This window comes from Varanus komodoensis, unplaced genomic scaffold (genome assembly GCF_004798865.1).
Source record: "Varanus komodoensis strain SLA01 unplaced genomic scaffold, ASM479886v1 scaffold30, whole genome shotgun sequence".
Lineage (NCBI taxonomy): Eukaryota > Metazoa > Chordata > Lepidosauria > Squamata > Varanidae > Varanus > Varanus komodoensis.
In genome coordinates, this window is record NW_025335762.1 from 7,992,688 (window position 1) to 8,136,866 (window position 144,179).

General features: G+C 42.2%; 1 protein-coding gene across 1 annotated transcript; it reads right to left on the reverse strand.

The window, feature by feature from the left end:
* Window positions 1-26,543: 26,543 nt before the first annotated feature.
* Window positions 26,544-106,450, reverse strand: KCNU1 (potassium calcium-activated channel subfamily U member 1). Its single transcript, XM_044437387.1, has 27 exons — window positions 106,231-106,450; window positions 104,329-104,430; window positions 103,163-103,224; window positions 102,254-102,344; window positions 99,979-100,090; window positions 98,555-98,630; window positions 96,396-96,471; window positions 94,714-94,884; window positions 92,201-92,292; window positions 91,477-91,587; window positions 89,968-90,073; window positions 88,667-88,749; window positions 87,730-87,799; window positions 86,163-86,315; window positions 81,882-81,994; window positions 80,672-80,740; window positions 79,910-79,996; window positions 78,744-78,847; window positions 74,778-74,886; window positions 56,790-56,889; window positions 50,840-51,064; window positions 48,960-49,134; window positions 36,023-36,121; window positions 34,103-34,239; window positions 29,934-30,134; window positions 28,484-28,578; window positions 26,544-26,721 (listed from the first exon to the last, which is right to left on the reverse strand). Exons 1-27 carry the CDS (start codon window positions 106,426-106,428, stop codon window positions 26,544-26,546), a joined length of 3,195 nt encoding a protein of 1,064 aa, XP_044293322.1. The 5' UTR covers window positions 106,429-106,450.
* Between the last annotated feature and the right edge of the window lie 37,729 nt (window positions 106,451-144,179).

The window sequence follows — 144,179 nt, forward strand, 5'->3', positions numbered from 1 at the left end:
AAGATAATCAGAAGCAGAGCATAGAGTGCAATGTGGCTTCATCTGGTTCTTGGGTTCCTTTCAGTGACCAAGCACTGAAAAATGTGTGGGTGCTGCAGACAAAAATGTGTGGATGCTACTGGGGAAGCTTAGTAAGATTCCACCCCCCCCACCCCCAAATTGGGCCAGGGTATACTGTAAGGTCTCTAGAGCAGAGGTAGTTTCTGCTTCCTCGAACCCCAAAGAGCATAACCAAAGAGGTCAAACACCACAAATGCACTACACAAAGGAGGAGTGTCTTGGTTGCCTCTTGCTGCTGACAACTTTCTGTGGCAGTTCTGGGCCAGGTCACATATTTCTGCTCTTGCCCTTGATTGTGTAACTGTCTGGACTGTAATGGGATTGCAACATCTGAATGTGTTTTCTGGGAGGCAGGAAGAAAGGAGACAGTAATACAGCTGGTCAGATTACATCATGAAAGATTAGTGTTTGGTTTTGTGAGTGGTTCTGACACCTAAAACCAAGAGCCATATGGTCTCCTTCTTCATCCTATGTGAGTAAAAAACGTGATACGTGTGTTAATTTGTATGGAAATCACTGCAGCCTGGAGAGATTTGAACTCAGAATGGCATTGGCAAACATGGGATGATTTAATTTCTCATTGACTGGGAGAGACTTTCTGCCCTCTCTGCTCTGCTCTGCTATTGCACGAGGGAATGTCCGTGGGCACACAGGACATTGTGGGGGCAAATGGGCATTGTTCAGAGTTCTGGATCACAAGGACAGTCTGCCTGGGTGCAGGAGACTGCCCTGTTTAGGTGGTTACCCTCCTTGAATACAGCACAGTTGAAATGAGCAAACATTTTCCTCCTCACACGGCTATTGAAATCAAGACCAAGGACACACAAGCAGGACGATAGAATATCAGCTCTCTGGACTCAGTAGCTTTTAGACCACTAGAATGAAGAATTCAGAGGAACATGAGTAAATTTTATATCTACTTATTCTCATTTTAAATTAAAAATACTTATTTATTTTATCTATATTTGACCTTTACTCCTGCAAGGAACCCATGATGACTCACATAACTCTATTCTCATCATTCTATTGTCAGGGCTATGCCGAGGGTCAGTGACTGGTCCACAGTCACCCAGTAAGCTTTATCGTCAAGCATGGATTAGAGCCCTAGTCTGCCCATCCCAGCATTTTAACTACTATGTCACACTGGCTTTACACACAGAAAGAGAGAGAGAGATGCGTATGGGTATGGGTATGGGTATGGTGAATAGCATACAAATCCATTAAAGAAATAAATGCACTTGCCGACTATTAAACCAGTATTTCTGAAGTGAGAAGCATACTCAACAACAGATGCTATTCTTAACATGCCTCCCACACTTTCCAGGGATCAGGGGATCACCTGCTCCACCCCCCGCAGGCAACATAGATGACCAGTGGCAGGCACAAGCCAACAGCCACCCCACCAGCAAGGGGCATATTGCCAGTGTCCGGAGCGTGTCCAAGTGGACCATCAAACAAGCAGTGAGAGGAGAGAGGAGTCCATGCATTGACCTCCATTTGCCATGTCTGCTCTTTGTGGCCAACACCTTCAGTTTCACAGGAGCTCTTGAGAGAGGTGGAAGTCAAGTGATAGGAAGCCAGAGCACCAACAACAATGTTTCACTTCAGCTGCTACTGACAGCAGTAAGCCTTTGGGGAATGAGAAGAATGGAGCAGTAGAATGAGGTGGGTAATTGTGCAAAATCCAGAAAACAACATTATTGGTGGATGGGGAAGAATGGATTGTGGCCTTCTGGGGAAACCCTGGAAGGCTAGATATCCAAAGTTAGCCTGAGGGCTTGAGTTTCCACATCCCACTTCTGTGCAAAGTGCACTGATTGTGCCCAGAAGGAGAACCAACTGATGGCAGTGGACAAGTTGAGAAGGGACAGAAGGAGACAGACAGTCCCACTCAAGGATCCTGCATGCAGAGTTGCTCAGGGTTTAACGCAGGATTCACTGCTTGGACATCAGTGTATCCGGACCCTATATTATTGTCTGCTACTTGCTGCAGGTTACACCACGGTGGAGGTTTGAATCCTGAGCTTTACCTATTGCTTGGCTCTGCAGGAGCTGGTTTTACAGTAGCTTCTAAAGCAAGAAACATTAGTAAACACTGTCCACAGCAGTTTTCTTTTAAGTCTGTTTTGCTAACTCAGTGGAAAGAAAGTTAGCCTTGATATTTTTAAATAGGTATCCTGGGAAGAAAGAAAAGGGTGGGGGGAGAAAGAAAGAGGCAAATGGGGACAGAGATTTATTAGGGGAAAGAAAATAAACAAGAGCCGTCCCTGGTAAATAGGAACAGTTAGGGAGTCAGAGTATGGGCAACTGTAGCCTTTACACTGCCGTTCCCGGCTTCTCTGTGCTTGTCCCACTTTGCCATCTCCCCTCTAGCTCATTTAGGACTTGATGAAATAGGCCAGTTCAGGTAACTCACATTATCTGTCAACAGGTGAGCTGATGCCAAAGGAACTTGAATGGCACTTTTGCTGGGAAGGGCCACCCTCCCAATCTTGATGCTTCCCCATAAATGTACAAGTGTTTGTGCATGAACTGGCAGAACCTTCTTGTGCTGAAGTCTTCCTTTCATCACCCCGTATTAAGCCGAGAGTGCTGCCTCTTTGGTTATGTACACAGCACATTCCAGGTCCTGTCAGAGGGATGACGGATGTGTCAGGCTTCTCAGAGGCCCGGCAGCACCTGAGGGGCAGAGCAAAGCTGGCTTTTCAGCTAAGAACACAAACAGCCTTTTTTTTTTTTTTTAACCATGGAGTGAGGTGAATCTCAGCCTCCTTTGGCCCCATTCTTCTCTGCATCAGAACCTGAATGAACATTTCTTTCAGTAATGGGTTTTTTCCACCTGGTTGACTTGATGAAAGGTTTATGAGTCGACATGATGCGTCAGCAGAACAAAGCAAATGGGGAGAGGACTGTGTGTGCACATACACAAGGTGGAAGAGGATTAAAGATGCAGAACTTTATTATAAACTAGAACTCTGGGAGCAGTAAATCCATTGGGTGCTTTCTGCTGACTGGAGGGAGATGTGGCCACATTGCCCTTAGAACTGAAGAACTGAAAAATCTTACACTTCTGTATCAATGACCTGCACAGAACGGTCTCCCTCATTCTTAGGGGATCCATGCATTGCATGCCACAGAGGAGAGTCCTCTAATTGAAGGGTTCTCTGGAGGCAGCCCTCTAATTGAAGGTGTGCTGCATTTGAAAGGCTGTCCTCTTTAAGTCCAATGTAATGGTAAAGGACCATAAGGGAGGAGCTCAATGTTGCCCATCCACTGGCAGTAGCTGCACTGTAGACTAAGAAGATGCACAGGTTACTTGTCCATAGTCTTCCCAACTATGGTGACATGCATTGTATTTCTATTTAAATTGTAGTAGTTATGTGCACTGGTACTGGAAAGCATGAACTCCACCCCTCCAGTTTGTTAGTTTCAGGTTTTATCCAATTTGCTCCTTCCAAAATTAAATCAAGCACAGTGTGCAGTGAAAGTCCATTCATCTTCATGTTTAAAAGGTGGTTTGTTGATCATCTGCAGCAACAGATGTTCAAGAGCAAGTATACTTCTGAAAAATGTGCACAAGCATGCTTGAATCAATGAGAAAAAAATCTGTGCAAGTCCTAAAGGTACACAATAAGTACATTCAGGAAACTAAGCACAAAACATGCATGGATTTTCATGCACCCCCACCCCTCCAAGAAAAGCTTGCAATCTAATTCGGATATGAGATGAAATGAAGTTTGAAATGGAATTTGGAGAACTTCAATGAGCTTAAGCTTTGCTTGCACTCCTGTCCCTAATCTATACATATACATTGCCATACGCACATTATAAGCATACTGGTGTCCTCTTTGGGCTATGTGAAAGTTGTAACTCTACTAACCCAGGTGAGGTGATATGGAAAGGGGAAGGGGAAAGCAGAGTAAATATTCTTAAGTTGGCATGAACTTTTACTCATGGCATACACTGCCTTTGTTTTTCAGCACTCAGTGCACTGTGAAACAATGTAAAGACCAATATAGAAAGACATGCACCACTCAAAAGCAAGCCACAACTTGTATATAATTAAGTCCACAGAGCAAAAAAAATCACACTTTCAATTGACAGGATGATTCCAGCTCAGGACTGGATTGGTGTCAAAACAGCTGAGTCTTCCATTGCTCATGAAAATAATTAGTGGAGGTGGGCAGATAGTTCTGTCTAGGCAAGGAGTATCTTGCCATGAGTGCAACCATCAAAAAGGCCCTGGCACAGGTCCACTCTGACCTCAACTCCTAGAAGGCTAGGGATCCAAAGCACAATTTCTGAAGGGATCCATTCTAGTATGCAGGGCTGATACCAGTAAGAGGAGGAAGATGTTGCAAATTGTCCTAGGTTCAGTCTGGAGCATCTCCAGTTTTTAAAGCAGCCGGGATGCAAGAGCCACTGTCAGTCAGATTAGACAGCTCAGGACCTGAGACTTTACAGAGGCTGTCATCTCAATTTGCAGAGAGCAGCTTTTTTTTTAAAGAAGGCCATACTGTGAAACCCTAAAAACAGTTTCTCCAAATTTGTAACTTTTGTGTGAGAAATATGGCCTGCAGGCCCCAGAATTATGTCTTTCTTTGAATAAATGCAATTTTTAAGTGGTTTTAGAACAGGTAGTGTTATCCATGCCTGGATCCATACTGACCTTTATTTAAGATGCTGATATGTGTTTGGCACAGATCGACCACATCAATCATGTCTTCCAAAAAGGAAGAGGTATGATATGTCCTTCTCAACTGTTATTTCTCCAAAACAATCACAATCGCAAGGATAAAATGCTTCTATTTTAAACTCCAATGCATGACTTTTGCATAACTCTTTGAGAGCAGATGTCCTTGAAATGTCAGAGTGCTGACATGCTCAAGGGATTAAGGGAGTTCCACTTTGTAAATGACACCACTCACTTACAATGGATGCCCTGAATAGCTGAACGGAAAGAGAAACAGTAGTAATGCCTCAGAGTGAGGTGGCTGGACAGCCAATTCAGTTTTTTTCTTTTTTAAATCCTCAGAAGTTTGTGGTGTCCTCAGCCACCTCCACTGATATGCTCTGGGAACAGGGTCTACAAAATATGCCCCCTGCCCTCGAATTAAACTTGGGTTATTTTTCTAACACATCCCAAACACATTTTTAATATTTAGGAAGCTGTGCTCAAATAAAATTGGGCTATGATTGTAAGAGCCAGTCTACTACTAATGCACTAGAATAACTCTCTCTTCCTTCCTTCCTTCCTTCCTTCCTTCCTTCCTTCCTTCCTTCCTTCACTAGATGTACTAGAATAACTCTTTCTTTCTTTCTTTCCTTCCTTCCTTCCTTCCTTCCTTCCTTCCTTCCTTCCTTCCTTCCTTCCTGTGGGAGTCAAATTTCTGAATGCCTCTCTTTGAATAAAGATTTCCATACACATAGAAAATGAATATGTCAAGGACAGGGGTTCTAAACCAATGTTCTAAGCTCTGTGAACTAAAGGATGAACTATTGCTACTGTACTAGCCTGCTTCCAGGCTTAAGGTTCACATAAAACATAACTAAAAGCAAACAAGCCAAACCAAGCCACACAATTACTAACTGGAGCAGTGTTGCAACATCATCATAAAAAACAAGTAACACAGTGACAAAAGACTTGAGCAATTAAAGAAAAACAGAACTATTTCTTAACCAATAGATAAAAAAACTCAAACCTGGGGACCCAATCTAGCCCTTCAAAGTCATGATCTGCCCCCCTGCAGGGTCCCCCCCCCCCAATCTGGCCCTTCCCACTGTCCCCAAACCTCACTCCTTTCCCCCAACTTCTGATTGCTTGGTGGTTCCCTGGCTTTTGTGAAGTTTCAGCTAAAATATTGAAATGCTTCTTTCAAGACTGATTTACTGGGCATGAGAGCTTTAAACCAAATGTTGGTGGTGGTGGTTTTATTTGGTTTTGCATTTTGGCCTCATCGCCTTGGTCTCCAAAATGGGTCCAGCCTGAAAGAGGTTCTCTTTCTCTCATCTAGCCTCTGAAAAGATATCAGATTTGATGCTAGGCAAGACTCCCTAGAGAGGGTATTCCAAAAGGATGGCAACAAAACTGAGAAGCTGCTAGCTTCATTTACTACCCATTTCACTTTATATGGCAAAGGACAAGAGAGAAGAGAATTTGAGGATGATCTCATTACTCAGAATTGTTCACGATGGCTCTTATGTTAGAAAAAAATCAAACATTTCTGGTCTGTGCCATTTTGGCATTTTTTAAAATCCATATTTCCATGAATGTTCAAATATTTTAATGCTCTCAACTGAACTATTTAAATGTTCATTCTCTTTTGAAATATGTATTGGCATGCTTATTTCAGATTATCCAGATCAGCGTCAGCCTGAGAGATGCAAAAAATCTGCTTGATAGCCATGTTCCAATCAGATCAGATAATTTTGAACAGTGATTTATAGAGACTGAATTTCTCAAGCATTCCTACCTTAAGATACTCAGTTTCTGAGATGATTTAGGGATATAAAGGACAAAGATAAGGACTAGCACTTTGAATTTGCATGGAAATTAGGGGCGTACACAGGAAAAAGCACCAGCTTGACTGTGTCAGGCGGGGAGCCAAGTACCTTGGACTGCTTTATACAAAAAAACACTTTCTTGAAGATTTAGCTTCAGTTTACTGGCGCTCTGGACATCTCTCCATTCGCTATAGTGGAGAAATCAATAAATAGTCATTACTTTATTAATGGTCATAATTTTATAAAATGTACAGGCACTGAAACCCTTTTAGGGGAGCTGAAGGACAGCAGTTTCTATGCTACTTGCTATTAAATTTGGGTTGGAGAATCAGAGAAAATTGCCACCTCTCCCCTAATAACAAACACTCAAGATGGACACAGACAACAGCATAAACAAATGAGAATCAAGGGCAATGGACTAGATTTGAGGAAACAATTGGCCTGCGCTAGAATGAGGCCACACAAACCAAATGCCGTGATCCACAACAACTCTATCAAAGTGCTGCTCTCAAGAGAGTCAAATTGCCAAATGGCAGAGCAAGCACTCAAAAGCACTGGGACTGAATGATTGGAAGCTACAGTTGCTACTCACAAAATGACACCTCACTCCTCTCAGTCCTGCCATTTTCATCATCTTGAGAACTTGTAGGACTTTCCATTAACCAGGAATGCCCCCAGCACCAGTCCAATTGCCCCTCTTTTGATCTTCTGAAACAGGTAGGAAGCTTTGAGGGCAGGCCTCATTGCTTAGGGCAAGACACACTTCACTTTGAAGGAAGTCCAAATACTTTCCAAACAGCTCACTTTGGTTTGGTATTCAGGCCTTGCTCAAAGGGGTTACATATCCCTAATGGAACCAAATCAATAATTTCCCTCCTTCCCAGGGAAAATAGCAATTTTCAGAGTGCAGTGTTTGCAGAAGAGATTGACACTGAGAAAGCTTTTACATGCCTCAGCTCAATCATCAACTCAAATGGAGACTGTAGCAAAGACATTCAAAGAAGACAGAGACTTGGAAGGCGGCAATGTAGGAACTAACAAAAGATGATCAAGAGTAAGGATGTTTCACTGGAGACCACGGCCAAGTTCACCCATACTATTATATTCCCAATCACCATGGATAGGTGTGGAAGCTGGACAGTGAAGAATACTGGCAGGAAGAAAATGGATGCATTCAAAATATTGTGGACTGACAAAAAGTCAGACAGGTGGGTCCTAGATCAAATGAAGCCAGAACTTCCCTAGAAGCAAAAATGACAAACCCTTAAGTTAAAGATGGCTTGATAACAACAGAGAACCAGAGCACATGGGACAGAGCTCACACTTCCCATCCTCATGTGGCATGGTCCCAACCCTGAGCCTATGGCTGCTATTTTTAAATACAGTGCACCACTGCAATCACCACTGGCAAAATCCACTTTAAATGCAATCAGACATGTAGTATAACAGGTAGTCTGGTCCCTCCTTGCCCGCCCCCCCCCCCCACACACATTTCAGCTTAGGTTGCCTGATGCTGGTTCTTACTGCAGGAAGATAAACTCACTGGTAGTTTATCACCAGAAGAAGAGCATTCCTCCAAGTACATGGATAGGATCTTGGTTTTTCATCTCTGATGTTCCAAACACAAACGTGTCTTGCTTTGGATAACCAATCTGAAAAACACAGTAACTGATTGACAGTAACAAATGAGACCAATTGTTGGTTTCTGACATCACCTTTCACTGGTGAGTTGACAGTGTGAGCGATGCATTTGTTTGCTGTCTGCAAAGAGCCTGGGGAGCATCTGTCATCACTGGAACTACACATCAAAATGGCTTGTGGGTTTTTTTTTCCTTTTCCTTTTTGAGAGATTCTCAAAGGAAGGGGATGAGTTCACACTGCAGCTCTGTCACTGTGGTCATAATGTGAATTCCACCTTTTTCCTCTTTTCCCACCCTCTGCTTTCATTGATATGGCTGTTTGCTCCATTAGATGAGGCTTTTGTTGAACACTAGTTGTACTTTGTATACAGAATTATTTGAAGAGTAATTTGGCTCCATTTTTACACTGCATTGTGGGTGGTTGAATGGCTAGATAAATCTGTCAAGTTCCCTTCAAGTCAGTTTTTCATTTTGTCCTATATTAAGTCTTTTCTATCCCATTTTTGCATCACCTTGCATTTTTAATGACCACATAAACATTTGTACATTTTTAAACATCATTTATCTAAATACTCCTTTCCCCCCAATTTGATATAAGTTTGTGACATTTTTCTAATATATGCATTTTGCAAGTTATTCACCCTTCGGCACACCTATCTTTTTTCCTGACTTCACCTGTGATATCCTTACTTGCCTACATGAGCTTGACAGGTGTAGGGGTCTTGCTCACCTGCTCCTGGGGAAATAACAATCCACCTAGTCCAGTATCATATTTCTAACAGTGCCTAAGCAGTTGCCCCTGCAAATTCAACAAGTAGGAACAAACACTGTTGTTGCCTCCTAGCTTCTGCCAAGATCACAGGATGATTTTAGCTTTCTGTAGCCTGTTTCCTGCTGCCACATTTTTTCCTGATCATGGTAAAGTCTGGCTTGATTTGACGGCTTTTACAATCTCAATTTTGACCACTAGTGGCAAACCTTCAAAGTGAGGCATATGGACTTTTGTGCACACTTTCTCTCAATGCACACATTCTTTTTGAGGAAAGAATTGTTACCTTCCTTCTTAGTTAATTTAAGGCTGCAGTATGTATATTTCTCATTGGTTGTATTTCAGGGCATTTTCTTCACATTGACTTTGACAAGAAACCTTCTAGCATATTGGAGCACCACACATGCTAGTTGTTCTTCTCATTGGGTGCACGAACCACAATGGTTTAAATTAGGCAGTCTGCAGCTGTGCAAATGAAAGTGGTGGTTGAGACAGAGAAAGCCGGACAACAGCAGACAAATGCCCTGTGCAGAAAGGAAATTAAAGCCCTTGCATTTTCTAAATCCTTCCCCTAGGTGATAGAACTCCACCAAGAGCTAATTGACCCTGCGCAAGGATCGTGTAGCTTGCTGTGTTCCATCGGCAGGGGGTACTGCTTCATTAGCAGGCGAGAGAGTGCCATCGGTTCCTCTTTATCTTCAGCTACACTTAAGGCCCCAGAAGTGACCAACTCAAATTATAATTGCTGTTATTAAAACTATAAACTACCAGGCTATGGAAAATCAGGAGAAGGAGACACTGCAGAAGAAGACTGGATAACCCTTGAACTTCTAATAGCTCCATCATTATTTCAGATCTCCTGCTAGTCCAAAAGCAAGCCATTGAGAAAAACCATTCTCCTCACTGGCAGAAAACCTGACAAACTGGGCAACCATTTCTTACCTGTTGGCATTCCAGTGCAGTTGTGTCCTGTCTTAGAGTTGCAATACTGGCATATAATAACATATATGGGATACTTCTTTTATGATAGAAACATAGAAATAGAGTCTGTCAGAAGGGGCCTCCTTAGCCATCTAGTCCATCTAGTCTTCCTGGGCCATGGATCCAGCTGGCTCCTCTCATGACATGCCTACGATGTATATGTCCAGCCTATCCTTGAACATCCTCACCAATAGGACTACAACCACCTCCCGTGGAAGTCAAGTCTGTACCCTTAGGGTCCTAACTGTCAGTAAGTACTTCGTGGCATCCAAATTGGACCTTGGTTCCCTGAGCTTGGTCCACTGGAATGCATCCTGCCCTCCTCTGCAGGGGAAAACAGGTCTCTACCACCTCCATGTGACACCCCCCCTTTCATACCTATATGTCACCAACAGATCCCCTCAGAGCCTCCTCTTCTCCAGGCTGAAAAGACCCAGTCCCCTCAGTCTCATCTCATATGGCTTTCCCTGCAATCCAATCACCATCCTTGTGGCCCTATGCTGCACTGACTCTAACCTGGCTATACCCTTCCTTTAATTTGGAGCCCAGATCTGAACATAATACTCCACCTGTGGGCACACTAGAGTCGTAAAGAGTGTTAATAATTCCTCTCTTGATCTAGAACCCATGCTTCTGGCTATGCAACCAAAGGTGGTGTTCATCTTCTTGACCACTGTGTCACACTGCTGACTCATGTTTAGCCTGCAGTCAACCGGTACCCCGAGATCCCTCTCACAAGTGCTGTTCTCCAGCCACTTGTCCCCTGTACTTATGACACCCATTCCTATGCCCCAAGTGCAAGACCTTGCACTTATTCACATTGAATGTCATCCTGTTGTCCTCTGCCCACTTCCATAGTGTGTCCATATCCTTCTGGATCTGGAATAACTGCTGGCAATACAGTACAACTAGCCTTTGAATCATAACAAAAGAATGGTATAGTGCTTAAAACAAAGGTGGGCAACCGGCACCTTCCGGTTGTTTGGGCTATATCTGCCATTATTCCCAGCCAGCATGACTAGTATTCAGGAAAAATGGAGGTTGTAGTCCAAAACATCTGGTGGGCTCCAGAATCCCTTTAATCTGGGCCAGAATGTTGAAATTTACTATAAATTTAATATGAATTTACTATGAACTCCCAATTAGCTATGAAATTTACTGAATGTCCTTAAAAACCAAAACTGAAACCAACAACCAAAATCAGCAACCAACAACCAAATGGTTATTGATGCATTTGTGTTTCCTGCAAAAATATTGACCTTCACTACTTCTGTGGCAGTCACCTTGAAAACATGTGGCTAATGGAGGGATGGATGGATCTGCTAATTTCTGACTCATAAAAGCTGTTGAGTTTTAAGGCGAAGCTCATTCTGTGCTATTTCTGCATGAACTTGTAATTCTTTCATGTGTGTTGTGATGTGAAACATACATTCCCTCTATATTTTACATTGCCGAAGTGCAGTTTTGTGTCCAAGTTTCTTAAATGCATGCATTTTCTGAACACCTTTTCCTAAAGTGCAAATTTTTCATGTGAACTTTTCCTGGGTTACATCAGAAAAAGACATAAAATGTTGATTATTTGGTATGCTAGTTTTGTCTCATCCCAGTGAAAATGTGGGTGAATTTATATACAAAATAACTCATTGTAATTTAGACAAGCACACAAACACATTTTTCACCCATCCCATCCCTACACTGAACACACTATCAATGCAATCCAAACTTCCTTATGGGCATCCTATGCAGGGTGGGAAGATGACAGAGGACAGACTTTCCATCACACATCGCTTGCCCTGCAAATTACTTAGATGGCCAAATTCAACCATCCACCTGAGACACTTCAGAGAAAGGGGAAGAAAGCTGGAGTGCCACCTGGATACTTCATAGCATGCCAGACCCATTTCCCCAGTTCTGACATCAAAGCATTTGCTGACCTCAGAGCTGGGAATCTAAGCCATTTTAAGTACAACAATGGAACCAATGACATTGTCTAGGGGCCATAGAGATACTAACTCAACTAGTCATCTTCCCTTTGTCATTTTGATTTAAGAGCCTAGCTACCAGGGCCCACTGGCACTGCAGTTACCCATCTTTGGGCAAGGCAGGCTGCTGGCCAAACATCTGGTGAAGGTCAGCATCTGATCTGCACAGGCACATTTGACTGGCTGTTCAACTGTTAGTAATGCAAGCAAACCAGCAAACAGTTTCACTGCATTTAGAATTTTATATGTAGCCTCAGCAAATAGTACTTTTTTTAAAGACTGGAGGGACTGGTGTTCTTAATGACAGTAAACTCCAGCAAAAATGCTATGTGGCAAAAAGTTTGAAGTTAAGTTTTTCAAACATAAGACTTTCCAACTAATGAATGCCATTATGTTTTTAATAAAGGCCAGAAGCAGCTTCTCAGGAGAGCCAGCATGGTGTAGTGGATGGAGAGGGCCTGCTCAGTCATGAAGCTCCCTGGGTAATATGAGCAGAGGAGCATGGATAAAATCCTGAGCTCCTTGGAGAGAAACAAAAATAAAAACTAACTAACTAAATAAATAAAAATATAGAGGCATTATAGTAGACTGTTGGCAACTGTGTGATTATTGAGTAGATGCTGAGTATCAAATAAGCATGAATGAACTGGGCATGTTTGGCTTTGAGAATAGAAGATTGAGGATAGATATGTTAGCACTCTACAAGTACTTGGAAGGCTGTCACAATGAGAAAGGATAAGCTCTCTTCTCAATCATCCAAGAGTTTTAGGACATAGAATAATAGGTTCAAGTTACAGGAAGCCAGATTCTGGCTAGATATCAAGAAGAACTGCCTGACTGTTAGAGCGGTACGACTGTTGAACATTAGCTAGGGAGGTTGTGGGTTCTCCCACATTTAGAGGCATTCAAGGGTCAACTGGACAGCCATCTGAGAGGGTTGGTATAACTTGGAGTCCTGCACTGAGCAGGGGGTTCAACCAAATGGCTCCTTCCAACTCTATGCTTCTGTGATGCTATGATTCTATGTTGCTGGTATAAGTGAGAGCCTGTATAGTGCAGAGGTTAAGAGCACAGGTCTGGGAGTCAGGCAATCTGGCTTTTAGTCCCACTTAGCCATGGAGCCAAATGGATGAATTTGGGCCAGTCAGAGGCTCTCAGTCCAACTCACTTCACAGAGTTGTTGTTGTGGGGATATGACTGAAAGCAAGTACAGAAGAATGACATAAGCTGTTCTGAGTTCTTTAAAATAAAAAAAAGACATGATATAAATCTAGTAAATAGACTATTGAGCAGAGGCAGGCAGAAGGTCAGCTGGAATTTACTAGTTCATCCGAATTTAACAAGACACAACAATTTAACAACACAAAGCCTCCCATTCTCTCCTAAATTAGATCGATGCAATGAAAGCATGGACACAATCAGATTGCAGGTTCTAGTTATGGAATCAAAAACAAGTAATGGGGCTGAGCTGCCCACAGAGGGACCCTGCTCCTCAACTCTACATTTGCCTTCATGAGCCCTTGTTTTTTATGTGGCTCTTGGTGATAAAGTTCAACATACTACTGTGAAAAGCCCAAACATAGACCCCAAAAGCCTAAAGCAAGAGTAGGCAACTTGTGGTCTTGTGATATTTTGGCCCTTGTCATGATAGCCTATGGAAAGGAGTCGTGGGAATTGTGCTCCCCCAGGCAGTCCCCACTCCTCATCTAAAGACCACTCTCCTGTTATGCAGCAGTGATTGGCAAGCTTTCCTTGGGTCCATTTAAATCAGATCATTATTCCAATTCAAATCTGGATAAAGCCTGTGATTTCTAGATCTCCCCCACCCCATGATACTGACTAGTGATATATGGGGTTCATGAATTCATGCCTGAAAAACATGTCAGCTGAATGCAAGTACAGGCATGGATGTGACCTACCAAAATGCTTGCAGTTTGTTTATTTGTTCATATATTTATGTATTTATTTCACTACCACTCCACAGCTGAAACTCCCTGGACAGTTTAAAACACTTGCTAGCATTGGTCACATTCTTGATTTCCAGTTCAATTTGCACAAGTTTCCTTAGTAGGCTGAATTAGACCTCCCTTAGTCGATAGAGGGGATGAGCCTAAGAGGAGCCTAGATTTGTGGAGATCTTCACAATTCAAGAAGATGCGCACACATTGTCCTTCTATTGCTGCATCATTTGCCCAAGACTCTCAATAAACTGGAGCCAGTATTGCCCGAGGGTGACTTCAGCACAGATAATTTCTTGTTTCCTTGCTGTTGTTTTTCTTTCAACAACTTGACCATTTATAGTTAGAGGTATTTCTGCATGCTCTGTGATTTTTCCATGAGGATGCAGGAGTGCTGTGCTGCATTGACACAATTGCTTTTCATCTGTCTAGAATTGTAACACTTACCTGAGATGTCGGTTTTGTTTTGGACCCCCACAAAATCACAAGCAAGTGTTATAAAACTAGACAGATGAAAAGCAATTAGATAATTGCTTATGTAATTAGTAGCATGCAGCTAAATTCAATATTTAGGTACAAATGCAAAGTTATTCCTTTCAGCAGGAAATGCTGACTGTTTTGTTTGTTTGCTTAATTAGTTTTAAATCCATGTCAAGATGATGGTTCTCACAGTGCAACCTCACGCAGTTTATTCAGATGATGTTCTGAATCTGTTCTATTAGGATTCCTTACAAGTAGTGAGTCTGCACCCCAGATTAAAAATTTCTAGGTTTAAAATTTGTTATGACTATAATCTACTTGCTTAAAAAGGGGGAATGCAAAGGGTGTGCCTTTCTCCTGAGGTCAATTCCTTTCTGTGGACCTGAGGAGACAGTTACACCATAAGAATCCTTTCTCCATTCTCCCCTCCTTTCTCACTGAACCTCCTAATTGGAGGAAGGAGCTACAAGCAGTTCAGTCTAGCTAGCAGAAAACACAACCATCTTCTCTGGATTGATGATAGGGAATAGATGCTCCACCTCATCCTATATAACCTCCTGAGCTTGCAGAGATTTCTCAGTTTGGGTAATCTGGTAAGTGTCACTCCTCTTATCACCACACAATTCCACTCCTATTTCTACCCCGCTCCCCCGTTCCCAGAACTGGGAGCCCCTGTATCATTTCAGGGTAGTATTTATGCTGTGCCATGTTGCAAGGTCAAGGTTTGGATCTGAAGTATAGGCTCACTGCAGGAAACAAGCTTGAAAGCACCCAGCAAATCAGCACCGCAGAAAGTTTTACGCAGTCCTGGTGCTGGAAGCCAGACCGGACAGTCTAGAGGTTGCTCCAGTGAAAGCCAGAGCAAGATATAAGTTGAAATATCTGCCAACAAAACCTAATTGGTACTGTTATACTATTCTATTTAGGATCAGGATTTGGGATAGATGGAACACTATCAGTCTCCTATTCATTAATTCACAAGCCTGCCATATCCCATTTCCACATCAACCTATTTTAAGAAAAAGTTAAGCAACATGGAAAGTAGGGGCGTGGTTAGCATTTTTTCACAACTTTACATGTCTACACTGTTCATCCTTGTCATAAACTGGCAATACCTAATCCTATCTGTGGAAGGGAAAGAAAGGAAAATTGAGTGAGATCCTGCCTTTCAGTCTGTGCCCTTTTCTATTATCACCAGATAGAAATCTCTTCTCTCTGGCTACCTACACCAGAGCAATCTTAAAATTGTCAGGATCTTGGGTATTTGCATTAGGTTGGGAGGGTTGGCTGTTAGATAAGGGCTCAGAGACAAGAATGGGACTGAGCCAAACCAAGCTGAGAAGGCAAGCTCTAAAAATGTCAGTGAGCTTGATCATCCCTAAATAAAAGTGCCAATAATCTGAATGGATGAACAAACAAAACAGCATATAAGGAATAGCGCAATAAAACAACCAAGGAGAACTATTTCCAGCTAACTTCAGTACACCATGTCCCTATTTTATTCACATCCATTATCTGAGGAATTTCTTCCTTCCATTTGGCCAGCTGCCGCAACAGTTCAGTGCTGACTCTTCCTCTAGGACTCTTGCCTTCTTTCTGTCTCCCCACCACCACTTCCTCTCTTTGTTTATCTGCATGATTGCCTTTCTGCTAAGGCCTCTATCTCTTAAAATTATATTTTCTTCCCAACTTTAACGAATTAGGAGGGTAGCTTCCAATAATATCTCTATGTGCAGTATGTAAAACATTTTGACCTTCTACTGCATTTATAATCTTCAGCATCTTAATCTGTTGAGCTTTATAATGTCTTGCTCCTGACCACAGCTTCTGCAACACTGCCTTCTAACGAAGCTTTTGAGCTATAATCTAGTGTGTACACGCCTTTGGGATACACATTCTGGTAGCTGTTTTGGACCAAGAACTGTTTCTCCAAATTAAGAGAAGTGCAAAAATGAAAGAACAGCTACATTTTGATCTCTGTTAGTCCAGTAATCAGGTTCACTTAGGTACACAGGCAAAATTAATTCCTTGAGTGTCTGTGGCCAAGACTGATGGAGCTGCTGAAGCAATATGAAAATGCTTTGAAAGTCTAAGTCCTTTGCCCACTAAACGCATGCAGATCTATTTCTCCTTTCATCATCTGTGGCTGAGGCTGTGGATGTATCAAACCAGGGACTGGCTATGATAATGGACTGGATGAGGACTAACAAGCTGAAACACAATCCAGACAAGACTGAGATGCTCTTGGTGGGTGATTCCTCTAACTGGACGGGGGGTGTCAAACGTGTTCTTGATGGGGTCACACTCTCACCGAAGAGGTATGTTTGTAGATTGGGTTGCTGCTTCAGCCATCGTTGTCGCTTGAGGTTCAGATGGCTTCAATGGCTTGGAGTACCTTCTACCAGTTTTGGTGGCCCAGCTGCACTCCTATCTGGTCAGAGGTAGTCTGGCTTCAGTGATCTATGTGCTGGTATTTTCTGATTAGATCACTGCCATGCAATCTTTGTGGACCTGTCCCTGAAGATGGTTCAAAAGCTGCAACTGGTGCAGAATGCAGAAGCCTGTTTAATAACTGGGGCCTGGAGGTCCAAACATATCAGACCAGTTCTGGCCCACCTGCACTGGCTGCCTGTTTGCTTCTGCTCCAAACTGGTCTTAATCTATAAAGTCCAACTTAGCCTGGAACCACAATGCTGGTTGAAGCACCGATATTATGGTTGAAGCACTTCTCCCAAGCCCAGTCTACTCAGACACTATGCTCAAGGTCTGGGCCTTCCTCGGTGTGCCAACGCCTCAAGAGCTTCAAAGAGTGGCAACTAGGGGGAGGGCCTTTTGGGTGGTGGCCCCCATCCTTGAAAGAACCTCCTTGCTGCAGCCTGCCTGATGCCCAATATACCATCTTTTCAGTGCCAAGTTATGACAGCCCTCTTTGTGGAGGTCTTTAAAGGCCTCTCTGGTCATTCGGGAACCTGACACAAGTAGCCAGGAGGTTTTCTTTTACTCTTGGCTGGGTCTTTTTTATTGCTCTTTAATGCTTTTTTATGTTATTTTAAATCAATTTTTAATTCTTAATTTTTATCTATTGGATTTTATTGCTTTTATATCTTGTTGTCAACTGCTCAGAGAGCTTCCACTATGGGTGGTACAGAAATGGAAGAAACAACAACAGCTCTAATGCATAGTTCCCCCCCCCCCACACACACACACACATTTTTCTCAATTTGTGGATTTGGGGCATGAGATGAGCATGGATGGAGCCAGGAGGACATTGATTTTCAGTGCAATGTTGTGTTCACACCATTTTGAAGGGGCAAAAGACACAATCAAGGATAACCAGGTGTCAGAACATTTGAACTTTTCTTGGAAACAAGGTCAGTTGGCATGTGTCCATATGCAGAATTTGGTATGTTTCTATGCGTATGTTGGTATGCATATAGGAGGAATATGTTTCAACCTGGAAGGAAAAGCCAGGTTGGGGATTTTTCTCTTAGCCCTTCCACTCATCCTTCCTCCTTTTGCTAAGTATCTCTTTATTCCTCTCTTTAATTACTTAATCATGAATTTTTGTAGGGGGGAATTTTTGGGGAGGGGGATGCCATCAAAGCTTGGCAGATATTCCAGGCCTTTTGGAGTGAGGCCAAGCTTTTTTCACCTGTGATTAATTCCATGGGGTTTTCTCCCCCTGTAAGTGCCAGAGGGCTGCTGGCTCCTTTTAGCAGTTACATGAATCCCAGCAGTTCAGGGATTTCGCCTGATGGATTTGCCTGGTGTTCTGCGCTGCAGATTCATTTCTATGGTGAGGGTACACCCAGAAGGATACACAAACCAGAGGAGGGCTGAGCAGAACCTCACCAAAGCCTTTCTCTACTAGAAATGTGCTATCACTCAATAGTTTCCTTTGACTACTGCAGTCATTGCTCACCATCTGCAGGTGATTCAAGACTCTTTCCTCAAGGCAGAGTCCCTTTGGCAAGGTTTTCTTTCCATTCCAATTATTCCTGCCATGATTTGCTCCATCAAGCACATTATGTCTTGATTGGCTGTCTGAATGCTTTGTCCCCATGGAGAACTTAAACCCCTCCAACATCAAAAAGCAAGGTAAGACAATTCACTTTGATGCGCCGCAGCATGCACATAACACGATTATTTCCAAGTCCTCTGGGTGATAATAGTATTATGCAAAAAAGGCCTTGACCCAATAATAATTTTACCTTTCTTAAGAAACATTTCCCCAGATTCCATATCCTGTAAAGCAGAAACACAACTGTGAACAGGAAAGCAATCCTGAAGAGAATCTGGAAGGCCTTAAAATGTTTGGATTTCTAGATCCAAGCCTGGGAAGAGAGCTCTGGCCTCAGAACTGGGGATCCATGCTGTGATGTCTCTCTGCCCCGCTCCTACCCCACAGCCAGTATAGAAGGAATCAAGTGCACTGCTTCTTTGAGGTTGGACACAGAACTGCAGAGATGGATTACAGAGACTGTATTTGGGGATGTGGAAAGGAGCAACTTTGGGGCTGCCAGGATACAAATGGTGTCCTTATGCTATTCCAGCCTCATTCCCTCCTCTCTGAAGTAACATAGAAACAATCAGAAGGAGCTTCCTGGGTCATCTAGTTTGACCCCTAGCTCCTGCCATGCGCATGTCCAGCTTATCCTAAGACACCCTCACTGGTTGGGCTTCAACCACCTCCCATTCGGTTGAATTGCAAGGTGAGAGATGTGGGGAGGCAGAGATTACCTCTTCTGCTTTCTCCACCCTGAGGGCTTATGAGCATCATGAGCACACTCAGTAGGACTGAACTCTAAAAGACACTCTGGCCAAAGTATGAAATAAATAGGATTTTAAAATGTCTCATCATCTACAAATGGCCAAAAAAGAGCTAAAGATAGCTGTGTAAGCTGGACGTAGACCATATAGATGAGCAAAGCAAGAATTATATCCTCTTGGACTAAGTAAATGTACACATTGTATATTTATTTGATTTTTATCCCCCTTTTTCTTATAAATTCAAAGCAGCTTACAGCATTCTCCTCCTGCTTTTCTCACAACAGCAACCCTGCGAGATAGGCTGCACTGAGAGTCTGTGACTGGCCCAAGGTCACCCAGCTGGCTCCATGGCTGATCAGGGACTAGGATACAGACCACCTGAATCACAGTCCCATGCTCTGAACCACGACACCACATTGGCTTTCATAACATACCATGAAAATGATCTTCTATGTAGGGAAATAATACACTTTATTGTGTGAAGTAGCTGTGAATGGCAATTTTCTCAGTGGAACAATACACATACCTGCCAGAGAGAGAGAGATAGGTACCACTGTCATATATTCCAGGATGAGTAAGAAGAACGCATCATGCCATTTTCGTTCAAGATAATGGGCATTCCTCCCCTGCATTTCACGAGCTCTTGCAGGAATCACTGTCCCATCACAAGCTACCTGTCTGCTTTGATCCTTCCCAGGATGACCAATCCAGCTAGGGATCCTTCTGAAGCATTCCTCAGAATTTCTGCCCCACATTTGGAGTCCTGAATATCCCAGTCTTATTCCCAGAATGAAACTGATGCATCAGACATATTCTAGAGAATATTAGAATATTCTAGAGAAGATTAAAAAAATAAAGTAATAAAGCTGGTTTGTTTGTTTATTTATTTGGGCTATTTCTAACCCGTTCAGTCACTGGGTGTCTCTGGACAGCTTACAAAACAGGTTCAATAAATACAATAATATAAAAGATCATAAATACCCCAACAAAGATAAAACTAATAACCCATGACTGAAAATGAAACATAATTAAAATATTTTAAACCTTAAAAGATTGGGTGAATAAAAAGATCTTGACCTGATGCCAAAAAGCATATAATGACGGCGTCAGGCGGACCTCTCTAGGGAGCACATTCCTCAAGCACCCGCACAGCTTCAGGTAAATCGATAGGCTTTGATAAGCACCTGCATGCTGATGTGACATATTGAATGGGTCAGTCTCTTAACTTTTGAAGCATTAAGCGTCATGGTCTGCTACTAGGTCTGCAATACACCATAAGTGCAGTAAGGGTACAATCTATGCTTGTTAAAGAGAAAAAGTCCTACAATTCCCAGCATGCTCCAGCCAGAATTGGCAGGCTGGAGGCATGCTGTGAGCTGTTGGACTTTTTTTCTGACTATGCATGCATACAATTCTGCATTGTTATTCTGTTATCATGCTTTCTGCTTTCTAAAGTTATTGTGCCTGGTGTTTTCTATCGCTCTCCCTGTGGATCAGCAACACCCCATTGAAGAGTGATTGCAAATGAAAAGCCTTGAAAATTATGTGTCTTCTGGCCTTACAATCACTAGATAACTCAAGCCAAACACATCAGGGGAGAGAAAAGAAATCTACCTTGATAGACAAACATTCAAGCCACCCACCTTGTCAGAATGAAGGACTGGAAATTCCCACAAAACAGCTTCTAATCCCTGAGTGACAGAGGATCTCAGTCTCCTTTCCCCTGGGTACAGATTAGATCTGTTACAGTCGGGCACTTTTTCAAAAAATACTTTTACATCTCCTTTCTGTCATCGCTCTCTTCTCACCTGTCTCAAGCAAGACTCCACCTGACATGTTTGCATTTTTCGCAGCTATTATGTAATTAGGGAGGGGCTGTATTATGTTGTTCACAGGGAAGTCTCTCTTCTCTGGGAATACCCTAAAGTTTAACACATCAGTGATGAGAATCCTTTAGAGGTGTGAGAAAGTGCTTTCAACACCAGACAATCCACCTGCTTGTAGGGAAAGTGTAATCAACTTTTCTTTTCCTTCTTCTTCCAGTTCTATCAGTCTCAGTCTCCTCTTTGAAATAAAACAAATGCAACAATGGTGTTTTATGCATTAACCATTTCACTGCATGTGCTCATGAGGGCCTATTCTCTATTCTGGGAAAATCCCGAAAAAATATCCTGGAGTGTGGACTGAAGCTGGAAATTGATATTACTTTTCTTAAGGAAATGGATGCCAACCGCAGCAGCTTCTCCCCTGCTGGCAGTTGGCATTGATTCAGTCATGCTGTGTTGCTGTCAGCACAAAGAAGGTTCTCTACTTGTCGTGAGACCTGCTGAAATCTTGTGAGAACCAACAGTGAGTCTTGAGGAGGTTGGGAATGATCTCGATAAGGCATTTCCCCATAAGATCCAATGTCAGACTGTGGGTCTTCACTTTCCAGTTAGGTGCTCCAGCTGCTACCCTAACCAGATGCTGGGAGCCATGGGCTATCCTGATGCTAGCAGTCACTGCTTGCTTTCTCTTCTCTTTGAACTGTGGTGGCAACTGCACATCAAACCAAAGAACCAGTAGCGGCTGAGGGTTGATCGGTCTGGTGGGGCAGAAAATAGATCACTGGAGGGGCAACATTGTTCAGAAAAGCTTTCAAAGACCACCCACCCATTCAAGGTTTTTTTAAAGACATAATGTTGTGCAAAAATGTTACAAAACAGTTTATGATTCCTCTAATCTAATAAAAGAATTAGAAGTGATTTCTCTGACCTGGAAAAACTGTAAGTCCTTGTTACAATTTCCCTCGACCAGCCTTCTGAAATCATTGTGCCTTCCAGACATTTATATTGCAACACTCAGAATTCCCCAAACTAACACAAGCATTAGGATCCCTTTTATGATTTCTCTACATTCTATTAAAACCACTTTATAGATTAGGGCTGTGATAAGTTGGGCTTGCCCCTCAGAACTGGAGCAGAAAGAACAGCAGGCAGGCAGGCAGGCAGGCAGGCAGGCAGGCAGGCAAGCAAACACTGTCTTTCTGGCTGGGTTCGTACAATATGGCAAACAACCCCACACTGTTTCCATGGCACATCAATATTTGCCCAAATACACTGGTCAGATGATCACATGGTTACCAGGCGGTGTGAGTCCCATGCTCTCAACTTCATCTTTCCAGCTTTGCCACATGCCAGCAGCCTCCACAAGTGAAATCCCCAACCTTGCCCTATTATTGCCTAAGAACCACAACAGCGTCCTACTAATTGTTCTGTGTGAGATGGGTTCCCCCTTTCTCCTCCCAGGTGTACCTGCATGCTTGAGGTTCTTTCCAGCTGCTCCAGCCCCACAGAGATTTTATTAAATGAAAATAAACAGTTTTGCCACATTTCTCCATTCTCCTGTATATTTTTGCACTCTTTTCTTATATCCAAAAGAAAACAGGGAGATGGACACAATGCTCATACAATGGGAATAAGACAAACAGTGATGCATCTGTTGTTAGGCAGCTGAGAGCAGTAGAGATTGAAGGCTAGAGGAGGCTACTTTCATGACTGCTCTAGCCAGACGACTCTATGGTATTTCTATAACCAACAATGGTAAATTGATAATTCTGGGTGTGGATGACTGAAGAAACCATTGTGAAGCATGGAGACCTTAGAAGGGAACATAGATTCTCTCTGTGGTTATAGAAAACTAATTCTACCACTCAGGAATACCAGAATGGGACCGTGACAACTCCCCTCACACACACTTATTCTCCAATTTTCAAAGTGTTCCTTTGGTTGGCTTGATTTGGTCAACAAACCAGCTGGTAATGTGCCCTGGCTGAATATCCTACATCTAGTAGTCCTCTTCCTTTGCACAAGGAGGGGTCTACTTTGATTGGCCAGTCCAGTCTGAGTGCCTGAGATAACCTTCTTTAAAAAATGGACTTTGAATCGTACAATAGCAGTATTGGGAAGATTTAGTATGGTCAGTTATCAGAAAAAAGAGCCAAAAGCAAGTCTGAATGTGAACACATGTAAAATATTCTACACAATGAGTAATGATGTTTTGGGGTGGGGTGGGAATCATGATGAATCTATATCTTTGTACTTACTGAGAAAAAAATGTTGAGGGAAATGAGTAGGACGATCTTGGAGATTATAAATAATTGCATGCTGGATTAGAACAGAGAACCAGGTTCAAGTTCCCTCTTAGTTGTAATACAAACTTGGTTATCTGGGTTATCTCCCAGCCTCATTTTGCATCTGTGTTCTCTAGTCCTTGAAATCTGAAAATCTATGCTTGTTATTCTGCAAGATGCTACAAGGCTCTTCAGGATTTTATTTATTTTTATTTTTGGCTCCAATAGGCTAGTGCAGCAAGTGCCTGAACTGCAACCCAAAACCCACTTATTTTTCACAAAGTGCCAACACTGCAATAAAATGTGAATACTGAGGATTCAGTTTAGAAAAAACAACTCACAGCCAGTCCAAGCAAAAATCTCTCCCTCCCTCCCTCCCTCCCTCCTTGGTAGCGCACTGATCAGCCATATGAAAGCTCGGACGAATTGTGTCTAATGAGTCATGGCCCGTGACATCATCGCCTGGCACAGCTACTCCTTTCTGAGCATGCGCATGTCCCCTATGTGCGCAGTTATCTGATGCTCGGCTGCTGGGACAAAGCTGGGGTGAGTTGGTTCACCTGCCGGCAGAGAGGGATCTGTGTGCCCACTTGGCACGCATGCCATAGGTTCACCACCACTGGGCTAGTGCGTCCAGTTCCTTGGAATGAGCCTCCTGACAGGGCTGTCATAGCTGCAGATGCTCTTTATCCAAATGTTCAAGGTCTTTGTGGAAGATGTAAGTCCCATTATGCAGACTGCATGTACATTTTTAGCTGATTATCCAGATAATTTAGGAAGGAAGGAAGGAAGGAAGGAAGGAAGGAAGGAAGGAAGGAAGGAAGGAAGGAAGCTTCCTTCTCTTTCTCCTCCTATATTTTTATTTTATACTGATAATTTTAATTTTGTATTTGTAAATCAATGTATTTTTTGTATTTTTATATTTAATGGTAATTTATTATGTACTATTGTATTTCAATGTATTTTATCATGTTGTAAGCAGCCCCGAGGTTTCGGCAAGGGGCGGCATAGAAATGTTTAATAATAATAATAATAATAATAATAATAATAATAAAAGGGTATTCTATCCATCTGAACCTTTGGAAGAAGAAATAATAAGGGAATTATTCAAAGCAGGAGTCTCAAACTCGCAGCCTGCGGGCCAATTGCCAGGATGAGCGGGGCACAGGAGAGGGGCCCTGCGGCCTTCAAAGCGCCGGCGGCACCTGGGCTGGCCTCCGGGAACGATGTGGGATGAGTGGCCCACCACCGCCGCGGTGGTGGAATACTTGATGCGGCCCAGCCTCACCCAGACTCTACTTCCAGCGGCCCCCAGGTAAGCTGAGTTTGAGACCCCTGATTTAAAGGAAGACAACAAGGCATATTGATTTACATTTGATACTGAAATGATTAGAAGACTCTCTGTAAGAGCCTATGGTTTAAAAAAATGCAACAGTAACAATTTTGACATTGCTCAAGCAATTTTAGACTTTTCTCTTTTGAACAAGGTGGCTTCTTTATCAAGAAGGGCTTTTTGGACTCAAACTAAGTTTGTTGAAAAGTGGCTTATATATCAAATTAAAATTTTTCAGGGCAGTATAAAACTGCATTCATTCTTATCAAGCTCTGTATTTGTTTATGTTTCCTATCTTCATTTTATGATAAAATATTCATTAAAATGATGGGCATCTTAAGAACATTAGTACTTCAAAAATGTAGCTAATAAAACCAGGGAGTGCAGGAGAGATGTTTATAAGAAGGGCATTCCTCTAATCTTCAGAGTCAGTCTATTTCCTGTTAAAGGAGATCCTGTTGCAGATCAGGAGAGACCTCTGCCTGAGACCCCAGAAATATGAGGTTGCGGTCCAGCCCTTCCCTGCACCATTAAATGTTTAATTTATTTGCCTGTTGAAGAATGGGATGGCTTCTCAAACTCCCCTGTGTCCTGGCTTAGCCCCTGCCACATCCAATTTCTGTGTGATGTTTCAAACCTAGATCTGCACTCCTTATTTGAAACAAAACATGGTGCTTTCCCTTTAAATCAGAGAAGGAAGTGAAGACCTTTGTTTCCAGCCTCAGGGATCACTTAATTGGCTCCCCAGTAAAAATGCTGTGAGCTTGGTTGCCTGATAATGATTATAAATGACAGGGACTATCAGATTTACCTTGGGACATCTCCAGGGAGTTTGCAGTTAGTTTAGTCTGAACTCTGCGTCAGCTGCTTGGGCTCCTTTCTTCTCAGTATGCGGTGGCTGGACTCAAGCTGCAGTCTTTCAAACCTAATTAGTGTTAGGGGAAGGAAAAACAAAACAAAACCAACCCTCCTTTCCTTTTACCCCTGATCAGTTTTGTAAAACAAGGCTAGAGCTGTATTCAAGATAGGTTACGTATGTACAGGGGGAATTGATCTTACATAAAGACCTTTGGCTGTGCTTGCAGAGTTGGTCTTTAAATTGTAAGGTGCACACTATGGTGCCAGAAAACACACGGGTCTGTTTCAGACAAGCATTTTTCAGTTCATCAGTCTGAGATATGTGCAGGCCTTTTGCTCACACATACTAGCCTATTGCTTCTCTATTCTCCACAAACTGTGATTGAACCAGGAAACTTCTCATTAACCACAATTACCTGTTCCATCTGGCCTGGGAAACTGTGCTTTCTAGCTTTGGAACCTGCCAGGATATTAAGCCAATTCAGTCCAGATGAAATGAGAAACTGTGGTTAGGTACAGGCTTTATGGTTGGATCACAACTCCTGATGAGGGGAAGAGTGAATGGCTGGAATAGTGCTGCATGTGTGGACACCATGTTCGTGCATGTATCAACATAATAATCTGAAATACGATTGACTGCAGCCATGGTAGCAAGTAAACTTGAAATGTCATTTATCAGGGACTTTCAACAGGTTGCTAATATGAATTTCTAGAGCAATTCTCTCCCCCCCCCCTCTCTCTCTCTCACACACACACACACACAAAGGGTGCAGGGCACTCCCCACTTCCCTGAACACTAGCAGTTAATGCATTGGCCATGTTCCCGATGGTTTCCAGCTATAAGAATAAGTCAAAATATGTCTTGAGATTCTGTGCTTTCCTTCTCCATACCAAATTACAAGACTTGAAAGCATTTGACTTAAAGTAACATTGTAAAAGCTGCCCCCCAATGCTGAAAAACTTAAGAGCCTTTCAGGGCAGGCTATTCATGGACCTGAATCCTAGCCAGGGTGGGGAGTGGGAAAGGGAGTAGGAGAAGAAATGGTTGCAGAAATTTCATAAAGCATAAAGTCTTTATTTTAAGGAGATTTTGGCTTTTATTGTAGAACCACTGTATCTTCTGCTTTCAATGCACCCTTTTGTCTGATTGGTGGAATGCACTTGATAACCTCTGTCAGGTCATTGGATAAGATGTTGAATGGAACAAGGCAAAAGAGATGATCAGAACTGAAGATCTCAAAATTGGTAGGTGGCCGAACAATCACATACCTGTTTCGCGGAAAAGTCAGCAATATCAGAATACAAAAAGCAACTCTCTCTCTCTCACTGTGTGTGTATGTGTTAATTAAGGGGTCTTAATTAAGGGGTCTTGAGTGTGTCAGTGAACACTCATGCAAAAGGTTAACAAGGAAAGGCTTCTCCTGTGCATTGCTAGCATCTCATTCTGGCTACTGTCATCAGCAACATAAGTTACCTAATTTACTGAACCTCTTGGAAAGGACCACTATTCTTATGAGATGTCTGAGATGGAAGCACTTTGGTTGGGTGGTAGTGTCATGCTTTATCAGTGTCAGAGACATCTGGGGTCATGATGTCAGCCAGTGATGCTGGCAGAGAAAAATAAATTCCACACAGATATATGTGCTTAGCTTAGATGGACACATCTTGTCAGAACTGTGACAGTTTCAAAGTCAAGAAAATAGTAAAGAACATTGCTGCTGGTGCAAACCAAAGGTGGCAGCAGGGTAGCTCATGTAATTTTTATGCAGGAGGTAACAGGTTCAAACCAGGCAGAGTTAGGGAACACTGCATCTTAAATATGGGAAGTTTCTGATACTGTAGGAAATGCTGGGCCATACATTGCTAGATTTGCTATAAGAAAGGTTCCTATTGCTAGGTAGTCCAGCAGATGCTTTCCTTTGATGGTCAGCTAGATGCCTCTACGAAAGCATCAGGTTGCCCTCTCCTTCTGTTTCTCCCCAGTAATACACTGTTCCTGAACATGGGGGTTCTTTGTAGATACAATGGTTAAGGATCTTTGAGAGATATTACTTTGTTTTATGCTCTTTCAAGTGGCCAGTGACTATCACCAATCATCATGGCCATGAATTCCACCTATTCATTTTAATAATATGATCTATGGGTTTGTTGGCATAAGGTATGCCATATGGCTGCTGGCTGAGAAGAAGGAAAAACACATTTTGGGGGGTAAAGAACAGGCAAGCGTGACTTATCAAAATCTGAGCTTGCTAAAGTTTTCCAAATTTCACTTCAAAGCATGTCTTGAGCATCTTCATTCTGAACCAGATTGCAAGCTTTTATTTTTGCATGAAAATATGTGTTTTTTTATGCTTGCTACCCCAAAAGGGTATATGCAATTATTGTCGTTTTTTGAAATATATACATTGAACTAGATGCCAGGAAGAATGTCCTCACTGTCAGAGCAATATGACAATGGAACCTGTTACCTGCGGAAGTTCTGGGCACTCCCTTGCTGGAAACAAGAAAGCATCTGGACAATCATCTGTGTGGGCTGGTGTAAATTGGTGTCCGGCAACAGCAGGGGGTTGGACCTCATGGCCTTCTGGTCCTTTCCAACTCTACTGTTCTATGATTCTATGATTTTCCTATTATATTTTTTTTCAAAAGTATGTATTGCTTTATGCAATGTTTCCCAAATGAATGCATTTTAACATTTTTCCCCATTGAATTGAATTGCTAGTTTGGGAAATGTGAGGATTTTGACCACAAATGGCATTGGGGCCTCTGTCTGTCTCCAGGTCCTGCAAATTGGGTAAATTTCCGTCCTTTTTTTCTTTTTCCATGGGTATCTAGTAAGCTTACGCCTCCAAATAGTTTTTGTATAATGGTCCCTTTCAAAAGCTCCATGCATGCATGAACTTCCCTTTGACACAGAATATATAATTGGGATCAGTCTTAACTTGTATAGATAGCAATACTAGTTGTTGTTTTAATTGATCCAATCATAGCCTTTGCATAAATGAGGACATTCCAACTACGTTATACTTTCCTATTTTCATAAGGGTTGGGATCATCTTTCAGGCGATAGAGACCAAAGCAAAGGATGCCGAGTATGTCCAGTGCTGTAGTGTACACATCCCCAAAGGAGACCTGCAAAGAAAGGTAAAAATAAAATATTGACTTTATCTATGGCAAATGTCCTTGATAAGCAGAATGTTCCCAAAATACTGGTTGGAGACTATGATTAAAGCAGATGCTTTTAACTATTTTCTCCCTTGGTAAAGCAGGAAGCCAGAGTTGTTTCTGAAACGCTTCTTATCCAAAATGCCTTTTCAGATTCTAGAAATTTTTTTAAAGTGGAACTAATGCTTTAGGATGGCTCCACTGTACTGCTTTTTGCACGTGTATGGTTAGGCGACCTGCATTTTCTTAATGGTGCTTCTCGATCTTTAAGATGCTTGCATCCATGGAGTCTAGGTGTGTGGAGAAATTTGTAGAAGGCAGAACTTCAGCTACATTTTTGGGGGTGGGAAAAGTTTATATCCCCACCTGCCCCTTCTAGCCCAGAAAAAAGAGCACCCATAAGCAAAGGGGATTAACAGATCTAACAGCAGTTGCTGGTTTTGCTGCATTTTCTCTTTGAGCAAAGCTGTCTATGAGTGGCAAAGGCAGAAAGAATTGGTGATGGAAGGAGAAACCACAGCGAGGCCCACTGAGGGCATCTTGCGTAAAGGCCTTCCAAAACATGGACCGCTTTCTCCTTCCTAATCCTAATCAAGTGCACAGTTTCAATTGTAGCACATTCTCACCTGTGATTGTCTGCTCATAATTAGGAATGGTATATCTGTCAATTTTGGTTTCTTTCAGTTTTTCCAGTGTTATGTTCAATTATTTTCCAACTTTGAGAATTTATCAATTCTTAAACCCATTTAATCCCAAACTTTGAGAATTTCTTTTAAAAGTTTCATGAAAACCTGTAGTCATTTCCATGCGTTTTCCCAAATTAGATTTCTTCCCCTTGCCTTTTTGCCTTATATACACATGTTTGCAGCCAATTGTCCTAATACAATGCAAGTTAATGTTATTTACTATAATGGTCACATTTTTTATGACTTTGTTGTGACTGGAGAACTCCTATGCCACAGTCAGTGAACTGCAAATTTTGAATGACAACTGAAATTCAGTTTACCTGTTGGTTTGAAACGATAATATTAAATCCATAAAAAATGAAAACTAAATGAAGTTTTCTCTCACCTTTGCTTATCCCTCATTGACCTGAGGTAAACATCATGTGTCGGTTCCAGTGGACCTTTCTAAATGAGGGCTGATAGGAATGCTGCTCTTAAAAACAGCCCAACAAGCTCATGTGCAGGATTCAGAGTGATATGAAGTTGCTTCAGTCAGGAGCGCGTTAAAGAGATGCCTTCCTGCAACACTTTAAGCCACCATCAATGGGCCAAAAGGGATCACTTGAACAAAATGAGATGGTGCTTGACACAACTTACCAGTAGTCCTTCTATTGAAACTGAACTGTCCGCCAGTGCTAAAAGGGCCAGCTTACATCTGTTCCTGGGCCCAACATGCACCACATTGCTAGAACTTCCAGACAATAAAGTCTCCTCTGCTAAAAGCTCTTCCAGTTCTGGACTGGTCCCACCAGTCACTAGAGTCTGGAGTAAAGCCAACACATGGTGATTATGATAGGTCTGCAAAGGAAAGGTAAAAACACGGAGAATGATATTAATTGCTATGTGATGAGGAGGATGGAAGCAAAATCGGGTGATCTGCCAGCTGCGCCCCTACTTGGAGAACGACTGCCCGGTGACAGTGACACGCGCGTTGGTGACTTTCCGACTTGACTTCTGTAACGAGCTCTACGTGGGGCTGCCCTTGAAGATGGTCCGAATAATTCAATTGGTTCAAAATAGAGCTGCCAGGCTGCTGATGGGGACTGGGCGTTATGTTCACATGACTCCAGTTCTCCGTCAGCTTCACTGGCTCCCCAATGAAGTCCAGTCCCATTTCAAGGTGTTGGTTAGGACCTATAAAGCCCTTAACGGCTTGGGTCCTGGTTACCTGAAGGAGCGCTTACATCCATATATGCCCGTCCACCCCTTGAGATCAGCGGGAGAAGCCCTTCTCCGGGAACCCTCCATGAAGGACATTAGGAGGGTAAGTACTCAGAGGAGGGCTTTCTCTGTCGTGGCGCCCAATTTATGGAATGCGCTCCCCAGAGAGGTCCACCTGGCACCGTCATTATTTGTTTTTCGGTGCCAGGCGAAGACCTTTATATTCAAACATTATTTTAATTGTTAATATTATTTATTTATTTTACTCTTTGGCCAGGGCGACTTAAATTATACTGTTTTATATTGTGTTTATTTATTTATGATTGTGAGCCACCCCGAGGCTTCGGCAAATGGGGCAGCATAGAAGTTCTCTAAATAAATAAATAAATAAATAAATAAATAAAATTCTATTACATCAGCATTAAATTATTGTGGCCCTCCTGCAAATATTCTAGAATGATGGATTTCAAACTTCAGCTGTCAATCCTTTTCTCATTGATCCGTTTACTAAAATACTTGTACATATGCATAGAACCATAAATGAATGGAACAAAAAATGCCTGCTCATCCATAGAACATACATATTTCAAGCTAATGGGTTGTATCCAGTTTCTGTCACTCCACTGATGGAATACATTTTCATCCAGATCTGTCAGAAAACAGAGAAATCTGACATGCATTCTCAGAAACTAACATAGTTGAGATACAGTTTGGGCTTCTTGTGTCACAGTCTCACCTAGTGAAAGTGAAAATGCACCTTAGAATATCTTAATGTATTTTTACAATATGGCACAACAGGAGAAGATGGGTGATAATGGACAACCTATCTAGTGGACAACCTGACAGTAACTTCTCCAGCAAAGTGGAATGAAAAGCCTCAAATACGTTTGGAGAAAATAACAGAATTAATTCAAAAGCAGTTTGAGCACTGCTCTAGAAAATAACCCAGATGCGATCTCCAGGATTTTGGAGATGAAGCATTTTCTTCCAAAAGTATACAGCATGAAATCAAAGTATGGCTGGTCTGAAACTGAGTTCTCTAATTCCATATTCAGAGATGTATAAGAACTTTTGAAAAAGGTCCACTTCTCCCATTCAAACAGATTTTTAAGAAGCTGTAAATGGGAATGAGAGAACTTGGAAGTAAACTTGGGTGAAGTGAAAGGAAACTGAGCATCCCTGGATCTGACACCACTGGCTGAGAAAGAACAAAGAAAAACAGAAGGGAGGTGGGGAATACTATTGTCTCTAAATTACTGTTGTATCATGGTGGTGATGAAGTTATAACCATTATGCATTATTTCTTTTGTTATGGGAAGTGATCCAGTCTTTTCCGCAGTTGTTTAGGAATCCATGGCTACTGGTCAAGGTTTGCTTTGCTTTGCTTTGCTTTGCTTTGCTTTGCTTTGCTTTGCTTTGCTTTCAGAGAAACTTATCACTTGCTAATGAGAGTAAGCATGGCACACAGACTGCAATCATTTTTGTCTTTATCTGTGAGCATATAAGGTATATCAGTGAATCATACTTCAATATTGCCAGTCCCTTCAGCCTTTCTGAGGAGAGAGTTATCCAAAGTTATCCTGTGCTCCAGGCCTGGCTTATCTTTCTTAGAGGGAATCAGCATTTTACATACTTAGCTCCATGGTGCTGAGCTCTTTAACATATCATCCTTGCATTTTTTTTAACATCAAAAGGATTACATTTACATACCTGGATGAAATAATAGGATTTGTATGTGACCTGCATTTTACACTTTATTTGCTGAGTTATACACTATTGGGAGTTAGCAGTATGAGAAGAAAGACACCCAAAGAGAGATATGTTTGTGTAAAAATGGTACTGCAATATATGCAGGGTTTTCATACATTGAGCATAGAGGCCCCAGGCTTATGGAAAAGGAATCACATTCTTTGAGGAAGGTTAATATTGACTTGGGTTAGAGAAAAGCTATTTATTTTGACCTGACTGGTATATATTTACAATGCACTGTGCATGTTGCTGAAATATGTCGGCAGAGGGGGCGGGCACACAAATAAATCTTGATACAATTCTATGTATGTTTGCCTCAAGATTTCTTTTGTCCAGAATTTTACCAACACTCAGGAAATGCATGCCATGCATGAACAGTACATTAAAACAACAAGCAAACAAGCAAAACCCCTTTCAAATGCTTTCAGGCAGTGGGTAGACAGTGTGAATGTGAGATTTAATAATGCTGATTGTAGAAGGAAAAATGCAAATGCAGTAAAATAGAAAGTTGTGGCAATAAGCAGATACTTTAATTCTGGAATTAATTTTAGAACTTCTTAAAAAGCAAAAGCCAGAAGGAGTAGAATATAGGACAAAGAGAAATTCTCTAACAATAAAGCAATGGAATGAATGACCATACCTAATGTTAAATTTATCTGAACTCATGTCAGTTCTATCATATTATCTTATTTGGAATGATTGGGATGACATTAGTACATTTTATTTTGAATTTTTAGTGTTCAGCATTTAGTGTTCGTCCAACTCTTTTGCATGATGCACTCTGGTATTAACAGATGTTGGAGTTTATGTTTAAGTAGAGTTGAGCTGATATGCTCTTTTTCCCTGGTGCCTGGAGCTGTTCTAGTAAATATGAACATTAATGCATTTTCAGATTTAACACTTGAAACACACACATACCTATACACCACAGTTTTTTACAACCTATAGTGAAAAAGGATAATGATATTTCAGTAAACATGGGGTAAATATTACGATGAAGCAAGCTAGATGCAAGTTAATACATTGCAAGTAAAAAACAATATCTATTATTAGAAGGCCAAAATGGAACCAATAAAAATAAAGGTAATCAAAGTACTAGTTATAGTTTCGGTGTACTCCAAGGGTTCATAGCAGCTTTCCTTGAATGCAGTTTGGAGTCGAATTAAAGTACTGATGACATCTTAAACATGCTCAATTCACGCACATACACAAGTGAAAGATGAGCATCCTACAGAAACCTTAGTCACATCCACTTATTTCCTCCAGTGTGGGAGAAGCTGGGGGCATCACTGAGTCAGTGTGAAAGTCCTCACCTTGCATAAGTCTCTTTCCAGAAGAGACCCAGACCTGAGTCCAGTTCTGAAAGTTAATTCAGCCTCAACAGGAACCCTTTGTATAGATGTGAGCATGCGCTAGATAAGGAGTTGGTGGTTATTATGCACTGCATTTATATCCTGCTTTTTTCCCACTTGTGAGGAACCCAAGGAGACTAACATAGACCCCCCACATGACATTATTCTCATAAAAACAACCCTGTGAGGTACGTTAGGCTGAGAGTTTGTGACTGGCCCATGGTCACCAATGAGCTTCTTAGCCGAATGGGTTCTAGAACCCCGATCTCCCAGGATCCCAGTCCAATACTGAGACACCACTTCACACTGGGTGTATGTTCTTTGTTTATTAGTTTGAGACGATATGAGACACATACTTCATTTAGTTAGATTGTTCAGCTTTCTTGGTTTGATAGGAGATATATGATTTATAAATATGTCATACAAACTGTATATGAAAATTGATGAGCCGTTTGCATTTCAGCATAGTAAAAGACCCAACTGGTACATTTATGAAGTACTTACTGTGCACAACAAAGAATCCAAGAAACTGTCAGAAAATATGGTTCCTCTAGAAAAATTCTGTGAGACATTTTGGTTGAAATATTCACAGTCATCTGCACCGCTCCTTTGTTCAAAGAACTGGGCATTTGAAGCTATCTCTGTTAGAGGCCAAAAGACAAACAAGCAAGGAAACAAGATCAGCTACTTGCAAACATCAGGGGTGCCGAAAATCCAGGGAAATGAACAGGAATGAAACTCTGTGATTCCCATTGCTGTAAACAGCATTTCCAATTTTATTCTTTTCAGACTGGACTACAACTTCCATCATAGCTTGCCTGCATGATGGGAAAAGCTTCAATAACAGAATGAAATCTCTCTCTCTCTCTCTCTCTCTCTCTCTCTCTCTCTCTCTCTCTCTCTCCGTGTGCGCGTGCACAAGGCCAAATTGTTTACTGAGGCTAGGAATGAAGATCAATCAATAAATGATTTCTATGGCAATAGGTGATGGTGAATAAGAAGAAGCTAGGCACCTATATATTAGGTACACATATCTATGTCTATGATGTATCACCTCTCGTCTGTCATCTAACGTGATCTCTCTAGACCTTTGTCTGCGGTGTCATGCTAGTCTTCTTGTCCACTTTGTATTGCCATTATAAATCTCTTTCCCCACACACAGTTGTTGCCAAAGAACTTATGGGTTTCATTCTCCACTTTCTGGAGACAAAGTGGCGGAAGTGAAAATGACAAGCAACAAAATGGCAGCTGAAATTGACAAGTTCTTTGGCAGGTATGGAATATGCCACTACTGGACCGAACAATCTCAGTTGCACAAATTTAAAGACCTGCACTACAATCACCTATGATCCCATTTGCACAAAGCACACAACCCCTGCCTAAATATCCATTTGATTAACATTGCAAACATTTCTGGAATTGGGGAAAATGTGCTGCAGTCCACCACTGCTTATTAGAATGGAAACACTGTAAAATCACGGGACATAAATGTGATGGATTCCCAGGGTTGTGCATTTCTTCTGTATAACAATTGGTTCCCTTGATTGATTTTACACTAAGGGAGAAGACAAGTTGTCAGTAGGGCTTCACAACAGGGCTGAGTACAAAGAACAGCAGTGGTGTTGGAACCAGAGAGACTAAAACTTACTGAAAAAACTATGCTCTGATCTGCTGAGCAGATGCTAAGTCTTCAAATTTTTGCAATGAGATTTTTTATGCACAGAGTCTACTCATATTTGCCCTGTTTACTGGCTTGAGATATCCCCAAGAGTCTTCTGAGATCTCCAAATCCAAACTTCATCCATTCCAAAGTCTTACGAACAGAAACCTGTGAGAAGATAGTAGCCTGGCGGGTCTCTGAGTGCCAGAAATGACGTTTTCTCAAAAGGTGACACTTGACAAGGTGGGCTTGTGATGTTCCATGCTTATTTATAAGTCTAGTCAAATGTAAAGAGATTTTGGTTCATCATTAACATGTTCATTGATTCCAAACATGAGGCTATTTTTTCCAACCTGCCAGATGTGGTGACCACACATTTTCTCTAGCGTTGCTCTGAGGAATCAAAGAAAGGTCTATGGAAGACCCAAGAATATGTTCATGCGTTGCAGCACGAGAACTTTCAGAAAGCCTTTGGAAACATCTGTGTGGATGTGCATGGGGAGCAGGGGACAGCCTTGCCAAGATGCTTAAGTTTTGTTTTAGTTCCATGCTGGGCCTTTGTAATACTTTGTTATATTTATTCTCCTGATAAGCCATCCAGACATCTTCAAAGCCACTGAATTACCATTTAAGTCAAACCTTTTAATGTGCTTTGGACACGGCATGCTGTCACTTTCTGCCTTTGAATTTTAAAGAGGACTGGGAGTCCATAAATAATGCAGCAGACTTATTCCTTTGCTGAAATTTGTCTCCAAAGAACTTACTCAGTTCAGTGATGATGGGGATCCTTTTGGAAAAAATGGGCATTGATTGATTCCCCATTGTATCTTGAGAGGGTTTATCTGTAGACACTTTTGATGACACTGTGGGGAAAAGACAGGGGGAAAAAAAGATAAAGTCAAGAATAAACAGAACAGCTTTTGAGTCTGTCAAAAAGCACTTAACTGGATATTATTGTTATGCAAAATAATAGTAACAATGCATGTATTTTTGTCTCATTTTTTTGTTCCAAGCTGTTTATTGACCCCGCAGTACTGCCAATGTCCCTATACATCAGCTGAAACATGTTCACTGTGCATGTTTAAGAAAACTGAGCCAAATCTTACTTCCCAGATTGATGTGCGGATTGGAATATAGTTACCTTTCAGACGGTGCACTGCTCCAAATCTTGCAGTCTAGTTTTTAGCTCCGAAAGTGCATACACAGATATGTATTTTAGGGGAACGTGCATTTCAGGAAAAATGGTGCACCTGTGTTCATTTGCGGGAAAGTAGTGTTCCTTCCTGGGCCACAGCGTCCTCCCACTGACTGGGGATCTTGGAGAAGAGGTAGCCTATACTTTGGCTCCACCGTCCCCTTAGCCTTGCTCCCTCTGCATGGACACCCTCCATGTGTGACAGCATGGCATTGTTCAGCTCCCTTGATACACTGTCCTTATCAGGAGGCGAGTCTTTGTTTTGCCTCATTGTCAAACCTTCGTATTGCTTACCACTGCTGGGTAGTGTGAGCACCGAAGGAGGTGATCAATGGTGAGGTGCTGAGGGTGGCTGGAAGGTGGTGGCCTTTGAACGAAACAGCCTCTCGTTGCTGCATGCAAGGCCAGGCTTCTTCATTCTCCGCCAGCAATGGGCTGCAGCACTCTTGGGGCCCTTGGTGTGCCTTCGTGTGGAATGGCTGATGGAGCACCAGGAACACCAACCAAGGGGCCAGCACTTGGCGTCACGGTGGGCCAAGTGGTCAATACTTAAGCCAGGGCAGTGTTGCCCACGGAAGAAACAACAGTCTTTGGAAACTAAAGTATCCTGGATTTGACAGGTGGTCCCATGCAGCCTGTGGTCATTTGTCAGTCTGAAGATGCCAGTGTTGCTCATACATTTCAGTTTCTTTTAGCACAAACAGTTGTCATGAGCTGTCACACTGGGGTTGGAATGGGATGGGCGAAATGCCTACTGAAAAAATATGCCATGGGACAATGCATACAGTTAAAGTGCCAATGTTTGCGATTAGTTATTTGTAGAATATAGTATGGAATTAATTTATGATTAAACAGATGCAAGAAGATAAAGAGGGGGAATAAATTGTGCCATTCATCCTTAATCAGCCATCCTAGATGCAAAATGACCCAAACCTCCACATTATATAGTTCCCTTCCCCTGATGGCTTTTGGAAATGGTACAGGCAGATCTCTTTCGTGTAGTCTACACTTCAGCTGGCTAGTTTTCTTTGCTGCTGTAAATTTTTTCCAATGCCAGGTTTATTCTGTTTGATTTGTTTTACATCTGTTTATATTCACATAGAGAAAGGCAGTCAAGATATAGGTTTACCTATCAATTTAACAATCAATCAATCTATCTATTTATGAACCCGTTAATCATTCACTGAGGCTCAAAAGCAGTTGATATCATGAGCAATTGCTTCCTGTTGCCCACCCAGAAAAAGTAAGATGGTTAGGATCAGAATGTTGCCACAGAATATGTATAGGAGCTAACTTCCTTCAGAAATGTTTAGAGATGGGCTAAGAAGCAATGCTTAAGATCACTAGGATTTCTGAACAACATTTCACCACTTGTCTCATAGCTGATTCCTGATTCCAACAGGACAACCTGTGTTGCTGAGGCAGCATGGCAAGGAAGGAGACATGGCAAGTTATAGGGGGCATTGCAAGAGGCCGTGAGAACCAGGAGCAGGAAAGCTCAGGCAGGATGCAGACAGAACGTCAAGCAGGAGGCCCTGTGCTGCAAAGGCAACACAACAAAGCAGACAACAGGGAAGATTCAGGAGATAGGAGTGGTCTGGCAAGGTGCAGGGCCTACGCCTTGGTCATCACTTCCACTCCAATTGGAAAAGGAAATTCTTTGAAAACCTGGATCCTGGCAATAGACTAAATTATATGAAATCCAGGGCAGGAGAGCAGTGCAAATGAAATTGATCTGCACAACCACTTCTGATTGTTGATGATGTCATAAAGTCCCCAACTCGATACAGTAAACAACACAAGAACTGAATTCCTCTCTTTGTATTTCAAATCCAGGAAAGCATTTGCCACATTTCATTCTTCCTCCAATATGTTAATGAAGAAAACAAGGGCATACTACCAAGGTGGTAATAAATTGGATTAAAACCTGAATTGCCTGTATAAGCAGGAATGTGGGTGGTATTAAATAGGTTGGTGGAACATTTATGCCACAAGATAAAGGAATTAAAAGAACAGATTTCTGGAGCACAGAGAGACGAATGCAATCCTACAGGATACAAGAGGAATGTCTATGCAGCAGTTAATCCAATTTATATGTCAATGAAGCCTTTAATAGTCACTCAGCAAACTGTGAAAACAGACCAAGACAACAGAAGTGTTTTAGGCAGGTTGTAACATGCTTCTGACTAGACAATGAAATCCTTGGAGTCTTAGTGAGCAGATCCAGACTACTCAGTGATAGAATATTATCAATTAAGTATCCTAAAACTCAGATTAGGTGTTTCAGTAGCTTTACTTTAGTTAAGTCAGACTGTCCAGATAGCTGACCAAGCACCATAGTCTAATGGAAAGGTGGAATTTGACTCCTTGAGCCAATAGTTTACTTCCATGAATAGAAGAACCTGGCTTTTCAGCAAAGCCTTTGATGTAGAGGGAAGGCTCTGCTAATAAAAGAGCAAATAGGATTCTGGAAGACCCTTTCTGGCCTCTCCAGCCCCTTGTATGACCTCCTTTGTCCTGGTGAGTTCTACAACCTTCTGAAGTTGAAAGTTAAACTTTCTCAGCATGCAGTTTAATAGGGGTAGGTGAGAAACCTCCAGATAATTCTTCAGAAAACATGATGATTCTGGCCAGGCAGAATACTTTGCTTTATGTTCACACTGAGCTTGATTAAAATGATTATGCAGCACTGTGAACATGCCCCTGTGAAATGTTCTATTAGATAACAAATCTCTTAAGATTTCTTAATATGTTTGCTTTTTATTCATCATGTTAAAGAAAGAAAGAAAGAGAGAGAGAGAGAGAGAGAGAGAGAGAGAGAGAGAGAGAGAGAGAGAGAGAGAGAGAGAGAGGAAGGAAGGAAGGAAGGAAGGAAGGAAGGAAGGAAGGAAGGAAGGAAGGAAGGAAGGAAGGAAGGAGAGGAACCGCTTGGCTTCCAGTACATCATTAGGGAATTTTCTGTGATCACTCTACCATCTGAGAAGGAAGAAGGAACCATTCTTTCCTTGAGAAATGGGAGTGTATATCCAGGAGGAGGGCACGCGCAGCAACACACATCAAATGTAGTGATCACATGTACACATATACATGTAGATATATGTAATGTCTCAGCTACATTTTAGGAACAAGAACAGATCATTAGGAGTATGGGGCAACTATTCTAGTGATTGTGCCATATTCACATTCCTACATCTCCAGATAAAAGGATCAAGAGAGCAGTGCTGGGAAATATTCTGCCTGAAGTCACCCTGCCTGGAAGTCCAGTGGCAGTCATAGGAGATGATTGATAATGGATAGGTTAGAACAGCCTTCTCCAGCCTTGTGCCTTCTGGACACATTTGGACTGCAACCCAGTCAATGGCCCTGCTGAATGGGATTCTGGGAGATGCAGTCCAAATGCCTCTGAAGCTCACCAGGTTGGGGAAGGCTGGGTTAGAGTTAGATAGGTAATACTGGAGAAGGCCCATAGCCCAGTAGTGTCTTGCTATGGTTGGATCAGGCCCAGCACAGGGGAAATGGAAGTGCAATCCAAAGGCCGGACAATAAACAAAGGTCATGCACAGAGACAGACATGCCAGGCAAGGCTCCAGGTTATTGCCAATAAACAGGTCACAGTCAAAGGTATTGTTTTTCTACACAAAAAAAAAAGTATGAGAAGGAGACAAGGACTGAACACAAATAAAGCACGGACCAAAGAACAGAGTCAAGCAGAAGTCTAAGAGTTAGCATTCCAAATGTACAGGTTTGGGGAAAGGTCAAAGGAACGAAGCACACCTAGGCTCAGGTGGACTATCAGGCAGAAGGCTGGCAAATTCTGGAACTCCCCCTCCCTTCTCCATCGCGGAAGGTTCACTGTCAAAGCTGGAGAGGTGCCACAAAGAGGGTTAGAGTTACTCTTTCCACACAAGCAGAAGAGTTATCTGGGAAGACTGGCCAGTTCACCAGACTACAAGAAGCTTGGCTGGGTCTCATGGGACCTGAGAGGATGCTTCCTGTAGCTGCACGAAGCAGCAAGAAAGAGGGCACATGTGTGTGTGTGTGTGTGTGTGTGTGGTGGGTGGTAATAGGAAGGACATGTAGTGGTTACACAGCTTTTTTGCTTTAGGAAGCAAGAGAGCCTGTGCTAAGCCTGGTCTCATCGGAAGGGTTTGTAGCCCAAATAATCTGGGGCCCAAGCAGGCTTCAGAAACCTTCTGGCACGTGTCCTACTTATGAAGAGGATCTTGCTTCCAACAGACCTCCAATATAGAGGAGCCCAACTATTACTGTTCTCGAGGAATGTGCTTCAGCTTTACATGGCAACCCTCTGTAGCTGGTCTACCCAAAGGCTGAGTGGGGAACCGAGGTTCCTGCCCTGCAGCCATAGCTGAGTTACGGTCCTCAGAGATTTTGTTTGAAGGTCTCTCAGAGTCTGGGACCACAGAAGGGGCTGAAACAGAGTAATCAGTAATCACCCCTTTATTGATGCCAGGTGTACTTGTGTGTCCTGTCGAGTCAGTTTCTTCAAATGTTGGGTGATCCCAGCTTATCTCAAAGTCTTACTTGTGAGGGGGCTTTGCTTTATGAGCAGATCGTATGTTTAAGTCTCATCATCTCCAATTAAAGGAATCATGTAGCAGTTGATGAGTGACCTCCTTCTCAGTCTCAGAACCTGATAGGGGTGTCTAAATCTGTCAAGCTTATTCAAGCTCTTTTTCATTCCACTGTCCTGATTTAGGTCTGCATCGGATTTAGGTCTGCATCAGATCATGTTTTTCCCTCCTGCATGGACATTTTAATGTCTTTCCATGAATATTTTTAAATGTATGTGTTGCTTTTATATATGCCTTAAATGTACGCTCTTTTGTGCATTTGAGGGCAGCTCTTTCAAATGCACATGTTCTTTATTTCATTTCATTTCATTTATTACAGTCCTATACCACTCAGTAGCAAAAACTCCCTAGGTGGTTTATCAAGATTAAAATCTTTAAAAGACAGGATAAGAACTGATATACATGCAAACATATGTATAAACAGAAAACACCCAGAAAGGTATATGCCCAAAATATTATTAAACAATTGGAAACAAGAAATTGCTTTGTATTCACATTTTAATTTACAAAAGAAAGTCTGCCGACACCCTTCTGCTGCCTGCCCACACCTCATATCTCATTGTAGGCCTTGTAAATGTCTGAGTACCATTAGGAAGATGTGCTGTACTCTCTTTAGTCTGGAATGGCTCAAATTAGATGTCCTTGCATTAGCAGTCAAAGTTTCTCACCAGTTCCTAGAACTTGGAGATCTGCTGTCAGACCAGGTATGGCTGGGTTAGACAGAGAAAAGATTCTGACCTGGAATATGGTAATGAACTATAAGGATGTAATTGACATTCAGGAGGAAATTATGATACATAAGTAGTGTGACTCTTATTTCAGTCATTCTTTTCCATCAGAACGTACCAAAAATGGCTAAGTTCTCTGTATGCGAGATGGAAATAGTTCATTTGTTTTTAATCCATGTGGGAGAAACCAAACTTGATAGATTTAACTGTTCAGTCCCAGTTCATTAGTTTGCAAATGTCTGGGTTCAAATTCCTGTGGATTCAAGCATCTTCATGCTGAATTAGGACTGGCATCTCTTCATTCAGACAGGCTCCTAATCTATCAGGCAGGTACTACAAGGTCTCTCCGTACTAGCATTAGCTTGATCAATTGCATTTGAGTAGTGTGGGTAGGGGAGAATATCTTTTCAGCTCAATTCTGATTCAAAACCAAAACAAACAAAAGAAACCTTACCAAAATGTCCAAGTTTATTCCTGTTTGGGATGGAAATAATTTAAGAATTAAATGAATATCTTGCATGAGAAAATGAAACTGACTCCCCCCCCCCCCCCAACACACACACACTTTTCCTCTAAGGTGCTGTGACAGAGCTCTACCTGTCCTGCCTGCCGTGATCCCTGCAAGTGAGGCAGTGTGGCCTCTGCCTCTTTCACTGGGATGCTGAGAGTTTTGGAGAGCTTTCCAGGATGCTGGGTTTCACCTCCCGAAAGGAGGCGGCTGCAGGCTGTGTGTGCTCTTTTGTTTACCATGTTCCTCCTGTTCTGTCCTTGCACGATCTGCCTGCTTGGGCTTCTTGGGCACTCCCCTTGGGGTCTTCACCAGGACTGTTCCCTTGGGGCAGCCTCTCGTCATCTAGCTACTTCTTTCTCTATGTCAGTATTTAGGTTTCCAAACAGTACACAGCCCTGTACCTGAAATATCTCATCTTGGCAGGGTGCTATTACAAAAGATTACTTAATTGCACATTTCTACTGTATATTTGAATTGCAGTAGCATATTAAGTTGTCAGACTTAATTACTGTTGTATGTTTAGTTTATGCCATAGATTATTTAGTTCAGTACCTAGGTTTGCCAACCTGCTCAAGACGTAACATGACAGGCTACTAATTAGAGCAATACTGAGAAGTCTAACTTTTTATATGGGAGAACTCGTAGTCTCACCAGCCACCTTGACCCTAGAAAATCCTCTTTTCTTCTCTCCCTTCCTCCCTCCCTCCCTCTGTGTGTGTGTGTGTGTGTGTGCGCGCGTGCGTGCATGAGAGAGAGAGAGAGAGAGAGAGAGAGAGAGAGAGAGAGAGAGAGAGAGTGTCACTGTTGTAAAGATCCTGCATACCTTCAAAATCCCTTGCATTTTGAGACAAGTAAAGTGCAAGTGAGGGGTAAAGCATTAGGCTTCCACTGATCAATTGATTAATCTATCTATCATCTATCTATCTCAGGGTAAAGTGGGGGTTGAGGATAATGTATTGAGAAGAGGTCCATCAGTAAGACAAAATCCTCATAATGGCTCTCACCACTTTATGTGCTGAATTGCAGCACCTGCCCAACCACTTCCGGAGACAGAATGTTGGGACAATGAACCTTTCCCACAGCCATAACCATTTCCTGTCACTTTCCTTGGAATATTTAGCCCAGGTGGCATCACCTCGGATATCGATGTTTTGTTCTGAAAGGTGGGGCGAACTTTGGAGGGTGAGAACAAAGAGTCAGCAATGCCATTTGTTATTTTAAACCAGGGAAGCTTTACCTCTTTTAGCCTGAAGACCAAATTCCAATTTTGGAAAAGCACTTCAAGCTCACAAGCTGGTGGTAGATGGAGTCAAAAGCAAAGTGGGTGAGGATAATGTCAACAGATCCAGTGTATTCTCGCTGGGGAGAGCAATTCTGTGGCTGCAGGGCAGTGTCCAGAGGAGTCTGGATTTGTATCCCTAATGTCAAAACAAGACCTCCAACAGATGCCCCCTTCCCCCCTTGCAGCCAGCCTAGAAAGAACCACACCAGCTGATTCTCTGAGACTGCAAAAGAGATCTCACAGAAGGGATTTAGGGGGCATTATGTGGATTGAGGAGGGGAGGAGACTACTGCTGCTAAGGTACCACTTACCCCAGCGGTGCCTCTGCTTTCTTTCCTTCCTCTTCTGGGGCACTGCCTAGCTATTTTTTCTAGCAGGAGAACAAAGGTGACCCTCACCTCCATGCTTTGTTCCTTGCAGTTTAAACTCCAGGATAGGATGCCCATAATCTTATGAGAGTGATGAGCATCTCCATTGGAATGAACCCTAAAACCTTTATGGCCAGTAAGTAAACCTTAGAAGACCCATTCCAAACTTTTAAAGAGGAAGGAATAAGACCTGCATGAAACCTGGGGAACTACCAATGATCAGTGATTAGAAGTAAGGTTAGGACAAAGCTTGGTGTCCTCAGCTCCTCTGGCATGAACAGGTTTCCTCTGATACTTAGCCCAGTCCTAGAAGGCGAGCCAAGCTGAGAGGAAGTCCATGCTTCTGGGGCAAAGGGTGTACAGCCAGCAGACAACTTCTGAGTCACACAAAGGCTGCCACATATGGAGTGGAAGAGGGACCCTGCCTGCACAGCAGTGCCATGGGCTCTGTTTCCGGTGACCCCCACTTGAACGAGCTTCATCCATGCACACGCAGCAGCACAAGCGAAGCCTGCCATGTGTGACTCACAAGAAGGATGCTGCTGCTACAGGGTGTGGGGGACACTGGTGAGCCCCACGTGAAGACTGGACATGCTTGCCAGGAACTCAGACGCAGGGACTCAACAAAGCAGGCCAGAGTCCAGGGAGCCAAGCCCAGGGAATCTGACAGATCCCCAGCTCCAAAAATAAATCCTTCAGGCACCCCAGTTAGGAGTAAGGAGGCGGGGCCAGAGGAAAGGTATGTGGTCATCTGGGAAGTTCTGGAGGGATGGATTCAGACCCCAAGGTTTACTTTTCAGGCCTGCTGTGCTGATCTAAGCCACACTTTCTGTGCTCTGATTAAGCATGATGGGGAGTCACATCTTTATTTGAAGCCACAAATCCAGGACCTCCAGGAATGGATTTGGCCCCAGAAATAGCCACGGCTTATGTGTGGGGAAGGTGCTTGAAAATCTGAGTGACCTCTTCGAAGCCACACACTCTGACCCCATGAAGAGCTTTCTTCCCACTCAACGCAGATCACGTCCAACATGCAGGCATGGCATTCCCTGATCTTGCCCAGCCGCAAATTATTCAAGGGAGTGTACCTTTCATCCTTGACAAACAAAAACAATGAAAAATGCAGTTTGGGCAACAATCTTTTTCTTCATGTGAAACAAAGAGACTTTATCTACTGTTGCAGAGTTTATAATAACAACGGAATAGGAACAGCAGGGTGGCAGTGTGTCAAAACAACTCAAAAACTGGTCTGTCAGCAGCTGAGAGGCATTGCATTTAAAAGGCAGGACTTCTATTGTCTTATTTAAAAAATAGACACCTAGTCTAACTAAAAGGCATATTAACACTGCAATCCCATTAATGTTTACTTTGAAGAAAATGCTACTGTGTTCACTGGGACTTAGTCCCAAGAAAGTGGGTCTAGAATTTCAGCCTGTCTTTTTCAAGTACATGGAGCTAATATGTGAGATCCGTGAGTAAAGAGTTGAGTTTACTGAATTTGTTTGCTTGCATGTAATGATTTGGTTGTCCCTGTAGTGACTTGATGGCTGCTTCCTCTTCCTCTTCCTCTTCTTCTTCTGATAGGAAGTTATCACCTCACACCGATAGCTCCATGCCATCCTGGTGTGGCTAAAGTGGTTGAGGTTGTCACTCTCCCACTCCTTCCAAGCAGACACAGAGAATGGCTCAGACTGGCGCAAAAGTGCAACAAAGCATAATGCAGAAGTCAGCAACAGAAGAAACAAGCTTATTGGCCTATTAGCCATTAAGGAAGTGTGTCCTATTACTGAGAAGCTGATTCCGAATCAAACGCTGCTGCTCCGTTTCAGACTCAAGATACCATGTCTGGCCTCTGAGGCAAAGACAAATCATCTTGCCCAAGGGCAAGTCTAGTGGAGCACCTGCCTCTTTTCACCTGGGCTGCTCTCTTCAGCTGAAGCCACAATCTGGGATCAGTGATGGCAGCTCCTCTCTCCTTCCCATTAAGAGGCTTCATTTGTAGTGTTGGTCCTCATGAGCATGGGCAGAGGGCTTGACTGGGCTCTACTTCAGGCAGCAAGAACTCTTGGCTGGGCCTTGTGTGGAACTTGCAGGAAAATCTTAGGCATATTGGTGGCTGTGAATGGCAGGACTGGGGTTTGCTTTCCTCAAAGACAAGCAACCAGTTGATTATTGAAACTTCCTTCATACTTGTCAACAAGATAGCATCTTTCGCCAGTCCTAAGGGAAACTGTCTAGCCTTGGAGTGGAGGGCAGGTTTTTTGGCACCCATGGCTCTGTCCTCCAAAGTTTCACTCCTGTCCTGTTTCCCTTCTCCCTGGTCCCCAGCCTCTGCAGCCAAAGAGGCTCCTTCCTTCGGCTTACTGGTAGGCAGTGCTTTTTTGGTAATAAAAAGGTGCCGGAATTCATGAAATCATTTACCTTTCGCACGTAGTCAATCACTGTACACACACCCACACACGTCAGTTGTAATGAAACATAACGGTCACCACCCGCAGAAAGCACTCAGCATGTGATCACACGACCAGTCACAAGCCGAGCAGTGCCACAAGCTGAGCAGCACCATCACAACCTGTGCAGATGAAGTACGCATGCATCGGACTTGACACACAAGCACTGTTTTAACGATTTTGCCACCGACCTTCTACACTTGACAGGGTGATTCAAATCCATGTGGACCAAACATCAAATTTTCAACAGTTACTTTTAAAACTTGGAAAATCTGTCAAAAAAGGGTGCCAGAACTCCTTTCCAGTGTGTTCTATGACAAAAAAAGCACTGCTGGTAGGGTTTACCCTGTGAATATGAAAGCTCTTCCAGCACTTTTCCCCACAAAGCAATTGGATCCCATCTGTTAGCAGGAGTTGAAGAAAGAGAGCATCAGAACTCCCTTGATCCACTGTTTCCATCCACTGTTAACTGCTTTAAGAGAGATTTGATTGAGGAGGATTGTCCTATTTTTCTTCACTGGAAGTCCCATGGACTGTAACACAAAAGGGATTAGTTCCCTGTGAACAATTACAGAAGAGTCTCTGACATTCAAGGAATGGATCTTCTCCATGCTGGGAAACAGTCTTTGCCCACAGCAATGCCTGAAGAGGGGATCTGCACTAAGCCCAGATCTTGCTTACTGCTTTTTCAGTCAGGTCCTCTTGTTGTTTGAAATTCTTCTCTGACTTCCAAGAGCTGCTCAGTCCATCCTGCGGGGCTGGGATTAAGTAAGAGAGGTTGGACAGTCCCTCTTTCTCACAAGGAAGCAGTCTTCAGCCAGTGTAGGCCAAAACAGACTGTAACGTAACCCTCCATTCTGGTATTTCCCATGCTTCACCAATAAGTATGGCTTTTTCCAGTCTTTTCCAAGCTCCTTCCTCTTTTGCTCCCCTGTCTGGAGGGCCATCTCTGGCATCCTCCTGCCTCCTTTCTCCTGGGCATCTTCTCTCCTCTCCTCCCCTTTCCCTTCTTTGCTCCTTTTCTTCCTTTATTCACCTCACTTTCCTTCTCTCTCCTTTGCCCCCAGCCTACTGCAGGTGATGCTCCTTTTGGAGCAAGCAACAAGCAAGGCGCCCTTGCGGACGCCATCAGCTCAGGCTGTTGCCGCCTGCCGCTGCTCTGCCATTGTCATCCACGGTGGCCTGGGAGCCCAGCCGTGTGCAGGAAACACCCCGACAGCCAGAGTGATTTTTGGGTGCTCAGAAGGAGGCAGTGAGCCCTGCCAATCCTTCACAACGTCAAAGGAGCGATGGCCTTTTCGCCATTCTCCCAATCCCCTGGAAAAATTATGCAGCTAACTGTGCAGTGATCAGTCAGTTTCTTTCCAGTGTCCCTTTTTCCCTTTTATCTGTGCTTTGGCACAACCAGTGTGCTATAAAATCTCCTGAATGATAACGAAGAAATGGGCAGACCATTGAAGAGAACTATCCATTCCCAATAAATTTCACTTAATTAATATTAATCTTTCCCAAGAGGAGGACAACTTTTAACTCTTGCAAATTAAAGGTGGAGAATGAAAGGCTTGAATTATAAGAACCTGGTAAGACTGGTGGTAATTTGTTCATCATGAACTTCTTAAAAAAAATTATATCAAAATCCATATGAATTTTTGTTCACATTCTCCCTAAAACAAATTAGGGAGGTCTGTGCCAAATATAATTTTTACAAGCAAATTTCCAAATATAATGCATTGATATTATGATGCATTTTTGGTACAAACCATTATTTTATTTTACTCATCGTATCTATTTCTTTTACTTTTAAATAGAAGTTTTCACTGTTCAGTCTTTTACATGATTTTCCCAGTTAGTTAAGAATGGGGTGTCTTTTCCAAATATAATGAATGTTGAAATGTTATGCAGTATATGCAGAGTCCAGGCAGTGCCTCAATATTCTCTCCTCATTCCCTGAAGTGCCACACTTAGAGGGCTGAAACTAAGTATTTGGCATGGTGAGAAGAACGCAGAGGCAACCTTGGCCTCTGGGCTCCTCCTCCCATGCCTAGGACACCCCTAATCCTCTGAGTTCAGACTGCACCCTTAGTTTCTGTTTGCATGATAGTTTGTAAGTGTAAAATTGGGTGTGCATTGATTAACGTGGAATCTGCACAATGTTCTCCCCCATCCTAGTTCCAGCCTCTAGCTTTGCACTTGCATGGAGATGTGGGGTAGGGATTGAAGCATGCAAAAAAGAAAAAGAAAAAAAAGTTAGGGCATAAGTATTGCTTTCTATTCTAGCCCCCATTCCAATGTCAACATCCAGAAGCTAAAAGCAGAGTGAGGACGGGAACAAATAAAAGCATTTCTGTTTTCACTCTGGCATGTTCTGGACAGGAAGAACTCTGATGGGAAATAGCAGCAGAGCAATGGAGAGGACTGACAGTGGAGAGGATGAATGCCAGAGCTTAGAGGTGGGGCAAAGTCTTTTACCCTGTTGCGGTGAGATATTGTGGCTCAGTTCTAGTTCTGCCGTGTGAAAAACTAGGTCTACCTTATTCCTCTCATTGAGATGCTTTTATCTGCATCCTCTGCTTACCTGATGATGGACTGAGTTTAAACTGCAAGGAACGGATGTTCAGAGTAGCCAGGATAGATTTCGTATCTACCAGGGTTTGATCACCAGTACCTCGGGCATGGGCTGAGATGATGACACACATAGCACAGTATTTGATGTTGGCTGCCTTCAGGTCTGCACAGGAAAGAGCACTGCCCTGGCAAGAGAAAGTGTGGGGAAGTAAAGGTACCCAGAGCACTGAAAGAGTCAGGCGTCAGTTAAATCATGCAAGCGGAAAAATGAGACTTGTTCCAAGGATTGTTGAATCCCATAATAGTCCATAAATTGGGATACCGACCAAGATACCTGTCATCCTTTATATTGTGTTTGAAATATGAAAAAAGTGATACTTCAGTATTTGGGGCAGATCTCAGATTAATGAGAGGCTGATGACCCAAAGGTTACCAGAAGCCACCAGAACATCCCCCACCCCACCCAAAATGGAGAGAACTCTTCCACAGGATTGGGAGTCAAATAATGGAAAGAGTTCCGTTCTGTGTGGGGTGTGTTCAAATGAGGGCTGAAGGATCCTTGAGGTTTGTCTTGGAGCTTCATGAAACAGCTTCTGGAGGAAAACTCAAGTTCCAAGGAGGAACCCAGGGGTACATAATGGCTGGGAACAGAACCACCCTGGATTTCTCTTATTTCTTCTGACATGAGAAACAAGCACATAGAATGACAAATTTAATAAGAGCAGTAAAATTAATAATAGCAAGGAACTGGAAAGTAAAAGGTGACTATCAAATAAATGATTGGCATAAAGAAACCTGGAATATAGCTATTAATGATATGCTAACTTGACATGTTAAGTTGAAAAAAGCTTGATAAATGACAATCATTTTGAAGATATTTGGAGACCATTTATTGAATATAAAGGGAAAAAGAGGTGTGAGCCATCACAAGATTCAATGTAGTTCTGGAAGGGGGGTGGGGTTGATCAGCCTGAATGAATAAATGATTTTACACTAAGTAACATGTATCTGTTGGTCCTGGTGGAAGGTAACACTGTTATTATTGTATTGATTAGTCTTGATCATCATTATTAATTTTATTACTTGTTTTATATTTATTTATATTGTAAGCCATTCTGAGATCTTATAATAGGACAGCATACAAAAGCTTTTAATAAATAAATAAACTATGAGTTAGTTTTTAAAATAAATAAATTAAAATTATTTAATTGCCCAGTTTAATCCTGTAATAGTGGCATTTTGGTAGTGACAAGCACTGGGTGATGTTCCTATGTAAGCTCTCCATCAAATCACTCTCACACACATGTGTGTGCAAGCACTCTCAGCCCAATTGGAAAGAGACCCATGGCCTCAGGCTGGAAGGATGTGTTCCCTGGATTCAAAGCCAAGTGGCTACCATAACATAAACAGAATCCAGAGGAGCTATGAGCTGTTCTATGATCCCATAAAATTTATGTCCCTTTGACTGAGCCATGAAGACAATGGAGGCGCTCCCATGATGGATATCTTGGGTGTGCCTTACATTTGGCAAATGTTAGCTTCCAAAAGTACCTGACATCACCTTATTAACTTACGCTCTGAGGTCGTAACTCTTCTTCATGATCAATTCAACTCAATATCCTTCTATTACCTGTGGAAATACCAGATGCCCTCAAAGAAAAGGAAAATAAAGCATGTTTCTGGGAAGAAAACTTCCTTTACCTCAGTGGATCAAGGTAATGTGACACGATATTAGTGATAGGAGCTAACCTCTTTGGAAAGTGTTGAATACTGAACGTCAGGTGTCCTTATAATTACTTCACAAAAGTATTGAATTCATGTTTCTATGCTTCTAAATTAAATAATTATATTGGGAAGAACATTGGGGAGATGTATAAAGAACATGTATACCTTTAGTAAGGCTAGTTTTGGGAAATTCTGAATAAATTCCCATTCTCGCTGGAGATATTCAAGAGATCCCAGGAAGACAATGTACTTCAGTTCACTGAATGTGAAGTTGCTGGCTCTCAGAGGCATTACAAAGTTGCGTAGTCCAATCAATGTCGAGGTAGCATCTCCAAAAACACAGACCACAATGTGATCACGCAGACTGCTGAGGAGCTTCTTGTTGTGCCTCTAAACAAGATAGAAAAGAATTCTGTCTAGAACTAGATATTATTACTTTTTTCAAGGAAAATAAAATCAGGAAATGTGAACTGCTCTTAGGCTAAGAAGCACATACCTGATAGGAGAGCCTATCCTACATAAAATTGAGCAGTCCACCTTCATGGGCCTTGGACCCTGGTAAAATGTTCACAAGAGTGCTTGTGCATTACTGGTGGTGAGCATGTTTTGGTAGCCCCTTCAATGGAAACTGATGAATCTGTCAAGTTTGGTTTTTCTGGAATTCTTCAAGCTTCTTTACATGAGTCATTTATTATGTGCTCATTATCCCTCATTCACGAAAGTATTATCGGCTCTCTCACAACATGGTCACCCCAGGACTATTATGTTTTTATGACATGTTTGCAGTTTCTTCTGGAGTGAGAAAAGTCCGGCATTACATTTCAAACGTGGAACAAGCTGGAGTAGAAATTCCATGCATTGTCACAATTCTTTTATGCTACAGCTACATTATACCTTGTGGCTGGCTAATGGAATTACATAGAAAGACAGGGAAAGATAAATCCCAGAGGAATGTGGAAAGGACAGCTCCTTCGTCTTGAGAAGTGCATAAAGGAACATCAGTAGAACAACAGTTTGTTAAATACCTCTTGTAGATAAGTGCTTATTTCCCAATTGATTTCAGTTTGCCCTCAACTTTCAGAGTTTTCTTCAATAAATGCAGGAAAACTGGTATGAGCTTCTCTCCATGCATTCATTTTTCCTATGCAATTTTGCTTCATATACATTTTACAAGCATTTCCCCCAAATATAATGCATTTTAATATTGTTTGCACTAACATACTCCTTTTTACACATTTCTCCCAAAATACACACCTTTTGAGCATATTCTGAACACTGAACTGAGATTCATCAACCAAAAACAGTGTTCGATAGCATGCACATATTTGAAAAGTGTGCACTGCAAAATTCTCACAACCTTGTACAAATCAATGGAAGAAGAATGGAAATGTTTGAAAAATGCACACAATTGGTATATACATTTGGGGAAAAATATTCATGGAGAGACCAACAAATGTTCCGGTGGAAAGGAAACACATACACAGCCTGCAAACTGGTACACACAGAAGACAGTGCGAACTTAGAGATGGGAGCTGGGGGACTTTAATGCGCTTATGCTTTACTTGTAACACATCTCTAGTGTCCTTTCACATCTGCTGCAGAGGACACAGCTGCATACCCTCCAGAACCGGTTTGGTGCTCACAAACTGCCACTGCAGTGTGGTGGCAGGGAAAGAGAAAAACAAGAAATTAAAAAGAAAAGGTATAGTTTTCTCTTTAAAGCAAGGTATTCCGTGAGCACATGCAGTGTTTGAATGGCCAATTATACTCTTAGGGTCCTTGGGGAGCACAGTTTGCCTTGTTCACCTACATGGGGCACACTCACCATGCAGCACGTTTTAAAGAGGGAATTTGACTTTTGGCCAATGCCATTGTTACTCCACCAACATTCAATGGCAGTTTGGTGGCATGGCAGCAGATTGTCTGTGCATCCTCAAGGGGTGTCCAGGGAACAACAGCTGGTTCCATATTATGCCATCTCTCCTGAAGAGCAAGGATTTTGCTGAGGCTAAGTTTCATGGATTTGCAATGGAATGGAATGGAGCCCGCTGCCAACTCAGCAATAAGAGATCTTTCATAATGTGTGGATCAATTCTTAGAGGTCAACTAGAAATCAGCCCCACTTCATTTGCATCATGTCCTTTGGAATGCACAATGTACATTAAAAGCATCTACACATCTTGTAAAAGGAAGCTCTCTCCCTGCTTTGGGATCTGCAGTCCCCCTTCAGTTCTATATTTCTATATACCTGACAATGCCCTGTAGAGTCAGAGTACCCAGCATTCATTTTAAATGATTACCATTCATATGACAGAAGAAGGTGACAATTAATTAGGCATGACTGAGGAAATCTTTACATGATTGGTACATGGTATATGTCCACGTTCCCAATCAAGGGATGTCGAGCCAGGACATTCATAAAACTCTCTCTCTGGTTTTTCTTTGGAGAGAAATAAAAGATTCATGTCAGGGGAACTTTGCTGCTGAGTGATTAGAATCATAGCCAAATTAAATGATCATCTCTAACTAATTGGATTAGTCTAAATTGAATAATGGAACCTCAAGCTGTATTTAGTGGAACGTGCCTTAAATCCAATTATTAGTCTGTCAAGTGGTGCTAAACAATGGAAATGATCCATTCTATATCCTTTTAATAGGAACTGTTGGGAGATGGAGACTAGGATATGGGGGAAAAACTATTTTGTATATTGAAGGCCAGGAAGAATGCAAATATGAGTGTCATGGAATTGCTTTGAACTCACATGTACTGTCCTGTACTTGAGATAGTCCCAAAATTTCTCCTGAGAATTTTCAGTTCCCAATCAACAAGCTTTGTATTGTATTGCAACTTGTTGTTTTGTATTGCAACTAATGCATTTGAAATTCTCCACTGCCCTGCCCTGCCCTGCCCTGCCCTATTTACAACTATTCACAGTGTGCAACACATGCAGAATGAAGACTCCAGAGTTACTTTCAACGGAGGTTATTTGCCAGCAAAAGAGACACTGCTGCTGAAACAAATTCACCCTCCCCCACTACAACCTTCCTCACACACTGACACCCCCCACCCCCAGACCTCCTCTGAAAGCATGCAGGAGGGTTCAAAGGGAGGAAGGAAAGAAAAGGCCCCGTTGCACAAGTGAAGGTCTGCTCATATGCTATCGTATGGATTCTGAAAGCTCATAAGAAGTTCCTTGCTAGATGCCCAATTTAGCCCCTCATTCTGTCTCCTAAGATTCCCCTGGGAAGCCCACATGTGGATATGAAAGTTATCTCCATTTTTCTGCTGTTGTTGCTCTTTGATTGATATTCAGTGGTATGGTGCCTACAATCTAAGAGGTAGCATGTGACCATCATGACTAGTGGCTGTTGACAGCCTCATCCATCATCATTTTTTCTAATCCCATAAAAGGATCTTAAGAATAGATGAACAGGGCTGTATTCTTACCATGCCTCATGGTGGGGCACGAACACGTCTCAAATTTCCAATTCCTATGCCCTGTAAAGTTAACTAGAATTTGACAAAGCTTATGGCTCCTTCCTGACTTTCTCCTCTTTACATTAGTGATGAGCATTGAGGCCTATAGGTTGGCATTCACATTTGCATCAAAATGCTTCCTGCATGGAGTTTTCACCAATATGCAGGAGCCCTGTATCTGTATTGCTGAACCGCCCCACAGACAGGGTCTTGCTACATTGGTGATTCAGAAGAGGAAAAAGAATGGGAGATGCAAGGTGAGAGAGCTGGAGGGTGAGAGAAACGACTGCCCACACTCCCAAGCACAGACTTAATTGGTAGACCTGTTCCTCATTAAATGAAATTCTGGCATAGTGAACATTGCTAGACTATCATACATCAGAGTGAAACAGAATATAAGCACATTCTCAGAAGTACAGACAGGATGACCAGGGATCTTTCAGCTCACCATCATTATCTGCATTTTGCTACAAAGTTCATTTCAGTTCACTACCGACCTCTTTTGCAAGCTGGTTCTTTCTTTGCTTTTTCTTTTTTGTTCAAATGGGAAAAGTGTGGCTTCTTTGAAAATGCAGAAGTGCACACTTCCCTCTCCCAACATAAAACGACAATTTTTCACATTTAAACACTTTAAACTATTTTTTTATTAATGTGTGCATTTTTAAAGATGCTGATTTTTGAAGTGCATATTTTGCAAATGCAAATCTGGGAAATTCCAAAAATGTTCCCCATTCAAATCCACAGTTGCAAATGGGGCATTTGAAAGGGATTTGAGGCCTGAAATGAAATTCTCCTACATCAAACTCTGTATTTTCTTTAAAGGAAGAGAAAAAAATAGCAGAGATTAGAGGGTGGACCTTAAAAGGCTTGTGTTTATTAAAGTGTAGTGAAGTCTGATAAAATTATGAATAGTGTAAGATATGTAAATTGGGAGTAATTAAGAGCTTTCTAAGTGTTAATGGCTGATCAATGGCTGCTGCTGTCTGAGCGCAATCTATACAGGTCTACTTAGAAGTATCAGCACCAGACCTTAGGTACCACCACCAAACCTTCAAATTAGCCTATTTGGGGATAAAATCTGGAGGTTTATATTTGATGCGTAATGATCCTTTTCATGTTTTTGTAATGCCAACTGAACACATAGAGATGAGCAAATCAGCAGATTTCCTTTATTTCCACATTAGAAATAAATCATTCATTCTTTGTATCTCAGTTATGAAGAGCTTTCTGAGTTTTGGTACCTTTAATCCAGAATGAACAGATATTACATTCCCAGCAGTCAAATTCAACAGGTATTGTTATTCCAGAGATGGAAAAGACCCTGACAGAGACACACCCTGGCCCAAAGTTTCATAATTAGAGGGTCGAAATTTAGTTCAAGTTCCAGATTCCGTTTCAGAGAAGAACTTGGTGGTCACACTCCAGTAGGAGGTAGTTAAAGCAAAAAAGAGTATTCAGAGGATCATGGCATTTCTTGGATTTCCAGATGCCATATCAGAAATAGAGCTCCAACTTTGAATACTTGGAGACACTTTCTCCCTTACTGCCAGGGCAAACTAAACCACACCAGCTGCTTCTGCAAGGTCGGAAAAGTGACCTCAGAGAAGGGTCAAGTAGGCATCCCAGGGAGTGGGTAGGGGAATTGACTGGCACCACTAAGATGCAACATAGCCTGGTGGTGTCTTAACCTCCCCCTCCCCGCTCCAAAGTGCCATAGTTAGATAGCGGAAATCAGCTGTTGTACAGGGTAGGAGGTTTGCAGATACCCTTTATATCTCTCTCTTTCTGCTCTTCACAAACTACTAAAAAGTGCTCTTTTAAGTCCACTTGTGCCTCAAGTAACAGTTCTGGATTCAGGAGCACTCCCAATGCAGTGCCTCCTACTCCCAACTCAGCCAGCCTATCCAGGATACCATGATCGATAGTATCAAAAGCTGCTGAAGATCCAGGAAAGTCAATATGGTTGTACTTTCCCTGTCTTTCATCCCACAGGGCAACTAAGGTAGTTTCCATGCTAAAGCCAGGCCTAAAGCCTGACTGAAATTGATCTAGATAGTCCATTTCTTCTAAGACTTCCTAGAGCTATTCAGCTACCACTTTCTCAAGCACCTGTTCCAAGAAGCGGGTGTTGGCCACTGGACTGTAGTAGTTGACATCCTCTGGGTCCAGGGTTCAGGTTGGGCCTTTTCAGGAGTGGCTTAATGACATCCCCTTTTAAAGAGGCTGGAACCTCTCCTTCTCTCCAGGAGGCATTTACAGCCTGCTGGACCCCAATACAAACCCCTTGCTTAGGTCTGCATGACCGGCAAGGGTCAAGCACAAAGGTGGTGGGCTGGACTTGCCCACACCCCGGTCCTCAAATACTTTTAGAAATGTGCTTCTAAAGAGAAAATGCATCCATATCTGTACTTTGCACACCTATTTCAATGTGAATTTTCATACAAATCTTGTTTTATATGTAGTTGTAAGGTTGTAGAAAGTGGGGGAATGGCATAGACTTAGGAGATGACACATGTAAAAATGAAATGTACTAGAAATAGACTGATCTATACATGCAGCTGCTGAAAGCACAAAAAGCTTGCTAGGAAAAAAGTGGTCTTTTAAAAACCCCCAACATACTATATACTTTGAACCTACCAAGAGCGCCTTTTCAAAGGGAACTGCTTCACACCAGTGGAACATTCCTGTAGAGTCTAGTGGAGTTTCACTGGACTGTTCTTCCAAGACTTCTGGAAGTCTATGTGGACAAAATAATGGAAGAGGAGGAGGACAAAAACAACAATTATTATATTATTAGTAGCACTGGTAGTAGCTGTGTTGGGAAGTATCTATAATAGAAATATGGCTGCATCTGTGTACTTGAGAGACAATAGGAGTGCATTCAATTTTTAAGTGAACTGAACAGGAAATGGTGGCAGAGTTGAACAGGGGAGAATATATACTTATTTTAGTCACTAGTACTTATAGTTACTAATCAGAGGGCATTAAGTATGTGAGACTGTTCTAAAGACTTCTTGGAAAAGTTGATTTTTAAAGACTGATTTGGTGGAAATAACACAGATGGTCAAAAGAAGCATTCCAGCTAGCAGTTCAAAGACTGTAGGGTTGGAAGGGGATTGTATCTGGGAACAAGATATTGCTAGATGGCTGAGTGTTGGAGCTGAATACACAAAGGTCTCAGGTAGGATCTAAGAACAAAAAGGTAAGGCAGGAAGGCCACAAAGGATTTTGAAAGTAAAGTTGAGAATCTTTTTTTTTTTTTTATGATCCAGAAGTGGACAAGAAGCTAGTACAGGGGCTTAAGTAATGGTGCCACATAGTCAGGTCATTGAGTGAAGTGCATACATTTGGTATGGAGTGCTGGGGAGAATGAAGTGGATGAAAGAATGAAAGACCAGGAAGGAGAAAATTATACCAGGTATGCCTGGCCAGAGATGACTGGGTTGCAGACCAAAGCTTTTGCTGAGGGGGATAGGAAGGAAAGACTGTATTTTTGGTAATCCTGAGAAGGAACAACTTGGTGTCAGATGCCATATGGAATGGAAGCAAAGCATAGTTGGGAGTGAAAGGGAAAACTAAAGCTACTTTCCTGATCAATAGGGTAAAGACTGATCTTATGGAAAACAAGTGTGGCCTGACTAACATCAACTTATCTCCACAGTAAGACTTCTACAGAAAGCCAGATTCATTGATAAATTACAAGCGAGCACTCTCCTGGAGAAATGTTGCCTTGCATTTTTGTCCTCATTCCTTAGTCCTGAGAGCAGGTTTGGTGGCGGGACTAAGACTCAGACTTGAAAACAGTGTCTAGACTTACATTGGTAGATGTAGTGTACCAATGTTCATTTACCATAATGGGTGCTACAGCTATACCATTACACTTAAGTAATATGAAGACAGCTTATACTGAGTCAAATCGTTGGTCCATCTAGTTCTGTCCTTCTGTTCAGTCTAGTAGCTGATGTGCAGGGACAAAGAACTGGGCAACTGGGCATTGTCTTGGGTGCTGAGCTAAGTCACTTGGCCCAGTGTTTGTTGAATGCACTCTCTGCAACAAATTAGAATGAGGACAATAATACAAGCATGATGTATTCTCAGGGAGGGATGGGGGTTTGTTTTTGCCCACCGTATGTCCATTCATGTTCTGAATGCAAGCACAACCACAACAAATATTCACACATTGTTATCCTCAGGATTGTCTCATTCCTCATTCCCAGTTCAGTTTGCTCAAATGTCCTATTTAACACAACTTTCCTCTGTAAATTGACTCAACCCTGCTTCAGTTTATGGAAAAGAAAATGCACATATTTAGGGCAATTTCCATAAATCACCTATTTGGTCACTGCTAGATTTGCAGGGTTTTCCTATTCATCTCATTCCTATTCATGAGTGGTTATCACAAACATGAATGTGAATCAAGCATGGAAAAACCTTACCAGCCTGAAAGCGTCACTCATTTGTCCATCTCTATATGTTCCTAACTGTTATTTCATAATTTTACAGGCTGCATGGGTACTTATTACAAAAGGTGATTTCCATTATTCAAGTATTCTTTTCCCAGATTTCCAGTGTGAGTCTGTTTCTTCCCGCTTACTTTGCTAGTCTTTGGGAAAAAACTCAGTTGGGAGGCAACCAAGGAATTATTCAGCCTGGGTACTATTTATATCATGGCCAGACTCATGCAGATCTTTCTTGGCTGGCCCTGTTAACTGACAACATTTTGATGCTGAGGGGTTGAATGGGGAAAAACCCTCTTTGCTTAATCAATGAAGTTGCAAAGAAGGTGTTGCGCAAAACTTGAAAACATTCCCCACACAAACTCTACTTCAGAGGTCATGAACATGTAAGCCAGTGAACTGCGGAAGCAAGTGCCTCAGTGGTACATGCTCTTCGAGGAAAAAAAAACTTGGATGAAACAGGAAGTCATTTCCAATAAAATTTGGGGAGGGAGAAGTACAGCTTAGTGGGACGGCATCTGCTTTAAAAGTCCTCGTTTTAAAAGGATCAATGTAGTAGGAATCTTTAAAGACTTCTGCCTGATAGCCATTGCCAGTCAGAGTGGGAAATGGGGAGCTAGGTGTAGAGAGATGTGGTAGAAAGGAGAATCCGCTGTTCCTAAGGCTGCCCCCTGTCCTTGCTTACAGGAGAAGAGGCCTCATTTAATGTAATGGAGCTCAGTTCAAAATAAATCCGTATAGGGTAGAAACCACACATTCAATTTTTACAAGCTGGATATGCTATCTCCTTCCTATGCATAGGGCTAGGAATGTGCATAAAGGCATATATAGTATCTTACTGCCTTAAATAAGACACGATGTATGCCTTTATGCACAGAAGACTAGTTTGGCTGCACTGGTAAATCAGAAGGATTCTGACTACCAACTGTCTATGATTAGCAAGAACTGAAAACCTGCTTCTGCAAGCTATAGCAATCATGAGGATGCCAGAAAGAACTCTTAAAACCAAGAGGAGTTTTTGTGCAAAAGGACCTGTTATCACCTTTTCCTGGGCTCAAAATGCTCAAAAGCACCCCATTACTTAATTTTTGGTGCATAGTCTCCCACCTACGCCACTGCTTTGCACCTTGATAGACTTCAAATTTCCAGAAGAAACAAAATAGAGTCCCAACCCTGCCCTAAACTATTGTCAGTATTTGTAACTACACTTTCATCATGAAATCAGCATAGTTTATACACAACACAGAGAGCGCTGATTATTTTGAGAAGCCAGAAATTAATTGTGGTAGCTTCCTTGCCAAATACTCTCCTGAACAGCTGGTTTTAGAATGTGTGTTTGGGTTCAGGTTTATGCAGCAGGAAGCAAAACACAATGCAGGACTGTGTTCCTTGCCATGTCGTACATGCCTCTTTAAAACGGATTGCTAATATTAGCGGATAATATGGGAGGATAAATTAGCCAGAGTATCTCAGTACGCCTACGCCAGGAATAGACATTTCTGTCCATTAGTCATATGGCACCTCCCCAGCATCTGAAACCTCCTCCCTCCTGCCCACATGATGGATTGGTCAGCTGCTGATTAAATTGTGTTTTGGCAAGAGGGAAGCTATCTTGTTGCAAGCTCTTTTAACTCAGCCCAGCTCAGCAAATCAATCAGGGCACACTTTTCCATCATCATAAAACCATGATCTATGTACACAAGCTGTCACAGATGATATCTCCCTTCACTCAAACGGTAGAGGAAGCATCTATGCCCCGGAGGGAACACCTGTCAGAGCCCTGGGTAGGGAAATAAAAAGGCAAGACGGCTTGAAATACACTTCATCACAAAGGCATTTTTTCTCCAGATATCATTGTAAAAGCAAAAAGGGGAAAAGTGAACGTGGGGGATGCTCATCTATCTCTCAGTGCCTTAACTAATGTTCCCCATCTGCCACATTCGCCACAAATGATGGGAGCCATTCAGGAACCTACTTTTCTTGGCAGACCAGTGAATCACTCTAGTGAGCACAGCATCCACAGTGGGGATCTCCAGGAACAGGCAGTCGGGAGAACATGGATAAGCATATGTGTCAATATACATAGGTGTGTGGAGTCGGGGATCAACAGGTATATCCAAGGATACTTCACAACTTTGGCCATGCTTCTGCCTGGCAAAATAAAAACCATGAGCACTGGGCACCTTCTGACCCTCCAGATGTTTTGGCACCCAGCTCCCTCTAGCACTCACTATTGGCTATGCTGGCCAGGACAGATGAGACTGGTGTCCAAAACATCTGGAGGACCTCATATTAAAGGACAAGATCCTTCATGAAAACTAGCTTTGAAAGTGGGAATGCAGGTACCAACCTTCTATCAGTCAATGTCAGATTCTTTTGGGGAGGTAAGGAAGTGGGCAATGACATCTCCTCCTCCTCCACTATTCTTAGGGACAGGTGAACAAGAGGCTGCAGAGGCAAAATGAGCCAGTCCAGAGAGATTTTGTTGGTGGGATCCTGCCAAGGCATGACCCCTCAGGAGTTGTCCAGCCAGGCCTATCCTTGATGGCGACCCTCTCTTCTTTGGGTGTGATCCACACAGCTGCCTAATAGGAAAAGTTATTTATCCCAAGAAGTCTTCCTTGTTTGACCAGCCACATCTTTCTATTGATGTATCATTCTGTTTTAATATACCATTTTATTCTTTATGTTTTATCTTCAATAGCCCAGAATCTGTTAGATATAGAATGGTATATAAATTTTGAAAGTGAGGAAGCAAAGGACATGCCAGGTGGTCCACCATCTCATGTTATCACAGCTAATGAACAAGTGTACATATAGGGAGAGGGAGATGCAGCAGTTTGGCCAGGGGGTTCCGAACGTTGACATACGACCCTCCGCTTGGCTGTGGGCATCAGCATTTTCCCAGCAATGGCCCTCTGAGATCCACTTTACTCAGAGACCAAACTGTATCTTCACAGAAAATTGCATCATCTGCTCTCATTAAAGCCACTCTAAAGGGTGTCAGTTAAGAATGGCGGGTGGGGGGGGTGATGCAAGTCACTATTGCTAGCAGGGAGTTGTGGCATCAACCCTTGTTCAAACCGGGTACCAAAAGATAAATCAGATGTATGATATGGTAAAATGCACTCTTTAAAATAAAAACTAGTGGTAATGAAATGACTTTTATCCAACAAATATGACTTACTAATACTCATTTAACAATTTCATTCAAAAGCCTGAAATTCAATTTCATTCGAGGGGTACAAAGGATATTGGTACAAATATTGATATTTAGTAAATGGTAGTTTCTCCTTCCCTTGCTTAGTAAGTTACATTTATTTATTTATTTATTTATTTATTTAAAACATTTCTATGCCGCCCCCATCGCAACAAAGCCTCAGGGCGGCTCACAAAAAAAAACAAAAAGAAACCATACACAAACAATAACAATATAACAATTTAAAAGAAAAAAAAATTAAAACCCCCGGTGCATTCTCGGCTAATTTAAAATCCTAATAAATACAACAATTTAGCAATTAAAATAAGTTTTAAATAAAAAGGTCTTAGCCTGACACCGAAAAACAAATAATGACGGAGCCAGGCGGACCTCTCTGGGGAGCGCATTCCACAGGTGGGACGCCACCTCAGAGAAGGCCCTCCTCTGGGTACTCACCCTCCTAATATCATTCACATGCCCCTACCTAGTATCTCCTCAAAACAACCATGTAGGCAATGTTGCGGTGGAAACAAAACATGGGGACCACAGTTCAAGGACATTTTCAGATGTGATGTTGTCTTCATAACTGTTGTACCCTTTTTGCTCTGAAAAGTGAATGAGGTGATAACGAGGTTTTCAAATTTCACTACTATTTGGAACAGATACTCATTTTGGGCAACATCCACTGTTGTTGCTCCTTCTGTTTCATGCAATACCTACTTCGTATCAACAACTTAAATGGTCAAATTTAATGTTCAGTGCCTTTTATGCTGATATTAATTACAGAGCATCTCTCTCTCTCTCTCTCTCTCTCTCTCTCTCTCTCTCTCTCTCTCTCTTTTCTCTCATTGTGTGCGTATGGATGGCATCATGGTGGGCTCCCCCACTTCAAAACGTACCAGTCTTTGGGGCAGCTTTGACTAAGCAAACTAGATTTCACAAAAGCAGCCAGTGAGTTTCAAAGCAAAACACAAGCATGAGCACTTGTTGACCTCCCCATATTGTCTTATCGTCCGTTACTCTTCCACATTAGTAATGATTTCACACACATTAGGAACACACTATGAATTCCTCTTTAGCAAAGTTTGTTATTTTGATGCGATGCTTTTGGGAAACCGGTGCCTCCTCTTTCACTCCCACACTTCATTAACACGAATTAGCACTGCTTTGTGCATAACAGTTCAGACGAGTTTTTTGCTGTCTGTCAAGTGAAATGCAATATATTAACACACACGTAGAGGTGCTGTTTGTAATTGAAAATGGATGCTAGTTTATACCATTCCAACCACTGGTCTCTGAAGGCCACTGTAGACAGGTAAAGCCAAACTGGTGATAACTCCACCATATCAATCCATTTCTTTTCTCATCAGGTTGAATCCTAATGACGGATTCATTGCATTTGATTCTACCTGTGTTGCTTATTAACGCAACTACAGCAGTAAGAATCTGTACATTGATCTTTGCACAGACTGCCACTTAAGCTGGACCTTCATTTTTCTTAGAGATATGTTCAGACTAGGGATGAGGCACTGGACTCAATTTGCAATGCCAATGAACCAAATTTGCACTTTCCAAACCTGCTCATGTGTAAGATCCAGGGCATGGGCAGCAGTCCACTAAGGCTTGGATGCTGGGACCAGGGCACAGGCGCAAGGTGAAGTCCTGCAGCAAGGTCAGGAGAGGAGGCACATCCAACACTGGAGACATTCAGAAAGAAACTGGACAGCCATCTGAGTGGGGTGGTGTAAACTGGTGTTCTGCAGCAGCAGGGAGTCAGAACCATGGCCCTCAGAACTCTACTATTCTGTGATTTGTTTAACAGTCCAAGGTCAAAACAGTGAGACAATACAGTTCAGAGAAACATATACATAGTCCAAGAGCAAAGTCCAAGAATACAGTCTAAGGTCAAGCAAGCAGTCACATTCTGGAGCAGACACCTGGGAAAGCAGGGTCAGGCTGAGACAAGGATGGAACCAGGAACAAACCAGACCAGACTGGAACAGGGCAGGATTCAGGCAAGGAGATACACAAAGACAGTTGAGATACACAAAGGCAAAGACAGCTTGCTTGCTTGCTTGCTTGCATGGAAAATTCTGCTGCAACATTCAGAGATGCGTGGATTTTTCCAAGCCCCTATGTTCTGGTCTGCATACTGGTGTGGGATGGGCCAATTTATTTTTGAATGAATAGTGGATGGACCAAATTTCTTACCAAACTGTTCCAGGTAAGAGAGCTTAGAAGCAAATGGGAAGCAACCACCACCACCACCACCACCACCACAAGCTCGACAAAGGGGAAAGTGGTTGTGTGCAAGTGGCAGCAAATAATATCCGCTGACAACACTGTCATTCCTGAGGCATTCTTGAGCACCATGAAGTATTTGATCACAATTTATCAGCTAGTTAGTTAATTCAAGTATTGCATGTCTTTGGACGGGTGGGGATCTGGACAGGGTAAAAGAGTTTCCCATGTCAGGATAATCTTTGGATGTTCACATCTAACAGTGCCCAGTTGTGAGGTGACCAATGTGACCCTCCACACACACACACATACACGCTTCACAGCTAAGGAAAGAACTGCATGGTCTTGGCCTCTGAGAATGAACAACCTTGGAGATGGATTTTGGAGTCAGGAAGGGCAGGAGAAAGGGCTGCCATGGTACTGAGCATTCTGGTGGCATCTCAAAAGCCATCTATTTTGCTCTGAAGCGTGTCACTTAGCTGAAAAAGGCTAAACGTTTTGAAAGAGGGGAGGAACATGGGGGCAACCTTCAGCTCTGTGCTCCTTCCATCCTGCACAAGATATTCATAACACCCCTGAGCTCAGAGGGCAGCACCGCAGGATTTTGCTGGCGCCTTCCCTGGTATGTGGTAGGTTACATATAATGCCATGGTTCTTCAGCAGAATAAGGGTCCATCCCACATAAAAGGATGAAAATAGGTGGGGAAAGATGCAATTGTAGTTCAATGCATGGGCCACACAACATTACATTTCATTAACACAAATATATTCAGGATGTGGTTCTTTCAAAGAGGACTAATTTCCCTTTTCACAATCTGAATCCAGTATGTTATAAATCTGTACTCCTTAAAGCTTGAACCATGATATTAATCTGCTTCATACCTGTTTAACTCAAGTCCCCATCCAGCAATTAAAGAAGGGCCATTAGGATGTGATTCATGATATATGCATAATGGTTAGAATTACTGTGGTAATTAAAATATAAATTCAGCAAGCACTGCTAGGGGGTTCAGTTATTCTCTACGTCTTCAACACAAAATCAGGAGCTGACCAGATTATAAATAGACTGGTTAATACAAGTTCACAGGGCAACGCTAATTAGCCAATTCATCCTTCTTCACTTGGATTAGGCAGGTGGGTTCAGATAACTGGCTTTTCCACAGTGCCTGGTTACTTGATGGGAGGATTCCATCCAGACATTTAATATAGTCATAGGTGCACATATCCCCTATCTTTCCACACACCAAATGTGGGGAATTGCAGGCTATATCTGGGTTGTGCAAACTATACTGATGCCAGCACACAAGCACTCTCCATCTCACAGCTCATCACATGTCACATCTCACTGTCTCTCTTTTTTCTTCCTCCAGTGTGCTTCGTCCATAGCTCACAACTCGGAAAAGAAATGCACAGATCTCCCAACTAGATATAGTCTAATAGTCATGGGAACTCTCTCCATTGTCTGCAATGAATCAAAGCACATCGGATTTTGTATCCCCTTTTAGAAACAAATAACAACCAAGCTTGATGAATCCATGACATAATCATTCAGCATATCCTGTAAGACAGTTTTCTTAAGCAAGGACTTCAAATGCCACACCAGGTAGGTGGCATGACCCAAGACTTCATTCCTGAGATGGTCATTCCACCTGTTGCAACTTGAAGTAAAGCAAGATGCATAAATGACTCTCATTTTGTCTTGTGGCAAAAGAGAGAACTGAGAAATGAATAAAATTGTGGATTTGACAGTGAGAACACCATATGCAAGAAGACGTACTTACATCTGGCCCATTCTGGAATGTCTTAACAAGTTTTCTCTCCATGTGTACTCTAGCACATTCTTAAACTCAGTAATGACATAGGGTGACATGGGAATAATCAGCACTGTGCTGCACTAGCTAATTTCGTGTTGGTTGATTTCTCATCCACAAAATAGTTATAGGAAAGGCCTGCGAAGAGACTCAAGATGATAATCGTGGAGGAGGGCATTATGCTGCTGCTAACAGAATAGGCAGAGTTAGACACGATCAGTAAGATGCTGCAGATGGAAAGTGGCTCTGAGCTCACGGGGAGTCCGACTGCAGAAAAATAAAGCGTCCTTGGCAACAAGCTTCACCAAGTCAGTGCTGGACTGCAGCCCCAGATGTGTTGCACTGGATCACCCAGTATGACTCAGCCAGCCACGCTGGCTCCATGCACCTGGGAGGCACCAGCCTGGGAAAGGCTGTTCCACACAGACCATCAGAAGTCTAGGGGAAGAGTTCTGCCCAGGGTTGGGGCAACTCACCCCACATTTAATACTTCCATTTGAAAATGGGGAGCTGTTTTTCAATAAGAGTGATAATAATGCATCTCACTAGAGCTCTTCCGGTTTCTAATTGTCTGAGAATTTTAATTTAATTTTTGTTTTTCATAGAATGCCCTGTTCTGAAGGCAGTATAGAAAACCAACCAACCAACCAACCGGCAGCTGCCAATCAAATGGTGATGTAAGAGTAGTCACCCCCAAATTCCACACCCTAGCCCAGAAAATGTATATGAAGGGAGGCAGTTTAGTGGTTTTGAAAATGTGGCATAGCTTTAGCCCTGAAACACTAGCCGGTGTCTTAGATTTGTTGCTATATGATATACATAGGTATGGGGGAGCATTCAGTAATTGGCATCCTCAGTTGCCATCTGATATAGAACAGGTTTACTATCATAGTGAGAACCAGAACTATTTACCAATGCAAGCCCAATTTCAAATGCTCACATTTCCTTCTAATTCAAATGCAAACCAAACATATCAAAAGCAAAGGCAACTGCAGAAGCAAAGCCACTCTAGCAATCTCCCCACATTTGTTTTCCAACTCAGGGCATAATCATTAGCCTGTGAATGGATCCATGATGGGGAAGGACCAGATGACTGCGCAGAGAAGGAATCTGCTACCCTCCCTTAGAAGTAGAAGAAGTGGGCATCCCCTCTGTTGCAGGCTGGTTTCTTTGATCCTGAGAAAGCAGTCTCCTAGTGAGCACATTCACACTCATGAGTCAATGAAATAAACAAGGAAATTTGTGGAGCTGGAGAGACACTGAAAGGGAGTCCTTGAAGAAGAAAGAATTCAGTGGTTGTTTTTGCTTAAACTGAATGAAGTACAGTTGGACCCCTTCCTGTTAGCTTTTGGGTTGGGAAATTGCAACCTGCAGGCCATGTATAATGCTTAGCCTTATCTCTTATGGGAAGAAAGAGGGAGGGAACTCACTGTCTGCATTCTTTCGGCTTCAGCTCTATCCATCATCTGATATCACCAATCCCTGGTACTTTCCCCCTCCCAATTGATTTTACCAATGGGCCACATGCCATGTCCCAGCCCTAGATAAAGCCAAAGAGATCCCAAGGCTTGTCCTTTCCCCTTCCCTCTATTAATATTTAGCAACAAGGATTTTTGAGATTGACTATCAAATCAAGTCAGCCCATGAGATGTTGGTGCTACATCTGAGTGAACCAGCCCTGTGTGTAGAACAGAAACTATGACAAAATAAAGAACTTGGAATGTCAGCTAATGAATGAAAATAAAATAATATGCTTGGAGCAAAGGCACACACAAGTCATTCTGGTATGTATCAGATAAATGTACCAGTGGCTCATGAAGTCATGTGAACTGTACTGCAAAAGGGATTCTGTGATTTGCTGGGCAGGTTTCCTCATTCATCTAGAAAGAAAAAGTGGGAGGGAATGTTCCTGATGGGCCAGGTGCTGCCTTCTGGCTTGTTTAGCTTGAAAGAAGGATTTTCCTCTAGGAAAATAATAACACAGGCAGCTAGAATTTCCCAGAAGCCCCACTGTGGGGTAAAAGCCAGGTGAGGTCAGAAGTTAAAAACCACCCTGTCCAAGCTGACAAAAAATGGCGGGGAGCTTTTTTTAAAAAATAGAACAACACATTCACCCACCCCTGCCTGTCTCCCTTTTCTGGAGAGCAGAGTTTTACACTTGTCCTTCACACAAATAACCCGAGGGTGGGAATTATTCAGAAAGCTCATGTTTGACACCCCATCTGTTCATTTCTGACAGCGATATATAATGTAAAGCTATAAAAACTTGAAAAATAATGCAACATAAAAAGGGATTGACTCGGCTCCAAGAGGCCATAAACGGTAACAAATACCACTGTGTGATTTATTTTGTGCTGTAATCTTTACAGTAAGTCATCTTTCAGACATTTCCTTGTGACAGGTTTTAATAATATTAATGCCCAGAGCAATCCAAATCATCGCCAATAGACATATTTATCAAGCTGCCAATCCAAGTAAATGAAATTCTATAAGCAATAATGTAACATGTTAAAAGGGAGCTAATAAAACAAGTCAGCGGAGAAATATTACTTCAAAGAATTCTCCTCTCTCTCTCTCTCTTTCTAATCTGTCCCTGAATGTTATACAGCCAACATGCAAATCTTTTTTCCCCTTTCATGATTTATCACTCCAAAAATATCAGTGACCTTTTGGCAGACTCCTGCATAGCCTCTCCTATGCATTCATAAAGAGTGCAATGCATCCTGCCAGATTAAGCGAATGCAGAAGTCCTTGTATTATTGTATTCCCTCCACCCACACACATCCCGACCCAACTTGCCTTTGGACCAGAATGTAATGGATAGCATCAAAGAGTACGATCTTAAGTCTTGAAGATTTATGAAAAAGCTCGATGTGCCATATTGCACCTCAGCTACTCAACAGGTATCTATGAGCAATTATCCAGATGTTAGATAATTTTCAATTAAGCAGGAACACAAATCGGTATGTGCTTTTTTCTTTACACCATGATTTGTCTTTCCTCTAACTCATGCTTGACATGGTTAGAAGATTCAGGTACAAAAATAAAAGGAACCATAGGAGAGAAACCAGCATGTGTTGCTGGACCCGATTTCTTTCTGCTGTTATGTATCAAATGGCACCTCCACAGCTACATTTGAACACGTAACAGCAATGAAATACAAGCCCTGATGGCTTCAGCCAAAAGGGGTCAGCTAAATGCAGAACAGGTGTGCCACACAGCCGAAGAAAGTGTGGACTTCCTTGTTCCTCCAAAAGAGAAGATTTTTTAAAAATCTGAAATTCTAAGAAAGATGTTATGCTATTTAATTCATCCCACATGTTAAGAGTAACCAGCCTTCTTCCTACCTAATATTCAGTTTTGTAATGTATACAAAAGTAGAGCTATAATCTAGTTCTTTTAGGGCATTATCAAAGTCTGTCTAGTAACATAGCATCCCCACATTTCTGCCTTTTACAATTTCCTTTTTTTTTGTAAATGAAACCGTGCCTGGGGTAAGAAAATGTCTCAAAATATGAAAAGGAATAATTCTGCGGGTGCTTTTATATCCCAAACAAAAGGCCTCAATGACACAAAGGATAGTTAAATATAACTTACTCTTTCTTGAAAGCCAAGGTTCTGAGCTAAAACTTCCAGAAAACAGAATTAAAATCCATTGGAAGAAAGCTCATCATCATCATCATCATTTTATGGTGGTTTAAACTCTATAGACCAAACTATTGTTAGGAAGAGTGAAGGTAATAGCATAGTCTCAAGAACTATGCATTTTTAAATTGTCTGTACAAGCTAAAAACAGCAAGCCCATTTCATGCCTATTGAAACCTCCTGGGAGATACATTCAGGCAGAACAAAGATTGTCTTGCCTGAGTCACTCTTCTCTGGGGTTAAAAATGACCCCTTTTGCGATCAGTGCTAGTTCTCATATTGATGCAGAAGGCTAAACTGCTTTCATGATGTAGGAAAGAAGTATCCAGCCTCAGATCACTCACTTTCCTCATGCTTGGGCTTCCTTTATATTAATCTGTCACAAACAATAGTCAGAAGTCAAACTTGAATGCTTTGTCTTTACTTCATTCACATACCACAGCCAGGACAACCCACCAGTTCTCCTGGTACTTTAAAGCAAAACATAATTGCAGACTCCATCAGTTTAAACTGATGATATCTGAGCTAGCTGTGACTCACCAAGTAAGAGCTTTGGATTATGAATGAAAATGCTGACCCAGTATGCAGCTGATATGAAAAAGGCAAATTCCATGTTAGGTATCATTAAGAAAGCAATTGAAAATAAAGCTGCCAAGATCATATTACCCTTCTACAAATCTCTGGTGCAACCCACACTTAGCAAAATGAGTACAGTTCTTGTCATTGTACCTGAAAAAGAGGGTAGTGTTGAGCTGGAGGCAAGAAAAATCATCAAGGGGCTGAATGGAGAAACTCCACTATGAGGAAATATTAAACATTGGAGCATTTATAGCTTGGAGAAATGGCATGTGAGGGGAGCCAGGTACAGGTATACAAAATTATACATGGTGTGGGGGAAAGGAGATTTTTTTTTTTTTTTTTTTGCTCTTTGATAATGGTAGAATCCAGGGTCATTCTATGAATCTGACTGTTAGGAGATCCAGGACAGAATGAAATACTTTCGTGATCCAGGCCACCAAAATACCAGATGAAAAGAATAGCACTATTCCACCTCCACTACATCACCTTCACCATCACCATCACCGTCGCCAAGGTAAACTCCAAGGTAAACCATCCCATCTTGAAGGCCTCTAGTGTGAAAGAGCCCACCATCTCCCTAGGTCATTGCTTCCATTGTCCTACTGCTCTAACAGTCAGGATCACCCCGCCCCCCAGTATCGAGCCAGCTTATGACTTCCTGTAGTTCGAGACTGTTATTCCATGTCCATCTGGGATGATAAAAAATAATAAATAAATAAAAATCCTGTTCTTCCTCCTCATGACAGTCTTTCAAGAACTTGAAGTATCCTCTCATGTCTCCCCTCAGTCTTCTCTTCCGAAGACTAAATATGCCTGCTTCTTTTCATCTCTCCTCATATGGCTGGGTTATGGGAAATCGTGTGGGCTTGGTTCTTCACAAGATGGGAAAAGGGTGGGTGCAATGTACTAAATAAATAAGAAGGCCATGAATGGCAATGAATGGTGATGGGCTTTTGGCATCCCTCCTGATCCCTGGGGGAAGCAAGGAATACTCAAAAATACTTCTATTAAGAACATTGTTGAGAGGCAGAAAAGAGAACTCACATTTTCCTCTGCAGGAAAGTTTAAAAAATGAATTGAATTCATGTTTTTTCCCCTCAGCCCTGCCCCCTCAAAATGTCATGAGTTCTCAGCATGTGTGGCCATTGGTCATCCTGAGATGAGCCGAAGGGAGATGACATCAAAGACCTCTGGGGAAGGCTCTTTTAAAGTGTAGCGAAGAAATGTGTTGCAGTAGTCGGAGTGATGACTTAGGAACAGAACGGCCCAAGTTCAAAGCCTTGCTCATCCATGATGCTCACAGGGCAACAGGAGGTCATATTTTAGTCTAACCAAGGCTGTTATAAGGATGGAGAAGTGGGGTCAGTGAGAGAAATAATGGTTGAGTTCAATAAAAGCAACAAAAAGGAACTCTGGATTTCCCAGGTCACTCAAGTGCTACCAGTCCTCTCTGAAAGCTAAAAGTCCTGTGGGATCCCCACAAGGAAAAGACCATTCTTAGTAGATAGAGCTAGGACAACACTCACTAGAGTAATCTCCTTCACAGCCATTCGATGGTGGGAGTTAACTTCAAGGTCCAAGGAAGAATGACTTCCCTCTGTGTTTCCCCTCCTCTTGTGAGGGCTATAGAACATCTGACAATGAAAATCCTCTCCCCTTTCAAGTTAAACAGCTGCAAAGATTTCAGCAGTATCTGTAATCCCCAAGGTGTAATCCCACAGTATGGAAACTCGCTTCTCTTAAATACCTCCCTCTGGCATAATTGACTTTTCATGCACATTTTAATAATGATATTTCAGCAAGTTGAGAGAAGACCTCCCCCCACCCTTTCTTCTTCAAATTATGTTATGGCCAAAGGGAGGAGGGGAAAGACACTGTCATAAACTTAATGATAATTTCCCTTCTGAATGAGTTAACACAGTGGGGTGTGCGTGTATGTGCAAATGCACACACATGCACACACGTGTGTATGAGGGTTTATTTGCATGCCACTGCAAGATGTATTTGGATGGCCACCCAAGTACTTACCATAGCGAGTACAATCACATATTGGCCACCTTGATATTTAATGATAGTTAATTATGATCTAATTAACTGTAGAAATGTGCCCATATAATAGTTGTATATTTTGCCTCTTGAGACAAACAGTTAACTTTGTGGGGGTGGTGAAAGGTGACTCTCAGCTGGGAAATCATCCCACCTTCTTCCTCCAGCAGCACCATGGTCACCAGTTTGATCTGCCCATGGCTGCATATGCCTTTGTGGGGTGATGGGGGAGACCCACTTGAAATCTGCTCACAGAACTTTCCATGTTGTTGGCCTGTGTTTATGGGCAGTGGAGTCCAGTAGAGGCTTGTGAAGATCTCACACCCTGTGGACTGTGCCCCTCATTTCTCTTGCATGCTTTAGAATCCTGAAAAATAACCTACACCATCCTGGGGTCCTAATTGAAGTTAGAATCTGCCTTGACTTCTAGGGTGCAATAATATTACACAGAGTAGTAAACTTTACTTACCTTAACTCTTCAGTTCCTTTGAGTGTTACAGATTATGCAAGTTTTCCTCAAGAACTGCTCCCCTATGTTAATGTGTGTAGGATTACATCCTCCACCTCCAGTCCTAATCCCCAATTGTATTTAGGATTGCAGCAATTGATGTCATCTCCCCCGCCCCTCCCCGTGAGGCAAGGAACACGATTTTCAATTTGTTGAAATCTGTAAAACTATGAAGGTACTCACAAAGCAGACACAACAACAATAACCATAGTTTACAGAGTGCTAGACTAGCACAAGAGAGACCCAGGTTCAACTCCAACACAACCATACAAGGTCATTGGGTGTAGGAATATACAAGAATCCTGTTGCTTTTTGCAAATCAGGCTAACATGTCCCATTCAGAATCCTAGGCATGCATGTGAGCTGAAGTATAAGCCTCAGGAATGCTCACAATTTCCCAAACTTGTGATAGTGTTCAGAAGTGTGCACTTGCACAAGTGTGCCTTTTCCTCTCCCTTCAGTATGTGTTTTCATGCTTCAGCTTACATATTGTTTATATTTAAACTGGAACTCAATAGCACAGCCTTTAAATTATGGTACACCTGGTCCATGTCAGGCCCTTAACTAGAAGAAAGTTGGTCACCCTGAGCAGATGCCTTAGGGGATGTTTTTATTCCACTTCAGTTCCCCATATTTGTGGGAAACATATGTTGTGGTGAGTAACACACATGCAACAGGGTACAAGATCATGTGCTACAGTGTAATAAAGGTGTGATCAATATGGGGACCTGAGTATTCAGGGCTCTAAAATTGTTCATCATAGTGAGGACTGGGAAAGTTCTGCCCCTTTCAGGACTGAACCATGCTTTGTCGGCGTAGCCCTTACTGGAGGGGAAAAAGAAGAATTATGGTGGTTCTTCCTTGTCTCCTTGAAACCCTAATCCTGAATAGGACTCTGTGAGAATTCCATTTGGAGGGTGAACATGTAATGGATTTTACAGCTTTGGCCCTAATAGATTTGATTCTGTTTCTCCTGACCATGTTGATATGATCTTCAATCAATCAATCAATCAATCAATCAATCAAATATGCATATTTTGTTCCGGTTTTGTTGTTGTTGCTAATTTGCACAAATCAAATTTGCATGCACATCTTGAAATTTGTGCAAATGGACCATTCTTCTAAAAATCCCAGTTTCTTTGCAAGTGAGAAGATTCAGCTGTTTGATATTTGTAGTCTTGCCTCATCCGTTTTCTTGTATGCTTTTGGCTATAAGTTAAAGAACCCAAGTGGAGTAGGTAATATAAAAGAAACTTATAAAGTGAAATTGCATATAGGCTAATTTGCAAAAGTTGCAAGGCACAGGGAGAAAATGGTAGGAGGAGGAATCAATTTGTGCAATTCAGAAGCAAGTCAGGAAAAAAAAAGGAGACACCATTAATGCATAAAGAGCACCAGACTATGTACTGCACAGATTTAGGAAAGCAAATGGAAGGGAACTTTGCACAAATTTAAAGGTTTCTCATTTACTCCCTTTCTGTCCATTTGATTTATGCAAAATGATTCCTACTTGTCTCATTATTACTTTTTGCCATGGTCGTTCTTGCCATGCATAAACTATCCCATAAGCAGCCTTGCTTTGTCAATGTCCTTATGGTTTACCTTGTCCACTGTAGTGTGTCCCTTCACAGCTAAAAGGAAAAGTTTTCCAAGGCTAAGTCAGGATAAAATCAAAATGAATTTTATTGGGAGCCATAGGAAAATAAAATCTCCAGGCTCCCTTCAGGAAATGATCTTCCTAAACATGCTCACGAGTGTCTGAACTAGTTAAAAATGATGTCCGAAAGACCTGTCATGTCTCTGGCTGGACTGCTTTACTTATTAGTTGTCCACATCCTTTGCCTGAAGCGGAGGAGGGACTGGTTGATGGAGATATGTGGTGGCAGCTAGGTCTTGAACCCTGGGCCTGAATGTATTAATCTGGCCATTGATCATGATATACCATAGAATTTCCACATTTTCCCCTTCACTCATGATAAGCTCTTCCAGTCACATCCAGTCACTTCTGCTATAAGATATTAAAGTACCCAAGGGCTTTCAAAGAAAGAAGCAGAGCTGCACTTCTTCTATTTGCTTCCTACCCAAATGATCCAAACCAGGATATGCTTTGTATTATTTGTAGCACTCTGTCTATCTTACCTTTCACTTTCTGCAGACAGATTTGAGAGAGGGGGAATCCCAAGGGTTCGTGAACTTGCCGGATATTGATCTGGGAGGCTCAGAAAGTCTTGCAAAGCTTTAAACTTCCCTGGAATTAAAAATAAAATATCAAATGAAGCAAAGGGAAATCTTCTTTTCCTTGCTCATTTGCCCACACGCAATAGCCTGGAGTGAGCTGGAGGTACGTTGATGTCCTCTGCATTCGAGCAAGCAATTCCACGAGGCTGCTCATGGTGGCAGCCAAGTTAAGTGAAGTGTCACTGTTCAGCCACACAGATTGCCTCAGATTGGTATCGGAGCTGGCACTGACACATTGCAGCTTCCCACCTGTCCTCCTCCTCACCACCACCAAAATTGTTCTTACTGGTTTTCTCACTGACTCTGCTTTGGACCAAAGGAGATGCATGAGTAAATGATGGTGCTGGTGAGTAAGAGAAGCAGGAGCTAGCCCTTGCTCACTGCTCCTTGTCTTTCTGTCTGGAAAGCAAGCAGGCGGCCACTGTGGTGAGGATGAGCAGGAGCACCCTCAGGTCATGGTGAACATGATGGGGCCATCAATGGGTGGAGCCACTGAGAAGGGGCATCCATACTTCAGTGATGCAGGACATGCTTGCATGCAAAAGGCGCTAGGTTAAGCCTCTGGCATCTCCAACCTGAGCTGCATGAGACACATCTAACATCCTGGAAATTCAACGGTGGTCACTGTGGACCCGAGAAGAGTTGGATGGTGCTTGGTTCTGTGGGTGCCAGTTGATAGGCTGCATCAGGTATAACCAGCATAGCCAACAGCAAGGGATGGTCGCAGTCTACCATCTTCATTCCCTAACCCTGATGTAGACCATTTCAGGCTAGGTGGACCAATGGTCTGATTCTACATGAGGCAATTCACTGTGTTTCTTTGCCTGAGCTCACCATTGCAAAACTCCATCCACGTATTAGAAAATTATGCAACAATATTAAAGCGGTTAACTAACATCTATAGGGATGGGCAAATGAGTGATGTTTGAGATCAGCGGGATTCTCCAACATATTGCTATTTATTCCCAATTCCTGTTCCTGTTTGCGATCATTTATTTGTTTTGTGCGAATTGGAAACTTGTGCAAATCAGACGGCAACTATATGGGAGGTTTGCAGAAATCTTCCCAGGGTTTATTCCACTCTCCAGCCGAACATGCTTCATGCAACTGTTTTTTAAAAGTGCCCTGGAAACTAAGTGTGTGTGCATGTGCCTTCTTTTATTGTTATTCACACAATGGGGATGGAAGGGCTGCACTGAATTCTCATGAATTCGAAAATAATTCTTGGACTAAAGCCTGCAACTCCCCAAATTTTTGCAAATTGAGGAATTTGTGCAAACTTCTTCTATGGACTGAAGTAGGGCTGATTCAATGTAGTGAGGGGATTTGCACTAATTAGCCTGGGATTTGGAATGACACAAATGTAAGCATGCATTTGACAATTTGCCAGTTTTTTCAGTGAAGGCAGCCTGCTCTCACATCCAGGCCTTTGAATGGGACATGCTCACATGTTTTATGAGCAAAAGTGAAATTCCCATCTCCATTAATCCCTTCAAAATGCCTCCCAAGTGATCTGTCTTATTATTCAAATAAGATAAGATAAGAATGGACTGATAAGGAAATATTTAAACTGCCACAACACATACAAAAGTAGCCAATGACTACCCAGGCAACAATTATTGGCACCCACCCAATAAACTATATTTCTCCAATATTTCTTGGGTCGCTTTAGACAGTATGGTAAAACAACCACCCCCATCCAGCCAACATTCCCCCCCTCCCAAAAAAAGGATAACCATTTGAAAGCACTCCACAACCCTTGATCAGCAGCCTCGTGGAAATATGCCTCCATGCATCCCATGTAGCCCAGTATTTTGCAGATATTCTGTGCTTAGTATTTATCATGTCATATTTGGAATATCCATATGTAGCCATGGAACTTGCTGCCCCAAGATGCTTACAGCGAATATGGATCGTTTTGTAAATGAATTATACAAATGATTGGAGGAAAAGGCAATCAAGAATCATAGAATAGTAGAGCTGGAAGGGGCCTGGAGGCCATTGGGTCCAGCCCCCTGCTGGTGCAGGACACCAAGGCTCATCGTCCTCCATCTTATGGTGGGGTGCGATGCACTCATGCCCTCGGTGCAGTCTGACCTGTAGCAGACTGGCTGCTGAACTAGAGCGGCACATCATGTTTGTCGGTTGTTATGACTTTGAGCCACATTCTGCATAAAGCATGGGGTTTTTGTGTTATGCTGTTTAACCACAGATTGGTATAAACAAGCTTGTAGTGTGAACACTAGGAAGAAATAATCACAATGATGTTCTTCAGAAGACTGTTCTGATATCTCTCAGGAATATGATATGCCAACAAGCCCATGCGTGTGCGGTTCTGTGACATCATGATGGGATGTGAGCTTCTGTTATTTACAAAGGAGTCTAGCAGCTAAGTTAGCAGTGGGGCTTGCCTGCCATCTGCTGTTCAAAGGAGAGATGAAGATACATTTCAAAATGAACTCTTGAAAAGAGTAAGGGTAGAAATTACAGCCCAAACTGCAAGGTGAGATTTTTATGCGATGAAGTCGTCCTCTCCTACAACTTCAGGTGGCATGGGAGACAGATGTCCCTATTAACAGGGGTCATACGGGCAGCACACTCATTCTTATCCTCACTTAGGTAGCTGGTGAAGTAGGTTAGCAGGAGAGAAAGAGAGGAAATCCATTCCCTTTCCTAATAACCCTCAAGAGGGAAAAATATCATTGCCTATCAAATCAAATGAGAATGGCTGAAAATACCATGCGGGACTTTTCCAGCACATCACTGGCTCTAATCAGTGTCATTCAGGCATATTGGTGTTTACTGGCTAATCACCCTCACAGACATCAGTAGCTTGCTTAGGTGTGGATTACCTGTCAGAAACTTCATGCTCACCTGATACTGACTGATGCACCCCTTGGCTCTACTGCTACCACCTGATATAACAGGAATTTCACCACTCCCCAACACCTATCATTGGTGTTGAGATTGTGCGGGGGGGGGGGATTACCTGAGTTTCAAGATGCTTCACCAACCTGTGATATTTATGTAAGTGCTACATGTGTTGTAGTCCCAATTCTGGCACAGAACATGTCAAATCAGTGAAGCTCTTATTATAACAAATCCAAAATTGGGAGAAAAATGGGAAGCAAAAAGGCTTCATTAAGAATAGCAACATTTGTCAATGCTAGTGGGAAGCACTGTTCAGATTCCCACAGGTGCATATTCGAGTTGGTCAGACGAATCTAGCCTGCTAGATTCAAGATGAAGGGCTTAGGTTGCAACTATGGAGGCTTATGTTATAGCTCAGGCCTTATTGACCAATGCGTGCAGCTCCAACTCATGCACCAGGAACAAGGCCTGCTGAATGATCCCAGTGCAGATGCATGAAGCCACATTCTTGACTCCTTAAGTAAGCATTTGGAGACTCCTGAATAATGCATTTTGGTTGTGGCATAGCTGCTTAGTCAAAGAAAGCTCACGTCAAAGAAATGAGAAAGAAATGTCAAAGAAAGCTCATGCCGCAAAAGCTGTAAATGGAATCCGTAATGTTTCGCAAGACATTTGTTTTTGCTGCAAGGGGCTCTCACGGTTTCCTCACGGGAACTACAGTCTATGCATACATCACTCATAAAGGGTATTTTCAGTAGTATCACTATAAAATTCCTTTTGCCACGCATGTTAACATTGCTAATGCTCCGGCCTGTGATATCACACACATCTAAGACTATGGAACTGCTGAGATCTTTTCTCTGTACTTCAGCCACACTCATAAATCATCCCTCATCAATGCTCACTAGGTTAACAAATGCTGTGCAAAATACTAGCTGTGTAATCCATGTCTGACCATATGCAGTTATGCCACTCTAAAATAAAGTGCAAGATTACCAGAAACCGAAAATGTTCTTCGCGCATTCGCTTTGCAACGGCACTTCCCAATTTGGTCTGGATTTTTGATGTCACTGTGGCACTGCTTACAATAATAACGAGCCCTGGGCAACAAAAGCAAGGGGAAATGATGTAATTAAATTTAACTTTTTAAAAAACGGATTAAAATAGGGGGCACAGCAATTCTGTGGGGTCTGGTGACTTGTGTTAAGCAGCGGAAGGCCCAGTACTTTCAAATCATTAAATTTCTCTTGCCAGAGCAGCAGATGTGTGTTTGAACCATCAGGTTGTTGCCTCCACTATTCCTCCTGCGGACATGTATACACATACATTAATTTGCACTTTCATACACCCCTGTGTCCTTTTTGTCTTCTTTCAGTCAAGTCCAAAGTCCACCCTACCACTCTCTGGAGAGGGAGTACGAGTGCATGCGTTATGATGGGGTGTGCGTCTATGGAAGGCATCTATGGGGCACAGCTGGGACAATGGTGCCAAATTATGAATGTGTCTGTGCAAACACATGTGCATTATATGAGGGTAAGTGACATTAAAGCAGGGGTAGGCAATTGCTTTGCTTGGTGGACTTATTTGGCAATTTGAAAAACTATCCTGGCTGCCATGGGGGAATTGTAAAGGACAGATAATCCACTCCAAAAGAATGAATATGAAGCAGAGGTGCTCAGGCCCCAGCACGGTAAACAGCACAAGAATCAAAGCATGAGCAGGATTTTATTGCATCACCATTACAGAGGCCAGCAGGAAAAGGTGGTGGTGCAGTTTAGGTGTGTGGAATGTCAGGGGGTGGAAGGGGTGGCAGCATTGGCACCCATAGGGATTATGTTTCCAGCCCTGCATTAGGACAACTAGAGTAGAGAAAATGATGATCTTCCTTCTCATCACCCCCTACTCCAGCACACACACACTCTGACCATAATAATTACTTTGGAGTCAAAAGAGTAATCATTTGTATAACTCTTCCTCTGACATTTCTAATATCTCTTCTTTCTCTTCTCTTTTTTGGGGGTGGTTGGTTGGTGAAACCTGCATCCACAGACCTATGTTGTCACAGACATAGGTGACAACCCTATGCCTGAAATCCACTCTAAAGGTGAAGCATTTGGAATGGAATTCAAATATTTGATCTGGAATGTAAATAATTAAGCTACCTTCTGAGTTCCTTCGTGGATTTGGCAATGAAAAAGCCCATTGTGTTGGAATGGAGTTGGATCATGGAAGTTGGGTTGATGAGGATACTGTGGTCAAAGAGAAAAGCAAAACAAAAAGTTATTTCAAACTCCCTTAATGCCCTGCCCAAACTCACCCACCCAGATATCAATTCCTTGTAGAAAACAGGTGGTGATGGAGTGGGCTGATGGTCTGAGTAAGAAAGAGGAGAAGATGAGGTTATTCCACCCCCCCCCACCCCTAGAGCACTGCTTCCCCAAGTTAAATAACCCAAATTCCCAATCTTGGTAAGTTAATTGTCTTCGAAAAGCAAGTACTGGGGTGGAGATGGGGGCATATGTGGTGTGTTAACTTAAAAATAAGGTTGGATCCAGCCTCAGTTATGCTTATAGTGGACTGATTGTGCAGATTTTTAAAGTTATTGGTAATTCCCCTGCCATATCAAGACACAAGGTACATGACACAGCACCCCCTCCAACCCTTTCTTCTGATATTCTCCTTTAGGAGTTTCTTTGCTTGGAAATACAATCCAACTGTGACCAAGAGAACAAACATAACTGGATTCCACATTCCAATGGTAACTGGGAAGTCCTGGATGAAAGCTCTGATGAATTGCTCCACACAGAGGTGAGCCATTTTCTGAAGCAGATGATTTAATTCCAACCAAAAGATTTAAGGGCAAGTGTGCTATTATCGTCATTAACCCCTGCTACACAGAAGTGCTCAACAACATTGTCGATCACCTATTTCCATGAACGCTAGATCGAAATTCAATAGCAAGCAGTATGAGATTCAGCTTCACAAAGCACAACCTAAGAAAAGAGAGGAATATCTGTTAAAAAAAGGAAACACACAAATAAACAGAAAGGGAATGTTTCTGTTGTTGAAAATTAAAGAGTCCTTAGTTCTACTGGAACCTCTGTGTCCAAATGGCTTAACATATTGTAATATAATTGTTATGCTATTGTGGGGGGAAATGGGATAAGCCAGGCCTGTACAGATTGGATGGGCTCCACCTGAACCAGAATGGAACCAGACTGCCAGCAGCTAACATTAAAAAGGTGGCAGAGCAGTTTTAAAACTGAACTCTGCTTGGGGAAAGCCAACAGGAGCTTGGAAGCAGCCAGTCTGGGTCAAATCATCCCTAGTGGATGAAGGGGAAGACGTTTCAGATTGCTCAAGTGAATAAGTAGGTAAGGGTTAGGGTTAGGGTTAGGGTTTGCCTCCAACAAAGGCAGTTTTTAAGAATGAGGGACTTCAAGTATCCACACATTGACTGAAAAACGCATGTTCCAGGTCTGATAGAGAGGTTAAATTTCTGGATGTCACAAATGATTGTGCCCTAGAGTGGTTATTCATGAAACCAAGCAGTGGGAAGACAAACTTGGATTTAGTCTAAGTGGACTAGTGCTTGCTCAGGACATATTAAAGTTGTAAATGTTAAGTCATTGGGTAACAGTTTAATATATTTGTATATTCAGCCCCCAGGAGGCGGTCCTGAGCCCATCCTGCTTGAGGGAGCCTGTGGGCAGCTGGTTTGCCACTGCGTATGGAGCACTGGCTTTTCATATGTTCTTATGGTTGTGCTGCCCCAATTCTGCATTTTCTCCACCCACTTTTGTACTTTTGCGTGATTAATTTTGAGTTCAGTTCCAGAAAATCAAAACAAAGCAGAGCAAAACAAATACAGTCTGTCAGTCTGTGGAATCCAGATGACTCAGAAATGGCAGCGTTCTATGGAATCTGCAGGTCAAATTGACAGAAATATGTGATCATTTGAATCTATTATTGATTATCTGATATCCCTAGGGGTACTCGGCCTTGGAGTACTATACCTGGACCAACATCTGTCCCGGGCAAGGTCATCTGGCTAAATGGGGGTACATGTACAATTGACAGAGGCTGGATTGACTAGGCGCTATAGAATAGGCTGGTGGGACAGAGATTACCTACCAGCAAACATCTTTGAAAGACATGTCAACAAAAGTGTTGGAAAGAAGCTGAGTCATCACTTTATATTCCTGGCCTTTTACTTCTTCTTGGTGCTTATGTAAAGTTTTCACTTTCTGTAAAAAAATATTACGATTTCAGCCCCCTACAGAATCAGGCAGTAGATTCTGCTAGAACTGGGAGCCCCAGTGGTTCATGTGTTTGCAACCATCTTGGAACGACCGCTTCCAAACTCGATGTGATGGGAGCCTAGATATGTCCCAACTACACAGACATTAAGCAGCAGGATCCAATATTAATAAGGATGTGGGATGCAGAACCCAGCTCCATGTGCCTCCTTGCAACATGCGCACCAAGTGCGTGCTTCTCTGCCAGGTGGCTCTACTACTGAGGTGAAGGAAGAAAGTACTTGGGGGAGTTAAACTGCAGGCCAGGGAAAGGCTTTTGATATTTCCCTCGATTCATTGTTTTTGGTGTTTAGTGCATGCCTCTATGTGCTTTCTGCATGTTCATAGACATCATGTTTGACATTCAGAATCAATCTGTCTGTCACATCAGGTCTGAACCTCAGAGACATTCATTACTGGTAAGAGACCAGGCTGTCTTTTATTACTTCCTGTTCAAGCCAAATTGAGGAAAAGCTCTCTGTGTTGTACTCATTCTGGATTGCTTCAGCCATAAGCTTTGAGTCACTGGTGATCTGAACTGCTACTATTTCTGTAACCACTTGAAACATGCTTCCTGGATTCAGTTATTTAGCTGGTCAAAGAAAGTATTTGAATCTTGCACACTGATTTTCATTCTTTTTCATGCCTAGTTGAGCCTCTCAAAATTTGTTGCCCTATTTGGGAACAGAGGAATATGGTGGTGGCCTGGTTCTATTTCACCAAAGGTCTCCAGAAGGAGGGGGGATACTCCAAGAACTTCTCAGGGTGGGGCTCACCAGTAGCGGTGGCAGTGGTACAATTTCTGTCTTCCTCCTCAATGTTTATTGCTTTGTTAGTGTTTATTGATGTTGGTCAGCATTTAGCCTTTTCCGAATGACTCATAGGCATGATAGCTCCAGAATGTTGTTGGGAGGTGAGACATGGTAGCTGTCTCAGATAGTGGAGAATATTGGCCGAAATTTGAGCAAAATGGCCTGCATTTTGTGTTGGATGAGATCAATTAAATTTTAAAAAATCTCTGAACTTTTCTCAGAAAATAAGTCTTAGAAATTTTGGCTCAAACAAATTATAGCCATTGGTTTGTCACTTGCTGCTCTTTTCCTAGGTGGCTACATACCATTTTACAACTGTCAACAACAGCAATATCATAATAATTTTACATTTATATCCTGTCTTTATCCTTTTTAAGGAACCCAAAGCAGCTTACCTGTTGCATTTTATCCACATAGCCACAACCTACCTGTGAGGTAGGTTGGGCTGAGAGCCAGTGATTGGCCAAAAGTCACCCAGTGAGCTTCATGACCAATGAGAATAGACCTCCCAGATTCCCTGTCCTGCATTCTAACCACAATACCACACTGGTGAGATGTAATCCTATCATACATCCAGAAAAGCTAGATTTCTAGTTGTTTTATCAAATCAGTTCAAAGACCAGATGGGAATGAACAAACATTGAACAGCAAGAGATAGTCTTGATGCCTTTCATGTTCCACAGTATAAGGAAAACTTTGATGAAAGCAAAGATTGGTCAAAAGTTCTGGCCAGCAAGTCCCATCTACTTTAGCCAACATAGCCAATAGGGAGGGATTATGAGAGTTGTAGGACAAGCTGCAATAAAGAATACAATTCATTGCAGAAGGCCCAAAATGCAAATAATTCTGAGGATGAAAATAGAATTTAAAAACACTTTAAATGCTTAACATCTTTGTTGCAATGCTATAGTTCATTTTATTTATTTAGGTTACTAATCTAGTCTAATAACCATTTATCTTGCAATAAATCCCACTGGACTCAATGGGACTTACTTTTGAGTAAATATGTCTAGTACTGCAGTTTAACCTCCCTATCTATAAAATCACCCCATGCAGAAAGAAAGAACATTATCAATCAGGCAATGATCATAAAATCGGTGAAGATGTCAAATAGCAAAGACAAATCAAACAATTTTAAAAAGAAATGGCAAGGAATCAATGCAATTCTGACATATGTATCCAGTAGACAAAAGCTAGTAAGATTCTTTAAAATGGCTTTCAAAGTCCACTTAAAGGAACTGAGCTCCCAGTTCTGAAAAGTGGTTTCACTCAGGGATGCCAGGACTAGGAAAATAATTTAGGGAACTCATAAGGTTCTCCTCAGAGGAAATATTTGCTTTATAAATCCTCCCAATTCTCCTCTGGCTTGGAGTTTGAGAAGAATTGCCAGCTTCCCATCACTTTCTCACCAAGCATCTTGTGTGTGAATGTGTGAATAAGTGTGTGTGTGTGTGTTTATGTGTTTTGGGTGAATGATGTTGGGTTCCAATTGATGAGGAGAAGGTGTCCTTTCCAAGGTCTCAATTAACAACAATGTTGCCTTGATGATTTGTCAGCCGGTGAAAAGAGAGGGCAGAAAGAGCAAAGCCCAGGGAAAAGAGTATTGATGCAGCAACCAAGGAATATGCCTCTTCTTGTTGCAAATACAGTTCAGAAACCACACCTTGTGCCAAGTGTGACAGTCAGATGAAAACCCAAAGAGGAGGGTAGCCCCTGAATAAGGAATGATTTCCCCACTGAAGCCCACCTGGTGCCATATTGATGCTTCTAAGTGTTTACTAACTCCGAATATCATATGGGGGAGAGGGGTATTCTTAGCTGTTTTGGGCAGGTTTATCATCAACATAAGTTGCTAAACTCTGGTTTTAAATTTTAGTGTAGTTTTATGAATTTGTAACTGCTATTGATATGTTATATTGCATGTTATTTACCATTGCACATCTCCCAGAGAGTTTTGGCTATTGAGTGGTACAAAAATAGCAGAGAGAGAGAGAGAGAGAGAGAGAGAGAGAGAGAGAGAGAGAGAGAGTTTTCTCCAGACAAGGCTGTGGTTTGAGAGTCCTTTTGGGACTTTTGACTCCATACACGTAGGGGGCAATGTTCACTACCAAAAGATTTTACCTTCTCTCATGTCTCTTCTGTGATGCAATGGATAAAACTGTTGAAACAGAGTATGCAAGATTCAAAAACAACTCCTGAGCTGAACATAAAAGATCAATGGGGTAATATGGTCTCTCTTTCTCCCCCCCCCCCCCCAGGTTCATACTGAGGATAAATGAGAGAAGAAATGTGAAGTACTTGGTACACTGGGAAATACAATGGAAATGAACAGCAATATAATGTCTGTGCAACAGCTAATTACTAATTCCTTAAAGTCATTAACAGCATGTGTGTTTAACTCTCCTGCGGATGTAGTTGAAATTAATTAGGTTAAATTAAAATATTCTCTCACTTCCACTGGTAATAGATGGTGTCTGTGTGTTTATTTCTTGCACTACTGAGGTTGCTTTTAGGACAACAATCCTTGGCTCAAATACTGGCATTTTTGGTATGCCCTGTTGGCTCTCATTGATGCAGCAGAAGCCAAGAGTGACTGTACTTTTCTTCCATTCTCTCATAGAAGAAAAAAATCAGTCTCTCTTATGGCTGGAACTGAAAGAAACACTTTTGGACATGCTCTTGAGCATCATCAAAATATTGCCCTGGTCCGGGGCTAGGAGGGTTCGGTTCCCCTGGATTTTTGGATCCTTATTTATTTATTTATTTGGAGTTTTTGTATGCTGTCCCAGTCGCATAAGCCTCAGGACAGCTTCCAACATAATAAATAAACAGCATATAAATAATACATATAAAATCCTCCCTCCCTCCCTCCCTCCACAATGGAATGCCCCCAGATACCCGATTTCTCCCCATTGTGAGGCTGCAATTTCAGGCTTGTAGAGGAAGCCACCACTGAGACGAGGAGAAGCCAAAGAGAGGGTTCTAGTATCAGAAAAAGCAAATTAAAATTGCAACCTTGTGGTTCTTTCTGCAGCATTGGAGGGAAGTTTCTATAAACTCTGACAAGCAGGGATTACAGACCTGTTATCTAGCTATGAGCAGAAAAGAATCTGGTTAAAGAAACAATCTGTATCATAGCAGAAATTCGGATGCTTCCTTCTGAAATGTCTTCTTTCTGGTTTCAACTCTGAATGCAACCTGATTATATCTTTAATGGTAATCAGATGGAATAGCTGTATTAACAACCCTCCAGTAATGGAGATGTTAAATTAACAGCCTATAAAAAAGGAGAAACATGAAATTACCTGAATGCCCTCTCGAATAAACAAGCTGGTCAATATTGTGGTCAGACCTGGTACCACACAACTCTGAGCTATCAACCCAAGTTTGAGTTCAGAAAAGCAAATGATACTGTCTCCTTTCCTCCAGTCCCAGTTGGGAAGCTTTGGTAGGTACACCTATTTGGTGAGACAAGAGGGAAAGATATAAAAACATGAGACATTGTAGAACAGTTCCACCATATAGCCAGCTGGGATGACTGGACTTCCCCAGAAGTCTACAAGGCTGATTCTGGATAATTGCACATTGTTTCAGGATTCTGATATGTTTATGTATGAGGCAGAGGTGATTCAGTATCATTCCACTTTGTGATTCCTAGGCTGCTTGATTTTGTACCATCACAGGCAAGGAAATGCACTTGGTCTAAGCAATGAGGAAGTCTCGGATAACTGACTTGCGCTATGACTTTCTGATAGTACTGTTGCTGTTCAGGATTCCGGCTTGCCAGTCACATCTTCCTTCAAGTTGCTCCATCCTATTTCTCCACCTGGCTTTCCTCCCATAACATAACTCATAACATATTCAATTCTAAGGGCTGTATATGGGGTGGCCAGGGATCAATTCTTTAGTGGCCATCATTTCTTTTATTTTTGTGTTTCGGAAATGTTGGGGTTTCCCTGACAGCACCTTCCTCTGATTCTCATTTAAAAAGCGTCCTTCCATGTCTCTCACCACTCATCTCCTGATGTTGCTCTTTGAGGAGAAAGTGATTCCAACGTTTATGAGTTGCCCACTCATGGAATGAGATGTTCCTACTAGAGATATACTGAAGCAAAGAAATTGAGATCATTTGAGTTGTCCACTTCCAATCTGATTTCTCTCCTGCTTCCAATCCATTGATAAGAAGTGGGCTGAGTTGTTTTTGTTTTCAGGTGGACTTCCATTTCTGAGATGGACCACAGACTGTGAATTGTTGAATCCCTAATGACATTAGTGCAAATAAGCATTCAGATCCCATGGGGGTCTGGTGCAATTTATGCAAAATTAGCTTATTTGTGCCAAACGAAATTTGCACAGAATTGGCTACTTCTGCAGCTACTGTGCTAAAACCATGGCGACTCTCAGGTGTTTGCCAGAACACATTCCATTGGTGGTATATATGTGTGTACACAAATGCTTCAATTGCAATCTGCCTTGGAGTGGAAGTCCGTGAGCTGCTTGACTGTTGCCATAGTAAACCAGTACTAGCAGAGGACTAATGAACCAGAACCCAGCTGACCAAATCATGAACATCCATTGAATTTTCATCCCACAGTCGGAATCCTCTCACATCCTTTTTTCCCACTTCCACCTTCCCATGTCAGCAACGTGTCTACTCAGTGAATATCCTCCCGCTTGTTAGGTGCCTAGCAGAATATCTGGGAACATGTGTGGGGAGCTTTTGTAGGAAAAAGGAACCAGTGAAAATGGATAACTCTTCCATGAGCTGAAATCCCTTCTATTCACACAATGATGTTTTTAGATCAAAGTCTTAAAATTAAAATCCCACTAACGTCTATCCAACAATAAAGAAAGAACAACAACAAATCCCACCTTGTTGGAAGACTGGATGATCTGTATTATGACTCTGGTGTGTGGATAATGATTCTTGATGGACAGTACCCTGCATAACACATAATGCTATTGAGTAATGCTAATTTTGTGACCAGAAAAATACAAGAGATTAACAATGGTCGCTGCTCAAAGTGGCCAAAAGCATATTGGGTAAAATAACCTTGAGCTCAACAAAGAGGGAAACAGTACCCTCTCATTGTCCTCTCCTAAAAGAATTAAGACAGAAATCCTTGCATTTTTTTTCCAACCATTTAAAAGGCATCCAAAAGGAATTAATAATACTCTGCAAAGCACATGGCTGCTGCATCTTCAGTTCCCAATCTGTCCTGACATAAATGAGCATTCATTTTGACAACCGAGGCACCGCTTGCATCAAGCTGCAGCAGAAGTTACAGAGAGCTAAAGAGGACATATGTACTCCATAGGGTTTGGTCAATCTGCCAAGTCGGACGGAATCACTGTTTTTTCCACTGCCAAACTAATTCTGCATTGGGTCCACATTTTTCCCTCTGCCTGGAAATCTGCATTTTTTTCTTCTGTGCATGTATCATTTGCACACAGCACTGGCACTACACATGTTGCCAACTGGTACAAAGAAGGTTCCCCTCCCATTGACTGGATTGGATTTTTCTTCAGCATTGGGGATTGGGCAGTATCCTCTACCACACCTGAATGTTAGGGGGCACAGGACAGGTTCCTTGACCCACAGCTACCAGTGAAAGCCTTATCTTGTGTGAAAACATCTAGATTTAGATGACCTGATCTGCCACTTCCACTGATAGAGAAATGTGTAAGGGAGCACCAAGACAGAGTTGTAACAGCGTGCTATTTCATTTCTTGGCTGGGTTTCAAGCCTTCTTATTGATTGGAAAGACAAATCCAGGGCTGGAAAACTACCTGTCAAATCTTGTCCTACCTCATGATGTTTGATGTATCCTCAATGTAAGGTTGAGCAGAACATGTGTCAGCTAAAATGAGGCATGCTTCAGCATTACCCATCTGCTTCCCAAGAAGAAGGGAAAGAGAGAGAGAGAAAGAACATTGGATGTAAGCTGGCAGTTCAATCTTATGTATATTGAGCAAGAAATAAAACTGTTTGTGTTTAAATGGTTATGAAACCAAAGAAGCCCAAACAAAATTGCAGCCTCAGACTAGCATTTTTGTGGAAACTATCACTATCATGACTAAAACCAGTTATTGTAAGCACATGCTCATTTTGATATTGACTATAAAGAGGCAAAGTGGTTGCTTTTGTTTACTTTCAGTTTCAAAATTGATTGTTTAAAATGATTTCATTCAAAAAGGAACCTGGCATCCTAACAGGCAAAACTCCACTTTGGTTCTAATAAAGTTTTGAACCTTTTGTTGCCGGCGCTGCGAAAATTTGGGGAGAAGGGATATTTGTGGGCTATGTCTGAACAGACCCCTTTTCAGCTTGCCTATGGACTCAAAAGGAGTGCAAAGTCCAGGCAAAGTACACAAAATGCCTCCAGTGCCACACACACCATCTCTCAGGGGGTCTAGGTTCTTATCACAACGCTCTGTAGTTTCTCATCCTCTTCCCATCATTGCTCCCACATGTTTGTTTAACAAGCAAAGAAGCAGAAAGCAAATAGGTAGTTGCAGTTACTGCTTCTCCTTCTCACGGCCACTACAAAGAAAGTGAACAACAGATCCAGATGTGTACAGGAGGTGCATGTATTCATCTGTATGCAGGGCCGCAAATTTGGAAAACATTATCATTCTATAACGAGAAATGCTATACATCTTACCATACATCAGAAGATTATGAATAGCTGGCTTGTGTGCTTGCCAGTTCAGCCTGCCAGGCAGGGGATAACTGTTGCTGAACTTGATCATACCTAACCGTGAGGTGGCCCTGCTCAAAGGACTTGTAGTCAACTTGAATTGGACTGTGCTATGAGAGAAGTGCACATTTTGGGGGTGTCTCCTGCCAACTTGCTGACAGCAGGAGAGAAGAGCTGCAGCTTTGCCAGGAAAATGGTCTCGCATTCCCAGCATCTTTAGACAGGGGTGAAGACCCTGGACAGCCACCACTAGTCTATGCAAGAAGTAATAAGATAGATGGACTAATGCTGCCTGATAGAATCTGATTCAGGCTTTGCCGTTCTTGTTTTGCTTCCACGGCTGAGTCAACATTATGTGAAAACCTTTCCTTAGAGTTCACTGGGGGTGGGGGCTGGGGAAGGGTCTTACCTGCACTCTCACCAGGTCATCACTCTTCATTACTGTACCTTGGAAGAAGCTGATATAAGCAGCGTAACATCTGAATATGGTTTCCAGTTCCAGGCTGGGGGGATTTCTAGACAAGGAACAGGAAAAAAAGAATGGTTCCCTCTCCTCTTCTGCCACCACTAGCACTACTTCCTCCGCATCACAAATGAAAATATTAATCAGAGGCTGCCTGTTTGCATTACCTGGAAGGGGCAGCGGGGGTGGAGGGTGAATTACCATTCTCATAAGAACTATGTTACTCGGTATGACATTGTTCCCGTGTGCATTCTGGCTCCTCCCCTGCACATGAAGCACAGCCAGGGATCTTGTCGTTGTGAAGGGTTGCCATGAGCATCCTTCCTTTCATCTCCTTTTGCATCACACCCTGGATCTCCACCCACAGGTGCCTTGTCACAAGCATCCATCCTCTGTGCCACTCTCCTTTTCAGTCCCTGAGAGCATCTCTAAACCCCATGGTTCAACCCTGTGGTGTTCCTGGACAAAGGAAAAGGTAGCAACTAGCGGTACCTTAAGGAGAAGGAAGAACATTGTCTGGGAGCCCAAGCAGCAACATCTGAACTATCTATTTGACCAGAATTTACCCACTTTGCACCTCCCATAACTGGTCAGAAACCTGAATACAATACTTCCCCTTGAGTTTAATGGTGCTCCTCTAAGCATAAATATGTTTGGATTGAACCCATAGGATTGTTTAAAGTGATGGCCCCATACAACTGCTAGTCTGAACAATTTACATGGGTCATGGAAAACAAAGGGCAACTTTAGGAAGTGTTTAGTGAAAGGCTGAGCATAGAAAGGCTTTTCTATGTGAACCATGACGGGACCTAAACATTTAGTACAGTCTAAATCATGCTACAATGCAAGGGAACTTAAAATAGTAGCAGTTCTACTAGTAATACTTCTGTTACATAAGAACTTTTCTGTGAACTGCTCAGAGAGCTTTGGCGATTGGGTGGTATATGAATGAAATAGATGAGATGAAATTTTCATCCATCACTACAGATGTTGAGGAATTTGTTCTTTCCACCTTGCAGTGAGAATGGACTCGATCCACCCTTAACTAATGTGCAGATCAAAAACTAACTAGATTTCACAATTTTCTGAATTTTGTAATGCAGTTCTGGGCTCAAAAGTGTACCAAAATGAATTTAAAGATTTCTGTGGATAGCTTACATTAAGAAATACAAATGCTTAGATAAAATACATTTCCAAATGAGTATCTTGTAAGAAAACACATTCAGAAATAGTAATTTAAATATAAACTCGCATGCAGGTTTTATTAAACATCTTTGGAATCTTGGAGAAATAGAGTGGAACAAACTTGTGGATGAACATATGCTGCTGAATTGTTCTGAAGCAGAGAAAGTGTAGTGCATCCATCCCTAGTTTCTGCTCCTAGAACCTGAGTCATATGCAATAATCATCAGTGGATATCAATCTGCTATTTCACACACAAGCGATGATACTTACTCCCCCAGAAAGATAATCTCAGTGGCAACCTCTCCTGTAGAATGGTTTAGGAAGTCCCTTAGGAAAGCAGTTACACTGTTCAGATTGATATCACCACAAACCACAATATACCTAGGAGAAAGGGGGGAAAGTGTCCATAGCTCATTTTTTTCCTTGGAAAAGGTAGCACAGGTGTAGCTCCTAGATACAAAGTTGGTGGGCGTCACAGCTAGCATGCTGTTCCAAATCCATGGGGCAAATTTGGAAGTCCCATGCTGAAATTAGGGATGTGTGAGCAATCTGATTGCTGGGGGTGAATTGGATGGATTTTCTGGACTCAGCACAGATTTCATTCTGTCAGCTCAATGCTTAAATGGACACAGTATGCAGACTTCAGTTTTTATGAAAGACCACAGAGGGAGTTTAAAAAAGCTTTATGAAAGACTACAGTTCCACACCTTGTGCAAACTTATGCAATGCTTAATACTTCCACCAGCTAATATAATTCTATTACTTCCTTGGACTGAATTTGAACCAGACACCGTATTGCGCTCTCCCCCTCCCCCATCACAGTGTGATAACCAAGTGATGCCAATTCTGATATATTAGTATTATTGATTATATTTCTGTACTACCCAACAGCCAAAGCTCTCTCAGTGGCTTATAGGAATGGAATGTTCACATTCAAAGTTATTAAAAACAAACAAGCAAAAACCAGAACTGACATGAAACTGAAACCACTCACTTTCTACCTTTCACAGCGATGTAAGAACCCTTGTAGAGCTTAGTGCTTCCAACAATGTCTACTATTTCTGGCACCAGATTTGCAAACAGTATCTAGGATAATGGAAGTACAAGTTCAGTTATTTCCCTAGGTTTACACATACTATTTACTTCTTAAGTAGGAAAGCAGGAAAGGCAGTGTCTACATGTTACAGTTTTCTGTGAACTATTCACTGTCAAAGGTACAAGCAAATCCAACTAAATGTAAAACTGTCAACATGCAGCTCTTTTCATGGGCAAAAGGTATGGAAGTTTTATATCTTCTCCCATTGCTCATGGGAAGAGGAATACATACATGCCAGATGCATATATGCCAACTTTTTCATGTAACAGCACATTATGGTTTGTTATTAGATCTCAACAGGGCTGCTGTTACATTCTGGCTACTTCAGGATGCAAGGGGGACCCAAGACTGAGCTGCAACCTCCAATAGGCCCTGAAAGAACCCTTTTGCAAGAAGTCTCATATCATATCTCTTGTTCATTCTCAGCCTCTTTCCTTTCCTGCAAAGGAGGTAGTTATGATCTTTCACTGGTATTTCAAGAAGTTGCAGGAAAATTTTCAGCACGAAGAGTTCATTGCTTCTCTTGCTGTAGGGATGGACCATCTACATTCCCCCTCATTTATCTGATTCTCATTTGTTTCCAGTCATAAGTTCTGTTCACCTTGAACTTCAAGACTGTCTACAGTCTTGAATTTGTTTCATCCCAAAGTCTGAGATTTTAAAAATATGCACACGGATATTTCATGTTGGTATTTAAAAATAATTTTATATACATTCCTGCTGATAGATGCATATTTATTTATTTATTTATTTATTAGGGTTATATTCTGCTTTTTTCTTATAACAAACTCAAAGTGGCTTCCATCATTCTCCTCCTGCTGCTCTCAATCGAATCCCCACAGCAACAACCCTGTGAGGTAGGTTGGGCTGAGAGTCTGTGACTGGCCCAAAGGCACCCAGTTGGCTCCATGGCTGAGCAGGGACTCGAACCCGGATCGTCTGAGTCCCAGTCCCATGCTCTTAACCATTACACCACACTGGCTTTCAGTATGTACTTTTTTGTATGCATGTTGCTTCATATGCATGTTTTGCCAGAGTTTTTGGTAATAATGTATGATGCTTTTATTTTTATTTTTTCCATTGCAGAAGATAGCAACATTCAGGAAAGGGAAACTCTCAAATGGTAACTGGCACTGATTTGCATTGAAAACTTTGCATAAAAGAAAATTCATATAAAAAGAAAAGCTATAGTAATGCTTCCTTCACCTCTGCTTCCCATTACTACTTCCATTACTCCTGTTTGCTGATATCTGAAAGCTGAGATGGGCGCTGCTGCTGTTTTTCTGAAATGCAGAAGTTGTTGGGAAGCAAGGGAGGAAGACGTAGTCTAGCCCTCTGGGTAGCTTTTGAGGAAGTGTGTGCAGCAAGGGACTGGGTGATACTGCAAAGATTTGGCAAACTTTTGGCATCTCACTGGACTGACAGACCAAAGGAGGCTAAACCTCATGTTCTGCTTCTTAGCTCGCTCGCTCGCTCGCTCGCTCTTTCCTTCCTTCTTTCTTTCTTTCTTTCTTTCCTTCTTTCTTTCCTTCCTTCCTTCCTTCCTTCCTTCCTTCCTTCCTTCCTTCCTTCCTTCCTTTGAGCTTTTGTGTGCAAAATATATGTAAATTCCACAACATGTGATTGAACTTCATAAAATTTGGCTTGAAACAAAACACAAAGAAAATGTAGACCTTTCTCCAGAACAATCCACTTTTTTCCTAATGAGGAGCACTGTAGTGCATTATGTTGTTTTGAATTTATTGCTTTTATATTATTTTTATTTCCTTCTTTAGGCACCATCTGGCAGTGCATGTGTGTGTGTCTGCATGTATCCCTGCTGTCTGATACAGATAGTCAAGTGACCCAGCAAGTTTTGTTTAACAGATTCAAAAAATTCACTTTAGAGTGTTAACTACCACCATGGTTAATTCTAAATAGGATTATTTCCTGAAAAGCCCTAGCTGTATTCACCTAGCTCAGGTTCACTAGGCTAATTTTATTTGTTTAATTGGTGTCATTTATTTTCAATTTTTGTATAGATTTTCCTAAAGGGACTCAGTTTGCAAAGAAATCAGATCCAAAATTGTTGGTGGTGGTTTAAAAAATACAAGAAAATTACATGCTAACAAGGAAGCCGGCCTTCAAAAATGTCAATGCATTTCATGCCCAGAACTGCATTTAAAATAGTGATCAATCCAAATAGCTAGAACTTCTTGATGGGCCTAGTCAATACATTACACTGTGAACACTTTGGATCTGTCAGCTCTGACAACTGGGAAGTCCTTAGCAATTTGCTATCACTCATCCTCCACACTAAATGAAACCAACTCTCTCACATACAGTATTCTTGAGAGGACAAAATAAATGAGTCAAGAAAAGCAGGTTTCAAAGTGCAGTTCCTTCATCCAAATCCTAACACAGTTTCTTACCAGGCCCCCAACAATGAAGAAAAGGATGAATGCACGCCCTAAGCTGGTTTTGACCACCACATCTCCATACCCAACTGTAGACATAGTCACCATGATGAGATATAAGCATTCAAAGTAAGTCAAGTTTTGGCTATTTTTCTCCTGTACCCAGGGATCTCCAGAATTCTCCATCTGCACATGAAGCAATAAAATAAAATTTAAGACAAAAATTAAGATATGCAAGTGGAATTCATAAAACAAACTCCTGGTCAAATCAAATGTATTCAGTGCTTTGCATTCTATTCATAGGCATGAGTCTAGAAAACTGGACCATCATGCTTCATTTACTAATCAATTATACCCAATAGTCTCTCAGTGGAGTGAGGGCAGTCCTAAGGATACAAGCCATTCCTAAGTGGATGCAGCTTTTACTGGCCCTAAATCCCGTCCCTGTCCATGCAATACTTGATGAGATATTGAATCTTTATCTCATCTTTCCTCTAAAGTGGCAGTAAACTCTCTTGAAGCCATTAATAAAGAGTCGGAGATATAGTTACTGGTTTTTTAAAGTGTGTGTGTGTGAGAGAGAGAGAGAGAGAGAGAGAGAGAGTGAGTGAGTGAGTGATAGGAGGGACAGGGAATACTAAAGAACTTAACTTGGCTGTGCTCTACGGACTTCAACACACCTCACTAACTCAAGAGCAGAAACTAGGTTAACTTGAACTCCCCACCCCATGACTTTCCGTTTTAAAGTGGTCTGCAGAGAAAGTTCCCTAAAATAAGACCACAGTTTAGCAAATTATATACAATACACCCCCAAATTGAGGTTGCATTTATATAGAATTCTCTGCCATCAAACAGACACATATATGTAGCCATGGCACACTTTAAAAGACCATATACTAGTTCGGCTCTCTGCAAAGTGACTTGACGTCAGTGCTGAATGGATGGGCTGGCATCTGGAGGGCCCAGCTGAGCCAGTCTGCCAGATGTTGACATGCCAAGCAGATCTTTGCATGTCTCTATGACATGGCACCGTTAACCGAGACCCCACCACAAGTATGTAACTTTACTTGAGGCCAGAAGGTGTTTGAGACCAGGAAGACAAAACCAAGCATTGTCACTGCTTCCTTGTCTGAGCTGTTCCTACCTTCTCAGTCTCCAGTCCCTCCTTGCTGCAACTCCACAGAGCAAATACTGAAGATGTTAACTTTGATAGTTCATTAATAAAAAATGAGAAACACTCATTTGTACACTATTAACATGGCTATTGCAAACTTCTTGCAATAGCAACAACAATAACAATTCTATGAATATGGTTATTATATAAGCATCTTGTTTTCAAATTTTATTGTATTTTATTGCTATTGCTATTTTGTTTTGTTTATTTAAAGTTTCTCGATGCCATCCCATTACTAAAAGTCTCTGGATGGTTTATTATTTACATAATAAACATCATTAATAATGATCCTGTCTCAAAATCTATATAGAATTGAGTCATTCCTCTATTTGGTAATACTAACTGGTAATTTTAGAAGCATCTTCTTTGGCATTGGAATGATATTTGCATTTTTGTTCTTACAAGTACTTAGACCAAAGTCAATAATAGTAATGTTAGTAATGTTAAAGGGAATCCTACTTAGTTGCTACACTACAAGACACTAGTTCTCATTGACATTTGCCTAAGGCATCCTTTTACATACCCAATGAAGAAATCCTGCAGCAGTGAGCCAGGTACTGACAAATACAGCTAGAAGCTTGGACAGCTTGATTGCAGTACTGAAAAGGCAGGGAGTGACATGGTATGAGTAATAAAACAGTGATAGATGCCAAACTCCTGTCTGTTTATGCTTCTTAGCATCTCATAGATATGCCAGCTCCCAGTTTGGCAGTATATTACTAATTTTCTGCCATTCATATTTCAACTGGAGCTGGATGTGGATTCATTTGTTCATTGTATTTTCCATCTCATTTTATAGCTCCCAAAGTGACTAATAAGTGCTAATCATAAAACATGTATAACATTTCTATTAATATTGAGGGATGCTTCCAAAATTCTCTGCATTCTAATTTCTTTCCAGATTTTGGGTTCCCAGTTCCCTGCCCCTGTAAATGAATGAATCTAGTATATTCAGGTATTCATAGAAACACCAAACAATAGAGAAGGAAGGACCATTTTGGCTATCAAGTCCAACCCCTTCCTCAGAGCAAGCATCCAGCTTAAAGCACTCCTGACAGACAGCTGTCTAGTCTTTGCTTGAATGGAACAGTTCGTTCCGTTGCTTGACTGCTCTCTCTGCTAGGCAATGTTCAGTCAAAATCTGCCTTCATGTAACTTAAGCCTATTTTCTGCCCTACAGGGTTTGACACTCTCCCAGGTGTCAACATGTAGGTTTTTGAAAAGTGCTATTACATTCTCACATCACCCGTCTCTTCTTCAGGCTAAAATGTACCTGTTCCTTCCATGTTTCCTGTAGGACTGATCCAGTCCACTGATCGTCTTTGTTACCTTTTTATCAACTTGTTCCAATTTACCTGAATCCCTCTTAAAGTGTGATGTCATCTCAGGATGAAGCATCTGAGATGAGGTTTGACCATTTCATGATAGAGTGGAACTGTTACTTCCCATGTTTTTGAAATTCCATTTCTACTGATGCAACCTAAAACAGCACCTGCCACTTCACTCTATGGACTCCCATTCAGTTACATAAACTACCCAAGCTTGGTCTTCCTCATCCTATAACCGTGTGTCTGAGTTCTTTTTCTAAACTGAAACACACACACACACTTTTGCATTTGTTCCAATTAAATTTAATGCAAATTTAACTTGGCATTCGCCCCAGTTAAAAATTCTGACCAGTTTTCTAATTTATCTAGTTTGTGTTTACATTCCTCTAAGGCAGGGGTGGGGTGGTTCAGGAACTAATTTTCAGCCCTGGATGCAAAATGCGAACCATTCTCACTAACAAGAGAATAATACAAGCCAATATGCAGAATGAAAGAATCACATTTGACCCGGGGTGGGGTGTGTGGGAGGTGGGGTTTATGGCATTTTTGCCACTGCACTGCCAAATCTTAGCACCAGAGGTGGCAGGCTCCATGTCCACAGCTGTGGGCTGGTTACCCATGCTCTAAACTATGAGCCATCCCAACCAATATTACATCTGCAGCTCTTTCTGGTTTAATGAGGAACATTGATGATTTTTTAAAAAAAGATATAGTTAGTTCTCCAGAAAGCTTGGTCCACCTAGTAGTGCTGCCCACACTTCACTTGTTTGCTAATCGGGAGCATCGTCAAATGTTCTCCTTTCCTTAAGTAAATTATTTCTTATAAAAAGCACATGTTCGTATGCAGTTTTAAAATTGTAGGATTCCATGGAAAAAAGCCATAGAAGTATGTGTGTTTCATTGTTAACAGTAAGTTCACGTTAAAATTAGTGCTGTGCCAAACTCTGTCCCCTACTATCATGAGATACTTTCTTCCACGTAAAGGGAACATTCTTTTGGGGGCAGGAAGGGGGAATGTTAAAGTCTAAGGGGCAGTGAGGAGACTGGGGCTCCAGAAGGGTCTATTCAGCTAATATGGTAGTGCCCATGCCCAAGAAGGATGGAAGGATCTCGGGCATTCTCACACCTCTGTCACATTGTTTTCATGTGATTTCTTTTCCAAGCCCCCATAACTGAATGGATAAACCCAGAAAAAATTAAACAATTGCTACAGCACCAATTAAAACAAACTCGGTGGGTTTCTCCAAAACCATATGCATTCACCCAAGCAAAAGACTTGCTTCCCAAGTAAAAACAGACTAGGCAGGAGATGGGCTGTTCATAAGAAAGATGGCAAAGTGAAAGCTTGACTTACCCACTTGTGGTGATGTGGAGGAATTGTAATATTTTGGGCAACTCCATCAATCGGAGTGCTCTCAAGAAACGCAAACCTGTGGCCAGGAAAAGAATGAAATGCATGTGAGAGAAATGTTCTACAATTCACCATATGCGCATAAACTCCTGCTATTATTAGGGTTGCAACAATTAAGCTGCCCACCTATACACTTGGTTGCCTGAGAGTAAGTTCCATTTACCTCAGTGAGGATTACTTGTGAATAGACAAATAAATTCATTAAATGCATTTGGATTGATTTTTCGAAAGTGTGTTCAGGATTAACTGAAGGCTAGGTTTCTGGAGCAGGGTTTTCCCCCACTTTTTTCATTAAATGGTACAAAATGTTGCCATGACTGTAAATGGAGGAAGTTCAGGGCGTGGAGAAGCCAAATGATGGTTGGGTATTTTGTAGTATAGTATGACTAATGTGCAATATCATTAGCTAATATTCAACTATTGAGGACAGGTTAGAAGCCAGGAAGCTTCAGCTATTAAGAAGTATAGAAATCAGATTAATAACAAAAACAAAAGCAGCAGCAACAATTTATGTATTAGAGAGCATTCCACAGGTATTTGGTATTCATCGGCTGACTCCAAGAGTCTCCCTTTGTGAACCCGTTTGTGGACCAATTTGGTGGGAGGGGGCATTGCTTGGGGAATGGGGGAGCAAATCTTATAACTGTCTGCTGGATGCTTTACTGGAAGCCATTGAGAGAGGAGAAGAGGTTTGGTGATGGCAGGTTCCACCCTTGCTCCTGAAATTTGTTGATGGGTTTTAGTCCCCTTTTCTCTCATGGCAAGCTCTCACTTGAAAGCTCTGGATTGAGTACCTTTTGGTCAGTAGTAGTTTCAATGCATCCAAAACAAAGTCCCAATATACATACACAATATGTTCATGTTCTCTACTTGATTTTTAAAAAACATATATAAATACAAAAGTGGAATTACACATAGGTAAAAAAGAAAGAAAGAAACCATTTCACAAACTCCAATAGTTACAAATTACCAGTAAAATTCTGCTTCAGCTGTACTGATGCTTCTTCAATGTATGAAGAAATCTCCAGTCTTGGTGGGGGAAAAGTTTTGTTCATTTTTATTTAGGTTTTATTGAGATTGTCAAGCTGAGATGCCCCTATTAATTCTGTGATCGCCGAAAATTCTTCCAGTCATCCACACCCTTCTAAAAAGTATACCCAGTATATTATCATGCACTCCCCCTTCATTATTAACATCAAGGGTGCACACAACTGGAGGAATTTCTAGTTCCTGCTATAAGAGCAGAAGGATCAGTCAAATGTCAAAACCTACAAGATTTTGTTTTGCATAGTGCATTAAAAATGTGAACTGAATGAGTTTTGCTCTGCCCCGTCGCTAACAATGGTATGAGTGCTGCATGGACTTACCAAGCCAGTTTCTTCCCAAGTAAAAGGAGACACAGACTGGAGTGATGGTGAAGAAATCCACAACAGAATTAAGCTCGAGCCAAAATGTCAACTTGTCACTTGCTGCCAAGAACTAGGAAAACTACACAAAATCAGATGACACAAGACCCACATCTGTCTAACTTCCCTTCTTTAACTCCCCTCCCCTCCCCTCCAACTGGTCTCTCACTCACCAATAGGTTAGCTGCATCCTGGCATTACTTTGCTGAGCACATAGCTTCTTGTCCCTTCACCAATACCACATACCTGTCCAGGTATTGATCTTTGCACAAAACATTTATATTCCTACCAGGAGACCATGGAGGCTGACGTGAACCCCCTTCTCTCCATTTTATCTTCAGAACAACTTGCAAGGTATGTTAGGTTGAGAGTCACTGACTGGTCCAATCCCATCCGATGAGTGGAGGCCAGCACTCAGATCTCCCCAGTCTTAGTCACTTGAGCCACTTCGTCACATAACTTTACCCAACACACTCTTTGAAAGAATGCTTGAAGGGAAGGTGGCTGTATTTATGGAAGCTTCCCCATTCAGATCCCATCAAGCCATCTATGCAAGGCAGTGTGGTCCTCATTCAGACCTTGCCCTGATGTACAGAGGTCAGGTGTTCGATGCTGGGTGAGCACGTGAAATGTTGAGATGGGCCAGCAGTACAGCTCCAGCCCCCCGATTGATGCATTCACCCTCCACTCAGCTATTCCACGAGCCCAACAGTTGAGATGAGAGAGGACCTGAAAGGGATGGTAGCAGGGAACCTGATAAGCACACTAAAAGTGAACTCTGTGTTGGCTCATGGTATCTTCTCAACCATAAAATGGAATCTGGAAGTTGCTTGTTATGGCAGGTTTATCCCTGACCAACTACAAGGCTTGACACAGACTTGGAACAGGGTATTTTGGCTCAAAAGCACTGCAGTCTCATTTTCAGGAATCATTTATCCCTGAACATCTGCTCAGATCATCATCAACATAGGACATATTTGAATTCTATTTCCCATTGTTACATGTATTGATGCATATTTAACATTCATTACTGTAGTTTAAACAGAAATTCAGCTTCTCCCATCATAGTAGGGAAATCTGTAACCAGGTGATCTGTGTCAGCTGCATCTGCTGTTCAGTGTGGACTAAAAATGAACAACTCCAAAGACTCAATTCCTTCTCTTTATGGTTCTTTATCTTTAAATGAGATTTGGATCGTACAGCCCAGCAAATAGAATATGCTTTCAAAAAGAGTACTGTCTTCTGACAGCCCTTCAAATGAAGGGCCGTCCTCAGTCAATTAGGACACATCTGCATACTAGCATCTCAAGAATTGGAACAGGGAAGAATATAGGTTCATTAGGACCATTTATATTTTAACATGTAGTTTAGTGAGTATTTGAGAAGGGTTTTTTGTTTTATGAGAACAAACCAAATGAATGCCTTAATACTTCAAACTTCTCTGATTTTCTTTCTTGAAAGTGAACTTCACTCCCTCATTCTCACTGTTGCACACCCAGAGATACATGCAGAAACAGGAGACATAGGTGTGGCATCTCCATGAGTAACTAGTGACGGAGCTCATTATACCCTCCTGTGCCCAGCCCTCAAGACAGATCCAGAATACAGGTCCAGTCTGTGACATGCAGTACAGAGGTGATGTGGATGGTTTCTTCCACTTATTCCACAGGTGGGGGTGTTAATTGGTGTATTCCCCTAAAGAAAAACTTTGACCCAAAAGGAAGGAAGGAAGGAAGGAAGGAAGGAAGGAAGGAAGGAAGGAAGGAAGGAAGGAAGGAAGGACAGCTACCTTCCCAATTCACTCCCTACTGCATTAGTGTTTTGCTTGTTTTCATCCTTGTAAGGTTTTTCCCATAAAGGAAGCCACCCAGAGGTGCTGTGGCACAAGTGGGCAGCGTGCAAATGTTCTAAATAAATAAATAAATTTAACACTGTGTGTTGCTCCCCTCCCCGCACTCTGGCATAATATGACGCATCCTGTCAACTCATTCTGCTGCATGTGTAGGACAGCTTCAGAAAGGAAGGTAAGCGGTTAACTGGGAGTCCTCACCTGCAGTTCGACATGACTTGATCTAGGCAAGAGCGATCACATCTGCTACTTATGTGAACTGCATCTTACTGTTGGGGGAAATGCATATTCTTGTTCCACCCTGTATCTTATTCCATTGGCTGCATGCTTGTTACCAAATAATTATCTCTTCCTCTGAGTATTTTAATTATTGCAAAGATCACTTACCCGCAAGCCAAAGTAAAGGAGGAAGAATGCATTGAAGAATAAGTCAATCATAACTGTCTGATCTTCAAAGGAGAGGCAGAACTGCTTGACGCTAGAGAGGGCAAACCAACATTTATCATTCATAGCATGGTATTACTTTTGACATCATCACTGAAATTAGCATATAGTGATGCATCAAAATAGGGATACTCATACATATGAGTGTGTGTGTATAGCTTCCGTATAGTCTGATGTGCCTGATCCTGCCTAGTCGTAGAAGCCTGGTTGAAATCTGGATGACTTAAATGATGCGAGTCACCCAGAGAGCTTTGGCTATGGGCAGTATGGAAATGTAATATACTGTAATAATAATAATAATAACAACAATAATATACATGCAGAGTAATATTGGTCAATCACAATTGAATTAAAAAGAGAGGGAATGTTACATTCTTGCACTTTGCATCATCTGGTCAAAGGATCCAGGAAGGATGTCTTTAGACAGCATGTAATTAATGGTCCGAAGATGCGGATGCTGGGCCATGATAGGCCAAAGAATGGCTACCAGCCATGATGGCTGTGATACAGCAAGTTGAAGCACGGGCAGTCTGCCTCTGGGCATCAGTTGCTGGAAATAACCACAGGAGGAGGTTATTGCCTTCCAAGTCCTGCTCATGGGCTACCTGGCAACATCTGGAAGAAGTCTACCTGGGATGCTGGATGGAATCGCTTATAAGTTCTTCTCTGAGCAGAGCATTTCCAGCAACGGTACCTTGAGTTAGTTTGTTCTTTTCTCTTGATTACTTTTGTTTAGCACCTTAGTTATTTCAATAGGAGGAAGGGATATGCCTATTTTAAACATAGCCTGCATTATTTTTAGAAACAATAAGAAAAGAGATGGCTCAAGAGAAAGGCCAGGGATTTAATTACCTGTAACAGTTGATAAAATAAATGATGAGTGATCCAATACTAAACAGGAACACCAGTATTACCTAAAATGGAAATAGATATGAACAAAAGAGAATACAACTGACACCCTAATACTAAACAGTTCATGAATCATCTTTTGCTAGCTTCTTAAAATGGCTCAAAACATGAAGCATAGTGGCACATGGTTTATATTTCTTGAGGGTGCAGCTTGCTTGCTGCAAGCAAAACTTCAGCATACAGTTAAGGTGATTTTCTTCATTAAGTTATCAGCTTTTTGATTTTGATTATTTCTGGAAATCTGGAAGAGATTAGGATGACTGCTATGACTATTTGCATCTATAGTTCACTCTTTTTTGGTCTTGTGAGGGACCCAAGGAAGCTTACACAGCTGCATTTTATCCTTACAAGAGCAGCCCAGTGAGGTAGGCTGGGCTGAGAATCAGAGACCTGCCCAGCATCACCCAGGCAAGTCGTGGCTAATTGGGGACTAAAATCCGGATTTCTCAGGTGTCCAGTCCAACACTCTACACACCACACCAAGTTCACATATCCATTGAGAATATCATCATCTCTCCTGTTGATTAGACATGAACAGTATGTTTTACCTGTGGCTTCTCTCCTTCCCTCTCTCCTTGCATTTTACCAAGTTGAATTGCTTCTCCTTTAACAACAATACAGACGTCTAACCTTTCCTTCTGCCCTCAGCAAATCAGCTAGCCCTGCCCCAGTCATTCTTCATCTTGATCGCTGCAATCACTCTCCTTGCTCTGGAGTGAAGGGTGGAGGTCCCAGCCCTCCGGAGTGGAATTTAAGGGCATGTGAGGGGGAAGAAAAGCTTCCTTCAGAGAACGATATGCTTAAAATCTGGCTGCTTTTGGAGCTCCCCTCTGCTTTTTTCACCCACCTTATTTAATTCAATGCCCTTCAGTAAACAGACACACAGATGCAAGACACAGCAATATAAACCTCGGGACTCTTCTGGCACTGCTCATGTGGAGGACTGGCATCTTTTTGGCGACATAAATACCAGTCCTTGTGTCTGAACCTCCCTAACAGAAGGCAGGACCACATCTGCTTGCAGCAAAACTTCCCTTCTGACTAGGCTGTCGTTATGGGGAGCATCTGCTGCCCACCCCTAGAGCACACCTGCACATCAACCCACTCACCAGAATACGTCCCACAGAAGTCTGAGCTGAGATCATCATCACCACCCAATCCTGGAAGCTTCTTTTCCAGTGGCTCAACATGGGGGACCTGAGGCTAACCAGCTATTAAAGGCAAAAGAAAGAAAGGATTTTCCAGGATCTGCCTTGCTGTCCTGTACTGTCAGGGGGGAAAGCGTTCACTCCCTGCACGTAATCTCATGCCAGCCTTTTGACAGGATTGCAACCGCTCAGCTTTGCTTGGGACTGCAGTTGAGCAGGGCAGCCTGCAGTCTTGGGAACAGGATGCCTTCCACTTAAAATTATATAAGCGCGGGAAGGCAATCAAGCAAAAGCGGGGAGTTAGAATAGGCAAGCAGCAAAGTCCTGCAGCAATTTCTAAGGGACAGAAGGATTCCTACACCCACTGTAGTTTGGTTTCCATGGCAGGTCTCTAGATTTTTCCTACCCTGAGCTTTAAATAATGATCAGTAAATAAAAATAAACAAATAAATAGTCAAGAAAGAACAATAAAGAACAAGTCCCAGTAATCAAGGGAGTTTTGTGCATTGGCCTCTTTCTGCTCCATTTTGATTTCTCTTGTGGTTGCTAATGCATACATTTTTTCCAGCTGGTCAGCAGGATGGTGATCTGAATGTGGGGACTTTGAATGACTTCATTTGTTCGAGGTTGATCATGGGTTTAGACTGAGGCCAGGGGGAGGGGAGCTATTCAGATAGTCTGCATCCAGAGGCTAATGGGTCTAGGTGGTTTCCAGAAGGCTTGGAGGCTTTTCCAGCTGATACAGCTGGTGTTCCTGTTAAAACCTTGTTTGATCTGGGGAAGGCAGAAATAACCTGGGTATTTGACATGATTGTTCTGCAGGACCCTCTGCAGTACAACTCCATGGTGTACTCTGGAGCTGGGAGTGATGAACAAAATAGAAGCTGGCTTAAGCTTAGATGCAGAAAAGCCCCTGTGGATGCAATGGAACGGTAGCATGTTCCTATGATGTTCTGGGACAGTGCGGGGAGCAAAGAAGCCACACTTTGCTGCCTCTGCAACATACTTCATGTCCCAACCAGCACAGCTTTCCAGCATGCTCTGGGCCCATCACATGCTGACCTTAAAGTCACTTGAATTGGCTTCCTGCATGTTCTCAAGTCCTTTCAAGCTGCTTGTTTTAACCTATAAATCTAGGCATGCTGATGGAGCATCTTTCCTGGGTTTGCTAAAATTTGTATACTATGTTTATGACAATATTGTATCTACAGCTTATAATTTTTGTAAATTGTCATTAATAGTCCAGAGATTTTCAGATACTCAGTAGTATAAAGTAAATAAAACTAAGCATACGAATTGGTATCCATCACTACATTTGTGGTAGTAGATAGCTTTCTTAGCTTAACGATGTGTTGTGCGAAATACTTCTTTTTTATTTGTCTTGTATCTTTTCACTATCAATTTATTATTTATTCATTATTTGCATTTATATACCACCCTAGTAGCCCAGAGGCTACTAGTCAGTAGTCAGCTTCACGGAGTGACACATGTTTTACTATCACAAGAGAGGGAGAAAAGTGCCCTCTTATTCCCCTTTCCACATAATGAAGATTTTTGCACGAGCCGAATTCCTCAAGCATCCCTGCCAAGGAGAAGATGATTCCAACAGGGCTTTCTCAGCTTGCACAATAAGTTAGGCTAAAGAGGGCCGTAATTCAGGGGGAGAGAATTAAACCTACCTCAAAACATTCTTGCTACCACTACCTGTCCATTAAAGCCTCCATGAGTTATGCAGTACGGAAAAGGTCTCTTCCAATCCAACTATTTGTTAGATTTTAGCTCCATTTGTAATGCTACCTAGATAATTGATATATCCAGGGAACAGAAGGCCTTCCTTCCCACCCTCTCTTGACATATATTTACCTTAAATCGGTCAGCGTATTTAAAGAAACAGTAGTACAGTATGTTCTGAAACATTCTGAACATCAAGATGAGGAGGATGCCTCCCACAAAAATGGACAGACAGGAGGTGATAAAAGCCAGTTGGACATAATTGGTACAGTGGCTTCCAAGTTCCTCTACCCAGTCATCTTCATGATGGGAAAAAGTTCTTCCCTTCATGTCTGTTTGTTCTGTTCTCCTTACTGTTCACTTGGGATGTTCTAAGAAATGACCTTCCTTTGTAGAATCTTTGTGATGTCACTGTCAAGATACAGGCTATGCTGTCATTCTGACAAAGAGCATGGATTGGAGGAAGCAAACCTCACAAACATAGGAGATGAGGAGAGGCGATTTTATCCTCAATACATACCATATTTGGGGCATAGCTCCCTTAAGGATATTCCAGAACCCCCCTTGTATTTTTAGATATTTCTCCTTTTGGAACCAAGTCGCTGTAGCAGGGGTCCACAGTCTCATACTTGGGGAGGGCAGGCAAAGCTGGAGAACATACCCAGCCCTTTAGGGTTGCCCCGAAGACCACATTCCCTTCCCCTTTGCTATCCTTTTCTTTGATGACCTATAATGTCATTTTCTACATCTGTCTCCCACTTTCCCAGGAGCAGGACTTGAGTCTCCTAAACAGAAGATTTGTGGGGGCACGAGGTGGATGCTTAAGGAAACTGTGGTCAACTCAGAATCATTACCACAATAGTGGCAATAAGGGTTGGTTGTGTCTAGAGAGTTGAAGAAGGAAGGCCAACTAGGTGCATGGACCTTCTGACGCCCAGATTTGCAGGGGGAGTCTCAAAAATGCAGGATTGATTTGTGGTGAGTCATTTTGCAAAGGGGTGCAACGTAATAGTGCCAGGTCAGGGCAGGGGTCAGGTCAGGGGAAGCAAACTGTTAATACTTCATGCATGGAACTTTAGAGATACTCCTATTTTAAAGCCAGAATGCAGGAGAGAACAAATCTGTTCAACAGTTGGGCATATCTGCTACTCTCAACCTGCTTGTCATTTTGAGAATGGTAAAATAAGATTCCCCTTTCCCACCTCCACAATTGAGCCTTATAATAGGAATGTGTGGATCAGCAGTAAACATGTTTCCCAAAGTTCTCTGAGTTCCACACACAGTTGTGGGCTTTGCTCTCTGTTTTGTTTTGTTTTCAGTTTTTCCCTCCATGTGGAAATGTATACACTTTCCCAAATGCACATACTGATTTTGCATGTCTTTGGAATGTGCACTTTTTCCCCATTGATTAAAGCCTATTTGTGTGCATTTGGGGGGTGCGGGGGTGCCACATTTTTGTAGCATGATCTTCAACTATTCTTATGCTGTCAAGCACATTCATTTGATCTGTGAATCACATTGCAACCTTGAAATGTGTAGACTTCAACCATGGATTGCATGAGTCCACGCTCAGTGCAGAAGCTGTGAATTGGTTTTGAAAAGCAACTTTTGGGAACAATATATCAATTGATAAAATAACAAGGGGGAAGGATAACCCCTGGCATTATTCTGCCAAACAAATCACATAGCTAAGTAGAAGGAAAGAAAGAGTTCACACATCTCCCGTGTCACATCTAGCTTGGTTCTCATAGATTAGGCTTTGGACAGAGGGAAGGAGAACCAACAAAAAGAACAGTGCACGATATTCCACAAATTGCTCCCTAAAATACAACAGCCCATTTTCCTCCACTCAGACCTAGCAATCCACTTTTGCAGCTGCTGTGATCAGATGTAGCTAGTTATCTCAACAGTTCACTCCCCACTGCAATATAATTTCATCAAAACCTCTAGGGTTCCTCAAGAGATTTCTTTCTTTCTTTTTTTCTTTCTTTAAAACAAATCTTCTATGAAGCTGATGGAGGAATAATAACACAATCAAGTTCCTCTTCATGCAATCAGAACAGCTGAGTGGTGATTTTGTTTGAATAGGGGACACATGCCCAAGAAAACTAAGTAGCAAAATAACAGCTCACTGGCATGTGTGCCAGTGAGCAGGGAATGGAGCAGCATCACCCAGAAATGTCATGAATCTCAAACGTCCATCCTTCCTGCTCTGAAAGTTGAAGGGATCCAATTGCAGTCTGTGCAGCTGGGTTGCCGTGTGAACGGCAACAGAAGACTGCACCAGTGGCAGCCATTTTGTAAGAGTGGCAAAATGGCTTTTCTTACTTAAGATTGACATTTACTCCTCAATGACACTATTGCTGCATCAAGGATGCGCATTGCCCAAAAGGAGTCAGTTTAACAGGGAGGGAAAGAAAGAGAGAGGGGGGGTGGTGGGGTTGCTTGTTCAGCTTTCTGAAGAACAATTGACCCGTCTGTCCTTGATGAGGGCAGAACAAGAGAGATTGAGCACGCGCTCTGCATGCATCAGTAGTAAAGGACATGTTTTGCATGCAGAAGGCCCTGAGTTCAGTCCTTGGCATCTCCAGGTAGCTATGACAGACAAGGAATAGGGATTCCTGCCAGAAACTGTCATGAGCAAGGGTCCCTGCCTCTGCATACTCAAAGCCAAAAACCTTCCTTGCAAAACATCCTTTATTGACTGAAGTATTTTCCAGATGCACTAACACCTAGAATTAATATCTACCTGCAGGGCATTCACAAACACTTAGAATGTTCTGTAGAACAATAAAATAAACAAGTCATGGTTAGGAGCCTGTTGATGTTATGAACAATGATATCTAGTCACCATGCAGGGCTCTAGATTCCAACTAGCCATATGGACAGATATGAGGAGACTGGATCAGGGAGAATGACTCTCCAGTAGGATCCTGACAGGCAGCCCCTTCAAGAGAAGAGATGTGTGGACTGCAGCACCCTGGCCAGATGACGGGATGTAAGGACCTCACTTCAGCAGAATCTCTGACTGGCTGCTCTTCCTAGACTACTCCACCTCCAGCTGTGGAGTAAAGAAACTAAAAGGAATAGACTTCTGGTCTGAAGTCTTGCATGCTGGGAGCCTTGCCTTCATTTCCTTGGGGCTGTCTGCCATGACAGGATTTGGCTCTTGGAGAATGTCAGAATCTCCCTTGGGCAGGTCTCATGTTCGATCCTGCCATTTTCAGGTTTCATGACCAAGGCCTGGATCCACTCCTCTGCTGGAAATGCAGGGGAGATGGACTCCGCCACTTTTTGCTCTCCATAGATAAGTCTGCACTGATGCTTGGAACTAGAGGTATGGAGTGAAAAACATTAGAAATCAGGTAACCTGACAGAGCCAGAGCATGGGTCCACCCATGGGTCCACTGGGTGAATGAAATTATTACGGATACGTTTTGTTGCATACAGTACAGCTGAAGTACAGCTGGAGAGAGACAGAGATGCATCTTGTTCATAATGTAAATATCATTATGAAGAGGGACGTTCCTTTCTGTATCAGCAAGATGCTGCAGACTGGCAAGTGATCCCTGCATATACCTGACACCTCCCTTAGCTTTCCAATGCTTTGTTTACCATCTTTTTTTCAAAATGCATTCAATCATGTTTAATGCAGGATAAAATACATTATAAAATGTACTTTGATTTAAAAAACATGAGCACATGAGGGTTTGGGGGTTTTACAAAAGTATATTCAAAAATCTATATTGAGGTACTTACACATTTCTATGCTGATTGCACTATTTTAAGCATGGCACATGCCTGATTGCCCTGACTGGAAACAGGCTGTCCTGTCCATAGCTGTAAATTCCCTGCAACCAGGCAACCTGTAGTCACATCCCTCCATCTTGCAGAATTTCTGCCTATCCATCCACCACTCTCAGATTGTTTTCCCTTTTCACTTAGATCCTGACCACAAAGGCCCTCTGAAAATTATTGCCAAATTTCTCTAGTGGGAGGAAAGACTGTTCAAATGGGGCTCATCATTAGCACGGGTTGTAGTATATCTTCTTTCTGTATTCCTAAGGAGTTGAGTTGGGTTGGGTGGAGTTTGGATTGGTCTTGCCTTGTTTTGTTATGTTCCACAGCCATTACAAGTGGCAACAGCAGCAACTTTGTTGGTAAGCTGCGTTCCATTTTGCATGTTCCACAATAACTCACTAGCATCACTAGGAAAGGGAGGCGCCACTCACAGAAATATGGTGATTCTCTATCCCTCTCTCTTTCTCCCCCCAGTTTCTTGAGAAACTGTATCACAGTTTTTTTATTCCTAAAGGGAGTAAGAAAAATAATATTTTAACTTTTCTGGGGAAAATAAATAAATGCCTTCTGAGAAATTTCTTCAGCTACAGTTAATATTCCTTAATCTGGGTAATGGGTAAATGTTGAATAAGCAAAGATACGTTCATGTACTCTTTGGCCGCCCTGTAAGTAAGGAAGCCCAAGATTCCTGAGCTCATCCCATGGTAATTTATCTGAATTCTTTTAATTTAAACTTCTTTGAAAAGCATCTCATTTTCAGTCAGATTGCATGAGAATAGCTTTAAAAAGCATGGAAGAAAGTTCTGGCACAGCACTACATTGAATGCCAAAATATGAGCGCAATTCTCCTTTTCAAGCCAACACGATCATCTGGAAGCCTATTCAGGAGAGAAGATACCATGTATTGGCTTCACCACCAGAGGGCAGCATGTGTCCATCTATCGAAGCTGCTGCTGTTCCTTCCTCAGCGCAAGCAAGCCAGGCACAAGTCACCGCCACACAGCAAAAACACGAGCAGGAAGGGTGTAAGGGGAAATGCAGGTTATTTATCACTGCCTTGTACTGCTCTGATTTTACTCTGCAAAGGTATAGATTAGATGGGAGAACCAGCAATTGCTGAGCTAGCCCAAATCCTCCAGAATTCACTCTAGAGTTCATTTTGGGTACCCCTGTTTCCTCCATCTCCCAACTTACGTTTCAGCTCATCTGAATAGGAGAAGTGTGCACACTTTTCAAAGGTTTGTACTTCCTGCCACTGGAGTGTGAAAATGCATTGTAAAAATGCATTTGTTTAAAAAAAGGCATAGCTATTTTTCAAAGATGGTTATCAGTTTTGGCATTTGCAAATATATCTCAAAAAGAAGTGTGCCTGCTTGTGTTTGGAACTGAAAACAGCAAAATATGTGGCAAAATATTTGTTGTACTCTAGCAAGCTAGGGCTAAAGCTATGAGAAAGCCAGGAAAGGTGTTGCTGTTTAGACACTAAGTAGAAGCCAGTATTGTAGCCTTTTCTCTGGAGGATAAAGTTTATCAATGGCTGCTGGTGTTGATAGTTCCAAGAAGCATTTGTGCCTGCAGTTGCAGGCCTGAGAACATGCATGGTCCATTCTTGTGGTAAGTGTGGCCGAAGCCAAAAGGAGTGTGGCCAAATGCTGCAAATACTGCTCCAGGAGAGACATTTCAGCATTTCAGAATATGGAAAAGGTTGCATGGATTCTGGAACATCACACAAAGAAAAAGATCCTCAGATAATATTGGTAGGATCTGGGGCAGGGAATGTGGCCTTCTGGAAAACTCTGGGATGCCAGTTTAAGACAGCCAGAGAGCCAGATTTGGCTTCCTCTCCTGATGCTGTGACCTCCTGGTTTAGGGGAAAAGGAGACAGGGTAGGAATAATCAAGCAGGCTTGGACCTGCTCTTTGTTCTGTCCATGATGAACCTAGCTGTTTCTTGAAGGCTTATGTCATTTTTGACTGGATCCCTCCTATATGTCACTTTTACAGTGCTCCAGAAAAGGTTATAATATGAATCTCAAGGAACTTTGGTCAGGCCTAGGAAGGGTGAACATTTATTTTAAAAGACTGCCTCCAATATCATTTTAACAATGAGTGTGGCTAAGCCTTTGCTTTGCTTTGCTTTTTTTGAAATAATACCTGACATATCTAGAGAGAGAGAGAGAGAGAGGGAGGGAGGGAGGGAGGGAGGGAGGGATGGAGGGAGGTTAACCAGAAGTTTGGAAGCACATGACCCAGTCAACTTTGTCTTTTTCCCATTTCCAGTTTAATAAACATGCATCTATATCTAATGGCCAGTCTGTCAGTTCCCTTTAACAGAAATCATCTACTTCCCTAATAATCATTAAACAAATTGACAGCATAATAGCCCAGGCATCTCGTCTTAATGCCACCTGTTCCGAAAGGCACATTTTCCACTAATATCTTTTCCAAGAGGATATTATTCTGGGTAATACAAGCAAGGCTTTCTGATATGAAACAACATCAAATGAACGTGCATGCACTCTATATATATATATATATGAGAGAGAGAGTATAATAACGTTATGTTTCATATTTTCTTGATAATAATAGGGACAACCAGGAAAGCTCAGGTTTGTTCATGTTCTCCAATTTCTACTTTAAAGTTTGGTCTGCCCTGCTTTTATTTCAAATATGATCTCTTCCTCTTTTCATTCATTTCAGAATGCATTCTTCAAAATGTGCACCCGCACACACATTTATCTCCCCATCCAGAGAGGAAAGCCTGAAATGTCTCTTTTGAGGGTAGAGAAATGTACATTTTTAAACTGCACATTTTTTAATGATATCACAGTTTCAAGAACATGCCCCCCCATGCACTTATCTTCATGTTCTGAGGCGAGAACAGGGCAAATTTCACTTAAAGAAGAAGCAGCAGTGAAATAAAATCCATATACATCAATATTATGACTACTTATTTTACTTCTACTAATTCCATACATTCTTGTCACCGATAGAAAGGAGGCTAAATAGACTGTTCTAGGCAGGCGGGTGCAGCATGAGAGCGAGCTGCAGCAATGGAAACGAGCCAGATGGTGTTCCCACCATCAACCAGACAGTGTCACTTCTGGAGTTACAGCAGTCTCGCTGCATGTGCTTCACTATGTGCCCAAGGAATGGATCAGTCCAGCGACCCACAGACTCAACACTGGTTCCTCACCACTTGACATTTGAATCATGGCCCGCTCTAAGCTTCCTAATGTTCAGCTGAACATATAAATGACATTTTAATGTATGCCCAGCTTCCATTTGATTTGGAAACCCAATCATGCAGAGTTCCTGATTGGGTGGAAGCTTCTAATGAAGCCTTCGATGAATGCATGGGAAGACCACTTTCATGTTTCTTGAAATTGTGTGGAAAGTTGCGATTGCATCCCTGTCTCTTTGTGGCTCCCTGTGGTCAACTGGCTGGCCACATGTAAATGGAACGGACCTTTGTTTTGATCCAGCAAGGCACACCTTATGTCTGCACATTCTTAAGAGTTGGACTGGAAACATCGTGGTTGCGGTGGTGGGAAATGAAGCAAGCTGCTTCCTCTCTAGCCACACACTGGATTTATAACTGAAGGAGGGTTAAGATCATTTAAAATAATGTATAGTAGTGGAAGGTGTGTGGATAAAGGCATCCATTAGGGGAAACAGTTGCAGAAAATCATGCAAAACTTCATATACATATGCACATACAGCTGCATATGGAAGTTTGTGCAGAAGAAAAAAACACATTCAGAATCTAATGAAAAAATGGGATAGAGAAGATTGTGTTCAAAGAAATGCATAGAGATTTCCCCACCCTTTCCCAAATGTATGGCTGCTCAATGAAAGAAAGTTCTCTGTGCTAAGCACAGATGGATCTGTCAATTTTAGTTTCCATATTTGCCCATTCTTCCAAATGATTATCTGATGAGAATTTTTTCCCAGGTTAATTTCTATTTGTCCTGATCTTTGAGATACTGACATATGAGAATTTGTCACAGCTCATTTTTGACCAGAACTTGCCAAATTCACACCTTCCAAGCTGAATGCAGACTTGGACTTAATCAGTGATAAGGTCCATACATTTCTGAGCTTGCAACATGCTTTGTAGACCAAACCAGAATGTTGCACAGCATGCAAATAGCTAAAAATGTGTGTGAAATGCCATGTTTCTGGAAAAAAATGCACACACATATGACTTAAAGAGAAAATACACATTATTTCAAACATGTGAAAAATGGGACATCTGATATGCACAGGTAACTAAACAAAGCAAAAACAAAACAAAATACACAGAGAATGTCATACAAAAATAAACGTGGGGAATAGGAATTCATGTCAGAATGACCTTCAAACAGGATTTCTGGGATCATTGGTCAGTTTATGTTCTGTTGCTCCACATACACTATCTTTGAGAATGTATTTCTTACATTATCTCTCTCTATCTCCCACCCTCCACAACCGTATGCCTGTCTCCTAATATATGCATTTCTGTATGCAGATTTGCCTAGCACACACTTTTTGAAACAAAATTTTGCATTATCATAAGATTTTTTTAGCAAGACAAGTTGCTCTGATTTGTACATTTTGTTTATGCATTTCATTCACATCCACTGTATGTATTTTCTAAAACTGATGAACTCTACTGCAAACTCGGGAAAAAGGGGCATTTCAAAGGATAACTGAGTTTCAGTTTCTGTGTTGCTTCGATACTGCAAAATTAGGGAAAATTACATTCCTTAAAGCTCTATGCTCCCCCCCCCCACAGACACACACACACAAAGACACACAAGCGTGCACACGCACAGATTCTGGGCTACAGCCAGTGCACCCTTTTGTGCCCATGAACTTGGCTCTTAGGAATGATTTTTCGATTTGGTCAAAGAGCATTCTTGGCTGCCGTGTTCATTACAAAGGGATCCTTGAGGCTAATGAAAGATTTTTTTACAGCCTTATGCAAGCGGCTTGATTGCCTCAATCAGACTGATTTGGCAATAGTGTTTTTATCTGATGGGGCCTCTTAAGCCTAATGAGGGTACAGGAAAAAATGCCAGGGATAATAAGAGGCCAAATGCCTGAGGGAGAGAAGCCACTGCAGCACCTGATTAAGCAGCCCATGATTACAGGCACCGCAGGGAAGGGTTTGCGGCATCTCAGAAGTGGTGCTTCATGCACAGGTGCCCAGCGGTAGAGGAAGTAGGTCACAGAGGCTGGCGGCAACCACACTGCCAGGCCAAGCCTTTCCTCATTCCGCCCCTCTCCCAACCTTTTCCTCAGTGCAGCTCCTTCAAAGAATCATAGAATGGTAGAGTTGGAAGGGCTCATGAAGGCCATCAGGTCCAGCCCCCTGCTGTTGCAGGACACCAAGTTACACCATCCCACTCAGAGGGCTGTCCAGTTTCTTTTTGAGTGTCTCTCATGTGGGAGGGCCCACCACCTCTCTAGGCAGCTGGTTCCACTGTCATATTGCTCTAACAGTGAGGAAGCTTTTCCTGATGTCCAGCCTGAATCAGGGTTGTTCCAACTTGAGTTGATTATTCCGTGTCCTACACTCTGGCATCAGCAAGCAGAGATCTTGACCTTCCTCGTTGTGCCAGCCTTTGAGGTACAAACAGAGTGATACCATGTCCCCCTTAGTCTTCTCTTCTCAAGACTGAACATGCCCAGTTCTCTCAGTCTTTCTTTATATGGCAGTGTTTCCAAACCATGGGTCATTTTTGTTTCCTTCCTCTGGACCCTTTCTATTTTTTCTGCATCTTTTAAAAATCTTGGTGCCCAGAAATGGACACAGTACTCCAGATGAGGTCTGACTAGCATTTTATCTGCTTCAGTTCAGACAACTGCCCTAGCATAGTGCTGGCCGGTTTGGCCTCAAGTTCTATTGTTGTTAGTCACAAAGTCATGTCCGACCCATCGTGACCCCATGGACAACCTTCCTCCAGGCCTTCCTGTCCTCCACCATCTCCTGGAGTCCACCCAAGCCCACACCCACTGCCCCAGTGACTCCATCCAGCCACCTCATCCTCTGCCATCCCCTTCTTCTTTTGCCATCTATTGTTCCCAGCATTAGGCTCTTCTCCAGGGAGTCCTTCCTTCTCATTAGGTGGCCAAAGTATTTGAGTTTCATCTTCAGGATCTGGCCTTCTAAAGAAAAGTCAGGATTGATCATGTTCTATTTATCCTTTATTTCAACATGAGTTCTCAGCCTTTTTGTAAAGTGTCTAGTGGTCAGCCTTTCATTCAGGTCTCTCCTCTCCTCTCCTCTCCTCTCCTCTCCTCTCCTCTCCTCTCTGTGGGTTAATTTGTTAATTTTGATTCTCTCCAGGTCTCTTGATACACTTGCAATGCATGGGGTGCAGCACTGTGGCTGCTTAGAAAACATGCCAGGGATGGGAAGGAAGGAGGCTGGGGGGCCAACAGGAATTGGCATAAGGTGATAGCTCCAGGCTCCTTCCTTCCCCATTCTCTGGTATGCTCCTTTTTGTCCTCTCTAAGGCCCAGTGACAACTTTGGGGAAGGAGCTAGTGGGGTTCTTTCAGTGGTATCTGCAAAAGGAGTGAGGCAGGAGCTCAGCCTTCAACACCCCATCACCAAAATCATCAGAGCTGGGGCTATGAACAATCCTACAACATCCCCCTTCCTGCCTCCTCACAAGGTTGGAAAGCTAGAGGATTACATCCTCCATCCCCCCTACTCCTGAATCTTTTATTTGATTCATCATGCAGTTTGATAATCCACCATCTTCTTAGAGAAAATATGTTCAAACATGTGCATTTAAATGCATACTTAAATGTATGTTTTTTCAGAGCGATTGAAAGAGAGAAAGAACAAACTTATGCAGAACTGGAATAGATCAGTCTTAAATGTGTGAGCATATGAAACATACCAGAAATACATGGTTCCTTCTTCCAGCAAATATCTAATGAGGATTTATTGTCCAGTGTGTTGTTGATTGGAACTTCTCTAGCTGACTTCTCCTGGATTGAAAATAGACACAAAATGTGGTCAAATTCAATACATTTCCAAGCTCACAACCTAATTTGCAGACCAAAACAAAAGGCATCTGAGGCATGTGTAAATACGAAAAATGGACATAAAATGTGTAGTTTATAATTACAGTTGATTCAATAGAAAAATGCATTCATATCAAAGACAGAATAAATGAATGTGTACATTTGGAAAATGATATGCATGGATTTTCATGCAGAAAATGAAGCAAAACAAAAAAGATTGCAATCTAATACCAAAACGAGTCAGAATGAGCTCTGAGATGGAATTTGGGGACTTTGGAGTTCTGCTGATTGGTGCATGCCTAACTCTCCCTATCTCTCCTTTTTGAGAATAAAGCTGCTTATGACCATATTACTCTTCTTTCTTTCTTCCCCCATCTGCTTTAACTGCTACCTCAAAATGCCACATCTCCTAGGAAGTTACAATTCCTTGTCAGGCATCCAAACCTTTACATTTAGAAAGGAATTTTTTCCTATTTTTTCTTGGAGGTCCTTCAAGTATGCATGCACAACCACCCTCTTTTCCAAGTGTGTGTGCTCGCAAACTGGAGAACTCAGGGAGTGGCTATCCAACCTCTGATTTCACCATCAGAGGACGGAATTTGGTCTGGTCTTAATGTTTTAGTGTTTGGGAGTGGGGTTTATTCCTCCAGATTCAGCACCAAGCTGTTTTCCTGCTTGTTTCATTAATTTATCAACATGGTATTTATTGCAGAATGCTGATGTACTCAAAGACGTGATTATATTCCACACACCCACAAAAGCTAAGTTTTAAGATTTTGAAGCCCACACTGTGTGAGTCCTTCTCACCCCAGGAAGCATGTTCTCTCTTGCAGTCACTTTATTGCTTGCCTGTTCCATGTTGCAGCCTCTCAGGTCCCCTTCAGGCTTTAATGCAAACACAATACCATGAGTTACAGAGAAAAAAAAGTAGTGGAAAGGACACATTTATCATCCTAAATTTTCCATCCCCAGGAAATCTCACATTTATACTGCCTTTTGATAATAAAGAACCTAAGCATGTAATTAACAAAACCTGGATGGAGAAAACGATAACGGTTTGTGGTTCCATTGTTCATATCAGAGGAAAAACAAAACTGAAAAAGAAAGCAATCACTAATCCTTTCATGGTAGACCACTCTCTTTAGATGATATTACTTGCATAGTTGCAAGGCATACACAACGATAAAATGCCCAATGGATCGACTTCTGCCAATTTTGGAGCGCAGTTATATCACGATACCCACTAAGCCAGACACTTCAGTTATTTACGAGTGGGGCAGGTCGTCAAAGCAACTCCTTCTACCGCACTGCATATTTCACTAGAGGGGCTGTTTTGCTCTCACATGGCAGCCACTGTGGTTCTTTCTATACTGGCTGCAAGGGGATGGTAAAGAGCCGTCAATTGGGAGCACTGTCTCCAGCCAGTGAAACTGAAAAATACCATGGCCTCTCGGATCCTGGCTTCTATGTGCCTTGCTTTATTTGCCCCTCTATTTATAGAGATATGAAAGAAATTAACTCCATGGAGGTGGTTGGTATGTCTTTATTTACTCTTAATTTTCACAATTTGTCTTACTCAGCTATCCTGGACCAGAGCACAGGCCTCAACACAAATTGCAGTCAGAAATGTGTACTTACCATGCTTGTGTGCATTGCCATGAAACAGCTTCACCATGTTGGGTACTGATGGTCTGCCTCTGCAAAGGATTTCTCTAACTTGTTTGCTTATTCTTCAAGCTTATATTCCAGGGTAGCTTGCCCTGGGATAGAATAACATAAGCCAGATAACATAAAATTCAATTAAAATCACATCAAGGGAGCAGTTATTAAAAGCAGCAGAAAACCAAAGACAATAGATTTGGGCATTTAAAACTTAATACTTTTGAAAGAGCCTAGGAGATACCAAAGGGGTTTACCTGAGACCAAACAGATAGAACAAGAGTACCATGCCTGAAAATGCCTGCTTCTTGCTCACCACCTCCTTCATTTCCAATGGCAGTGGAGAAGAACTTTGGCCTGTGACCTCAAGGGGTGAGGTGGTGGATGCAAGAACAGGCATTTATGGAAGTACTCAAGGGTGCTAAATTCAACTTTTAAGAAGTTCTCTGGTATCATAGTTCATGTCACAGGGAAGATAAATCAAGGAGACAGGACCCAAAATACCACAGCATTAGCTTAAAGTAGCTTTAGAAGATGCTTCAGGTTTCCCATGCAACTTCTCAGAAACCACTAAAAGATCGACAACTGGGGTAAGGAGTATTAGGTGAGGAAGCACCTAGAAACAGACTGAGACCCTAGACAGGCCAGATCTGGCACACCAGTTGTCTGGAGTTGACCTTCCAGTTGAGTTTCAACCCTTTGGACTCTCTAGGTGAGCAGCAGGACCTTGATTGGAGCTCTGACCTGAGCCTGGAGCCCATGGAGGTCTTTGAACCTGTCACGTTATGCTCCCAATCTCTGATCCAAGTTATAATTATATTCAATGATAAAAGTTGGCTGCAACAACATGCCTCTGTAAATTGAAGAACCAAATCTATTCAACAAGAAAGTTCAGCTTCCAGTTCAGGCTGTGGTCTTGTACATACTTTTCTGGGTGTGTGTGCTATTGTGGAGTTTACTTCTGCACTGGCATGCATAACATACCACCAGAGCTGGGGCTTTGGTGCAGCTCTCAGCCACTTCTCTGCCCCTGTTTCCATCATGATGACAGAAAACCTTCCTTGAGCAAGGGAATCAACCCACAGAACCAAAGGAGCTGGTGATGGCAGAATCATCGGAACATATATTGCCTCCAGACATCGCAGGGCATTCAGGCATTTCTGAGCATCTGTGTTTGGATGGATTGTTGACTCCAAACCCACTGGATAATTTTCAAACCAAACATGGAATGAGCAAACCGAAAGAGGGTCAACAAGGGAGGGAAGAATATTAAGGCAGTGGTGCTCAACACCTCACTCCAGCAGCATGTGTGGGAGCAACGTGAAGGCTTTGAAGTAAGATGAGCATTGTTCATGTGATTTTCTTCACCCCCCCACCCCCATAAGCTAGTCTCTGATCTCACCAGGGCTACCAAGCAAACAGCTTGTGAGCAAGCATAGCTTTGCTGTGCTGGGGATTTCGAAAACAATCAGACTTTGGGCTTGTGATGAGATGGTTTAGCTCAAGGCTTGACCAATGCATTACCTAATCCTATAAGCCCCGTAGCTGCTCATACTGAGAACTGGGGGATGGGGTGGGGAAGAGGTATGTACATGTTTTTACACACCTGGAACTGTGATATGGAATCTGTCAAGCTAGCTGAGGTCACACTTCCAAAGCAATTCTTTGACATATGTAAGGTGTTCTTGGATTAGTGTACTGGGAATTAATGTTGAAAAGTAGAAAAGTGTTGAGAGCAATGACTGACAAAATTTATCTCTGCTTTCACTGATTGTGACAGTTGCCATTGTTGTAGCTTATCCTGCACTTGTGTAATAGAGAAATTTAGTAGGTGAAGCTTTTCCTGACAGTGATCAGTGGTGGAAAAATCCTCACTTGATTAACTCATTATTCTGGGCTACTGTTCATTTCACAGGAGAAGAGGTCTAGGAAAGATTAAATTTCTTCTTCCTCTCCCCTTCTTTCTTTTGATGGTGGGGGAGAGCATGGGATGCAGGCCTGGGTTTCATCCATTTGAAAAGGAGAGTGCAACCCATCTTAAGTCAGCCCCAGAACTTCTTGAGTCAGGGGGTTCAGACTCTTTTCAGTCCAGGTTTAACTCAAAACAGAGTTTTTCTGTGCCCCTGGGTCTACTATCCCTTCTCTGCCTGTGTCCCTCTTTGCCAGCAAAAAGAAAATCCCATTCCCTTCGTGAAAGGAAGTTAATTATAAGTAGCAGTGACTTAGGGATAGGTGACTGGCATTGGGACTTTTAGCTGAAAGTTAAGCACTCACATTATGAATATATTTTCAATAGTTATAATGCCAGTAGGACAGAAGTGGATGGCTGTGCTGAGCCCTTTTGAGTACTAAAAATCTTGTCCCCATTTGGTTTTGGCAAAGGGAAAGAACTAGAATTCCAGGGAGCCTTGGCTATTCCAGCTGTCGCCAAGCTTTGAGAGTGTCTTTTTCCCACTTTGCGAGTCATTTTAATGCAGGATTCCAGTGCTCTTAACTGAAGCATGCAGTCCAGCAGGTGAATCTTTCTTCCACATCCTTGTTGTTTTGGGAACCAGTTCTTAAAGAAGTGCCCCAGATGGGGTCTCTCCTGCATGTGTGCTCTATTTAGAGTCCCAGGAGATTTTTTGCTGGTATGTGGGGGGCGAAGTAAATGACGTCAAAGCCAGACAGAGATTACCACACCTAAATGAGACATGTGTTCTTCTAATTAGAAAATGTAATCACCTCAGGCAGACTCATTATTGCTGCCTTTATGTTTGTCATTTTGGCAGCCTTAAGGTCCATGGTAATTCCTTTATCTGACTAGTACTCAAGGACATCAAGTTTTTAATCATTAAATACCTTAAACTCCTTCTTTCAAGGAACTTTGAAGAATAATTACTTTTTGGTCATGCAGGAGGTTTTGTGTCTCCCAAAATCTCAATGGAAGGCCTTTCATCTGTGCCTGCATGCATCAAAAGACTTGTTCTGCAATCAGACTGATTGCATCAAACTGGACAGGGAATTGGAAGGGGGAAGCTAAGGCCAGCATGCAATGCAGCCCCCTAGCAGTTCTTTCCATTTGCAAAAACAGCGTGTGTCAAGTGCCTCAAACTGTATACAGATCAGGATTCTCAAAATGGAAGCTAGGACCCTTGGTGGGCATTTGCTAACTTTCCCTCTTCCAATTCACAGAGTACAGCATTTTGCTCAGCCACGACTCTTAGCCAGATATGAGGGCATCTATTGGCAGCACCAAGAGAGCACAGGAGTTTCATTGCTAGGAAATGTAGCTTGGAGGTAGACATGGGAATGGATGGCAGACTAGCAACATCTGAGATTCTCTGAATGTCAACTCACCACAATGCCCTCTTCCCTGATTGTGTTTGCGATTGTTATTTGTGCTGCACAAATGAGGAACTTGTACAAATCAAGCCTCCAACAGGACATTTGTACAAGTTTCCCCAATTTTTGCAGGCTTCACCTCCTAAAGAAAAGCAGACATCATTCTGTCTGCAGAGTAAATTAGCACAAATCCAACAGGGAATTGGGAATGAGACAAATGCAAATATGTCTACAACAAGTTACAATGCTATTTGCTGAACAGCTTCTTATACTCAGCACTTCAAAGGGGGCATGCTCACATGCGTTGCAAGCCAAAAAAAAGTTCTCAAACATCCCTAGGTAGAGCACACATTCTGCATGCAGAAGGCTCCAGGCACCTTCATCTAGGGCTGGATTTCCAGTCTGAAGCTCTGGAGGGACACTGTGGTCAGTCTGGGCAATATGGGACTAGATGGACCTCTGGTCTGACTCAGTCGAAGGCCGCTTCCTGCGTCGTCATGTTTATGGAGATGTGGATGTCAGAAGGCATGGGGGCTGGACAAAGCCCTCTGGAGAAGGGGACGGAGGACACAAGGGAAGCAGGAGAACAGGTGTAACAATGCTTGGCCGGGGAGTGTCCTTGCTGCGTCGGGTGAACGCTCTAACAAATGGAGTCCTTGCTTTCGTGAAATTCTTCATTCCCTGCAGCAAAGGCACTTTTCATGCTCCCTTCAGTACAGGCAAGGGGAAAAATTTGAAGCGTTCTCTTGCTGCCTATGGGTGAGTGCTTCAATTTACCTTTTAATTATAGGAAGGGGTCCCTCTTTCTAGGTTGCTATTTTTGTTTTTATTTAAGACAATACCTTGCTTTATTTATTTGTTTATTATTTATGTATTATTTTTTACTTTTTAAAAACCCTGCCTACTACACAGGGGTATGCAATACTGGAACATTCATTCTGTTTGAGCTTGATGGGCTTCTGACACCTTTCCAACCTGACAGCAAAGAATGGGCCAAGTCAGTCCAGGGTGGATTTCTGAGAAAAGGAGGGAAATAGTTCTGCAAATCTGGAGCCAAGAATTGTGTTTCTGGCATGATTTGTGCAGACTGTGTATATTTGTGGAATTCGCGTAAATTGTGCAAACTGAAGGTAACTTTTTTAGATTCAAGGCATTATTTTCATTTTTGTTGTTGCTCTTGTTGTGGCATTTTACACAAGAGATATGAAAATATGTCTCATGCCGCAAGTCTATATAATTTGCCTTGACTACCAAAAATTGCAGTGCCGATGGAATGGAATCCTGTGAACTGACTTGAGAAAAACTCTTAGATGTTTGCCCCCATAGCAGATTCCTCACCCATCCTTGTCAGCCTCACAGCACTGCAGAATCCCAAAGAACGATCTCTTTTTCCCTGGAGAAGCTCAATGAGTCAGCAATGGCCAGGTATGCTGGGAGGCGCAGTTTGAAACTTCCGGAAATCTACTTCCTGCCTTCTCAGAAAAGACAACCCTGAGCATGCTGAACAAATAGGCTGGTACATATCAGCCTTCCTAAGTCCCATGGCAACCTTCCCATCCATGTGCCTGAGGTGAACACTAACATACGTAGCACTCCCGCCTGCTCCATCGTTGGACTGGCTGTTGACCCTCTTTTCAGCACACAGGGTGGGGCACACCGGAAGGCAATGCAATGAATTATGGAGCGCCGGGTATGCCGAGCAGCACGCGGCTCTCTCTCCTTCAACCCCTGACTGCCACCTCTCTCCAGCTGCTGCCTGAGGCAACCACTCTGTCATGGCAGGGCCAGTCTACCCTCCCTCTGCTCTGCACCACCGTTTGCACCATCCCTTGCCATTGTCCGAGCCATCCGGCACTGATGGGAGTTGACATTCAAAACCTCCCAAAGGTACTGGGCTGGGAGAGACTGTCCTTTAAATTTGTCCAGCCTCTGGCAGTCTCTCCTGAATTGGAAGACATAAACACACACACACAAACACACACAGAGGGAAAGGAGAGGGGGAGAGGGGGAGAGGGAGAGAGAGAGAGAGAGAGAGAGTAAATAACAGTCAGGGATCCTTTTGAGACAATGCTCAGGTCCTTTTGGCTTTACACCTTATTCAGTTGGGGAGGGCAAGGGAGGGAAAATAGCCTAGAACAAGAAATGTGTCATAAGCCAGTATGTTACAAGTTGGACATGAGACCTACTTCCTGTTTAGGAGAGACTTCTTACACTCTTGATTTCCCCTGGAATTTGTCTGGCCCTTGCAAACGGTAGATTAAATCTTGCACATTAATCCAACTTTCATATACGTGGCTCAGGATCTTCTATTATTCAGAATTTCCAGACAAAGCGGAAGCCTTCAAAGTATGCCAAGTGTGTGCAGAGCAGTGACAGCTCTTATTCCTTCTGCATTCGTGTGAAAGGCTGGGGGTATTAAGAGTGATTTATATTCTGTCAGTTTTATTCAAGAGAAATGATGTTCTATATTTCAGCCTTTTCTGATTAACACTGTTGGGGGAAAGGGAAACTTTTCTGTTTCTGCATTGTTGAACTTAATTTATTCTTTGCTGTATCCCCCACCTCACCGACTTCCGAACAAATGCTACAGACAGTGACAGTAGTGAAAATGACACTGTGCCAAATAATATGTACTTCATGGACAAAGATTGAAAGCCTCCATTGGAAAGAAATCCATAACACAAACCAGAAGCATTGTTCGTTTTGTTGATTTCTCATGGAAGCCAACCTGAATATTTTGTATTCCTCCAAATGAACCATTAAAAATAACAGACCAAACTTCTCTCAGTGAAAGTCCAATTGTGTTTTCTGAATAAACTAGGCAGATGATACAAACATGAAAGTAATTGTGCATGGCAAATAGCTGAGTTGTGCTGAAGCATTTACACTTAGGTGTGCTGGTGGATGACTCCAGACTTAAGGCAAACATTTGTTTTAGGTTTTGTGAAGTCCACATCAATGGAGATGTGCCCTTTTCAAGCCTTGAAATTCTTCGTTGGTTTAGATTACAACTTGAGCTGGAGAAGAATTGTGAATTTCTTTCCTCCTACCCCTGAAAGTCTCCCTGCCACAGACACCAGAGCCCCAATCCCTAAAAAGTGAATCATGGATATAAGAAACTTTAGTTGTCTTTTTTGTTTGGGATCAATCAAAGTACCCCCCAAAGCAAAATACCTTAAATGCAGTTTCTAACATACCATTTGGAAGAAAATGCCATATACTTAGGGTGCAATCCTATGCCTGTTTAGACAGAAAAAGCAGATCGATGGAGCAGATCAGATGCAGGCTTCCAATCTACAGAGGCAAGCAGCCTGCCGCTCTCTTGGCCTCACTCATTCATCCTGGCATTGGTGAGCTTGCCCACCCATGGGACTGTTCCACTGGATTGTTAGGAGGTCTTCCTCTGCCAGTCTCAGGGTCTGAGTAGGTGGGCTTAGTTAGCCTCAAATATAACTCTTATGTCCCCACAGGAGCTCAAACCCTGAACAGGTAGCCCAGAGACATCACCTCTCACCATAAGCACACCTCAGTGTGCTCTCCAGCCTGCACCCCAAACAGAGATATTCACATATGAAGAGCGACCAAATCAACTTAATAAACAGAAACTGAAGCAAATTGGCTTGTGCATTTAGTCATGAACCCGTCCCTGTTTACACTCGAAGTAGAGAAAAAGATCTGCTGCTAATGGCCCATCAGACAATAATGTAAAAATGCCTACTTGACCTCCAAAAACAAACTACAAAGCCCACAGGGAGGGTTCAAAATAAGCCAAGGAGAACCTCATAAGCACACCACTTTCTGCAGATAGCAGGTGCATGAGAGGACACTCATACCAGAGCCTTCACTCCTCTTTCGCCCCAGTGCATACAGTGTCCTCCCCTCAGGTGAGGGGTGAAAAGTATTCATTACCACCTGTTTCTTTTCTGCATGCCAACCTACCATCCTTCAAACAGGAGCACCGATGGCATAGTGCAATTATAGCTGTGTGTGCACAAATATTTCGGCAATCTACCTGAACCGAGGAACAGGCAATAAAGGATGCATTCAGATGAACGGGGGACCTTCTAAAAACCCTCTAACGAAAACATGAGCGAGAATGGAATTTCTCCAAAGGGGTTTCATAGGAAATGTGAGCAAGTCTGTCAGCACACTGTCAAGACCCACAGCAGATAAACTATATTTCCAGCTAATGTGTGGTATAGGGAAAAAAATACAAGTTACAATAAACAATCAGATATTGAATAAAATGATGCCAGGCATTTCCCCTTTTGTAATGAGGTAAAAAGGTCTGTATGTCTCCTCTGACTTTTCTTTCTCATTGACAAATGACAAATTGGCTAATAATTGCAAATATGTTTCTTAATTAGACCCTGAACTGCTCTTTCAATTAGAACTTCAGATTGGATGAAAAATAATTCACATCTGACCATGAGTTGGCTATGATTTGATTTTCCTTAAATTTTAATTACACTGAATTTTATTCCCATCACAACTTAGCAGGTGCTCACTGCAATTTCAAGAAAGAATGAAGCAGATGGAATGAGCTACCACTCATGACTGAGGATGGATTCTATTATTGTTGGTTTCGGTGTCAAATGATAGTGTGGACCCCAAAGGACTTGGGATTAAGGACAAGATCCAACCGTACCTGGAACTGCAGGGCTGATGTTCCTTCTGGTGATATTCTCTCTCTCTCTCTCCCCACCACCCCCTGTGTGTATGTGTGTGTCTGTGTCTGTGTCAGAGGGATTTCTTATTAAACCCTAGTCAACTGTTCTGTGCTTAAAGGATCAATTGTGTTGACATCTACTTGTTCAGAATTAGGCCTGTATTTTAGATGCAGGTTGCAAGTTGCACTTGATTCTAGCCATGTGATCTGCTTATAAAGATCACTAACTGTTTCAAATGCTGTCCCAACAAGCAAGAAAGGTTTCCTTGGCCTGCAGCATCTCTCTGTTCCTGGAGAAAGTAGCAACCCATGAGTTTCACCTGCTCCCTGTTGAACTAAAGGAAAATGTAGCTGGCTGGGGTATGTCACAGAAAGCTGCCTTGTATGAACTAAGAGTATGAATCCATTTAGCCCAGTATTAACCACTCCAGCCTTCCCTAACAAGGACCGTCAAAATGTTTTCAACCACAACTACCAGCACTCTTGTTCATGCTAACTGGGACTGCTGGACATGCAAGTCCAAAGCATCTGAAAGGCTCCAGGATAGGGAGGAGTCTTACTGGCTTGGTGGAATTCTTTCCTGTCACTTGCTCCCTGATTCGTTGAAGTGGATATTTATTTATTTGTTTACTGCATTTTTATACTGCAGAAGAGCTGAAGCTCAGTGACTTTGGAATCAGCTCTCCAAAGAGATTCTCCTGGTGCCCTCTCTCTACTCCTTTTGATGCCAGGCAAACCCCTCTTTATTTGTCCAATACAGCAGGACTCCTGTATCCACATGGATTGGTTCCAAGCCCCTCAGCGGACGCCGGAATATACTATACACTATACGATACCATGCAGGAGCCCATGGGCAGCTGCAGGCAGTGAGCAGCAAGCCACAAAATAAACTCAAATAAACTATACACTCAAACTATATACATTTCCCCCCGAGTTTGTTCATTCTTACCTCAGCAATTCCTTTGGCACTTTAGGGCACTTTACAACTTCTCTTTCAGGCCAAGGTCAACTGCAGTTAACTGAAAATTTGATAACTGAACTAGCGGAAACAGGGGCCCCTTTTAAGAAATTTTAAGAGCCGCCTTTGTGAATGACTACCTTGAGCAGCACAATAAAGCTATGAGCAATGCCTTGCAGGGCCACCCAAGATGGACGGTTCATAGCGGACAGCTCTGACAAAAGGTGATCCACTGGGGAAGGAAATGGCAACCCACTCCAGTATCCTTGCCATGAAAACCTCATGGACAGTTCTAAAGGGCAAAGAGATATGACGCCGGAAGATGAGCCCCTCAGGTCGGACGGAGTTCAGTGTGCTACTGTGGAAGAGCAGAGGGCTAGTACTAGTAGTACCAGCAAGAGTGTAGTGACAGGGTGAAAGCTGAAAGGCCACTCAGTTGTGGATGTATCTGGTGGTGAAAGGAAAGTCCAGGGCTGTAAAGAAGAACCTGGAAAGTAAGATCTATGAATCAAGGTAAGCTGGATGTGGTCAAACATGAGATGGCAAGACTGAACATCAACATCTAGGGAATCAGTGAACTAAAATGGACAGGAATGGGTGAATTTAATTCACATGACCATTATATATATTACTGCAGGCAAGAATCCCATAGAAGAAATAGAGTCGCCCTCATAGACAATAAAAGAGTAGGAAAAGCAGTGCTGGGTACAATCTCCAAAGTGACAGAATGATCTCAGTTCGAATCCAAGGCAAACCATTCAACATCACAGGAGTCCAAGTCTATGCCCCAACCACTGGTGCTGAAGAGGCTGAAGTTGACCAGTTCTATGAAGGCCTACAACACCTTCTAGAACTAACACCAAAAATGATGTCCTTGACATCATTGGGGATTGGAATGCTAAAGCAGGAAGTCAAAAGATAACCAGAATAACAGCCAAGTTTGACCTTGGAGTAAAAAATAAAGCAGGGCAAAGACTAACAAAGTTTTGTCAAGAGAACACTCTGGTCATAGCAAACACTCTTTTCCAACAACCCAAGAGGCATATCTACACATGGACACCACAGAATGGTCAACACTGAAATAAGATTGATTATATGCTTTGCATCCAAAGGTGGAGAAGCAGTATACAGTCAGTAAAAATAGGACCTGGAGATGAATGTGGCTGGGATAATGAGATTCTTATTGCAAATTTCAGGCCTAAATTGAAGAAAGTAGGGGAAACCACTAGGGCACTCAGGTATTACCTAAATCATATCCCTTATGAATATACAATGGAGGTGACAAATAGATTTAAGGAATTAGATCTGATAGACCTGAAGAACTGTGGATGGAGGTTCACAACATTGTACAGGAAGCAGCAACTAAAACCATCCCAAAGAAAAAGAAATGCAAGAAAGCAAAGTGGCTGTCCGAGGAAGCTTTACAAATAGCTCAGGAAAGAAGGGAAGTGAAAGGCAAGAGAGAAAGGGGAAGATACACCCACCTGAATGCAGATTTCCAGAGAAGAGATAAGAAGGCCTTCTTAAATGAACAGTGCAAAGAAATAGAAGAAAACAATAGAATGGAAAAGACTAGAGTTCTCTTCAAGAAAATTGGAGATATCAAGAGAATGTTTCATGCAAAGATGGGCATGATAAAGGCCCAAAATGGCAGGGACCTAACAGAGGCAGAAGAGATTAAGAAGAGGTGGCAAGATTGCACAGAAGAACTATACAAGAAAGATCTTAATGTGCCTGATAACCACAATGGTGTGGTTGCTGACCTTGAGCCAGACATCCTGGAGTATGAAGTCAAATGGACCCTAGGAAGCCTTAGCAACAAAAACCTAGCAAAGATGACAGCATTTCAGCTGAGCGATGCAAAATCCTAAAAGGTGATGCTGTTAAAATGCTACGCTCAATATGCCAGCAAATTTATTGGTTTTATTTATTGGTTTTAAATTATTATGCCAGGATGTTTCCAGTTTTTTATGTAATTGTATAGATATTTATTTATGTGTTGGAAGCTGCACTGAGGCTTATGTGAATGGGGCAGCATACAAGAATTCCAAATAAATAAATAGAATTCCAAATAAATTAGGAAAACTCAACAGTGGCCACAGGATTGGAAAAGATCAGTTTACGGTCCAATCCCACAGAAGGGCAATGCCAAAGAATGTCTAAATTGCCATACAACTGCACACATTTCACACACTAGCAAGGTTATGCTCAACATCCTAAGCGCTAGGCTCCAGCAGTATGTGAACCAAGAATTACCAGAAGTATAAGCTGGATTTCGAAGAGGCAGAGAAACTAGAGATCAAATTGCCAACATCCACTGGATCATGGAGAAAGCTAGGGAGTTCCAGAAAAACATTGACTTCTTCTTCATTGACTATGCTAAAGCCTTGGATTGTGTGGTTCACAACAAATTGTGACAAGTTCTTAAAGAGATGGGAGTCCCAGACCATCTTATTTGTCTCTTGAGAAACCTGTATGCGGGTCAAGAAGCAACAGTGAGAACTAGACATGGAACAACTTGGTTGGGAAAGGAGTATGGCAAGGGTGCATATTGTCATCCTGCTTGTTTAACTTATATGCAGGGTACATCGTGTGAAATGTGGGTCTGGGTGAATCACAAACTGGAATTAAGATTGCTGGGAGAAATATCAACAACCTCAGATATGCAGATGATACCACTCTGATGGCAGAAAGTGAAGAGGAACTAAAGAGCTTCTTGAAGATGGCAAAAGAGGAGGGTGCAAAAGTTGGTTTGAAACTCAGTATTAAAAAAATTAGGATCATGACATCCAGTCCAAACACTACCTGGCAAATAGAAGGTGAAGAAATGGAAGTAGCGACAGATTTTATTTTCTTGCACTCCAAGATCACTACAGATGGTGACTGCAGCCATGAAATTAAAAGATGTTTGTTCCTTGGGAGGAAAGCTATGGCAAATCTGGACGGCATACTAAAAAGCAGAGGCATCACCCTGCAGACAAAAGTGCATATAGTCAAAGCTCTGGTTTTCCCAGTTGTAGTGTATGGCTGTGAGAGTTGGACCATAAGGAGGTCTGAGCGCTGAAAAATTGATGCTTTTGAATTGTGGTGTTGGAGAACACTCTTGAGAGTCCCTTGGACTTCAAAGAGATCATCAATCCTAAAGCAAAACAGCCCTGACTATTCTCTGGAAGGACAGATACTGAAGCTGAAGTTCAAATACTTTGGCCACATAATGAGAGGAAAAGTCATTGGAAAAGCCCCTGATGCTGGGAAGGTTTGAAGGCAAAAGGAGAAGAGGGCAGCAGAGGATGAGGTGGTTAGATAGTGTCACTGATGCAATGAACATGAGCTTGGGTGAACTCCAGGAACCAGTGGAGGACAGGAGGGCCTGGTTTGCTTTGATCCATGTAGTAATGAAGAGTTGGGCACGACTGTGTGACTGAACAACAACAACAAAAGCAATTTTTAAGAGGATTTTTATATGGCGTCTATTGTATCTTAGTGCTACAGTATCTTTGGATTAATTCGGCTTCTGTGGGACTTTTATTGTGAAGTTTTTATTGCATACTATGTTGCTATTTTATTGTTTAGCATGTATGTAGATTTGATATTACTGGTTTATTGTATAAGTTGACATTATATTTTGAAAAGCACCCAGAGAGCCACATTGGCCATATTGGCAGTTCAGAAATTCAATAAATAAATAAATAGCTCTCTGGGCTGTTCACAACCACTTAGAAAATAAAATAAATAATACTACATAAACATTTAAATAGTTAAGATCACAATGCCAAATAAAAAAGAGAATTAACGCAAAAGCTGTCAGGAGTGCCAAGGATGGTAAGAAAAGTATGCCAGGGATTGTACCTGGAACATTCTGTAAGCAGAGCAGCTAGTCTGCAGACTCCTGCAGTTGCTCTGTGAGGCAACAAATTTGCTTTTACAGTTAAGGTACGTTGGCTTGCGTGAGTCTCAGGGTTCCAGTTGTTCCTCCTATAGGTCAACAGTAAATCATGCCTTGCATCTTCCTGATTGCACTGAACTGTTTATGTTCAGCTGCTCTTAAGGGACTCTAATTCAGCACTTCTAAGTGCTCCTAGCCAGCGCCACCTTCTTTTACGAAGAATGTGTTAAGGGCCCTAGCTGATCAGATTCAAAGCTGTTTAGCCCAGCATCCAGTTCTCCCTGGATGTTCACAGACGTTCTTTAGTAATTGTGCATTCCCTGTTGCTGCCTCTCTTCCAAACAACTGCGACTACCTTGGAACATGAAGCTTTTGCATAGCTATCAAATGATTAATAGCAGTGTTAATAGTCTACTGATAGTCCAATTGCGAGTTTGGTTTGGCTTGAACTTTGAAAATATTTCCAGTCTTATTTCCAGTTCATCCCAAACTTTGCAAACTTTATTTTAGAAATCACTTAGTCTATACATTTTTGTGTGTATTTCTCCTAGTACATGAATTTTTGTAGACAATTTTGAGTAATTCACACATTCTTGCCAGCCATTTTGCAATATAATACATTATGAATAAGATACTTTTATGTTTACACTCCACTTTTCCTCTTTTGCCAGTATCCCAAGGGGGCTTATGTAATCCTCTCTGCTTCATTTTATTTTCACAACTACCCTGTAGGTTAAGTAAGGATGTGAACTAGTGATTAGACTGGACCACTGAGCTCACAGTCAAGCAGGGACTAGAATCTTGATTTCCCAAGTTCCAATGCAATTCTCTAAGTATCGCAGTTCTATTTGTTTGACATGTGACCCCACTTTCCAGTATTAAAGAAACAGAAGGGTGGAATGTTCTCTATCTACACAAAGTGAAAAATTGTACTAAACTTCTACCATTTCCACTTATATAGAGGTTTACAAAGTTATATCTAGTGTGCAGAAAATAGGAAGAAATAACCTATAATATTAAACTTAGATTCTTTCCATGAAATTGATTGCCAACTGTTGTGTCTTTGAACTTAATCAGATATTGCTAAAGGGAAAAGATCATGCGATTTATCTTCAGTCCCCAAAAAAGAGTGTGGGGGAACTGACTTGTGAATATGACAAGGCATCAAACCCGTGTCTCCCTTTCAAGATGTCTCTTCCTCCCTCTACTTCAACAGCATCTTGACTCAGAAAGCAGACAGTAAATTAATCTCCTCTAAAGATTCTGTTCTTGTTAGTCTTGTCTCAGTGACAGTTGCCCCTCATGTTAAACTTGAATTTTAATGTGATTGATTTACGTTAACACATGTGGATAGCATACACCTCTCTGCAAAGTTGCTCAGTTGCATTCTACTTAAAGGGGGAAAGTATATCTGTCTCCAAGAAGGAATGTTTTGGCTATAAATGCGTACATCTGAGAGCATCCAAACCAGGAAGATTGTACCTGTTTCTACACTCCAGTGTTTCACAGATGGATCGAGGCCCAGCTTATGGCATTATGAGTCTGACACCAAGGATCAATCTCTGAGCTACTTCTCAGTCTCTCAGTATTATGCACTGCAGAAGCTTCTCTTCTGCCACCTTTACGCTGTTTCTGTTGACCAGGTTTAGCATCACCCACCCACAAAGGTGTCTTATGGACTGCATCCTAATTCTCAGAGAAGCTGACATGTCCTCTGAGGATGGGACCAGAGCAAAGATGTCCGGATAAGCAGTCTGACATTAAGGCTTCCACCAATACAGGACTAAGTTTGCCTCAAAGATCCCACAGGTCAGTTCACACAGGTCCAAAGGAGGTTGTCTTTCCATTTCTCGATTCTGAGACAAACCTCCTCATGCCATGGTCTTTTTCATACAATTTAAGCTTCAGGATGCTAAAGCAGGCCAGTCCCTTTGAAAGATAAAGCCACAGTCGCCATAGAGGTGACACTAAGAATAAAACCCTCCCTATTTAAGACTCATTCTTGATCTGCTCCAAATACAAGACAGATTGACTCCATAGAGCCTGGAGTTTACAAGAGCAGAACTGGGCTGTCATAGATGGGGCATTTTGGAGAGTGTCATTCATAGGGTTGGCATGGGTTTCATTCATAGGGTTGGCACGTGCCAACTTGATGGCACATAATAACAGAGACACCTTGACCTGCTTCTTATTTGAGCAACATGCAGACAACCCTGTCTGGCTTCCAGCCCCACTTGGAGCTTCCAGCGCTGACGATCTTCTACTGTCTTGCTTCTCCATGGAACCCAATGTGCTCAGCTGCATCTCAGACCGTAGCTGAACCTGCAACCCAGGCTATACAGCAAAGCATCACCTGGGGAGAGAGCTGAAACAGTATAGGATGTTGGAGAGAATATTAGTTTAAAATATATACATTAAAAGCATAGGCTGACAGAGTTGGAAGAGACCTTGTAGAGCATGCAGTTGGGTATACCCCTGATTCACCTGCTCCTGATCAGGTACATGAACAGGGGCACCAACACCTGCATTTTACAACATTTTGCCAAATAATTTTCAATCCAAACGATCACACAAATGTTCATATTTGGAAAAGTGCATAGAATGCATGTGTATTATGGAGGGTATCAGGGGAATGTGTGCACAAAATGCATTATATTAGGCTTGCAAAATTTTCACAGTAGGAAAAAGTGAATACAGTTTGATAAATGCATGCAAAACCATCCATGTTTACATACAGATTTCTTTGCTGTCATTGAATCAAAGCAGCTTACATCATTCTCCTCCTCCTCTCACACAAGACCAGCCCTGGAAGCAAGGTTTGTCTAAGCATCCAAAGTCACCCAGTTGACTCCATGCCTGAGCAGGGACTAGAACCCAGATCGCCTGAGTTCCAGTCCTGCACTATAAGGGCACAGGGACACATATAATGCAACAGCAGAGGTTGTTGTGACGTATGTTCTTAGCTAGGAATGCAGTTCAAATTCATTGCCCACACAAGGCTTTTCCCCATCTATACATAATGAGCAAGCCAAGCCCACTTTTCCACGCTGCAAGGACTGTTTTCCAACCATTACCACCACAGTGACCCAGAAAACCTGACTGATTCAGTTGAAGTTGTTCAATTAAGCAAATATGGTTGTACTTGAAAGTTGCCTTAATTACATAATTATACATAATGTGACAAACCATATTGTCACAATCCCCTTCAGTTTGGGGTTTGTTCATTTGCATGGAAGATTGGCAGAGATGTATAATGTATTACTATTGCATGACATTCGTATTTTATTTGTATCTCAACTTTCCTTCTCTTGCAAGGAACGTAAGGCAGCTGAAAATGTTCTCTTCTTTACCATTTTATCCTCACAGTGATCACAACCATGTGAGTTCCCTTGGGTTGAGAGCTTTTGTCTGATCCAAAGTCACCCAGAGTGATTCACGGCCATGTGGGGACTAATGTCAAGATCTCCTGAGTCCCAGTCCAGTAATCTTAACCAGCACAAAATACTGACAATTACTTGCAATGCACCGGCTCCCAATGGCTTAACTACCAATGGGTCAAAATAATCCTCCATTTTTATCTATGAGGCATTTGTTCTGCATCTTTCATATCCTTAACATCACTGGACAGCATTCAGGTTCCAATACTGGATCTTTGTGATGACTGCTTTGTTTTTTGAGTATTTTAGTGGAGCTACTGGTTAAACAAAAGAAGGTTGTCATCAATTTTGACAACATGATCATGCTATTTTCCTTGCCTGCCAGGTTCCAAAAACCTCAAGTAAAAGGGCACTGAGAACACCCCAAACTATGCTGTTTTCTGGAAGTGTCCTGGCCTGTCTAGCTCTCATTCCAAATGACAAATAGAATTTACAGGGCAGACAAGGATTGAGAAATATTTCCTTCTTTCTCAGTAATGCAAGCACATCACCCTAGTACGAAATATTTGGGACCTCGTATTTCTGTGTGTGGGGGAAAACAATGCCCTGGACTTTTTAATTGCCTTAGTGGTTTGGAGAACCTTAGTGCTGCGTATTCTTCAAGAAGCCAAGAGCAAATAAACCTGCAAGCCATTTGCCATAAAGCACTTGAATGGCTCCATATAGTATGGATTACATAACCCAGACATGGACTAAAACTGTGGTATTATGCTTCCAAAGGAGAATTCTCTGTATTATTAGAAAATCAATTACACCTTCCATTTGGTGCAGGAAATATTGGAGTTGACAAAGTACCTTGCACTCCTGTTCACTCATAAACTTCCGCTCTCTCCACTAGGATCACCACAAGATGCTAATAAAATTTCTATCAGGTGAGTCGCACACATTTCAATATTATTCTCCTCCAATCCCACTTGGTGAAAGGGAAACAAATTTAAATCATGATAAAACCCCGGACAGATGCTATCCATAATGTTAACTGCTTGTCATCAGAAAAGATGTACTTTGAGGTCCCTTGGGAATGGCAGCTTTCATTTCTCCTCTCTGTAAACCTATAACATTTACTGTCTGCAAGCAAGAGCTACAAGGTATGCCACTCGGATGAAGTATTTGATCAGATCATGTGTGTATGAGAGTTTATACTTAAGTTTTCCTGTGCTGGTTCCATAATTTTTCACTATGTATTCCTTCTGAATATTGCAAGAATCCTTGACGCTCATTTTTATTATTCTCGGGCTTAATAACAAAAACAATAAATCATCCTGGTTTGACTTCATCTTGATTACAAGCCTACTTCAAATCAAACATGTGTTGGTGGTTGTTGTTGCCATCATTTCCCCCTTCCTGCAACCAGTGCTGCGGTTTCTTTCTTCCTTGAAATCGGATATTGCAAAATTTGAGCCAAAAGTCATGATGGATTAATACTCAACCCTGATTGAAAGAAGAGGCTCAGCCCTAGGATGTGTGTTCCCATAAAACAGCCCTCTGGAAATGAGTGAAAGGTGTTTCTTTTATTTCTAATTAATCTCAACCATTTATCACCTGTATTATGATAAGGAATGGATATAAGATGATTTCTATCAGCATTCCTGAAGCTGGTAACCTCCAGATGTTTTGGCGTACGACTACAATGGCCGTGCTGTCCGGGAATTGCAGAATGCTGTTCAGTGCAACTGGAATGTGCCAGACTGGGGGAAGCTGCCTTATTTGACCACAAAGCTGCTGTGAAGTGAAATTGATCATATACCGAGTAAGTTCCTTGCTCCGTCTAAATACCCTAGATTCAGCAGCTGGTACCCCTGGACAGTCTGCTGCTGCTGCTTTTTGCTTTGCCCCTCTCAAATGTGTTTTCTGTGTAAAGTGCTGCCTCAGGATTATTGTCTCTGACTATCACTGGTGCGGGATAGATATAGCCCTTCAAACATGTATATAACCTGTTCTAACCATGGAAGTACCCAAGATTTCCACTCATCTGAACTGGCCCCAGCATATGTGAGGACTGCATTGGGCCTGCTGGTCTGTCATGAAATCATACAATAGTAGATCTGGAAGGGGCCATAGGGCTCCGTGCTATCCATGATGGCAATCCAGTTGCACCTTGAATGCCTCTACTGTGGGACAGCCCACAACCTCTCTGGGTCATTGGTCCCATTCTCATACTCCCCTAACAGTCAGGCATCTGGCTTCCTGTAACTTGAGCCCATCAATCTGTGTCCTGCACTCTGGGGTGATCAAGAAGAGATCCTGCCCTCCCGTTTGTGCCAGGCTTTCAAGTACTTGTAGAGTGCTGTCATATATTTCCTCAATCTTCTTAAGGCTGAACATGCTCAGTTCTCTCAATTTCTTCTCACAGGGCTTTGTTCCTGGACATGGGCCCCACCTGCCTATCCAGCCACCACAGTCTCTCACTTTTAATGGTGAGGAGAAGCCGTGCTGGGGCCTTTTCCCCACATTCTCCTGTCTCAGTTCTTGGTGGTTGCTCAGTTCTTTTTCTAAACTGGAGGTGTTTGAAATTCAACTTATTTTTATTCATTTTTATTCATTTTTCGATTTATATCCTGCCTTTTTCCTACAAAGGGCTCAAGGCAGCTTACATCATTCTCCTCCTCTATCTTATCCCCACAACAACAATCCTGTGAGGTAGGTTGGGCTGAGAGTCTGTGACTGGCCCAAAGTCACCCAGTTGGCTCCATGGCTGAGCGGGGACTCGAACCCAGATCGTCTGAGTCCCAGTCTCACATTCTTAACCACGACACCACACTGGCTCTCCAAACTTGGCACCTTCTGCATGTACAGCATAGCTTCTACCCTGAGTTATTCTCTCTCCAAACAGCAATGCATTGAAAACCAGTGCTTGGAAATCTCTTGTTCGGAAAAGTGGCATACAATGCTTTAAACTGATGAATACTTCCTAACAGATTAATGCAGTATAATGTTCCATGAATGCTAGTCTGTCCTGTACCCACTCTGATCTGATGATGAGCAAGTTTCCTTTTCTTCTCCAAATCTTTCCAATATTTCAATGTCCCTTCAGTTCTGTTTCATTTGAACTTCAGCAGTGATGCCAGACTTCTGAGTAGCCCTCTGTAGGCTTCCGCCTGAATTCATGCCGAGCCTGCCCTGTGTGGGCAGCCTGCACCTGCCCTGCAAGGGCTGAAGGGGAGTCCTGCCTGCTTGAGCCTTGCTACATAGGATGGGACCAACAATGGTACAAAGAGCTCTGCTAGTGCTCAAGTGAATAAGAGCAGAAACTTCTCTCAGGCCAAGCTAATTCAACACAGCAACGTCTGAACCGGAGGAACTGTGGTCACTATGCCTCACAGTGTGCACAAACCTTTAAGTTCTCACACACTCAACTAATAGATTGTACTGTTGTCAGTTACAGACTTTGCAAAATTCTCTGTGATTTATACTCTCAGAAAAAATGGCGGGGGTGTTAAAACATAATGGACTTCCATGGATTTTAAACAGATGCACACACATATGGGCAACTGTGCAATTATAAAAGGAGGTTCCTGAGAAGGGCCTTTTAATGCATTTTTAAACTTTACATTTGGTGTGTGTTTGACTGGAACACAAAGACAAACAATAGGAGTCTCCCGTTACCTGCATTGCAAAATTAATGAAATGTAATTCTCAAGGGATAACAAGACTTGACTTTTTGATTCCACTCCAGTAAACATATTGAGTAAAGCCAGCTCCCAACCCACAAGCTGGATTAGGACAGAGGGCAATATCTTGCTTGAAATCCTCTGTGCTGCTCCATATGCTATAATTCTGCATTATGGATAGAGGAAAAAGCATTCGAGTTGCATTTCAGTACATCAGTAGTTCATATTAACATACACCCACAAATATGTGGTCCAGATGCAGGGAGGTATGGACTGTTTCATCCTTTTCACATTCAATTTGGGGGTTGCCAGGCACCGCTATTTTATTGCCCTTGTTGATAGATTTTGGATGCATGTACAAAAAGTTGCACTTCTGAAATCACTCAAATCCCCCCAAAATATGTGAATTCCCTAAAATGAGCTTTCTCTCGCTTCAGCCTAGGTTGGTATATCTCTATTTCAGTTGGTGTGTGTGTGTGTGTGTGTGTATCTACAACTCAATGTTCATAATATTATGAAAAGTAAAAAAGAAATAGTGAACCCATAGTCAACAAGCCAAAGAACCCATGCAACTCAGAAAAAGACTTGCAGAATCTGTAGGCTGGAGTCATAGAAATCTGAAGTCATTCCACTCTGTTGTGAATTTCTCTTACGTCCCAAAGCAGGACACAGATATCCTTCGGTTTTGCACCTCCGATTTTTGAACGCAGACGTTAGGGAAAATAGCACAGGAAAAGGTCCTCAGGGTGCAATGTAATGTGCATGCCAATAACCCTCCAAGCTTGGAGGAACAGGAGTATTTTATGGAGAGCAGGAGAGTGAGGAGGTTTCCTTTGTGCTTCTCTAGCTCTGTAAGTATTTAGATTTCTCTTACCGACGTAGCCATTTAAATGCAGTGCTTTGGGGCAAGAGGGAATAAGGCTGAGCACTGCTGAGATGCACTGCATCTTGACAGTACTTTGGATCCATGGCTGGTGTGGTTCTTCCCAGATTGGCTATGGAGGGTGTCGGGGACGGAGATCCCAGTGAAGATCCCAAGCCGCAAGGTGCAAGCGCATGTCTGGGAATCCAAACAATCTAGTGGCCATCTAGGCACTATCAAGTGGCTGTAGAATTACATTGCATGTTGTAGCAAATATTTGCAGAATGTGGATGTTAAGGACAATCTCATACAAAAATGAGACATGTCTACTTGCCCTCTGCTTCTTTTTGAACCAATGGTCTGCCCATTCTCTGGGTATCTGGCAATCCTACTGCAAATGCATAGGCACAGCCTGGTGCGTAAGAGCAATGAGAAACAGTAACATTTATCATTTTTACTGGTAAAAGGGTCTGCAATATATAATATCTCCAAATGTTTTAGAAACTGCAAAAAACAAAACTCAGCCTATTTTAGGCAATTCTGCTCTGACATTAAAATACTCAGTTATAATTAGAAGAATTAATTGAACAATTAGTTAAACAGCACATTAATGACATGGCCAGTTTGTCAAATGGTCTATGCAAATGTAATGTTGTCTTTTAAATAATTTCTGATGGAAGGAAGACTGAATCCAGTGCATCTCCTTCTCCTGCTACAAATGATCACGACCTGAGCTCACTCTTCTGAATGAGTTGGCGTCCATTTCCTACTGAAATCACCCTCTTCAAATGGTGTCCTCTATCCAATGAGCATCGTGCCCAACCTTAGCTCTCCCTGCCAGTTCTCCTTTTCCAAACATAAAAAGCCTTTCCTGTAGGAAGGGCGTGAGCAGTGAACAGGAATGATGGGTGTTGCAATTAACCAGAGAGAGAAAATCCCAGTGCCCTGGTCTAAATGGTACAGTCTAAGGGTCTGCATTCTCATTGTTGAGGAAAAGTCAAGCAGAAACTGAAATTGCTGTACAATGCAAGAATAAATCGCTCTGTGCAGAATGCGGAAGGAAGAGTAGGAATAAGGTGAGATTCCTGCACAATACGTTTTGAAGGGGCAGATTAGGAAATTACATTGCTCCAGGATTTAGCAAGGATACAATTTTTACCAGGAAAAAAAAGGAGTGACCCTTTTCTAATTATTTTAATTCTTTGACAAAGAGTTAAGGAAGTCTTCTGGATTGTGTTTCCAGATGATGCCTTCCACATATCCAGATGGAAGGTTATAAGGTAAAAGGTAAAGGTTTCCCCATGACATTAAAGTCCAGTCATGCCTGACTCTAGGGGGCAGTGCTCATCTCTGTTTCCTAGCCGAGGGAGCCAGCGTCTCCATACAGTCTCCGTGGTCATATGGCCGGAATGACTAAACACCACAGTGCACGGAACACTGTTACCTGCCCACCAAAGTGGTACCTTTTTATCTACTTGCATTTGCATTCTTTCAAACTGCAAAGCTGTCAGGAGCTGGGACAGAGCAATGGGAACTCACCCCATTGTGTAGATTCGAACTGGCAACCTTTTAATCAACCAGCCCAGCAGCTCAGCAGTTTAAACCACTGCGCTCTGCATCCCTTATGGGAGGTATATAGATGGCTCCATATTTCAATGTTTTTGCATACATGGAGCTGCATATATAGAGGCATTATTCTGCGGGGGAGAGTGGGAGGGGAACTGTATGCTAGTCCCAGGAAAATATTTCTTCTACTTTTGTTTATAGAAATGTCTGAGAGAACTTGGGCTCGGATATGCTTGTAGATATAAATCCATATGTAACTTTGCTAGTTATCTTATCCACAGTGCACCCCAAAAAACCACAGCAAAGGTCCTAAAAGCTCATGCTATATTTTGTGCACATGACGAACTGACTGGAAACCTCATTCAACTTTTCTTTCTGTGCCGGTCACAAATGTGTAAGAAACTATGTTCACATGCAATAAAATCATCTGACTGACTTTAGAACAAGGCCTGTTAAAGTCAAACACAGTAGCAACCTATAATAATGATTTTTAAAAAGCCAAAGGAAAGACAAATACACAAAACAAAAGCAAGCAAAAAACACGCAACACACATTTAGGACACTCAGCATGCACCATGTATGGTTCGAAAACCTTGCCAGCCCACTGAACTCTTTCAGCTGACTTCTATTTCCTACCTAAGATATAGCTATATATTAATGTATGGATCCAGCCCTACAACATTATATTTCTTGATCAGATTTTGTGTACAAAGTGCCATGAACAGGAACCATTAATATGCTGCTGATGCAATTAAGATCATGCAATTAATTTCACTAATGAAAGAATCTCCAAATGTGCTTTTTAAAAAGATAATTATTTTTTTTTTCTTATGACTGCCTAATTTTCTAAGGTAAATACCAAGCTATTGACATTTTGCAAAGCTCGCTTTTATAAATAGCACATTTCCATTGCGCTAAGTGTAATAGAATCCTCTTAGAAAACCTATTAGATCCTTTAATGTAATGTAAAGTTTTATTACTTTTAGTAATTACTGTGTTTGTTTTGTTGACTTACCAACTGTTTTTGGCCTGAATGACTCATCCCTCCAGTCTATCATTTTCTTCCCTGTCTTCTAAGAACTCCAAGCATGGATCATTGTCACAGTTATTGATTGTTAAAAAGAGTAGGCATGTTAACTTAAAGGACTTACCAGTTTTTTTGTTTTTTTGGCAAAGAAGCATACCTTATGCAGCTTGGATTTCATTCCAGGACAAGAATATTGTGGCAGCAAAGCTAGTGCATAGATTCACTGGCTGAAAGCCATGAGAACAGGGTGGAGAAGGGGCCCCTGCCTCTGTGGAAAACACATCTGCCCCAGTGACCCCCAGAATGCCAGTGGGAGGTGCTCTTGAACCAGAACATGCCCATTCAGAAAGAACTGGCCATAGGTCTGCAGGATCTGAAGCTCCTCCTTTGCTTTAGGAGCCCCCAAGACTTGCTGCAAAACCTGTGCTACCTTGGAACAGATATAGGCACTTTCCTACTCATTGAAACCAATGGTGACCTTAGTGCTTCAGACTGGTTCATTTCAGAAAACTACAATGGAAGAAGATAATGTCCAATGTTGTAAGTTAGGATCAATTGCCTTTCAGCTCTGCTACTTCTTCAGTGGTCCTCACCAACAGCCGTTCCAAGTAAGGATAGGGAAGAAATGTGTTTGCTTTGCATTTTGATGCTAATTTACCTAATGTTGCTCTTTTGAACCAATAAGCAAACTAAAATTCAATTATCCTTCTAAATTTGCAGTCTGAGAAGTCCTCTGAACTTCGGGGGGGGGATCATAAGCATTACAGTGCACAATTCTCTTAATATATGAATCTTGAATGCATTTTTGCCTAATATATACATTTTCCCAAGCCATTTTCCCCATTTAATGTACTGTCAGATAATTCTTTCTAATAGACACATTAGGCTGTGATATAGGCAATTACTGGAGAACCCCATTGTAAATTTCAGAGAAGTAAAAAATTCAAATGGGTGACTTAGCTTGATTTTGCATCATGGTTCAGAAGCTGAACATTTAGAAATGCTAGCATTATAATACAAACCAAGTTAATTTCTTCCCCATCACTACCCCAAGGTCAAAGGACAAGGCAAATGGAAGGGTTGCTGCTCCTTCTCCTTGCCTTTGCCACCTGGAGAAGGGAGGTAAACAGGCAGTGATAGCATAGAGAAGTAAGATGTTCAGAGGCGTGTGAGAGATGCAATAGCCACCTCAACAAACATGCGATGCTTCCAGCCTATGGGACTCTGAAATACCAACTTTGACGAGCGAGTTTGCATTGGTGAAAAGGACGGGGCATCTGGTTATTGCTGCCAGTCAGTCCACTTGTGCAGGTTGAGGAATGACTTCCCGTTTCTGAGGAGGGGAAAAGGTGAACAGTTTGGCAGTACCTCCAGAGCAGGTTTCAACCTTTCTTTTCCTGCTGGGATCACAGATCATTAACATTGTTAATGTTCTCGCTAAATCTGTTTAGAGAAAGTGACAAGACCAATTTGTTACTGACAAGCCGGTTGGGAGTGCGCCTCACATGCATCACTCTCAGGACTGTGAGCTCTTGAATGGTGACGTGGTACTGCTGTCAGAGCTCTGCCTGCTTTTTTGTTAAAGATGATCCGCTGTTTCATTAATCTTCCCAGCCACAGTCCAGATTGTGGGATGAGGGGAAGGGACCCCAGACTTGCTGAAAGCAGGCCTCCCTTCATGACTGCGAACAGCAAAAGAGGGAGAACAGGCTGCTTAAGGAGGGATGTGGCAACGAAGCTGCCTTGGACAATTTCAAGCACAGCTATTTTTAATTAAGTTGCTCCACTAATTACCATGAAGGCAGATACCATATCTGCTTCCCCACCTTAACATTATAGAAAGATCTTATCTCACATACCCAAGAAAGCCTCTGGAGCTGTGACGAATGCAGATCTGAAGAGGAAGCATGGAAGCACAGAACAAGGCAAAGCAGTTTTCTGTTTTTTCTGTGAGTAAAATAGCATCAAAATGGCATCAATGCAGTAGGAAAGTAGACTCTGTTCTGGCTCACTTTCTGGGCCTGTAACTTGCTCATAATTATCTGCAACAGTTTTTCTGTCTACATTCTATCAGACTAGGGACAATTGTGGATGTGGCTGGGAGAAAGCTGTTCTGTTCTACTTGAAGAAAAAAACTATGCATAAGAGGGGACAATTTTACAAGATGGTCTTAGGACTGCTTTTCAACACACATGCACACAATAATGTAGAAAATTTATTGAGAGATGCGCATTACCCAAGAACGATTGGAGAGTGGGCA

What these genes read in the sequence shown, in the direction of transcription:
- KCNU1 (XM_044437387.1), bottom strand. Translation starts at nt 106,428, where the DNA reads ATGAAGGGAAGAACTTTTTCCCATCATGAAGATGACTGGGTAGAGGAA. An exon ending in CTGCAGGATTTCTTCATTGG is followed by an intron (nt 94,885 to 96,395) that starts GTATGTAAAAGG and finishes CTTCATGTGCAG; the next exon opens with ATGGAGAATTCTGGAGATCC. An exon ending in TAAACTCAGTCCATCATCAG is followed by an intron (nt 36,122 to 48,959) that starts GTAAGCAGAGGA and finishes TTTTCCCCACAG; the next exon opens with TGTCATCAAAAGTGTCTACA.